General features: G+C 44.5%; 4 protein-coding genes across 11 annotated transcripts; 3 read left to right on the top strand and 1 right to left on the bottom strand.

The window, feature by feature from the left end:
- The first annotated feature begins 4636 nt into the window (after positions 1 to 4636).
- Positions 4637 to 22218, top strand: LOC140106296 (uncharacterized). Of its 5 annotated transcripts, none has more exons than XM_072130676.1 (9): positions 4637 to 4761; positions 12486 to 12621; positions 12702 to 12842; positions 13479 to 13602; positions 16166 to 16258; positions 18029 to 18576; positions 19115 to 19241; positions 19538 to 19623; positions 20608 to 22218. In XM_072130676.1, exons 2-9 carry the CDS (start codon positions 12541 to 12543, stop codon positions 21988 to 21990), a joined length of 2583 nt encoding a protein of 860 aa, XP_071986777.1. In that variant the 5' UTR covers positions 4637 to 4761; positions 12486 to 12540; the 3' UTR covers positions 21991 to 22218. The 5 variants fall into 5 exon arrangements, with proteins under 5 accessions (XP_071986777.1, XP_071986773.1, XP_071986776.1 ...); XM_072130672.1 differs by lacking the exon at positions 4637 to 4761 and adding an exon at positions 9594 to 9689; XM_072130675.1 differs by lacking the exon at positions 4637 to 4761 and adding an exon at positions 9616 to 9693.
- A 12492-nt stretch (positions 22219 to 34710) lies between these two features.
- Positions 34711 to 61050, top strand: LOC140106310 (uncharacterized). The gene is made up of 9 exons (XM_072130696.1): positions 34711 to 34827; positions 44987 to 45105; positions 49871 to 50011; positions 50602 to 50725; positions 54217 to 54323; positions 57008 to 57088; positions 59261 to 59402; positions 59494 to 59647; positions 59716 to 61050. Exons 2-9 carry the CDS (start codon positions 45028 to 45030, stop codon positions 60302 to 60304), a joined length of 1416 nt encoding a protein of 471 aa, XP_071986797.1. The 5' UTR covers positions 34711 to 34827; positions 44987 to 45027; the 3' UTR covers positions 60305 to 61050.
- A 31452-nt stretch (positions 61051 to 92502) lies between these two features.
- On the bottom strand, positions 92503 to 109012 carry LOC140106329 (uncharacterized). Its single transcript, XM_072130730.1, has 8 exons — positions 108928 to 109012; positions 105562 to 105663; positions 104070 to 104216; positions 101777 to 101897; positions 101609 to 101691; positions 95084 to 95201; positions 94938 to 95000; positions 92503 to 93853 (listed from the first exon to the last, which is right to left on the bottom strand). The coding sequence occupies exons 2-8, from the start codon at positions 105637 to 105639 to the stop codon at positions 93153 to 93155; spliced, it is 1311 nt and encodes a 436-aa protein (XP_071986831.1). The 5' UTR covers positions 105640 to 105663; positions 108928 to 109012; the 3' UTR covers positions 92503 to 93152.
- A 39-nt stretch (positions 109013 to 109051) lies between these two features.
- LOC140106303 (uncharacterized) lies at positions 109052 to 120374 on the top strand. Of its 4 annotated transcripts, XM_072130684.1 has the most exons (7): positions 109054 to 109178; positions 109447 to 109564; positions 109634 to 109768; positions 112307 to 112373; positions 112660 to 113093; positions 113191 to 113302; positions 119601 to 120374. In XM_072130684.1, the coding sequence occupies exons 2-7, from the start codon at positions 109487 to 109489 to the stop codon at positions 120350 to 120352; spliced, it is 1578 nt and encodes a 525-aa protein (XP_071986785.1). In that variant the 5' UTR covers positions 109054 to 109178; positions 109447 to 109486; the 3' UTR covers positions 120353 to 120374. The 4 variants fall into 4 exon arrangements, with proteins under 4 accessions (XP_071986787.1, XP_071986786.1, XP_071986785.1 ...); XM_072130686.1 differs by lacking the exon at positions 109634 to 109768 and having other exon boundaries at positions 109052 to 109178; XM_072130685.1 differs by lacking the exon at positions 109447 to 109564 and having other exon boundaries at positions 109053 to 109178.
- The last annotated feature ends 291 nt before the right edge of the window (positions 120375 to 120665 follow it).

Genomic DNA, 120665 nt, shown 5'->3' with positions numbered 1-120665 from the left:
TATAAGGCCTTCTATATGTCCATGTACAGCTGTATATAAGGCCTTCTATATGTCCATGTACAGCTGTATATAAGGCCTTCTATATGTCCATGTACAGCTGTATATAAGGCCTTCTATATGTCCATGTACAGCTGTATATAAGGCCTTCTATATGTCCATGTACAGATGTATATAAGGCCTTCTATATGTCCATGTACAGATGTATATAAGGCCTTCTATATGTCCATGTACAGATGTATATAAGGCCTTCTATATGTCCATGTACAGCTGTATATAAGGCCTTCTATATGTCCATGTACAGATGTATATAAGGCCTTCTATATGTCCATGTACAGCTGTATATAAGGCCTTCTATATGTCCATGTGCAGCTGTATATAAGGCCTTCCATATGTCCATGTACAGATGTATATAAGGCCTTCTATATGTCCATGTGCAGCTGTATATAAGGCCTTCTATATGTCCATGTGCAGCTGTATATAAGGCCTTCTATATGTCCATGTACAGATGTATATAAGGCCTTCTATATGTCCATGTGCAGCTGTATATAAGGCCTTCTATATGTCCATGTGCAGATGTATATAAGGCCTTCTATATGTCCATGTACAGATGTATATAAGGCCTTCTATATGTCCATGTACAGATGTATATAAGGCCTTCTATATGTCCATGTGCAGATGTATATAAGGCCTTCTATATGTCCATGTACAGCTGTATATAAGGCCTTCTATATGTCCATGTACAGCTGTATATAAGGCCTTCCATATGTCCATGTACAGCTGTATATAAGGCCTTCCATATGTCCATGTACAGCTGTATATAAGGCCTTCTATATGTCCATGTACATCTGTATATAAGGCCTTCCATATGTCCATGTACAGCTGTATATAAGGCCTTCTATATGTCCCCAGGTTATATTTTACCCATCCTAGTACATCAGCGATGGCCGGAGATGTTCTACACGTGTAGAAAGTACGTGTCCTACAAAAAACAAGACCCCAGGAAAATATATTAGTGACAGAACGGTGAGATACACTGGAACGTGATGATCAGAATTAGGAGAATATGCAAACGTTATCCCCAAAAATGAAGCATTAAAATAAAACATGATGCAGGATTAAGCCAAACCAGAAGCAACAGATTCCCAACGGTAGACGACTCTAGATCACAAGCGCGGTATCTGCTCAGAACAGGGAGAAGACTGAAGAAGGAAGCCTGGGAGACCTGGTAAGGCAGCTCCCGTACTGTACTGGTTTGGCATTAATCCTGCAATAAATAATCATGTATTTAGGCTTCTTAAAAGTCATGCTTGATGGTAAGGAGGCTGCCTTACAAATTGGCTAAGGGCTAATGTTTTCCTTCTCATCCTGCACGTCATCAAGGAGCGGCGATCCGTTGCTATGACAGCCTCGGGTCTTTTGGGTCTCGTTTTAACCCTTTGATTACGTGTGCTATCAGCACATTGTAATGAATGAGGTGGAAAATCCCCATATACTGCCATAGTGTAGTATGGCAGTATATGATAGGATCAACCAGACAACATAGGGTTAAAGTACCCAAGGGGGTCTGAAAAATAGTCAAAATTAAAAAGTTTAAAAAAAATTATATTTAAAAAAAAAACATAAAAATTCTAATCATCCCCCTTTTCACTAGAAGTCATATAAGTATAAACAGTAAAATTCATAAACACATCAGGTATCGACGCGTCCGGAAATGCCTGATCTATCAAAATATAATAGCGGCTTTTCACTGCGTTTAACCCCGTAACGGAAAATAGCGCCATTTAGGAAAATATAACAAAATTCTATAAAAAGTGATCAAAAGGTCGTACAGTCCTAATAATAGAAGCACTGGAAACATCAGAAAAAGTTACAAAAATGACACCACCCACAGCTCCGGGCACCGAAGTATGAAAAAGTTATTAGCACTAGAAGATGGCAAAAGAAATGAATGAAAACCTAAAACCTGTATAAATGTGTTATCCCTGTTATCGCACCGACCCAGAGAATAAAGTAGACGCGTCATGTGTGGCGCACAGTGAAACCCCTAAAATCCAAGCCCACAAGAAAACAGCGCAAATGTGGGTTTTTACCATTTTTACGGCATTTAGAATTTTTTTCCTGCTTCCCAGTACACGGCAGGGAATAATAAATCCCATTACTATGAAGAGCAATTTGTTACGCAGAAAACAAGCCGTCACACAGCTCTGTACATAGAAAAATAAAAAAGTTATAGATTTTTGAAGGTGCGGAGTGAAAAATGAAAAAAAACAAGAAGGGCCTGGTCAGTAAGGGGTTAAAGTTCTGACGCCTGTATTCGCTCTGCTGTATCAGAGGTCCAGCTCCTGTTGCAGAAAACATTCCCCAAACCATGACACTTCTTCCACCAAATTTCACTGACTTCTTTACACACTTTGGGTTCAGTTTTTCGCCAAAATTTAACTTTTTCTATCAGATCCAAATAAGTTAAACTTGTTTTCATTCCTAAATGCATTATGGAGCACAAAACATGTTCCTCGGCAAAGGTAAGTCAATGCAGTTTCTGTGAACTCCTGGGACCGGGTAAGTAAATGTGTGACAAGACGGATCCTTCCTCTGGTCAGTGCTGAACTAGTGAGCAATTCCAGCTGCATTACCCATGGAGATTCTCCACATTATTCTGTCCTCTCTTGCTTTGTCTTTCGGGGGGGGGGGGGGCAGCCTTCTTGGGGGACTGATGCTATAAAGATGCAATATTCTAGAAATCAGATTGGGAACGACCAAGCTTTCCTTCTATGGCTGCTAAGGTCACCCCTAGATCTGACGACCTGCTGCTGGAGGGTTTCGGTCACTTTGGAATGACGTCGGTGATAAGTGGAAAGTTACCGCCAGCTCCTTGCAATAAGCTCCAGGTGCCATAATAACAGAGAACCTGCAGGTATCTGATAGTGATCCCTAAGTCTGATCAGTGTCTTTTACTGGAATCTCAGTTACATTTTTTATTCTGCTTCACAATGACCGTGACATTTAGATGATGGCGCGTTCTCAAATTTTGATCTCCAGTGTAAATGTCCTCAAGAATGACCAGGTCTATTATATGTCACATCAGCCCGAGACACAAGACCCCAGGAGGAATAATTAGGGAGATGAGTCTGAGACTCCTGAAAAAGTCGCACAAATGTCTCAGAAACCCCCGGCCTGCACTTGCCTTGGACTGGAGTTAACGCAGAAATTAGCAACTTTTTACACTTTGCGCCTTTTTTTTAGATGTTCACACTGTCACAGCCAACATTTGCAAAACGGGTGTAAAAGTAAAAAAAATTTGGCGCGATTATGCTGAAAAGTTGCAAAAAAAATGTAAAAAGTCTTATAAATGACCCCCATGGAGGCAGAGAACTCAGTATACATCCCCCTCCTCTGTGACTGACGTCACCAATCCTTGTGTCATATTAAAGATAAGAATCCCATCTTTCAGTTCACATCAGGCTTACGGTTCTGTGCGATACACAACTGGACTTAGAGGTAGCTAAAAATATAGACGCGAACTGGATCTGTAGCTGCAGCTTCCATGTCTGTCTGTATCTCTGGTTCTGCAGCTCACGGAGCCATAATGATGTGATCTGAAATATAAGATCCTTATCTCTAATATGACACCAGTATCATGGTTCTAGGTGCTATAGAACCATAGGGGCACTACACCTGCAACCACTAAACTTGACTCGTCTCATATGAAAAGAGTCATATTTACCTGAATTTGAGTCTCTATAGATAAACAGATGCTTTCTAGAATTCCCTCTTATGTGAAATCTCATGTCATCCTCTAAGGGGTTAAGTGGGGTAAAACCTCCAGGCGGGTTTCACCCGTTTCGTTTTTGACCTCGGACTCCAGATACCTGGTGCAATCGTTCCGTCTTTATAGTGAAGTCGGGCACTTTCCCGATTTTGTATAATATTCACTTTTTTTTACTGATGTTTATGGAAAATAAAGAGAATTCTCTCATTTATTCTGCCGGTTTTTATGTTTTTGTTTCTTTTAGGTTTTGGGGCGGCGGCTCTGAGTGTCCGTGGAGCGCTGGGCGACATTCACGTGTTGGGCTTTGAGACGCTCTCCGAGGGCTCCCCCTGAGGTCACATGCGCAGGTCACATTGTGTGTCCATCACTTTCCTAAACTCAATGTTTACCTCGTCATGTGATCACGGGAAGCCCCAGGATTGCGTCTCAAAACACAACGTGTGAACACGGTCCTAGGGTCCTGGATGCAATCTGACCAGAGTGTTATGTGTGTTCTGTGGATTTTACTACTTTAACCTTTGGGCACATCGCGTCATTCTATCCTGTTATGCTAATGAGCCTGACGTGCTCTCGGGGCGTTAGCAGAGCCCCTGCTGCAGAATCACCGGCTGTTACAATGTATCCTCCCACCTCCTCGGCACTTCCCCCTTCCCGTTGCTTGATTTAATCTCACACAGTGGAAGGGGGAAGTGCTCTGCACTTTAGAGGGATTTCCTTTCGAGAAATTGGAAACGTGTATTCCTATTTCCTACTATTATTTGGGATTTTTCCTCTCCCTGGGATGCTGGGAGCTGCAGGAAGCCGGCAGAACGTGCTGCATGTGGAGTTCTTGTAGCTCGGCCCCTGTCCTGGTTAGATCCTGCAGTGTACAGGCGGCTTTGTAGTAGGGACAGTTGCTGCAATGTCGTGTTGCCCAGCAGGCAGGGGCTCCTTGCATCATACCTGTCCACTGGCTGAACACATTCCACAGATGACGGTGACACCCCTAGTGGGTGTGTGAGTATAACTTGTTGTGCTTTGCTACTCTTTACTAATATGTATATATCACTGTGCAGAGCGGTAGTAGCAGTGCTGTGTGTGTGTGATGTGCACGGTGTAGCAGGGCTGTGTGTGTGTGATGTGCACGGTGTAGCAGGGCTGTGTGTGTGTGATGTGTACGGCGTAGCAGAGCTGTGTGATGTGTACGGCGTAGCAGAGCTGTGTGATGTGTACGGCGTAGCAGAGCTGTGTGATGTGTACGGCGTAGCAGGGCTGTGTGATGTGTACGGCGTAGCAGAGCTGTGTGTGTGTGTGTGTGATGTGTACGGTGTAGTAGGGCTGTGTGTGTGTGTGTGATGTGTACGGTGTAGTAGGGCTGTGTGTGTGTGTGATGTGTACGGTGTAGTAGGGCTGTGTGTGATGTGTACGGTGTAGTAGGGCTGTGTGTGATGTGTACGGTGTAGTAGGGCTGTGTGTGTGTGGTGTGTACAGTGTAGCAGAGCTGTGTGTGTGTGGTGTGTATACGGTGTAGCAGACCTGTGTGTGTGTGGTGTGTATACGGTGTAGCAGACCTGAGTGTGTGTGGTGTGTATACGGTGTAGCAGACCTGTGTGTGTGTGTGGTGTGTACGGTGTAGCAGGGCTGTGTGTGTGTGATGTGCACGGTGTAGCAGTGCTGTGTGTGTGTGATGTGCACGGTGTAGCAGGGCTGTGTGTGTGTGTGGTGTGTACGGTGTAGCAGGGCTGTGTGTGTGTGATGTGCACGGTGTAGCAGTGCTGTGTGTGTGTGATGTGCACGGTGTAGCAGACCTGTGTGTGTGTGTGGTGTGTACGGTGTAGCAGGGCTGTGTGTGTGTGATGTGCACGGTGTAGCAGTGCTGTGTGTGTGTGATGTGCACGGTGTAGCAGGGCTGTGTGTGTGTGATGTGTACGGTGTAGCAGGGCTGTGTGTGTGTGATGTGTACGGTGTAGCAGGGCTGTGTGTGTGGTGTGTACGGTGTAGCAGGGCTGTGTGTGGGTGATGTGCACGGTGTAGCAGGGCTGTGTGTGGGTGATGTGCACGGTGTAGCAGGGCTGTGTGTGGGTGATGTGCACGGTGTAGCAGGGCTGTGTGTGGGTGATGTGCACGGTGTAGCAGTGCTGTGTGTGTGTGATGTGCACGGTGTAGCAGGGCTGTGTGTGTGTGATGTGTACGGCGTAGCAGAGCTGTGTGATGTGTACGGCGTAGCAGAGCTGTGTGATGTGTACGGCGTAGCAGAGCTGTGTGATGTGTACGGCGTAGCAGAGCTGTGTGATGTGTACGGCGTAGCAGAGCTGTGTGATGTGTACGGCGTAGCAGAGCTGTGTGATGTGTACGGCGTAGCAGGGCTGTGTGATGTGTACGGCGTAGCAGAGCTGTGTGTGTGTGTGTGTGATGTGTACGGTGTAGTAGGGCTGTGTGTGTGTGTGTGATGTGTACGGTGTAGTAGGGCTGTGTGTGTGTGTGATGTGTACGGTGTAGTAGGGCTGTGTGTGATGTGTACGGTGTAGTAGGGCTGTGTGTGATGTGTACGGTGTAGTAGGGCTGTGTGTGTGTGGTGTGTACAGTGTAGCAGAGCTGTGTGTGTGTGGTGTGTATACGGTGTAGCAGACCTGTGTGTGTGTGGTGTGTATACGGTGTAGCAGACCTGAGTGTGTGTGGTGTGTATACGGTGTAGCAGACCTGTGTGTGTGTGTGGTGTGTACGGTGTAGCAGGGCTGTGTGTGTGTGATGTGCACGGTGTAGCAGTGCTGTGTGTGTGTGATGTGCACGGTGTAGCAGGGCTGTGTGTGTGTGATGTGTACGGTGTAGCAGGGCTGTGTGTGTGTGATGTGTACGGTGTAGCAGGGCTGTGTGTGTGGTGTGTACGGTGTAGCAGGGCTGTGTGTGGGTGATGTGCACGGTGTAGCAGGGCTGTGTGTGGGTGATGTGCACGGTGTAGCAGGGCTGTGTGTGGGTGATGTGCACGGTGTAGCAGGGCTGTGTGTGGGTGATGTGCACGGTGTAGCAGTGCTGTGTGTGTGTGATGTGCACGGTGTAGCAGGGCTGTGTGTGTGTGATGTGTACGGCGTAGCAGAGCTGTGTGATGTGTACGGCGTAGCAGAGCTGTGTGATGTGTACGGCGTAGCAGAGCTGTGTGATGTGTACGGCGTAGCAGAGCTGTGTGATGTGTACGGCGTAGCAGAGCTGTGTGATGTGTACGGCGTAGCAGAGCTGTGTGTGTGTGTGTGTGATGTGTACGGTGTAGTAGGGCTGTGTGTGATGTGTACGGTGTAGTAGGGCTGTGTGATGTGTACGGTGTAGTAGGGCTGTGTGTGTGTGGTGTGTACAGTGTAGCAGAGCTGTGTGTGTGTGGTGTGTATACGGTGTAGCAGACCTGTGTGTGTGTGGTGTGTATACGGTGTAGCAGACCTGAGTGTGTGTGGTGTGTATACGGTGTAGCAGACCTGAGTGTGTGTGGTGTGTACGGTGTAGCAGGGCTGTGTGTGTGTGTGATGTGTACGGTGTAGCAGGGCTGTGTGTGTGTGGTGTGTACGGTGTAGCAGACCTGAGTGTGTGTGGTGTGTACGGTGTAGCAGACCTGAGTGTGTGTGGTGTGTACGGTGTAGCAGGGCTGTGTGTGTGTGATGTGCACGGTGTAGCAGGGCTGTGTGTGGTGTGTACGGTGTAGCAGGGCTGTGTGTGTGTGTGGTGTGTACGGTGTAGCAGGGCTGAGAGTGTGTGGTGTGTGGTGTGTACGGTGTAGCATGCTGTGTGTTGGTGATGTGCACGGTGTAGCAGGGCTGTGTGTGTGTGATGTGTACGGTGTAGCAGTGCTGTGTGTGTGTGTGTGATGTGCACGGTGTAGCAGTGCTGTGTGTGTGTGATGTGCACGGCGTAACAGGCCTGTGTGTGTGTGTGTGTGATGTGCACGGCGTAGCAGGGCTGTGTGTGTGTGTGATGTGCACGGCGTAGCAGGGCTGTGTGTGGGTGTGATGTGCACGGCGTAGCAGGGCTGTGTGTATGTGATGTGCACGGCGTAGCAGGGCTGTGTGTGTGTGATGTGCATGGCGTAGCAGGGCTGTGTGTGTGTGTGATGTGCACGGTGTAGCAGGGCTGTGTGTGTGTGGTGTGTACGGTGTAGCAGGGCTGTGTGTGTGTGGTGTGTACGGTGTAGCAGGGCTGTGTGTGTGGTGTGTACGGTGTAGCAGGGCTGTGTGTGTGTGATGTGTACGGTGTAGCAGGGCTGTGTGTGTGTGATGTGTACGGTGTAGCAGGGCTGTGTGTGTGTGATGTGTACGGTGTAGCAGGGCTGTGTGTGTGTGTGATGTGCACGGTGTAGCAGAGCTGTGTGTGATGTGCACGGGGTAGCAGTGCTGTGTCTGTGTGATGTGCACGGTGTAGCAGGGCTGTGTGTGTGTGATGTGCACGTTGTAGCAGAGCTGTGTGTGTGTGATGTGCACGGTGTAGCAGAGCTGTGTGTGTGTGATGTGCACGGTGTAGCAGGGCTGTGTGTGTGTGATGTGTACGGTGTAGCAGGGCTGTGTGTGTGTGATGTGTACGGTGTAGCAGGGCTGTGTGATGTGCACGGCGTAGCAGAGCTGTGCGTTGGTGATGTGCACGGCGTAGCAGAGCTGTGCGTTGGTGATGTGCACGGCGTAGCAGAGCTGTGCGTTGGTGATGTGCACGGCGTAGCAGAGCTGTGCGTTGGTGATGTGCACGGCGTAGCAGAGCTGTGCGTTGGTGATGTGTACGGTGTAGCAGGGCTGTGTGATGTGCACGGCGTAGCAGGGCTGTGTGTGTGATGTGCACGGTGTAGCAGAGCTGTGCGTTGGTGATGTGCACGGCGTAGCAGAGCTGTGCGTTGGTGATGTGCACGGCGTAGCAGAGCTGTGCGTTGGTGATGTGCACGGCGTAGCAGAGCTGTGCGTTGGTGATGTGCACGGCGTAGCAGAGCTGTGCGTTGGTGATGTGCACGGCGTAGCAGAGCTGTGTGTGGGTGATGTGCACGGTGTAGCAGAGCTGTGTGTGGGTGATGTGCACGGTGTAGCAGAGCTGTGTGTGATGTGCACGGCGTAGCAGGGCTGTGTGTGTGTGATGTGCACGGCGTAGCAGGGCTGTGTGTGTGTGATGTGCACGGCGTAGCAGGGCTGTGTGTGTGTGATGTGCACGGTGTAGCAGGGCTGTGTGTGTGTGTGTGATGTGCACGGTGTAGCAGGGCTGTGTGTGTGATGTAGCAGGGCTGTGTGTGGGTGATGTGCACGGCGTAGCAGAGCTGTGCGTTGGTGATGTGCACGGCGTAGCAGAGCTGTGCGTTGGTGATGTGCACGGCGTAGCAGAGCTGTGCGTTGGTGATGTGCACGGCGTAGCAGAGCTGTGCGTTGGTGATGTGCACGGCGTAGCAGAGCTGTGCGTTGGTGATGTGCACGGCGTAGCAGAGCTGTGCGTTGGTGATGTGTACGGCGTAGCAGAGCTGTGTGATGTGCACGGCGTAGCAGGGCTGTGTGTGTGATGTGCACGGTGTAGCAGGGCTGTGCGTTGGTGATGTGCACGGCGTAGCAGAGCTGTGCGTTGGTGATGTGCACGGCGTAGCAGAGCTGTGCGTTGGTGATGTGCACGGCGTAGCAGAGCTGTGCGTTGGTGATGTGCACGGCGTAGCAGAGCTGTGCGTTGGTGATGTGCACGGCGTAGCAGAGCTGTGCGTGGGTGATGTGCACGGTGTAGCAGAGCTGTGTGTGGGTGATGTGCACGGTGTAGCAGAGCTGTGTGTGGGTGATGTGCACGGTGTAGCAGAGCTGTGTGTGATGTGCACGGTGTAGTAAGCCGCCTGGCTCCTCCCACAGGGGAGCGGTCACGTGCGGGTGACGTCACTGCAGGTCCTGTAGCAGCCGGTGATGTGGAGGCGTGAAGCGCAGACCGGAAGTGTACGAGGAGCCGATATCCGGTGTGTAAGTTCTGTCACAAACTGCAGGGCTCCCGTCCGTCTATCCCGGGCGCCTGAGGACACGGGTGAGAGCGAGCACCGGGAGGGGAGGAGGGTGAGCGGGGGCCGCCGCCGCCGCCATCACTGTGTATATATGTGTGTGTTACATTAGACGTATATACACTGTATACAATAGTATTTACTATCAGGAATAGTGGAAATGATTATTATATACAAATACCAGACTCTGCCTATATCACACAGGGGGAACTTTATAGACATGAGTGTTACATATTATCTCTGTCCTATTGTTATGTATCATCTCTGTCCTATTGTTATGTATCATCTCTGTCCTATTGTTATGTATCATCTCTGTCCTATTGTTATGTATCATCTCTGTCCTATTGTCCGGTATCATCTCTGTCCTGTTGTCCGGTATCGTCTCTGTCCTGTTGTCCGGTATCGTCTCTGTCCTGTTGTCCGGTATCGTCTCTGTCCTGTTGTCGGGTATCGTCTCTGTCCTGTTGTCGGGTATCGTCTCTGTCCTGTTGTCCGGTATCGTCTCTGTCCTGTTGTCCGGTATCGTCTCTGTCCTGTTGTCGGGTATCGTCTCTGTCCTGTTGTCGGGTATCGTCTCTGTCCTGTTGTCGGGTATCGTCTCTGTCCTGTTGTCGGGTATCGTCTCTGTCCTGTTGTCGGGTATCGTCTCTGTCCTGTTGTCGGGTATCGTCTCTGTCCTGTTGTCGGGTATCGTCTCTGTCGGGTATCGTCTCTGTCCATCTCTATCTCTCTCTATCTCACAACACAAGGTTCCAATCTGTGGAAATCTCCTCATTATGGAACCACAGAAAACTATTTGTTATTGATATTTTAGTATTTTATTCTTAATGTGACCCATGAATCGGGATCTTGTATTTGATAGGAATCATTTTCTGTCCCTCAAGATCAGAAAGCTCCATATTCCCGGATCTCTTCCTGAAACCCAGGAAACCTTTCCCATGTGTCCTGGGAATTCCTCATCTCTTCCAATTTTGAGCTCTTTTTATTTTGGAATTGCATTGGGTATTTTCACAAATATCTTCTTTTTGGTGCAGTATTTCCTGGTAATTAAAATATCATTAAAGTAATGAAAATGATTATATCCTGGTCCGTATATGTCAGCTGTCGCTGGTTTATCATCTGGAAATAGTCAGGTGGCCCTTCCTGGACATTTCCTTAGAAACTTCCCGTCAGTGCGAGAAGCCATTGACTAGAGTCGGGAAGTAAGAATTCTCCTTACAGAGACTTTCTCAATTCAGGCGCCTTGCAGGCGTGTGGAGACCTAAAGCCATTGATGCTCCACTTGGGGGATTATGGAAAGTATTCAGATACATATTTCTGCCTTTAATGACAGTCTCCTTACAGCATAACTCCGATGTTATAATGATGTTTACGAAATTATCATATACCCACACACACACATAACGAGGGCCATATTATGCTCCTTAACCTTCATTTTCCAGAATTATGAGATTTTTTTTTTTGAAGCTGCAAAGTGGGCGGAAACTTATCTCTTTCTGGATCTGCCCTGAAGCTGTGTCAAAATTAGTCTGCCCTTCCTATGATACCTTGTGTTTTCTCTCTCAGTAGTTTAGTAGAAAATTTAGGGACATTCCTACAATAATGCACAGTGCACATACAGGATGTATATAGTGACTAGCCTGGCAGCCTTCATTACATGGAGGAGCATGCAGCATGTAATAAATGGTAGAAACCAGCAGTGAAACATGTGCATGAAGTGTATAGTCTGTGCTGTGCGAGCGCCAAGGTTTAATATCCTCTCCTCACTGTGCAGAAAGTAGTGATGTGTCGTTTGTAAAAGAGACGACTCCTTCATGTGAATAATGGGAGTCAGGTTCTTGCAGTGAGCTGTTGGGTCACCTAAGTCCGCCCATAATTTGGTAACCAGCCCCATTAAACTGAGAAAATTGGAATAAACGTGGTGTGAAGAGGAGTGACTGACTGGACTGTGCTGGCTTTTTTTTTTTGTGAGCGTAATAATCCAGATCACTGGCAGAAAGTGTCGGGAAGTCAGAAGGAAGGGGCCACATAAGAGTGTAAGACACAGCATGAGCTGCAGAGAGACAGAGTAAGTTCTGTACAATCACAGGATGGAGGGACTGAAGGGGAACAGGGGAGGTCTTGTACCTCATTATTTTGTATAGGAGACTTCTGTATCCACATCACTGAATGCACTCTGCTCTGTTACTCAGCTACACATTGAGAGCACTGTCACATGACCTCCCCCTCCTCGCCTCTGTGACTTCGTATCTGTAAACAACTCAACTAAGAGAATTTGGCAGAGCCCGGAGATGAGCTAGTGTACGGCAATGCAGAGGAGGATAGCAAAGTCACTGCTGCACATGGGTCCACAAGATACTTGGGAAAGTTATTCTACATCCCAGGGGCTATTGGTTTATGGAAAAGAGTTGTCAGGATTGTGCTGTAAGTCTCATGACTTCCTGACCTTGTCTGTGGCTGCTAGTTCCCTGCACTGCACTGGAGAGATGCAAACACATGGAAACAGCTCTGTCTGGAGAGGGGGATTTGTCTCTTCTGGTTTTCCCTGCGGCTTTAATCCCACATCAGGTCAATAGGCTCCAGCCCCAGAACAGGGAACAGGGCGTCTTCATATGATGCACCCATCGCATACTCCCCACATGGATCTCAGCGATAGCAGGAAAGCTTCTTCCCGGGATTTGTAAGGTTACACCCGGTACGCGGCGGCTGTATAGGGTTTCTCTCTCTGATGGTAACATGTGACGCCTTTATTCCTAGGGGTCATTCCAAAGACAGCCGGAGGAGCATCCTGAAGACGTCTTATGTGCCCCCGATGATGGACGAGGACAGGGATCATGTGACTAAGAGGATATTAAAGCTTACCCTGGAAATCATCTATCTGCTGACTGGGGAGGTGAGGGATTCTGTCACCTACCGTATTGAGGTGCTGAGATGAAGGCACTTATAGCACCTGTGCTTCACCTCTCTCCATAGGAATATGCACTGGTGAAGAAATTTGGGGACTATGTGTCACTTAAGTCCATACTGGATCCTCAACTCCCGACATACGAGAGGAAGAACGATGTGAAGATCCTAGAAATCACCAGTAAGATCATTCAGTTGTTGACTGAAGAGGTGAGTGCTGCTGGGATATCATCCAGGGACTTAAAGGGGTTGTCCAGAGGTTGAAAAACATGACTGCTTCCTTCTTAATACAGCACCACGCTAGACCATGGGTGCTCAGGGGTTTTGCATCTCTGCTGCAATCGTCTCTAGAGTGGAGCTGCAATACCGGCACAAAGTGTGGACAGATGGGGCGCTGTTTTTCCATCTCCAGACAACCCCTTTAAGGCTACGTTTACACAAATGTGTGCCTGCTGTACCAGAGCACCGTGGGCGCAGGTACAGCGTATATACGTCCCCCATATGCCGTGTGAATGTAGCCTCATACAGACAGTTTAATAAACATCCAATACTGACTGGAGTGTCAGGTGGGCGGTCCTGCGCCGCAGTAGTCTGTCTGGCACCACCCACTTGATATTTGAGGACCTTATAAGCGTATCCGTGCAGCTTCTTTGGGAGCAGGTCCAGTCTTGTTCAGACTCCTCTGTATTTATGGAGCCGGATCAGCGCCATGTCGTGTATAGAGGCAGCGGCCACTTTTATTGGACCTAACCTGTTATCTTGTGTGAGACAACACGTGCGCCGTACAGATCACATGACAAATATAATGGAGGGGCCTTAATAATTTGTCTTTTCTTCATGTATCAGGTTCCGCTTAGATATGAGGACGTCACCGTCTGTTTCTCCATGGAGGAGTGGGAGTACGTGGAAGAACACAAGGACCTCTACAAACACGTCCTGACCCAAGAACCGCACACCCCCAAATCTCATGGTAATCCATTGCCTGTAACCCCCCTGTGACCCATGGTCATTGGTGCCTGAATGTCCAGGTCATATTTTTAAAGTTCTGTTATGAGCTTCAGGACTGGGCCATTTTGTAGCTTAAAGGGAACCTCCCACCACGCATCTACCGATAAACGTAGGTGCATCTATAGGACGTGAGGATGGACCTTTTATGGGCCAATCCTCACGTCCCCACAATCTTTTACTAACTTTTAATTCCCTAATGTGTAAATTTTCTAAAGAGGCTCCTGGGGTGTGGAGTAGGCGGAGCTGAGGCTACAAGTCGCGACTACTCCACGCCCCAGAAGCTTCTTTAGGAAATCTGCACCTTTCCAGCTTCCCCCACTGCAGGCTATATACTGGGGGCAGAGGCTGCTGGCTATATACTGGGGGGCAGGGGCTGGCAGGCTGTATACTGGGGGCCAGGGGCTGGCAGGCTGTATACTGGGGGATATGGGGCTGGCAGGCTGTATACTGGGGGCCAGGGGCTGGCAGGCTGTATACTGGGGGCCAGGGGCTGGCAGGCTGTATACTGGGGGCCAGGGGCTGGCAGGCTGTATACTGGGGGCCAGGGGCTGGCAGGCTGTATACTGGGGGCCAGGGGCTGGCAGGCTGTATACTGGGGGATATGGGGCTGGCAGGCTGTATACTGGGGGCCAGGGGCTGGCAGGCTGTATGCCGGGGGCCAGGGGCTGGCAGGCTGTATGCCGGGGGCCAGGGGCTGGCAGGCTGTATGCCGGGGGCCAGGGGCTGGCAGGCTGTATGCCGGGGGCCAGGGGCTGGCAGGCTGTATGCCGGGGGCCAGGGGCTGGCAGGCTGTATGCCGGGGGCCAGGGGCTGGCAGGCTGTATGCCGGGGGCCAGGGGCTGGCAGGCTGTATGCCGGGGGCCAGGGGCTGGCAGGCTGTATGCCGGGGGCCAGGGGCTGGCAGGCTGTATGCCGGGGGCCAGGGGCTGGCAGGCTGTATGCCGGGGGCCAGGGGCTGGCAGGCTGTATGCCGGGGGCCAGGGGCTGGCAGGCTGTATGCCGGGGGCCAGGGGCTGGCAGGCTGTATGCCGGGGGCCAGGGGCTGGCAGGCTGTATGCCGGGGGCCAGGGGCTGGCAGGCTGTATGCCGGGGGCCAGGGGCTGGCAGGCTGTATGCCGGGGGCCAGGGGCTGGCAGGCTGTATAAACAGGGAGGCTGTGACCAGGGCATTTCCCACCCTCGGCTTATACTCGAGTCAATAGGTTTTCCCAGGTTTTTGAGGTAAAATTAGGGCCCTCGGCTTATACTTGGGTCGGCTTATACTCGGATATATACAGTACTTTTATTTTATGGGTTTTTATGGATGCGGTGATACTATATATGCGGGGTTTGTATTATGATTTTTACTTTTTTGTGCATTATATGTTTTGGGGCTTATGTGCATTTTATTAATTTATTCATTTTTCATTAACTTTCTTTTTTACAGTTTCCATCCTGGGACATGAATAATCTGATTGCTTGTTCATGATAATACTCTGCAATACTGATGTATAATAGTGCAGGGTATTAGCAGTGCACTTGCATAGGCCGACGCTGTGCCTTTAAGATGACATCATAGACTCCAGCTTTCAGGCAGTGCCAGGGGAACGATCGGCACCAAACTCCTATTACACTGGGGTGTCGGCTGTTAGTCACACCCTGCACCCCGTGTGTCCTGATGCCGTCTCAGATCTCGAGCTGAACTGGCATTCGCTCTGCATCCGATATATCGGACACAGAGCGGGGAGGGGTTAAATAACAAAATACATAACAAAATAATTTTAATTTGACCTGATAGGATAGTTTTATTAAGTACATAATCTTCTCTTTATAAAATTGGCTGATAAATATCTACAAATGTAAGAAAAGCTCCGATTAATACCGCTCATTGGAAGGTTATTGTCCCGGGCTGAGCAGTTGGAAGGAGAAATATTAACCCCTTAATGGCCGCCATATCTGCATTTTACAGCGGGCATCGGGTGCGCTACTGCGGATACAGCGTCTTTTTACAGCCCCTCATCAGTAAAAGATTGCAGGACATCGGGTCCTGCTGGTGCCAGCGCTGGGTTGTGTTATCAGAGACCGGCTCAAACACCTGGGGACCAGGAAAACTATAATCCTGGGTTTTTAACCCCTTTAGGCTCCTCTGTCACCCATTGGCACCCTGCAGCTGAAATCGCAGGATGCGTATGACCTCACAAGCAGCCGTGGGTTGTCCGAGGTACCTCTGCGCTGCCTGTCAGAGACTGACAGTATAATGCACTGCACTACATGAGCAGTGTCCATTGGTAAAGAAAATGTAAACATGAGACAAAAATTGTGCTATTAAAAAATACATTTTGTCCTGAAAAAGAATAAAACCCCAAACCACTTTAGTGACGGAAAAATAAAAGACATTTACAAAATAACCTGAGAAATGTTCTGTGGGATTTACGTGAAAGTGATGGTCAGATGCGCGGAGGGAGCAGCTTGCACCGCCCTGGCGTCCATCAGCGGCTTCATGGAATACGAATCGTTTACTCCTGTTGTGGTTTTGTGTCTTAACAGTGGAAAACGAAACCTCTGAAGATCCATCGGATGCAACAGAAACGGGTCTCCCATGTACAAGTATTAACAGCCACGAATCCCGTACCACAGAAGGTAAGAGACTCCGAGGACACTAGATGGAAGCTCACAGTAGAAAACGTTGGAAAAACCTATATATTATATATTATGGACGCATTCCAAGGTATATAAAATAGACATGACCTCCCTCCCCCCTGGCGTGGCAGGATATACACGGATATGTACAGAGCTCACGAGGAAACATGTATAGCAATGCGACTTCTTCCCAGAACACAAGGGTCACCATATAGTGGCCTAACGCCGTCAGCCGATTGCTAAGACTTCCACGCACATCTAGAAGCTCCCTACACTGTGGGCCTGACCTATCCATACATCTACCCCACAAGTTTTCAAACTTATTTTGGGGTTTTTCTGTTCCCTCTCAAGTCTAATGATGTTATTGACCTTTTGTACAAATTCCTTTTTGGTTGGAGGCAAACTCTGTCTCCACCTGCCGGCTGTAGGCTTACTGGCCACATATAACAGATCTAATGTGCATTGCTTGGTCACCTTATCCACATCCTCCAATTGTATAATGCCTAGTAGACATATCCTAGGGTCCGGCTCGAGGACGACGGATAGGACTGTTCTAATTCATTGAACCTGCCACGTTCCCACATCGTGTGTGACAGATTGGCCACTGGGATGGAACAACGAGGGCCGATGGAATCCGAACTTCAAAATTTCTTTCCACTGCTCATCCGTCATCGCACCCACATCTGCCTCCCATTTTTCTGGTGACCCTATAAGTATTCCTCCAAAAGCCGGCTGTAAACTACGGATATTACACCCTTGGGGCACCTTCCCACGTGGCGTTTTCATTGCGTGGTCTACCTGAAATGCGTGCGTTTTAGCCAAACCCCCTCCCACTGTCGCTTTGGATGCATTTAAAAACGCAATGAAACCGCCAGGTGGGAAGGCGCCCTCCCCCATCATCAGCCACAATAAACTAGTTGGATATGCAGGTAACTGGCGCTTCCCTAAATATTTCTGTAAGTCTCGGATTATTCCATGATGGTAGATGTTCTCTATATCCGGGTTTCAATTTTTATTCTAGGTTAGGATTTTTTTCCATAGGTCTCTAAAGATATTATACGCGTTACTCACCTATATGGTTATAAGTGTGGCATGAGCACCATCTGCCCACCGTGGAGAGTGGCAGCCGGGACCATACTCTCACTTTATCCCTACGTTTGTCCAAAAGGGGCAGCAGATTGTCCTCCACATAATCTTGCGGTGAGGGGGATAACACTTTACCCAAGTACTGCCTACTACTTTTAAAGGGATGTCATAGACCGGAGAGGATATAGCTAGGGATGCCAGTGGCAATATCACAGATTTTTCTCAGTTTACTTTAAGTCCTGACATTTCCCCAAAGGACACACACAGGTCCCACTACTGCACCTATGGATACACTTACATCTCCCGGATATAGGAGCATGTCGTCCGCATATAACAAGGGGAGGCCCCCGGTGAGGGCAGGGAGTCGGAGGGGCAGGTGGTGAGGTTTGGGAGAGGGTGGGGTGGGCTGTGAGGGCAGGGAGTCGGAGGGGCGGGCGGTGAGGGCAGGGAGTCGGAGGGGCGGGCGGTGAGGGCAGGGAGTCGGAGGGGCGGGCGGTGAGGTTTGGGAGGGGGAGGGGCGGGCGGTGAGGGCAGGGAGTCTGATTTCTCCATTCTTTGGCTATACGGGCAGCACATCAAATCCTCTTTTTCCCGTCTGTATCTTTTGGAAGGACTTTCCATAACACATTGTTATCATCTGCTGCCGGTTATTGTTACATCTCACTCTCTCCACCATTTCTACAGATGGATCGAGAAACACAAGCTCCCCGGATGGTCCTGATAGTCCGACTTGTCCCATGGATTGTACAGAAGAGGAAATGTCACAGGACGGCAACGAAAAGTCCTATCTGCCGCCTGACCAAGAAGACGCTGAAGATGAGGAGGACCGTGATGTCTCAGAAGATAGTGGAGAAGATGAGACCAACTGGAAAATGGAAGCCGATTATATTTCAGAGGATTGTAAGACGAAAATGGAGGACCTCACAAGGGACTGTAAGCCGGAAGTGGAGGACCTCACAAGGGACTGTAAACCGGAAGTGGAGGACCTCACAAGGGACTGTAAACCAGAAGTGGAGGACCTCATAAGGGACTGTAAACCAGAAGTGGAGGACCTCACAAGGGACTGTAAACTGGAAGTAGAGGACCTCACAAGGGACTATAATCCAGGAAATGAGGACCTTGCAAAGGACTGTAAAGCAGAAAGGGAGGACCTCATAAAGGACTGTAAACGGGAAGGCGGCAAACAACTGAAGGACTGTAAATATGAAGATGGGGTTGCCCAGTATTATGAGGTATAAACACTGCACTGATGTCGTATAGCCATACTGACATGACACAATAATTTGGGGACTGTGTCCCACCCTTTAGACAATGATCAGTCAGGCTCGGCGCTAGACCTCGATCTCTTGGCATGTGACGGGGGCTGAGGCTTATTACATGTAATCGCCCCTGATCCAGTCTTTTCTTATTACACCACGAGCTCACTGGGCCGAGATGAGACGACCTTGTAGATGGGTCACTATTACAGTGAGGTGGAGGTCCATCCCCTACTATCACCAGATCAGGGGTCCCATTCCCCCGACTTATCTCCGGCACTGGAGAATTAAAGGACAAGCGGGAGGCGTAACCAGCCTCTCCATTAAGTGACCCCTGACCTCTTGATTAAGGGTCCCAGCTGTATGACCCCACACACACACACACACGCACTGATTAGCATCTCATCCACTTCCTACATGAGGTTTCGGTTATTTGAGGTTCTGGATCATGGGGGGGGGGGGGGGGGGGTCAGTAAACATAAGTATAAAACTCTTGAAATTTTCTGCTTTTTAGGTCGACTTGTTAAAGGATGTGAAAATTGAGGTGGTGTCTGATGAGGAATGGGAGGAAGAGATCTCGTGGTGGGGGGACCAAGGCAGAGACCTCTTTATGGATGAGAATCCTGAGGACATTGGAGCAGGTAAGTTCTGGACATGTAAGTTATGGTGAATGTCCCACTGGTGCTGTGCGCGGGTTCAAGTTTACCCATCATTTGAGATAAGTTTTTATATTGTGTGGCGCACTGCAGTATGGCGGGCGTAGATCGTGTGAATGTAGCCTAAGGAGATTTTCTTACTGAAAGAGAAAAATGTTCATAACGCTCTCAAACCCCCCGTCACCCCCCCCCCCCCGTCATCCCCCCCCCCCCTACATATTGAGCTTAAGTGGAGACTAAAATTATCAATTGATGTTAATTAATTTGTTTTGTATTTGCAGATGTATCTATGAACAGAATGGTTGCAGGACAAAGCCCGCAGACATTTTATCCTCTGTGTAAGAAAGGAGACGGCAGCATTTCCCAGGTAAGCGCTCATCCAGGGAGTATATCCCGCACATGCAAAAGTATGAGCACGGTCCAGCCAGGTTCCCGACAACATAGACTTTTTTTATTCGGTTACATCATAACCACTCCATGAAACGATCCACGCGTTTCAAGCGGTACAACCGCCCTTACTGCATGAAAGATATGACGCGTGGATAGTTTCATGGAGTGGTTATGATGTAACCGAATAAAAAAAGTCTATGTTGTCGGGAACCTGGCTGGACCGTGCTCATACTTTTGCATTTGCTACATGCCCTAGCAGGAGGGTGGTCCGTGCTGGATTCGACACTGGAGGCAATCTACGGGGTGTCTCTCCCGCACCACTGCTAGATTGACTGACTATATTTCTGAATATGGGTAAAAGAAAGAAAAAAACCCCGTGCTCTGCTCTATGGGTAGTTGTCTGATGAGGTTACTGAGCAGCGCGGCCACACACACGGCAACACACAAAGCTTCATCTTCTTCATATCCAGTCCCAGCGGCTCTTGTTCTCTGGCCCCATGCTGATGTATAATAGCAATCTATCTCCACTCTCAGGCTAGATGGCCTATACGGGAGATTACAACCGGAGCAGTGCTCCCCCCCCCCCCCTCATCTCTATTGAACGCTGATGTATAACTGGCTGCAGTGAAAGGGTTACAGGTCCCTGCAGTGATGCAGGACGCATGGCATCAGCTTCTGACATGACTGTAGGTACAGCCGGGCAGTGCAGAGGTTCAGCTCTCTGAGATCTGGGGAAATGCTATGTCAGCACTTCCCATGATCTCCCTGACATTGGTCCAGAGGGGCTGGAAGTGCCGGATCCTCCTGACATTCACACTATAAAACAGTCATTTTTAAGCAATATTTTTTTTGTTAAAAAGTTTATCTTCTAGTCTAAAAAATATATGGTAACTCGACGAACCTTATTCCGCGAACTTTAACTTTACTCCTTACATTTCTGATTCTCTCTATTTCTGGACAGACGCCGGTTCTACCTGGAGAGACGGCACATAAAGGCAATCCCCAAAGTTTGCTGAATTATCAAAAATGTCTCCGAACTTTCCCTCCCTCTCACGTCGGCCTGAGGTTACCGTTCGGCCTTCCGGCTACTGTGGAGCACGGGCGCTTTGCTCAACAACAAAAAAATATAAACACTGCCAGAAAAACTACCTCCGACATACAGACGCTGCAAAACTTTATGAGCGAAATGAATGAAAAGCGTAAAGTAGAAGATATACCTCACACCGAGCTGGATACGCTGCTCTCCAAATTTATTCTGCTGGTGAAACGCAAAGACGGCAATGAGTATGAGCCCCACACGCTGCGCTGTATGGTGGGAAGCATCGACCGCTACCTGAAGGAGCACAGCTACCACCACACCATCATCTATGGGAACAGCAAAGATTTCCCACTGACCAAGCAGTCGCTACACGCAAAAATCAAATTCCTGAAGAAGGTCGCCGAAAGCAATCCACCAATCAGACAGGAGGCTTTAACCGACGACGACATCGAAAATCTCTACAAGACCGGGACCCTCTCCATGGACAACCCCACGAGTTTACTCAACATGGTCTTCTTCAACAACGGCATTCATTTTGCGTTGAGAACAAAGGAACAGTACGGCCTCCAGTGGGGGGATATCAAGTTAAAAATCGACCCCCGGGGGAATCAGTTCTTAGAATATTCTGATCGTTTGACCGAAACACTAGAAAATCGCAAGAACGCGCGGCAAATGAAACCCCGGATATACGCCACGCCGCATGCACCAGACAGAGACCCGGTAACGGCCTTCCTAAAGTATCAGAGCTTCAGGCCCAGCGTCATGATGGCGCCGGACTCGCCGTTTTATTTAGCGCCCAATGTGAACTACAACCCGGCGTTCTCCGAGTGGTACAGATCAACGAAAATAGGGATACAGAAAATCCGAGCCATGATGACAACCATGAAGATCCGCGCCTCGCTGCCCGAATCCAAAAAGAAGGTGAGCTACATAACAAAAAGAAGACTATTCGAAAGGCTGCCCCAGCACGCGCTCGCCTCCTCCGGGGCAATGGTGCCGAACCCTCAACAACATAACCTGCAGAGCTTCACCACCAAGCCGCCTGTCATGGAGGCGATACCTCACAAAGCTGCAATCCTCCTCAGTAATCTGCCCCCCACCCTGGCACAGCCGTCACAGCAAAGACTGGCCACTACCAGCGGCATGCCCCCCCACCCCTCCACCAGCAGCTACGGGGGATTGCCCAATAGTAAGAGGAGCTTCTTGTCCGCAGAGTTTGCCCTACAGCGTAACTCAGCCGCGTATCTGAACAACTACCGGTACCTACCTACAGAGGAGCCTGCAAAGAGACGCAAACCCGAATAACATCCTGTATACTGTGACGCCAGACCCCCCACTCTTGCCCCCTACAGGAAAAGTTCGGTACTGGACCTAAGTAGACTTCAATTTTAGTCTTATTTACATGTTTGTTTGATTGATTTTTGTTAACTTTCTTTAATCTTTATTTATTAATCTTTTTAACTAGGTTGTTGCTTATTTAAAAGATATTGACTTATTTCTACACAATTTTCTGAGTATTTTTTTGTTATTTAATGTAATTTAAAACTGCAAACTTTTCTCAGGCTTTTAGATTATTTTTTTTTTATTGTAATGTGGATCCGATAAAAAAAGAGATTTTCTGGATGACTTCCTTCTTCCCATAAATCGGATTGTCCTGTGTGAACAGCGGAATTCTGAGATGTCCGTGGTCTTGCTACAATTTATTTTACAGGAAATATTAATAAGTAAATCATGTTGTACTGCAATAAAAGGTCAGCCGTCCCTGCGGAGGAGATTTCAGAAAGTTGCCAAATCCGGTGTTTTGAATATCTTCTCTCTGAGGACAAACACTTAAAGGGGTTTTCCTCCCATGAAGACAAGATTCCTAAAAGTACTCAGGATAACAAAATATCTCAGGCTCTAGTTCACTGTTATATCTGTTAATAAGTCCAACCCGTCTATCAGTCCTGGTGTCGACAATGTTGGATGTCTCTAGATTGTCGTGAATATCTTCTCTTGTCTGCACACTGCAGTGCTCTGTGCCTCCCACCCCCCTTCCTCCATTACAAGGCCAGCTCAGACACAGGCACTTCCTGATGGCTAGCAGCAGCGTGCAGAGATTTACTCTACTAGCTACAGTGGACAGACGAGGCCTTTATAGAAGGGAAGGAGGTGTAGCAATGCTGACAGTGTGTGTTATAGCTGAGCAGAGTATCATTGTGTGTTATGTCTTTCTTGTGGATCTCGTCGTCTCTGATCAGTCTCTTCTTTTTTCTGTATGTCAGATACTAGTGAATGTTCAGAACCTAAATGAAAGTGTAGAGAAACCCTGTACCCTGATAATCTAAGCACACTGTCAGCACACAGCATCTCACAGCACTAGAGGACTCATGAAGTGTCTGCTCAGAGAGATCCCGCTCACACTCAGGAATCTTACATTGGCCGTCACTGAGTGATAGGAGCTAAAACCGCAATGACACTGAGTAAAATAATGGATTCCAAATTATCTTCATTGTGTGCACATCACTAGTGGATTATAATTTGGATCTCGGTTCCAATGTGGGAGTGCGGAAGCCACAAATGTTGTGCAGATGGAATCCGTTGCGACCAGTCGTTGGCCGCAGTGTTGTAAAATGAATCATGTGAACTGGTCGTGCTTAGCAGCAGGGGTTACCGCGCGTCTGTAATCGCCACTCCTCGGGGTGCTTGAACCATAGGTTACAGGACAATCATTTCTGAAATTTTTGGAAAACCCTTTTAAAAGGAATTTCGCCATTTGTTGTATGTTAACCTCTTAAGGACTGCACATTGTGCAGGTGAATGTAGAGGGTATAGAAAAGAAAACGAGCCACTAAGAATAGTTTTCTTTAAAAAAATTTTTGATTTTATATATTTCTTTTTCAAAAATTGGTTACAAAAATTACAAACATGTCAGAAAGGATTTTTCTTTTTTATCCAACATTTCTGAGGTATTACCTCTAAGTCCTTTATCACATATAGTTTGGGTTGCAGGCAATTCCCATTTTTAGAGTTTCACTGTACCGTGGCCTTGTAGAGACTTCTCACAGGTGAATTTCAGCAGAGGAGTAGATGTTCTTGTTAGTCACTTCTTAGCAGAGAAACACTCGCATGGTTTTCGTGACGTTTCGGAGGTCACGCCTCCTTCCTCAGACATGCGCATCTCTATCTCTCTCTTCCATTTATACGGAAATAGCCGGAACTTTACTTGCGTTTCAAAACATATACTTAAATCTAAATTATTTACAATTATTGCACAGTTACTATATATATATATAACAGACAATGTAAGAGAGAGCCTTTCTCTTCTTCCTTTTCAAATTTTACATGGAAAAAGGGAAATGCTATCTAACCCTCCGAACACGAAGGGAAGGGTGAAGGACTAACAGCGATCAAAGAAATACATTCAAGTTACATTCTTCGTTTATTCCATTTGGATTTAACGTTTCAAATTTATATATCCAATGGACTTCCCGTTGGAGTAGGCGTCTTTTTATATTCTCTTTATCGTATGCTTCAACTTCCTCTAGTACTGTCCATTTCAATTCAGACACATTGTGTCTATATTCAAAGAAATGTCTAGCTAGGGACGTTTCATAATGTTTCTTTCCTTTTTCTTTCCCCTCTTTTGTTGTTTTTATTAAATTTTTTTCATAATTCTTAATAGCTGACCTATGTTCATTAATACGAATTTTTATTTGTCTAGATGTTTGTCCTATGTACGCTTTCCCGCAAGGACATTTAATCATATAGATTACGTTTTTACTATCACAGGTAAATCTACTTTTAATATGGACTGGGGTCCCTTTTCTTGGATGGGAGATCTTATCTCCTTTTATTATAGAACTACAGTTCTGACATGCGAGGCATGGGAAAGTCCCAGTGTGTCTCGGACGCAAGAATTCTTGTTTGGGCAATCTTTTCTTTTTTATGTCCGCTCTTACAATATGATTTGCTATAGATTTGCCTTTTTTGTATACAAAACGTGGACAATCTACAAATATCTTTTTATATTTCTGATCACATTTCAATAAATCCCAGTGTTTTAGTATTGTTTTCCTAATTAAATTAGCGTGATTATCATATGTGGAGACAAACATATGACATTTCTTTTCTTTACATTTTTACAATTGTAGATTGTCCACGTTTTGTATACAAAAAAGGCAAATCTATAGCAAATCATATTGTAAGAGCGGACATAAAAAAGAAAAGATTGTCCAAACAAGAATTCTTGCGTCCGAGACACACTGGGACTTTCCCATGCCTCGCATGTCAGAACTGTAGTTCTATAATAAAAGGAGATAAGATCTCCCATCCAAGAAAAGGGACCCCAGTCCATATTAAAAGTAGATTTACCTGTGATAGTAAAAACGTAATCTATATGATTAAATGTCCTTGCGGGAAAGCGTACATAGGACAAACATCTAGACAAAAATTCGTATTAATGAACATAGGTCAGCTATTAAGAATTATGAAAAAAATTTAATAAAAACAACAAAAGAGGGGAAAGAAAAAGGAAAGAAACATTATGAAACGTCCCTAGCTAGACATTTCTTTGAATATAGACACAATGTGTCTGAATTGAAATGGACAGTACTAGAGGAAGTTGAAGCATACGATAAAGAGAATATAAAAAGACGCCTACTCCAACGGGAAGTCCATTGGATATATAAATTTGAAACGTTAAATCCAAATGGAATAAACGAAGAATGTAACTTGAATGTATTTCTTTGATCGCTGTTAGTCCTTCACCCTTCCCTTCGTGTTCGGAGGGTTAGATAGCATTTCCCTTTTTCCATGTAAAATTTGAAAAGGAAGAAGAGAAAGGCTCTCTCTTACATTGTCTGTTATATATATATATATAGTAACTGTGCAATAATTGTAAATAATTTAGATTTAAGTATATGTTTTGAAACGCAAGTAAAGTTCCGGCTATCTCCGTATAAATGGAAGAGAGAGATAGAGATGCGCATGTCTGAGGAAGGAGGCGTGACCTCCGAAACGTCACGAAAACCATGCGAGTGTTTCTCTGCTAAGAAGTGACTAACAAGAACATCTACTCCTCTGCTGAAATTCACCTGTGAGAAGTCTCTACAAGGCCACGGTACAGTGAAACTCTAAAAATGGGAATTGCCTGCAACCCAAACTATATGTGATAAAGGACTTAGAGGTAATACCTCAGAAATGTTGGATAAAAAAGAAAAATCCTTTCTGACATGTTTGTAATTTTTGTAACCAATTTTTGAAAAAGAAATATATAAAATCAAAAATTTTTTTTAAAGAAAACTATTCTTAGTGGCTCGTTTTCTTTTCTATATGCTGCTGATTCTGGACATTCTAGGGAGTCCAGTGTGTTCCACTACTTGTTGTATTTTTGTGCCAAACAATACCTTTATAAAAGGGTGAATGTAGAGGGTCCAGGGCTGAACCCTTTTCATACACTCTGGGTATTTGCTTCATAATGCATCAAACACTAAATCACGGTTGTTAGTCATTTTTATGCCGCCAGCATCTGGATCGCCGCACCTTCCGTGATGTTCCTTTGCTTTGACAGGAGTTGATCGGCGCAAACTGTAACAGTGTGCTGTTGGCACATATAGAGCATATATATATAGAACATATACTGCAATGCTGGCTGTATATGTTGGAATCTGACCCCCTTGTGTTCAAGTACCCTAGAGGGTTTAAAAATAAAGTACAGAAAAAAGTTTTTAAAAATATTAAATTTAATTACCCATTTGATGAACCCTCGGTCACCTCGTGGGGTGTAGTTACACTAAATTCTACCCTTTGCATTGAACACACAAACCTTTCATTGAAAACACCTGTAATAGAAGGCAAATAGACGCTACCTATATACTGTAACTCCCTCAACATTTTGGAAAACCCCAAATACAGATAACACAATTAGCTATAAGAATCCTTACAAATAATAAATCCCTTCAGAAACTTAAAGTACAACTGTAAAGTATCAAAACTTTTGGCTGACTGCACTAAGCAAAAACGAGCAATTCTATAATTATTACCTTATTAGCTTTCTGCAGGTGTTCAGCAGCTAGCAGAGGTTTTACCTTGCCTTCAGGATAATGATTTGCCATGCTTTCAGGTTGCCATGGGGAACCATATGGAACAGCTAGAGACGACAGGAGACTTGTTGAGAGAAGCTGTAGGACCTGCAGCGATGTCACAAGCATGAAGTCCTTAGTGTTCTCGCAATAGACCTTCAGAGGTCTCACAAGCGCGTGACTCATGAAATACTTCAGAAGCGAAGGGAAGCAAACTCCACTTTTGATAAATGTGGCCCAATAAATTTTGAAGATTTAATACACCAAAGTGCAATGCAGACAAGCATACAGTTGTCAGATAAAATATTTTAAAAACCGGTTACAAGGACAAACATACAAAACATGTTATAAAAAGGGTAAAACTGATGGCCTTACTAGTGAGTACTGTCTCCACTGTGTGACTGACAATGAGGATTTTGCATCATTTCCATCATTTTAAAAGACTATTTTCTAGTTGCCTCGTTTTGGAGAAAATAAAGAAAGAATCCTGTATCAGTGGATAAAATCCTGCATCCATGTGCTAGATTGCCTTTAAGTGTAAAATGTATACATACTCCTGGGACGTGTGAACTTACTGTATATACTCGAGTATAAGCCAAGGCACCTCATTTTAACACAAACTGGGAAAACCTATTGACTTGAGTATAAGCCTAGAGTGGGAAAAGCACTGGTCACAGCCTCCAGTCAGTATAAAGCTGACCATCCCCTGGCCCCCAGTATATAACCTGCCAGCCCCTGCCCCCCAGTATACAGCCTGCCAGCCTATATCCCCCAGTATATAACCTACCAGCCCCTGCCCCCCAGTATACAGCCTGCCAGCCCCTGCCCCCCACTATATAGCCTGCCAGCCCCTGCCCCCCCAGTATATAGCCTGCCAGCCCCCTATCCCCCAGTATATAGCCTGCCAGCCCCCTATCCCCCAGTATATAGCCTGCCAGCCCCCTGCCCCCCAGTATATAGCCTGCCCCCCAAAATATGGTGTGAGCTGCCGGCATTGGGAGGGGACCCAAACAGGAGCTGAATAGGCAGCGGAAGCAAGAAGAGGACCTTTGGGGGCGTCCGAAAGGTGAGTACAATATTAATCTTTTTTATAGACACAGGTATGAGCCGAGATTTTTTTCAGCACAATTTTTGCCCCTTGGAATCCTGCTCACAATACAAGAACTGATTTCTAAAGAATGGAAGGATCCAGAAAGAGCCTCCATTACAGAGAATACCCATTCTCTGAAGAAGATGCGAATATCTGGAACAAGATACCAAAGTTGGACGCACCCATTGTGGGCATTCCATAGAAGCCTTCCCTTCCATTGGAGGATACGGGTCTTCTTAAGGATCCTATAGACAAAGTGGAATCACTACTAGAGATCCTGGGAGACCAACATGGCTGAGCTTAGACTTGTACCTCTAGATCCATGTCTGGACCAACGGGGGGAACGTCTCTCAGCAGGAACACCAAGAGAAGACATTATTGCATCCTAACCCTTGTAATGAAGACAGTTGTCAGCAGCCCCTGCAAATTCTACAAGGAGATGTACCTGGATGCAAACACGGTCAGGGGACACTGGGTCCGATAACAAGCTGATATGGACACCTTGTGAAGGCGATCGGCTGTCAGGTCAAGCTTGAATAATAGTCTTGAAAAGGCTTCCGAGAGGAAAAAGCGATTCCATCAAAAGCAGAAATGTTATAACCAGAGGAAGTCCTTGTGTGATCAAGGAAAGGTTCGCACTGATACCAGAAAAAAAAGACAATTCCTCAATTTATCAGCCATACAAGTCCAACAAGCCATCCATTAGCCAGCAGAATCCACAATGACGCACGTCTTCCAGTGGGGGGCAGACTGAGGAAGTGTCTGCAGGTTTGGCAGAAGATCACAACCTCACCCTGGATCCTGGACCTCATCAGTCACGGTTAGAATTTTCAACCCGAACCCCTCCAGACAATTTTTGGGTACAACTACCTCCAGAAGAACATACATTTTTGATAAAGGAAATTTCATTCCTGTTAGACAAGTACGTATCATCCAGAGTTCCCCAAAAACGGAAAAAGAAGGAATTCTACTCTTCAATGTTCTTGAGGAAAAAAACAAAAGGGACCTTCAGGTAAATAAATTTGAAACATCTAAACCAATATCTACTCTACAAGAGGTTCAAAATGGAGACAATAGAATCTACCACTTTCTTCCTGAACAAAGATGCATTCCTGGAGACGGTGGATCTGCAGCATGATGTTATCCCATCCCAATTCACATAAAGTCGCAGAAATTGCTAAGGTTTGCAAAGGTCTGAATAGAAGGAATAGCAGAGTGTTCCCAAAAGTGATGGCAGACGTGTCACCATTTCTACACTTGAACGGGATACAAATTGTACCTTATCTGGATGATTTCCTTCTGGCAGCACAATCCCGGTCGTTCCTGCTACAAAATCTGGACTTCACACTAAAAACTTTCTCGTCTTTGGGCTGGCTGGTAAATCTAGAAAATCAGACCTGTGCCATCACAACAAAAGTGTTTCCTGGGGGTGTTACTAGACCCCGGCAGCCGAAGGTCCTTCTTACCTCAGGAGAAGGTAATCTCCCTACCACAGAAAAATTGTATGTTCAGGAAGAAAACCGCTCCCATCAGAGAAGTGCTGAGGGGGATCGGGCTTTTGACATCCCCCAATTTCTTCAGTGATATGGGCTCAGACGCACACGAGACGCCTACAGGTGTTCCTTCTACCACAGGAGATGGAGATCCCTAAACTGGTGGCTCATAAAGAGAAACCTTCAAAGGAGAGTCTACAGGAAACAAGTGGTCGTTACAACGGACGCCAGCAAGGAGGGTCGGGGTGCCCACAATGAGCAGGACCTCGTCCAACCTCTGAGAGCTTTCAGGAGTTCAGCAGGCCCGTATACCCTTTTCTGAAATCCAAGAACGTCATGTAAATCTCATGTCAGACCATAGCACCACGGGGCTCATCTGAACAAGCGAGGAGGCAAACGGAGCAAGAAACAGAGGATTTCTGGAAATAAGATCATTTATTGATTCAATCTGAAGGGAAGAATAAAGGAGCTCCAGCCGGTAAACCAACCATTGCAAGATGGATGAAGAATACGATTTCAGACTGTTACCTCTCCAAGGATTATCAACACCTAAAAACCTTTGTGCTCATTCAACAAGAGCAGCCCCCGCTTCACGGGCAGAGAGCGCCTTGGCATCAGTGGAGCCGATCTGTAACGCAGCCGCCTGGAAGAATCCTCTGACATTGTTTCGGCTTTATAAGTTGGATATTAGTTCTTGTTCCGATCTCTCTGTCGGGAGGAAAGTGCTCTCGGCAGTTGCCCCACCCTAGTGGCACTTCCTGTATCTCCTGTCAAGTGCCGAAAAATATGAAAATTTACTCTTACCGGTAATTGGCAATAAATCTGAGAGTAAGCCTGGGGCTAAATTGTCAATAGACGTTCAGACCCCGGGTCTCCAATAAGAGACGGGAAACAACAGGCAGACGGGACGCTCTCCTCGTGTCATATTGACTCCGTGAACTGTTCTTAGTCAAAAAAGATGCTCATCTGGCACAAGGGAACGTGCATGTAGAATGAGAGATTTCCGGCGCTCGTCCGCCCAGGAGTAGACCGCTAGGTAGTGTCGTGTGGTCAGCTTTGGCTCTGAGCTCCGGGATTGGAGCAAGGTGAAGGAGCGCTCAACACGAAATCAGCTCCACTGACAGAATTAGAATTTATTACGGATTTATTGTTACGCGTTTCGGTACAAAGCTTTTATATACATGTAACAACTGGAACGAGGCGTTGGTGATGAATTCTGGTCATGTGATGACCGGATCCCGTGACCTCACCGGACGGCCCGATACAGTCTAAGACATACACTAAAAATATCTATCCTTATTGTTACAATGGTACGTTGCACTATTCATATTACATGGCAAAACCGGCTTGTAAGAAAAACAGAACTATTTGTATTCTACATAGGCAATCGCTGGGTTACCCTGTAAGGCGTGTATTGTTGCCTAGCGACTGTATACACTACGGAGGCCGTAGAGGGAAAAAATACCTAGCGCTTGTTAGTGAATGGCAGATGCGCGTCGCTAGGTGTGAATTCTTATGTTGGCATATATTATTAAAAACAGATACAAAATAAACCCCTGGCTATATACGTGCTATTACTTAAAATTATTATTGTGAAAAAAGTCCAAATGGGGCCAGAGGGAGAAATCTTAGGTAGGGCCCATGTGTTGGTTGCCTGGCAACCAAGTACGCTGTGGAGGACGGGAAGGATCCGGATTATTTGTTCCTTGTCTATAAGGCACTTGGAGCCTGGCTAGATCCCGGAAAATACAGGTAAGTGATACTACCATCGCGGGATGGCGTAGCGAACAAGGGATCTTACATAGGATACCGTATATACTCGAGTATAAGCCAAGGCACCTCATTTTACCACAATAACCTGGTAAATATATATTTTTTACTCGAGGATAAGCCGAGTTTGGGTTTTCAGCACATTTTTTTTGTGCTGAAAAACTAGGCTTATACGCGAGTATATATGGTAATTCATATCCTGTGTGAATCTGCTGTGGAATATGTGCCTGTAATGCATATTGTACTATTCATGTTATATCTTAATAATAATAACCGAATTCTATATCCTGTGTGAATCTGCCAGTTCCTGGGGTGGAACGATGTGCAGGTATATCTGCGAGTAGCCATATTCCCAAAGCGGTAAGTGGCTTGTGGTAAGTGGCTTGTCTCGTAAGCCTGTACAGACAGTAAGTACAAAGAGAAGTATGTGGAGGTTTTATATCGGAGATTGTAAGAGATCTAATGTTGATAGGCATCGGGGTACAAGTGATATTGGCAGTAGGATAATTAAACAGGTCCATTTAAACCATGAGGGTATAGAGAGTGCAAACTAAATATCCAGTAAGATTCTCTACAATTTCATGTTTTGGTTCTGCTTTTGTTTTCTTGCGGAATCGGTTGTATTGGAAAGACCTTAATGGCTCCATAGTCTCTCTCGTGCTCCAGGTGCAGGTGCCTTGTGCCTATGGCCGTTCATACGTACCCTTAGGGTTTGAATGTTTGGTCCCACGTACTGGAGGCCACAGGCGCAGTCCACCAGGTAGAGAACATAATCTGAGGCGCAGCTTGTTTTATGTTCTTCCCCTGTTGTCTTTGCATGGAATGATGCTGCTTTATGACTAATAATATCGCAGCAGAGGCATTTTGTGTGCCCCTGTAGGGATATTTTTTCTGTATTTGTTCTTCTTATCGCATCACTTCTTAATTTACTGGGTGCAATCAGGTTCTTTGTTGATATTCTGAATGTGATCCATTCGTAGGAAGCCCCAATGTTAGTATTTTCCTTATTTCTTTATTTCCTCTGTAGGTGCTGGGGAAGGGTGATCTATTGTTCATCCACTGTTGTCTTTCTTTCTTTTTGGGTTTTAGGCAATCCTTCTGATCTGTTTTTATTTGGGTTGGGAGCTTCATTTATCAGTGGCAGGGGGCATTTTTTGTCTGAATTTTTCTTTCCTCTCTCCAGCTTGAACGTTATAATCAGATGATTACAGTTTTTTCTAAGCCTGTGGAATTGGCTAGAAGGGGCATTTCGAAGCCATTTAGGGAAGTGTCCGCTGGTGTAGTCTGGAAGCTCTGGCTGTCTACCCTTTTATAGTGTGTTTTGGTGTGGATGCAATTATTTACCTTTGACAATTGGAGGTCTAGAAACACAATGTTTTCCTTCTCAATGTTCATGGTGAAGGACAGACCCCGTGTGTTGGAATTTAGACTGGCAACAAAACGTAAAGCTTCTTCCTCCGAGTCCTGCCAGATGAAACACAAATCGTCCATGTGCCGCTTATAGGATCTGATGTTTTTCAGCCATTGGGAAGTTTTGTATATATGGGAGTCCTCGAGCCGCCCCATAAACAAGTCGGCATAGCCGGGGGCGGCTCGAGTCTCCATAGCTGCGCCACGTTTCTGCAAGTGCAGTTTGTTCTTAAAAAGCAAATAGTTCTAAGACAAAAAGCTTTCAGTGAGGAATTTTATTTGGTCTATGGGGATAGAAGTTTTGTTGTCTAATAACATTTTGTAGCTTCTACACCCAAATTGTGTTTTATGTTAGAATATAATAAACAAATCTCTAAATGTCAGGAAGGAGAGATCTTCTTTCCCTGAATCGCGGATACGAGGGGAGATCTTTAACAAGAGGCTGCAGATATAGATCCATGAATGAGACAAATGGCGAGTAAGTCAGTCTATGCCGGATATCATTGGGCGACCCGGTGGATTTTCTCATCTTTTATGCACCTTAAGAAGCTGATAGAACGTGGATAGTGCAGGACAGGATGATCAACCGGTAGAAATAGTTTCTCTATTTTGTTTAATATTTGATTTTTATGTGCTGTACTAATAAGGGTGCGATATTGTTTAAAAAAATGTGTCTGCGGGATTAGTTGTTAGAGGGACCTAGGAATCCGGGTTGTGCCTCTTGCACGTAGGAATCCCTGTCTGGGATGACGACACCTCCGCCTTATCTGCTCCACGGATCACTATTTTTTTTTGTTTTTTAGTTTTTCCAGTGCCTTTTTTTCTTCATTCAGATTTGTTCCTTTCTCCCGGGAAGTTCTAATCTTTTTAAAGTCCTCGGATACGAGTGAGTGAAAGGTTTCCATAAAGTGCTCCTGATGTTGGGTTGAAGGTAGAGGTTTTTTTTACCTTTTGGTGAATATAATTGTCCTCGCTGTGGGGGATCTGTTATTATCCTTTGTTTTTTTGGCACAGAACCTCTGTTTGAGTTTCTTTATAAAAAGGTTTATGTCTACGAATTATTCAAATTGATTTGTGGTTTTAATGGGACAAAAGTTGAGGCCCTTTGATAATAGTGATTGTTCGTCTTGACAGTTTTTACTGTTTCTAGTTTTTTTTTATTGTTTTAAATTTCATGGTCCTCCTGCCTTGCCCTTTTTATTGCAGTTTTTTTCCTCCCCGATGTTCCCTGTGTGTTTTTTTTCTTCCGGTTTGGGAATGTTCAGGGGAATGGAGTAATTCGGGAGTTCCGTGCTCTGCCTGGTTCTTGTTATTGTGGTTCTTGGATCCGGCGGTGTTTGTAGAGGGGGCGATGGTCTGGTTGGTCTTATCTCTAATGATACCTGAGAGTTTAGTATTAATGGGGGGATCGGGGGGATCACTTCTCCCGTATGTTTGTAGTTTATTGCTTTGTGAAGTTGTTACCTCTAAATCCAATCTGGCATTACATGGGATGACTGTATCATGTGATCAGGTCTCGTGCAGTGATCTGTGTTATATTGGATTCAGATGAAGTTGTGGGGGGCGGATGGGGCGGAGGCTTTCGGTGCTTTTGTTATTGGGGGGCGGATGGGGCGGAGGCTTTCGGTGCTTTTGTTATTGGGGTGCTTCTTCTTCTCCCTACTTGTAACCAGGATCCGTCCTCTCTGGTCCCCAGTTTCTGCTCCTGATTGGGGGATTGTTTTTGGGTAAGAGGAATGGATTATCGTGCGTGGATATCGCCAAGTTCTCTCGACTGTTTTGATCCGTGAGTTTCGTGGGATATTTTTCCATATCCTTGTTTCTTATTTTTAGTTTGTTCATTTGCCTCATTATTATTATGTAAAATAGTCTGTATTTTAGGGGTTTTGCGGTAGTGATGTCATTATTTGACCGTGTATTTGATATATTATTATTTGCTTGTCTACCCTCTGAGCTGCTGTGAAATTCCTGAATTCTCATCATCAGAGGCCCTGCATGCAAGGGGAAGACAGTCGCTGATCACATGACTGCGACGTCATCAAAGGCCCTGCATGCAAGGGGAAGACAGTCACTGATCACATGACTGCGACGTCATCAAAGGCCCTGCATGCGAGGGGAGGATAAGACAGTCGCTGATCACATGACACTGACATCATCAAAGGCCCTGCATGTGAGGGGAAGACAGTCACTGATCACATGACTGCGACGTCATCAAAGGCCCTGCATGCGAGGGGAGGATAAGACAGTCGCTGATCACATGACACTGACATCATCAAAGGTCCTGGATGTGACATCTGCTCGTTATCCTGTGCACAGGGTGAGATTATTATATTCTGTACAACATTTTACTGTGTGTAGTATATGCAGTGTATATATGTGTGTAGTGTAGGTGTAGTATATACAGTGTGTATATATGTGTGTAGTGTAGGTGTATTATATACAGTGTGTATATATGTGTGTAGTGTAGGTGTATTATATACAGTGTATATATGTGTGTAGTGTAGGTGTAGTATATACAGTGTATATATGTGTGTAGTGTAGGTGTATTATATGCAGTGTATATATGTGTGTAGTGTAGGTGTAGTATATGCAGTGTATATATGTGTGTAGTGTAGGTGTAGTATATACAGTGTATATATGTGTGTAGTGTAGGTGTATTATATGCAGTGTATATATGTGTGTAGTGTAGGTGTATTATATGCAGTGTATATATGTGTGTAGTGTAGGTGTAGTATATACAGTGTATATATGTGTGTAGTGTAGGTGTAGTATATACAGTGTATATATGTGTGTAGTGTAGGTGTATTATATACAGTGTATATATGTGTGTAGTGTAGGTGTATTATATGCAGTGTATATATGTGTGTAGTGTAGGTGTATTATATGCAGTGTATATATGTGTGTAGTGTAGGTGTAGTATATACAGTGTATATATGTGTGTAGTGTAGGTGTAGTATATACAGTGTATATATGTGTGTAGTGTAGGTGTATTATATACAGTGTATATATGTGTGTAGTGTAGGTGTAGTATATGCAGTGTATATATGTGTGTAGTGTAGGTGTATTATATGCAGTGTATATATGTGTGTAGTGTAGGTGTATTATATACAGTGTGTATATGTGTGTAGTGTAGGTGCATTATATACAGTGTGTATATGTGTGTAGTGTAGGTGTATTATATGCAGTGTATATATGTGTGTAGTGTAGGTGTATTATATACAGTGTGTATATGTGTGTAGTGTAGGTGTAGTATATACAGTGTATATATGTGTGTAGTGTAGGTGTAGTATATACAGTGTGTATATATGTGTGTAGTGTAGGTGTATTATATGCAGTGTATGTATGTGTGTAGTGTAGGTGTATTATATGCAGTGTATATATGTGTGTAGTGTAGGTGTATTATATGCAGTGTATATATGTGTGTAGTGTAGGTGTAGTATATGCAGTGTATATATGTGTGTAGTGTAGGTGTAGTATATGCAGTGTATATATGTGTGTAGTGTAGGTGTAGTATATACAGTGTATATATGTGTGTAGTGTAGGTGTAGTATATACAGTGTGTATATGTGTGTAGTGTAGGTGTAGTATATGCAGTGTATATATGTGTGTAGTGTAGGTGTAGTATATACAGTGTATATATGTGTGTAGTGTAGGTGTATTATATGCAGTGTATATATGTGTGTAGTGTAGGTGTAGTATATGCAGTGTATATATGTGTGTAGTGTAGGTGTAGTATATGCAGTGTATATATGTGTGTAGTGTAGGTGTATTATATACAGTGTATATATGTGTGTAGTGTAGGTGTAGTATATGCAGTGTATATATGTGTGTAGTGTAGGTGTATTATATGCAGTGTATATATGTGTGTAGTGTAGGTGTATTATATACAGTGTGTATATGTGTGTAGTGTAGGTGCATTATATACAGTGTGTATATGTGTGTAGTGTAGGTGTAGTATATACAGTGTATATATGTGTGTAGTGTAGGTGTAGTATATACAGTGTGTATATATGTGTGTAGTGTAGGTGTATTATATGCAGTGTATGTATGTGTGTAGTGTAGGTGTATTATATGCAGTGTATATATGTGTGTAGTGTAGGTGTATTATATGCAGTGTATATATGTGTGTAGTGTAGGTGTAGTATATGCAGTGTATATATGTGTGTAGTGTAGGTGTAGTATATGCAGTGTATATATGTGTGTAGTGTAGGTGTAGTATATACAGTGTATATATGTGTGTAGTGTAGGTGTAGTATATACAGTGTGTATATGTGTGTAGTGTAGGTGTATTATATACAGTGTATATATGTGTGTAGTGTAGGTGTAGTATATGCAGTGTATATATGTGTGTAGTGTAGGTGTATTATATGCAGTGTATATATGTGTGTAGTGTAGGTGTAGTATATGCAGTGTATATATGTGTGTAGTGTAGGTGTAGTATATGCAGTGTATATATGTGTGTAGTGTAGGTGTAGTATATGCAGTGTATATATGTGTGTAGTGTAGGTGTAGTATATACAGTGTATATATGTGTGTAGTGTAGGTGTAGTATATGCAGTGTATATATGTGTGTAGTGTAGGTGTAGTATATACAGTGTATATATGTGTGTAGTGTAGGTGTATTATATACAGTGTATATATGTGTGTAGTGTAGGTGTATTGTATGCAGTGTGTATATATGTGTGTAGTGTAGGTGTAGTGTATACAGTGTATATATGTGTGTAGTGTAGGTGTAGTATATGCAGTGTGTATATATGTGTGTAGTGTAGGTGTAGTATATGCAGTGTGTATATATGTGTGTAGTGTAGGTGTAGTATATGCAGTGTATATATGTGTGTAGTGTAGGTGTAGTATATGCAGTGTATATATGTGTGTAGTGTAGGTGTAGTATATGCAGTGTGTATATATGTGTGTAGTGTAGGTGTATTATATGCAGTGTATATATGTGTGTAGTGTAGGTGTATTATATGCAGTGTATATATGTGTGTAGTGTAGGTGTAGTATATACAGTGTGTATATATGTGTGTAGTGTAGGTGTATTATATGCAGTGTGTATATGTGTGTAGTGTAGGTGTATTATATGCAGTGTATATATGTGTGTAGTGTAGGTGTAGTGTATACAGTGTATATATGTGTGTAGTGTAGGTGTAGTATATGCAGTGTGTATATATGTGTGTAGTGTAGGTGTAGTATATGCAGTGTATATATGTGTGTAGTGTAGGTGTAGTATATGCAGTGTATATATGTGTGTAGTGTAGGTGTAGTATATACAGTGTGTATATGTGTGTAGTGTAGGTGTATTATATGCAGTGTATATATGTGTGTAGTGTAGGTGTATTATATACAGTGTGTATATGTGTGTAGTGTAGGTGCATTATATACAGTGTGTATATGTGTGTAGTGTAGGTGTAGTATATACAGTGTGTATATATGTGTGTAGTGTAGGTGTATTATATGCAGTGTATATATGTGTGTAGTGTAGGTGTAGTATATGCAGTGTATATATGTGTGTAGTGTAGGTGTATTATATGCAGTGTATATATGTGTGTAGTGTAGGTGTATTATATGCAGTGTATATATGTGTGTAGTGTAGGTGTAGTATATACAGTGTGTATATATGTGTGTAGTGTAGGTGTATTATATGCAGTGTATATATGTGTGTAGTGTAGGTGTATTATATGCAGTGTATATATGTGTGTAGTGTAGGTGTAGTATATACAGTGTGTATATATGTGTGTAGTGTAGGTGTATTATATGCAGTGTATATATGTGTGTAGTGTAGGTGTATTATATGCAGTGTATGTATGTGTGTAGTGTAGGTGTATTATATGCAGTGTATGTATGTGTGTAGTGTAGGTGTAGTATATACAGTGTATATATGTGTGTAGTGTAGGTGTAGTATATACAGTGTATATATGTGTGTAGTGTAGGTGTAGTATATACAGTGTATATATGTGTGTAGTGTAGGTGTATTATATGCAGTGTATGTATGTGTGTAGTGTAGGTGTATTATATGCAGTGTGTATATGTGTGTAGTGTAGGTGTATTATATACAGTGTGTATATATGTGTGTAGTGTAGGTGTATTATATGCAGTGTATATATGTGTGTAGTGTAGGTGTATTATATGCAGTGTGTATATGTGTGTAGTGTAGGTGTATTATATGCAGTGTATATATGTGTGTAGTGTAGGTGTAGTATATACAGTGTATATATGTGTGTAGTGTAGGTGTATTATATACAGTGTGTATATATGTGTGTAGTGTAGGTGTATTATATACAGTGTGTATATATGTGTGTAGTGTAGGTGTATTATATGCAGTGTATATATGTGTGTAGTGTAGGTGTAGTATATACAGTGTATATATGTGTGTAGTGTAGGTGTATTATATACAGTGTGTATATATGTGTGTAGTGTAGGTGTATTATATACAGTGTGTATATATGTGTGTAGTGTAGGTGTATTATATGCAGTGTATATATGTGTGTAGTGTAGGTGTAGTATATACAGTGTATATATGTGTGTAGTGTAGGTGTAGTATATACAGTGTATATATGTGTGTAGTGTAGGTGTAGTATATACAGTGTATATATGTGTGTAGTGTAGGTGTAGTATATACAGTGTATATATGTGTGTAGTGTAGGTGTAGTATATACAGTGTATATATGTGTGTAGTGTAGGTGTAGTATATACAGTGTATATATGTGTGTAGTGTAGGTGTAGAATATGCAGTGTATATATGTGTGTAGTGTAGGTGTATTATATGCAGTGTATATATGTGTGTAGTGTAGGTGTAGTATATACAGTGTATATATGTGTGTAGTGTAGGTGTATTATATACAGTGTGTATATATGTGTGTAGTGTAGGTGTATTATATACAGTGTGTATATATGTGTGTAGTGTAGGTGTATTATATGCAGTGTATATATGTGTGTAGTGTAGGTGTAGTATATACAGTGTATATATGTGTGTAGTGTAGGTGTAGTATATACAGTGTATATATGTGTGTAGTGTAGGTGTAGTATATACAGTGTATATATGTGTGTAGTGTAGGTGTAGTATATACAGTGTATATATGTGTGTAGTGTAGGTGTAGTATATGTAGTGTATATATGTGTGTAGTGTAGGTGTATTGTATGCAGTGTATATATGTGTGTAGTGTAGGTGTATTATATGCAGTGTATATATGTGTGTAGTGTAGGTGTATTATATACAGTGTGTATATATGTGTGTAGTGTAGGTGTATTATATGCAGTGTGTATATATGTGTGTAGTGTAGGTGTATTATATACAGTGTATATATGTGTGTAGTGTAGGTGTAGTATATGCAGTGTATATATGTGTGTAGTGTAGGTGTAGTATATACAGTGTGTAGTGTAGGTGTATTATATGCAGTGTATATATGTGTGTAGTGTAGGTGTATTATATGCAGTGTATATATGTGTGTAGTGTAGGTGTATTATATGCAGTGTATATATGTGTGTAGTGTAGGTGTATTATATGCAGTGTATATATGTGTGTAGTGTAGGTGTAGTATATGCAGTGTATATATGTGTGTAGTGTAGGTGTATTATATGCAGTGTATATATGTGTGTAGTGTAGGTGTAGTATATACAGTGTATATATGTGTGTAGTGTAGGTGTAGTATATGCAGTGTATATATGTGTGTAGTGTAGGTGTATTATATGCAGTGTATATATGTGTGTAGTGTAGGTGTATTATATGCAGTGTATATATGTGTGTAGTGTAGGTGTATTATATGCAGTGTATGTGTGTATATATATATATATATATATATATACACTGCATATAATACACCTACACTACACACATATATACACTGTATATACTACACCTACACTACACACATATATACACTGCATATAATACACCTACACTACACACATATATACACTGCATATACTACACCTACACTACACACATATATACACTGCATATAATACACCTACACTACACACATATATACACTGTATATACTACACCTACACTACACACATATATACACTGCATATAATACACCTACACTACACACATATATATATATATACACTGTATATAATACACCTACACTACACACATATATATATATATACACTGTATATAATACACCTACACTACACACATATATATATACACTGTATATAATACACCTACACTACACACATATATATATACACTGTATATAATACACCTACACTACACACATATATACACTGCATATAATACACCTACACTACACACATATATACACTGCATATAATACACCTACACTACACACATATATACACTGTATATACTACACCTACACTACACACATATATACACTGCATATAATACACCTACACTACACACATATACACACTGCATATAATACACCTACACTACACACATATATACACACTGTATATACTACACCTACACTACACACATATATACACTGCATATACTACACCTACACTACACACATATATACACTGCATATACTACACCTACACTACACACATATATACACTGCATATACTACACCTACACTACACACATATATACACTGCATATAATACACCTACACTACACACATATATACACTGCATATACTACACCTACACTACACACATATATACACTGCATATAATACACCTACACTACACACATATATACACTGTATATACTACACCTACACTACACACATATATACACTGCATATAATACACCTACACTACACACATATATACACTGCATATAATACACCTACACTACACACATATATACACTGCATATAATACACCTACACTACACACATATATACACTGCATATACTACACCTACACCACACACATATATACACTGCATATACTACACCTACACTACACACATATATACACTGCATATTCTACACCTACACTACACACATATATACACTGCATATACTACACCTACACTACACACATATATACACTGCATATACTACACCTACACTACACACATATATACACTGCATATACTACACCTACACTACACACATATATACACTGTATATACTACACCTACACTACACACATATATACACTGCATATACTACACCTACACTACACACATATACACACTGTATATAATACACCTACACTACACACACATATACACACTGTATATAATACACCTACACTACACACATATATACACTGCATATAATACACCTACACTACACACATATATACACTGTATACACTACACCTACACTACACACATATATACACACTGTATATACTACACCTACACTACACACATATATACACTGCATATAATACACCTACACTACACACATATATACACTGCATATACTACACCTACACTACACACATATATACACTGCATATACTACACCTACACTACACACATATATACACTGCATATACTACACCTACACTACACACATATATACACTGCATATAATACACCTACACTACACACATATATACACTGCATATACTACACCTACACTACACACATATATACACTGCATATAATACACCTACACTACACACATATATACACTGCATATACTACACCTACACCACACACATATATACACTGCATATTCTACACCTACACTACACACATATATACACTGCATATTCTACACCTACACTACACACATATATACACTGCATATACTACACCTACACTACACACATATATACACTGCATATACTACACCTACACTACACACATATATACACTGCATATACTACACCTACACTACACACATATACACACTGTATATAATACACCTACACTACACACACATATACACACTGTATATAATACACCTACACTACACACACATATATGTGTGTGTGTAGTGTAGGTGTATTATATACAGTGTGTATATGTGTGTAGTGTAGGTGTATTGTATGCAGTGTGTATATGTGTGTAGTGTAGGTGTATTGTATGCAGTGTATATATGTGTGTGTAGTCTAGGTGTAGTATGAAAGGCCATCAGCTATCGGATGTACTGACGCTGTACCGGCCGCCATAACTTACCTGGTCATTGTGTCATCTGACTTGATGGAATATTATATTATGTCTCCAGGCTCTGGGAGTTGGTAATTTACGCCCCTTGTAGCTGAGCGATACATGAGCGGCTCCCAGATACAAGGGGCGTGCATAAATGATCAGTGGCTGGACGAGCGCTTTTGGGTCATTTGCATAATTTTAAAATATTTCAACAATGTCAGCTTTCTGAGACCCAAATACACTCTGTCCATTCTCTAGATTATACAGGGAGCCGGAATGTTCCAGCCATGTGTATATATATATCTGATGGTAGATGTACTGTAATGTGTGTATATCTATACGGGTTATATATCCGTATACTATATACATGTAGCTATCATACGGGTTATCCTGCATATTATATATCCGTATACTGTATACATGTAGCTATCATACGGGTTATCCTGCGTATTATATATCCGTATACTGTATACATGTAGCTATCATACGGGTTATCCTGCATATTATATATCCGTATACTGTATACATGTAGCTATCATACGGGTTATCCCGCATATTATATATCCGTATACTATATACATGTAGCTATCATACGGGTTATCCCGCATATTATATATCCGTATACTGTATATAATTGTAGCTATCATACGGGTTATCCCGCATATTATATATTCGTATACTGTATACATGTAGCTATCATACGGGTTATCCTGCATATTATATATCCGTATACTGTATACATGTAGCTATCATACGGGTTATCCTGCATATTATATATCCGTATACTGTATACATGTAGCTATCATACGGGTTATCCTGCGTATTATATATCCGTATACTGTATACATGTAGCTATCATACGGGTTATCCTGCGTATTATATATCCGTATACTGTATACATGTAGCTATCATGCGGGTTATCCCGCGTATTATATATCCGTATACTGTATACATGTAGCTATCATGCGGGTTATCCTGCATATTATATATCCGTATACTGTATACATGTAGCTATCATCAGGGTTATCCCGCATATTATATATCCGTATACTGTATACATGTAGCTATCATGCGGGTTATCCTGCATATTATATATCCGTATACTGTATACATGTAGCTATCATACGGGTTATCCTGCATATTATATATCCGTATACTGTATACATGTAGCTATCATGCGGGTTATCCTGCATATTAGATATCCGTATACTGTATACATGTAGCTATCATACGGGTTATCCTGCATATTATATATCCGTATACTGTATACATGTAGCTATCATACGGGTTATCCCGCATATTATATATCCGTATACTATATACATGTAGCTATCATACGGGTTATCCTGCATATTATATATCCGTATACTGTATACATGTAGCTATCATACGGGTTATATATCCGTATACTGTATACATGTAGCTATCATGCGGGTTATCCTGCATATTATATATCCGTATACTGTATACATGTAGCTATCATACGGGTTATCCCGCATATTATATATCCGTATACTATATACATGTAGCTATCATATGGGTTATCCTGCGTATTATATATCCGTATACTGTATACATGTAGCTATCATACGGGTTATCCCGCATATTATATATCCGTATACTGTATACATGTAGCTATCATACGGGTTATCCTGCATATTATATATCCGTATACTGTATACATGTAGCTATCATACGGGTTATCCCGCATATTATATATCCGTATACTGTATACATGTAGCTATCATACGGGTTATCCCGTATATTATATATCCATATACTATATACATGTAGCTATCATACGGGTTATCCTGCGTATTATATATCCGTATACTATATACATGTAGCTATCATACGGGTTATCCTGCATATTATATATCCGTATACTGTATACATGTAGCTATCATCAGGGTTATCCTGCATATTATATATCCGTATACTATATACATGTAGCTATCATGCGGGTTATCCTGCATATTATATATCCGTATACTGTATACATGTAGCTATCATACGGGTTATCCCGCATATTATATATCCGTATACTATATACATGTAGCTATCATATGGGTTATCCTGCGTATTATATATCCGTATACTGTATACATGTAGCTATCATACGGGTTATCCTGCATATTATATATCCGTATACTATATACATGTAGCTATCATACGGGTTATCCCGCATATTATATATCCGTATACTGTATACATGTAGCTATCATACGGGTTATCCTGCATATTATATATCCGTATACTATATACATGTAGCTATCATACGGGTTATCCTGCATATTATATATCCGTATACTATATACATGTAGCTATCATACGGGTTATCCTGCATATTATATATCCGTATACTGTATAATTGTAGCTTTTATATAATGTCTTTTACCATTTATCTCTTTATTTGGCGCTTGTTCTCTTTGTCTGAAAGGTTTAAGCCAGAACCAGATCCTCCCAAACTCATCTACAAGGATGGACAAGGATCGGAAACGCTTGGCTGGAAGAATATTGAATTTCACCCTGGAGATCATCTTCCTCCTAACGGGAGAGGTCAGAGGTCATAGATATTGTGTTACATTTAACAGTTAGATTGTTACAGGGGTTTTCCCACGGGCAAAAGTCAGGCCCTATCCACAGGTGGTCAGTGGGGGTCAGGCCCTATCCACAGGTGGTCAGTGGGGGTCAGGCCCTATCCACGGGTGGTCAGTGGGGGTCAGGCCCTATCCACGGGTGGTCAGTGGGGGTCAGGCCCTATCCACAGGTGGTCAGTGGGGGTCAGGCCCTATCCACGGGTGGTCAGTGGGGGTCAGGCCCTATCCACAGGTGCTCAGTGGGGGTCAGGCCCTATCCACAGGTGCTCAGTGGGGGTCAGGCCCTATCCACAGGTGGTCAGTGATGAGACCCCAACAGATCACCAAAACGAGGGGTCCGATGTGGTCCCATGTACCTGTGTCAGAGTAATGGAGCGGACGGCCGCGCATGAACCTTCTGCTCCATTGATCTCTATGGAGCTGACAGAAATTGCCGAGCGCAGCGCTCCCCGATCTCCGTCAGCTCCATAGAGATTAATGGAGCAGAACGTTCATGTGCGGCCGTCTGCTCCATTACTCTGCGCAATGAGGGGTCCGGCGGTCCAAGACTGTATACACCAGGACCCATAGAGACCGGCTGGAACTAGATCTGTTAATGCTGTATAACAGTGAATCAGAGAGAATGTGGGACTTTGTTATTTTCTAGACTCTTGTCTTTTTGGAAGGTTCCGCAGATGACATTGAGGCCCTTGGACCAATAAACGTTCCTCACCCGAGGCCTAAATCCTTAGATCAGATCTAGAACAGACATTGGCAGGGAATGAGAAATTGGCCTCATAAACCACCACCAGCAGAACCTTGTGGAGCCTCCTAAGAGCTTCCAGATGTTTCTTTCATGGTCCAGTGCGGTGGCTGCATCCACAAAATCTACTCTGAAGTGAGATGCAAATTGTTTGGATAAAGTCAAGGAGGCGGAGAGTAACACTGAAGTCCAGCTCTCCTGCCCCAGGACACCCCATTCACTAGGATTTATGGACCGGCACCCAGAGAAAGTGCTAGAAAGATCTCCTGGAGTCAGGTGGATGATATCAGTCACAGGGAGGCGGCTTCACAGGTGGAGAGAGCTTGACTTCAGTGATAACCTCTCCACCTCCCTGACTGTACAAGCAATTTACATCTCACTACAAAGTTGAAGAAATGTCATCTAGAAGCTGCTCAGCTGATTTACTGGAAGGGAATTATTTGGACAGTTTCTGCTGACGGGTTCCCTTTAAAGGAAATTTGTTTGATTTTATCGCGGCTCCGACTCCATGACCTCGATTTCATCTGTACAAAGAATCTTCTCCAGAATGTGGCGGCTTCTTTAGATGCGAGCCTTTGTGTTCCGGAGGATTCTGCACCCTCCGCACTCACTTTCCTTTGTGGTAGATTTGGATATTGAGGCGTCTGTATCCTGGGGAGTGTCGGTCCCTCGGCTTCTCTTCACCACAGAAACGGTTCTATAAATCCTCCAGCACATTTGTCTTCCGCGGGGTCCAGGTCATTTTGCACTGACTTCACCAGCACTTGCCTTTTTTTTTTTTTTTTTTTTAACAACGAAATCTTCCAAATGCAAGGACCACACTTGCATTGTACTATGATTTATAATGTGTGTGTACTATGGTGTATAATGTGTGTGTACTATGGTGTATAATGTGTGTGTACTATGGTGTATAATGTGTGTGTACTATGGTGTATAATGTGTGTGTACTATGGTGTATAATGTGTGTGTACTATGGTGTATAATGTGTGTGTACTATGGTGTATAATGTGTGTGTACTATGGTGTATAACGTGTGTGTGTGTACTATGGTGTATAACGTGTGTGTACTATGGTGTATAATGTGTGTGTGTGTGTGTACTATGGTGTATAATGTGTGTGTGTGTGTGTACTATGGTGTATAACGTGTGTGTACTATGGTGTATAATGTGTGTGTGTGTGTACTATGGTGTATAATGTGTGTGTGTGTGTACTATGGTGTATAATGTGTGTGTGTGTGTACTATGGTGTATAATGTGTGTGTGTGTGTACTATGATGTATAATATGTGTGTGTGTGTGTGTACTATGATGTATAATATGTGTGTGTGTGTGTGTGTGTGTGTGTACTATGATGTATAATATGTGTGTGTGTGTGTACTATGATGTATAATATGTGTGTGTGTGTGTGTGTGTGTGTGTGTGTACTATGATGTATAATATGTGTGTGTGTGTGTACTATGATGTATAATATGTGTGTGTGTGTACTATGATGTATAATATGTGTGTGTGTGTGTACTATGGTGTATAATGTGTGTGTACTATGGTGTATAATATGTGTGTGTGTGTGTACTATGATGTATAATGTGTGTGTGTGTGTGTGTGTACTATGATGTATAATATGTGTGTATGTGTGTGTGTACTATGATGTATAATATGTGTGTGTGTGTGTGTGTACTATGATGTATAATGTGTGTGTGTGTGTACTATGGTGTATAATGTGTGTGTACTATGGTGTATAATATGTGTGTGTGTGTACTATGGTGTATAATATGTGTGTGTGTGTGTGTACTATGATGTATAATGTGTGTGTGTGTGTACGATGATGTATAATATGTGTGTGTGTGTGTGTGTGTACTATGATGTATAATATGTGTGTGTGTGTGTGTGTGTGTACTATGATGTATAATGTGTGTGTGTGTGTACTATGGTGTATAATGTGTGTGTACTATGGTGTATAATGTGTGTGTACTATGGTGTATAATGTGTGTGTACTATGGTGTATAATGTGTGTGTGTGTGTACTATGATGTATAATGTGTGTGTGTGTGTGTACTATGATGTATAATGTGTGTGTGTGTGTACTATGATGTATAATGTGTGTGTGTGTGTGTACTATGATGTATAATGTGTGTGTGTGTGTACTATGATGTATAATATGTGTGTGTGTGTGTACTATGATGTATAATATGTGTGTGTGTACTATGATGTATAATATGTGTGTGTGTGTGTACTATGATGTATAATATGTGTGTGTGTGTGTACTATGATGTATAATATGTGTGTGTGTGTGTACTATGATGTATAATATGTGTGTGTGTGTGTGTGTGTACTATGATGTATAATATGTGTGTGTGTGTGTGTGTGTGTACTATGATGTATAATGTGTGTGTGTGTGTACTATGGTGTATAATGTGTGTGTACTATGGTGTATAATGTGTGTGTACTATGGTGTATAATGTGTGTGTACTATGGTGTATAATGTGTGTGTACTATGGTGTATAATGTGTGTGTGTGTGTACTATGATGTATAATGTGTGTGTGTGTGTGTACTATGATGTATAATGTGTGTGTGTGTGTACTATGATGTATAATGTGTGTGTGTGTGTGTACTATGATGTATAATATGTGTGTGTGTGTGTACTATGATGTATAATATGTGTGTGTGTGTGTACTATGATGTATAATATGTGTGTGTGTACTATGATGTATAATATGTGTGTGTGTGTGTACTATGATGTATAATATGTGTGTGTGTGTGTACTATGATGTATAATATGTGTGTGTGTGTGTACTATGATGTATAATATGTGTGTGTGTGTACTATGATGTATAATATGTGTGTGTGTGTGTGTGTACTATGATGTATAATGTGTGTGTGTGTGTGTGTGTACTATGGTGTATAATGTGTGTGTACTATGGTGTATAATGTGTGTGTACTATGGTGTATAATGTGTGTGTACTATGGTGTATAATGTGTGTGTACTATGGTGTATAATGTGTGTGTACTATGGTGTATAATGTGTGTGTACTATGGTGTATAATGTGTGTGTGTGTGTGTGTGTACTATGATGTATAATGTGTGTGTGTGTGTGTACTATGATGTATAATATGTGTGTGTGTGTGTGTGTACTATGATGTATAATATGTGTGTGTGTGTGTGTGTACTATGATGTATAATGTGTGTGTACTATGATGTATAATGTGTGTGTACTATGATGTATAATATGTGTGTACTATGGTGTATAATGTGTGTGTACTATGGTGTATAATGTGTGTGTACTATGGTGTATAATGTGTGTGTACTATGGTGTATAATGTGTGTGTACTATGGTGTATAATGTGTGTGTACTATGGTGTATAATGTGTGTGTACTATGGTGTATAATGTGTGTGTACTATGGTGTATAATGTGTGTGTACTATGGTGTATAATGTGTGTGTACTATGGTGTATAATGTGTGTGTACTATGGTGTATAATGTGTGTGTACTATGATGTATAATATGTGTGTACTATGGTGTATAATGTGTGTGTGTGTGTACTATGGTGTATAATGTGTGTGTACTATGATGTATAATGTGTGTGTACTATGGTGTATAATGTGTGTGTACTATGGTGTATAATGTGTGTGTACTATGGTGTATAATGTGTGTGTACTATGGTGTATAATGTGTGTGTACTATGATGTATAATGTGTGTGTACTATGGTGTATAATGTGTGTGTACTATGGTGTATAATGTGTGTGTACTATGGTGTATAATGTGTGTGTACTATGGTGTATAATGTGTGTGTACTATGATGTATAATGTGTGTGTGTGTGTACTATGGTGTATAATGTGTGTGTACTATGGTGTATAATGTGTGTGTACTATGATGTATAATGTGTGTGTGTGTGTACTATGGTGTATAATGTGTGTGTTGTACTTTTTGAATTGAATTACTGGAAACAAAAACTTTATCAGCAAAACATTATTTTATCTTTGTAAAGGATTACATTGTGGTAAAGAAAATCACAGAGGACGGGGAAAGATGGAAAAGGACCCAGGATCCAATCACAGTATCAGAAAGCAACAGCTACCAGGAGATTCTGGAGCTCACCAGTAAGATCACCGAGCTGCTGACAGGAGAGGTGAGTGCTGCTGGGTGCCCTGACTACAGCTGCAGGTACCATGATGGTGCAGTGACAGAAGTTCCCCAGTGCACAAGGAGAAAGGACAGAAGCCAGGGACATGCAGGGGACTGTATACAAGTCGGGCGGGGTCTGTGTGTATATAGACTGGGTACAGAAAGTATTCGTTTCATTGTATCCAATTGGTAAGATGAAAAAAGTCTTTTTTTCACCCCTGGATTGGGGGATCCTCATATGACCAGGGTGATGTCATCTGTAGTCCTCTACCCACTAACATTTGCTAAATCTTCCCCTTGTATGTATCTGATCACATGAAATCCCAGCATTGCTGCATTGAGGATGTTGAGCAATCCATGGAGGCATTCTGTGATTTCACCCGATAATCTGGATGGGGGGGGGCACACTTCAGAGGGCTAGAACTTTGGATCAGTGGCACCTAGAATCTTATGTTTCATGTGAATCTAATGCTGCCCTTCTAGGAGCCAGGAACCAGAGATATTAACTGTTAACGTACCGCTGGGGGGATTGTTATATGATTATATCATTGTTTTGTTTTTTTCGTTAACAGAGTTTGTGACTTTCTCCCTCAGGTTCCTATAAGGTGTCAGGATTTCACTCTCTATTTCTCCATGGAGGAGTGGGACTACATAGGAGGACACAAGGACCTGTACAAGGACCTCATTACTGAGAATCACCAAATTCTCATCTCCCCAGGTAAGAGGACTGGTTCTCATATTATGTCCTGACCATCCACCAGTCTGCAGCGGCGGCTCTCAGCGGAGGTTTCCCCTACTCCTGCGCTAATAGCAAGAGCAGGGAGGAATACAACTTTTAGGCCTCTGGTCAGGAAAGGGTTAAACGTGTGTTGGGTAACGTGAGGCGCGCCCTTCATTATTTTGGAGACAGATTCTGTGTTGGGTAACGTGAGGCGCACCCTTCATTATTTTGGAGACAGATTCTGTGTTGGGTAACGTGAGGCGCACCCTTCATTATTTTAGCGTCAGATTCTGTGTTGGGTAACGTGAGGCGCACCCTTCATTATTTTGGTGGCAGATTCTGTGTTGGGTAACGTGAGGCGCACCCTTCATTATTTTGGAGACAGATTCTGTGTTGGGTAACGTGAGGCGCACCCTTCATTATTTTAGCGTCAGATTCTGTGTTGGGTAACGTGAGGCGCACCCTTCATTATTTTAGCGTCAGATTCTGTGTTGGGTAACGTGCGGCGCACCCTTCATTATTTTGGTGACAGATTCTGTGTTGGGTAACGTGCGGCGCACCCTTCATTATTTTGGTGACAGATTCTGTGTTGGGTAACGTGAGGCGCACCCTTCATTATTTTAGCGTCAGATTCTGTGTTGGGTAACGTGAGGCGCACCCTTCATTATTTTGGTGGCAGATTCTGCGTTGGGTAACGTGAGGCGCACCCTTCATTATTTTGGTGACAGATTCTGCGTTGGGTAACGTGAGGCGCACCCTTCATTATTTTGGTGACAGATTCTGTGTTGGGTAACGTGCGGCGCACCCTTCATTATTTTGGTGACAGATTCTGTGTTGGGTAACGTGAGGCGCACCCTTCATTATTTTAGCGTCAGATTCTGTGTTGGGTAACGTGAGGCGCACCCTTCATTATTTTGGTGGCAGATTCTGCGTTGGGTAACGTGAGGCGCACCCTTCATTATTTTGGTGACAGATTCTGTGTTGGGTAACGTGAGGCGCACCCTTCATTATTTTGGTGACAGATTCTGTGTTGGGTAACGTGAGGCGCACCCTTCATTATTTTGGAGACAGATTCTGTGTTGGGTAACGTGAGGCGCACCCTTCATTATTTTAGCGTCAGATTCTGTGTTGGGTAACGTGAGGCGCACCCTTCATTATTTTAGCGTCAGATTCTGTGTTGGGTAACGTGAGGCGCACCCTTCATTATTTTGGTGGCAGATTCTGCGTTGGGTAACGTGAGGCGCACCCTTCATTATTTTGGTGACAGATTCTGCGTTGGGTAACGTGAGGCGCACCCTTCATTATTTTGGTGACAGATTCTGCGTTGGGTAACGTGAGGCGCACCCTTCATTATTTTGGTGACAGATTCTGCGTTGGGTAACGTGAGGCGCACCCTTCATTATTTTGGAGACAGATTCTGTGTTGGGTAACGTGAGGCGCACCCTTCATTATTTTGGTGACAGATTCTGTGTTGGGTAACGTGAGGCGCACCCTTCATTATTTTGGAGACAGATTCTGTGTTGGGTAACGTGAGGCGCACCCTTCATTATTTTGGTGACAGATTCTGTGTTGGGTAACGTGCGGCGCACCCTTCATTATTTTGGTGACAGATTCTGTGTTGGGTAACGTGAGGCGCACCCTTCATTATTTTAGCGTCAGATTCTGTGTTGGGTAACGTGAGGCGCACCCTTCATTATTTTGGTGGCAGATTCTGCGTTGGGTAACGTGAGGCGCACCCTTCATTATTTTGGTGACAGATTCTGTGTTGGGTAACGTGAGGCGCACCCTTCATTATTTTGGTGACAGATTCTGTGTTGGGTAACGTGAGGCGCACCCTTCATTATTTTGGAGACAGATTCTGTGTTGGGTAACGTGAGGCGCACCCTTCATTATTTTAGCGTCAGATTCTGTGTTGGGTAACGTGAGGCGCACCCTTCATTATTTTAGCGTCAGATTCTGTGTTGGGTAACGTGCGGCGCACCCTTCATTATTTTGGTGACAGATTCTGTGTTGGGTAACGTGAGGCGCACCCTTCATTATTTTGGAGACAGATTCTGTGTTGGGTAACGTGAGGCGCACCCTTCATTATTTTAGCGTCAGATTCTGTGTTGGGTAACGTGCGGCGCACCCTTCATTATTTTGGTGACAGATTCTGTGTTGGGTAACGTGAGGCGCACCCTTCATTATTTTAGCGTCAGATTCTGTGTTGGGTAACGTGAGGCGCACCCTTCATTATTTTGGTGGCAGATTCTGCGTTGGGTAACGTGAGGCGCACCCTTCATTATTTTGGTGACAGATTCTGCGTTGGGTAACGTGAGGCGCACCCTTCATTATTTTGGTGACAGATTCTGCGTTGGGTAACGTGCGGCGCACCCTTCATTATTTTGGTGACAGATTCTGTGTTGGGTAACGTGAGGCGCACCCTTCATTATTTTAGCGTCAGATTCTGTGTTGGGTAACGTGAGGCGCACCCTTCATTATTTTGGTGGCAGATTCTGCGTTGGGTAACGTGAGGCGCACCCTTCATTATTTTGGTGACAGATTCTGTGTTGGGTAACGTGAGGCGCACCCTTCATTATTTTGGTGACAGATTCTGTGTTGGGTAACGTGAGGCGCACCCTTCATTATTTTGGAGACAGATTCTGTGTTGGGTAACGTGAGGCGCACCCTTCATTATTTTAGCGTCAGATTCTGTGTTGGGTAACGTGAGGCGCACCCTTCATTATTTTAGCGTCAGATTCTGTGTTGGGTAACGTGCGGCGCACCCTTCATTATTTTAGCGTCAGATTCTGTGTTGGGTAACGTGCGGCGCACCCTTCATTATTTTGGTGACAGATTCTGTGTTGGGTAACGTGCGGCGCACCCTTCATTATTTTGGTGACAGATTCTGTGTTGGGTAACGTGAGGCGCACCCTTCATTATTTTAGCGTCAGATTCTGTGTTGGGTAACGTGAGGCGCACCCTTCATTATTTTGGTGGCAGATTCTGCGTTGGGTAACGTGAGGCGCACCCTTCATTATTTTGGTGACAGATTCTGCGTTGGGTAACGTGAGGCGCACCCTTCATTATTTTGGTGACAGATTCTGCGTTGGGTAACGTGAGGCGCACCCTTCATTATTTTGGAGACAGATTCTGTGTTGGGTAACGTGAGGCGCACCCTTCATTATTTTGGTGACAGATTCTGTGTTGGGTAACGTGAGGCGCACCCTTCATTATTTTGGAGACAGATTCTGTGTTGGGTAACGTGAGGCGCACCCTTCATTATTTTGGTGGCAGATTCTGTGTTGGGTAACGTGAGGCGCACCCTTCATTATTTTGGCGGCAGATTCTGTGTTGGGTAACGTGAGGCGCGCCCTTCATTATTTTGGCGGCAGATCCTGCGTTGGGTAACGTGAGGCGCGCCCTTCATTATTTTGGCGGCAGATTGTTATCAGTCACAGTCGTCATTCTGAATTCTCCCATTTGTTACATTTTTGTGTCTTCTGTAGATAAATTAATAAAAGAAGAAAAAGCGGAGAGAAGTCCCAGTCCTCCGCCTTCTCCACCCTCCAGAGCTTATCCCAGGGCGAACCGGACCCTCCGACGAGACCGCCAGGTGAAGAATATCAGCCGCATTAACCCTTTATGGCAGAATTCAGTCTCCTCAAAGAGAACCGGCTTTTACCGCACTAAACTACCGGATCTACAGCAGCTAGAATCTTAATTATGATGAAAATAATGTCAACAATCTCATCTTTCAGATCCAGTCAGGAGGTTCAGGGAACCTGTCACCACATCTTATACCAATACATCTAGTGACAGGTTCCCATAGAGATCTATTAACTAAATACCAACCTTCTATTAGTTTCCTGCACATCCCCATAAAATCAACTTTATTATCTTACCAGGCATATAGCCAGATCTCGCAGGAGTTAGGGGGGGGGGGGGGTCCTGCTCGTCTGAGTCCAGCAGCTCCTCCCCATACCACATGTCGCCTTATCACCCTTCAGCATTCCATACCATGTGACCAGGATGTTGTCACCTGAGGACTTTTATCCACTAACATTTGCTAAACCTACCCCATGCATAGATCTCATCACATGAAATCACAGAATGACTCCATGGAGTCCTCCTCATCCTCCATGGGGGCTGCTGTGATTTCATGTGATCAGATACATAGATGGGGTAAATTTTGCATATGCTAGTGGGTACAGGATCTTCGATGACATCACCCTGGTCACATGACATGCAGGAGGCATGTGACATGGGGAGGAGTTGCTGGACTCCGCTGAGTAAGACTCGCCCCCTCAGACTCGCTGTATGACATGTGATGTAAGATTAAGTGGATTTTATGAGGATGTGAGGAAAACAATTTTTAGCTGCAAGAACGGTGTCAGTTAATTGGACTCTGGGAACCGGTTTCACATAAAAAAGGGAATTGCAGAGAAGACGTTTCATTCTCTGCCGGAGGGGCTGCTAGTTTTGTGGGGTAAAACCCGTTGACAGGTTCTAATTAAAGGGAACCTGGCAGCAGGGACCTCATTTTTCACTAAAGACGGATTGTAAAAACCCATGACACCTGCAGTGCACATCGGCCTCTCTGCTTTCTCTAAGGATGTGCATTATAATATAATTGTGTGTTATAACTTACCTTGCATCCTGACAAATCCTGGGGTAGTCACAGGGGTTGGGCTTTGGTTTGGATGCATTTCAAAAAACAACATGTGACTTGTCTGTGTTACTCACTCCTCAGAGCTTGCCCCCCACCTTTGTGCTCCTGTACAGCTCCTCCTCCTGCTTCTCCTCAGAGGTCACAGTCTGCTCAGCCTGACATCAGTGGGGGAGGGAGGAGCTGTACAGGAGCACAAACATGGAGACAACATGTGACTTGTCTGAGCTGCAGGCTGTTTTTTTGAAATGCATCCAAACCAAAGCCCAACCCCTGTGACTACCCAAAGATTTTGTCAGGATGCAAGAGTAAGTTTTATAAGACACAATTATATTGTAATGTAAATGCTTAGAAAAGGCAGAGCGGCCGATGTGCAGGTGTCATGGGCTTCTGCAACCCGTCTGTAGTGAAAAATGAGGTCCCTGCTGACATGTTCCCTTTAATTCACTTTTCTCTTCTCATTAAGCAAATGTGAAAATAGAATCAGATTGTTATTGGTTATTAATCACCGTATCACAGGACACCACGGAAGATGAGGCTGGAGTCCTGCACATTGCCGGGCTGCCAGGGGTGAATATAAACTAATCCCCTCTGGTGGCAATTTAGGGAGGATCATAAATGTATAGATAGAAGATTATACACGATCTGTCGCCTCTACCACCACAAGGAACATTACTCGTAGATCCAGGCACCGGGACTGTGGGACCTCCTGCCTTCTAATATCAACTTTTATAATTATGTTAATGAGCCTGACATGCTACCCTAGCCCCTCTGGCTCTACAGACTCAGCCCCTCCCAGAAGTGTAACAGTCTGTAAAGATCACAGAGGGGCTCATTAGCATAGTTATTACATTGTCCCTGATTTGTCATGATGAACTTGTCCCTGGTCTATAATGAAGAGGAGGATCTGCCCTTTTTAAGCTTTTTATGCCCTTGTTTTTAAGAAAAAAAAAACTTTAAAAGTCATGCAAATTACCCCCATGGGCTCCGGGCTCATTTGCATAATTTTAGCAAGCAAAGCCTTTTTTTGTAAAAACCAGGGCATAGGAAGCTAAAAGCCAGAGGGGCGCACCCCAGGATGCCAGTGCTTGGTTTACAATCCTTCATCCTGGACATCTAAGCATGCATGGGGATGATGGGACGGTCTCTAGTTACTTCCAGAGCTGCTGAACTGTAGAAAACTGTAGAAAAATGTGTAAATGAGCCCCTGAGCAGACAGCTAGCTCCCCATTCACTAATTACTCACGCCCCCCCCCCCCCACTCTATATTCACCGCTTTGTCCTCTGCACATCCCGCACTTGCACTACAACTCCTTCCTAGTCACCTGCTTGCGGGGCTCATTCACATACTTCTACAAAGTTATTCTGCTGCCCTGGAACTAACAAAAGACACGTGCCCCCTACAGGTAAGGAGCAGCATAGCCGGTAATCGGGCGAGAGGTCTCCCTTAGGGGCTTATTCTGCACATGGATTTTGAGCTACAATCCAGTTACAATGATATTCTTTATCACTAACATGAGGAGATGCTACGGATTGATTTCCTTGTAGTGAATGTCGATGGTGAGTATTTAGGGAGACGTCTCCTATGACTAATGGGCTTTTTTGGGGATATTCTTGTGATTCTTGTTTAGATAAGGCGAGAAGCGGCGGCCATGGGGCCCAGAAAAGCTTATCGCAGGATGGGGATAAATGTCGGTGCACTGATCTCAGAGGTAAGTGTCTGTGGTTTCATGATGTCCTCAGTGTAATCCAGGCACACGGACCCCGATCTTCTACTATTTTCTTTCCCAGTCCAGCTCGGATCAGCACCACCAGTCACAGGGGCTCATTCCAAAACTTGTAAAACAAAAAGAATCATGTAAAACTAGAAAGAAAAAAAAGTGTAAATGTCCCCCCGGATCTTTTCTGACCTCATGGGGGAAATATAAAGAAAAAAAACACAAAAAATATCCATAAATACAAAGACATTTCCCCATATAATACAAAACATTCCCCACTACACAAAGCATCGCCATAGCCGCCCGTCTGCCCGAGACTCCACATATTATATATCACAACGACCGACACAAAATAGGGAATTCATGAATAATGGTCATTTTGAGCTAATTTGAAATCTTAAAAATGAATTATTTCTCATTTATATTCTTATTTGGGGTTAAAAGTAGAAAAAAGTTTTTTTCTGTTATTTATAGTGCTTATTTTTTAAAACTTTTAATAGTTTTAGCTAGCTCTATGTGTCCTAAAAAAACACTGCAAAAACATTGAAGGCAGCGTGCAAAAAAAAAAGTTATGGCCCTTAAACCGCTAAAAAAGCCGGGTCACTGGAGCCTCCACGTCACTAAGGGGTTAATGTAGCTGATAACATAACCAGGACAGTGGGGCGCCCTCAGCACACACCAGACCTCAAATGGGGACAGTCACTCGAGTGCAAGAGAAAAATTCCACGAAAACCCCTCGGAAGCTCAAACCCTCCGCTATCTGCTCCGCTTAGATCCAAAAGGAAAACTTCAGATCCAGTCACCGGTGAGGAAAAAGGAAACGCACAACAGCGCAAGAGAGGATTTATTAAAGGTAATCACAAAAATTCTCAAATAAAAAAGCTGTGGAAAATAAAGTCATTGCACGTTCGGTGTCACGAGCGCGACCCAGAGTCTCTCCAAGATGGCTTCATCCGGGGCTTCACCAAGATGGCTCCATCCGGGGCTCCATCCGGGGCTCCATCCGGGGCTCCATCCGGGGCTCCATCCGGGGCTCCATCCGGGGCTCCATCCGGGGCTCCATCCGGGGCTCCATCCGGGGCTTCATCCGGGGCTTCACCCGGGGCTTCACACGGGGCTTAGCCGACCTGCACTTAGTGTTACTTACTTATAGATTGCAGAATAACCAAAAGAGAATCGCAATGTGACCAAATATAAGAACTTAATAATGACCTCCGTTATAGCCGATCCAAACTTATATACAGAAATCCATTTATAGGAAGACATTAGAAAACAATTGATTGGAAACCTCCTTCTAATTCCTTCTATATATAAAATCTTTTCTATCAATCGTTTTATGTCTTCCTATAAGTGGATTTCTGTATATAAGTTTGGATCGGCTATAACGGAGGTCATTACTAAGTTCTTGTATTTGGTCACATTGTGATTCTCTTTTGGTTATTCTGCATATTATGTATCTATAAATAAGTAACACTATGTGCAGGTCGGCTAAGCCCCGGGTGAAGCCCCGGATGACGCCATCTTGGTGAGACTGGGTCGCGCTCGTGACACTGAACGTGCAATGACTTTATTTTCCACGGCCTTTTTGTTTGAGAATTTTTGTGATCACCTTTGATAAATCCTCTCTTGCGCTGTTGTGCGTTTCCTTTTTCCTCACCGGTGACTGGATCTGAAGTTTCCTTTTGGATCTAAGCGGAGCAGATAGCGGAGGGTTTGAGTTTCCGAGTCGGCAGACCAGATACTCGCGCTGCATCCCAGTGTGAACCACGAGACCCACGAGCACCTCAAACGGAAAGAGCGCCACACGGAGGGCGGAACACGCAAGAAGGTGGTTGTTTTTTGCCTCTCCTCGGGGACACGGTCTGGAGATGGAGCGGTGCGGTTTCTCATTGATTGTTTTATCAGATATAATTTGTAGGAGGGAGAAACATCGGTATTTTATATTCTAGTAATTGGATATTGGACTTTTATCGGTTCTTGCTTCTCCTTGCGCCGTCGCATCGTTTTTACAGTTGATCTGGTTTTCGATTACCCCATATATTATTTCTATATTACATTCCCTAGGACATTGCTGAAGGGGAAGCCATCGCCAGGTTTTATCCCCCACTAAACCCCTCGGGTAGGAAATGAAATGTCCTTGGACCTATTTTTATGTGTTGTTTCTAGGTGCAGTCCCACCCTGAGCTCTGGGACAAGGGTGCCACCGGGTATACTGACCGCCACCGCCGCAGACGGGCCTGGGAATCCATCTGCAGGGCTCTCTACCCGTACTGGAGCGGCTTCTCGCAGTCCCTGCAGGCAGTTGTTGGTGGGTGTCGCTATGTGCAGCGGCTTCTCTCTGCAGCGGACTCCATGCTCCTCCCGTGCAGCAGGTGAACGCGTTTTGTCTTTCATTCCAGAGAGCGATCTCCGCAAAAGGTGGAAGTCCGTACGGGACCGTTTCCTGAAGGAGGAGCGTAACGCTGACCGGAGCGGCGCCTCTCCCTCCCAGCGACCCAAAGTGCCGTTCCACGATGAGCTGATGTTCATCCTGCCCAGGAAAGGGTTCAGCCAGTAAGTATGGATTGCGCTGGGTTTATGGTGCTGTGCGCAATGTCTGGTCTCATTTTCTTTTTCAACAGATCTGAAGACAAGGATCAGGATAAAGAAAGCCTTCCCGAGGAACGGGGGCCAACTCCGGTGACATCAATAGACCCCGAAGAGGACCTGGACGACCATGCAGGACCTTCACGGGTGGCCACTCCACCAACCACAGCAGAAGCCACCACGTCCGCTACTGCACCAGAGGTCACCCCCCCAGCCAAACGTTCTGCCCCCCTCACCCGCACGGCGTTCCTTCACGGACAGAGCCGGAAAACCCTCCGCAGAACGGAAAGGCAGCTGGAGGTGGAAAGCGAAGCCCTGTCACTTATCCGGAGGGTCGATGGTGACGATCTCTTTGACTATTTTGGATATGGAATAGCGTCCTGCTGCCGCCAGATGCGTCCCACGGTTCAGCAGGACTTCATTTCCTTCGTCTATGCGGCCGCAGCAGTTTTTAACACCGTTAACCCCTTGCCGGAACTCGGGGATCTCATCAACAGCCTGTGGTGTGTAAGCGGCCTGCGGAGCGCAGCGGCTTCCTCCAGGATCAGGGTCGTGTCCACATACACTCAGACTGACCCCGCTAATCTGTCTGCCACATCCAACTGCTGGTTCCCAATTTTATAGATATTATAAGTATTTCCACCACATCCCCCGGTGCCCCAGGCAGATCCGGGCTCCTCCTGCGTCTCCTCCTCTGATCCGGGCTCCTCCTGCGTCTCCTCCTCTGATCCGGGCTCCTCCTGCGTCTCCTCCTCTGATCCGGGCTCCTCCTGCGTCTCCTCCTCTGATCCGGGCTCCTCCTGCGTCTCCTCCTCTGATCCGCGCTCCTCCTGCGTCTCCTCCTCTGATCCGCGCTCCTCCTGCGTCTCCTCCTCTGATCCGCGCTCCTCCTGCGTCTCCTCCTCTGATCCGCGCTCCTCCTGCGTCTCCTCCTCTGATCCGCGCTCCTCCTGCGTCTCCTCCTCTGATCCGCGCTCCTCCTGCGTCTCCTCCTCTGATCCGCGCTCCTCCTGCGTCTCCTCCTCTGATCCGCGCTCCTCCTGCGTCTCCTCCTCTGATCCGCGCTCCTCCTGCGTCTCCTCCTCTGATCCGCGCTCCTCCTGCGTCTCCTCCTGCGTCTCCTCCTCTGATCCGCGCTCCTCCTGCGTCTCCTCCTCTGATCCGCGCTCCTCCTGCGTCTCCTCCTCTGATCCGGGTGTCTCCATTTATCTGTATAATAATGGGGCAGACAATAGTTGAATAGTCCTGACTGTCAGAATGCCCCTAGCCACACCCTCTTGTCACTATAGCGCTGATAGAAGCACTAGCTCTGGATATTAGGGGCTTAAGGTTATTTATACAACTCAAGTATTAAAATGGACATTTTTCTATTCGTCTTGTGATTCGTCTATTTTTTTTTTTGTGTTCATTGAATAAATAAAGGAAATACAAATCGCACCAAGTACGAGACCAGCGACCCGAAGATACAAAGCAGCAGGACGCGCTGTAACCAGGAGTGAGGGGCCCCATAGCTAAGTTTTGGCTGGGCCCCTCCCCCCACAGGTCCTCAGTGTTACATGGGGGGTCTCCATTATCTTTCTCTATTATGGAGGAGGATAACATAGAGCAGCAGTGGATGAAGCCCTGCAGGAGGTTTCCTTCTCCTGTATAATAACGCCGGCGGCTGCGCATGTTCCTCTGTTATAAGTAACGGTAGCAGTTCTGGCGCTGGGGGAGGGGCTTCTATTTACTGCCGATCCCTGATATTCTCCATAATGGAAGAAGATAACGGAAACCAATCATGCGGCTCCTGCTCAGTACCAGTATATGAGCCGTGTCTAGTGCCCGATTTATGGGTGACGGGTGCTCTTTAAGCTGCTGCAGAACAATAAACAACTCAGAGACTACAATTATAAAGTGTCAGCTCCGTGTCCGACAAGAGAGAAAAATGTCACCGTAAGGGGATGTTACTGCGTAGTCTGAACGTGCGCCACATTTATTACTGACTGCTCCACATTTATTACTGACTGCTCCACATTTATTACTGACTGCACCACATTTATTACTGACTGCTTCACATTTATTACTGACTGCTCCACATTTATTACTGACTGTATCACATTTATTACTGACTGCATCACATTTATTACTGACTGCATCACATTTATTACTGACTGCATCACATTTATTACTGACTGCATCACATTTATTACTGACTGCATCACATTTATTACTGACTGCTCCACATTTATTACTGACTGCATCACATTTATTACTGACTGCATCACATTTATTACTGACTGCATCACATTTATTACTGACTGCATCACATTTATTACTGACTGCATCACATTTATTACTGACTACATCACATTTATTACTGACTGCACCACATTTATTACTGACTGCACCACATTTATTACTGACTACATCACATTTATTACTGACTGTATCACATTTATTACTGACTGCACCACATTTATTACTGACTGCACCACATTTATTACTGACTGCATCACATTTATTACTGACTGCACCACATTTATTACTGACTGCACCACATTTATTACTGACTGCATCACATTTATTACTGACTGCATCACATTTATTACTGACTACATCACATTTATTACTGACTGCATCACATTTATTACTGACTGCATCACATTTATTACTGACTACATCACATTTATTACTGACTGTATCACATTTATTACTGACTGCACCACATTTATTACTGACTGCACCACATTTATTACTGACTGCATCACATTTATTACTGACTGCACCACATTTATTACTGACTGCACCACATTTATTACTGACTGCACCACATTTATTACTGACTGCACCACATTTATTACTGACTGCATCACATTTATTACTGACTGCACCACATTTATTACTGACTGCTCCACATTTATTACTGACTGCACCACATTCATTACTGACTGCACCACATTTATTACTGACTGCACCACATTTATTACTGACTGCACCACATTTATTACTGACTGCATCACATTTATTACTGACTCCTCCACATTTATTACAGACTGCATCACATTTATTACTGACTGCACCACATTTATTACTGACTGCTCCACATTTATTACTGACTACATCACATTTATTACTGACTACATCACATTTATTACTGACTGCTCCACATTTATTACTGACTGCATCACATTTATTACTGACTACATCACATTTATTACTGACTGCTCCACATTTATTACTGACTACATCACATTTATTACTGACTGCTCCACATTTATTACTGACTGCTCCACATTTATTACTGACTGCTCCACATTTATTACTGACTGCTCCACATTTATTACTGACTGTATCACATTTATTACTGACTACATCACATTTATTACTGACTGCTCCACATTTATTACTGACTGCATCACATTTATTACTGACTACATCACATTTATTACTGACTGCATCACATTTATTACTGACTCCTCCACATTTATTACTGACTGCTCCACATTTATTACTGACTGCATCACATTTATTACTGACTGCTCCACATTTATTACTGACTACATCACATTTATTACTGACTACATCACATTTATTACTGACTGCTCCACATTTATTACTGACTACATCACATTTATTACTGACTACATCACATTTATTACTGACTGCATCACATTTATTACTGACTGCTCCACATTTATTACTGACTACATCACATTTATTACTGACTACATCACATTTATTACTGACTGCTCCACATTTATTACTGACTGCATCACATTTATTACTGACTACATCACATTTATTACTGACTGCTCCACATTTATTACTGACTGCTCCACATTTATTACTGACTGTATCACATTTATTACTGACTGCATCACATTTATTACTGACTGCTGCACATTTATTACTGACTGTATCACATTTATTACTGACTGTATCACATTTATTACTGACTACATCACATTTATTACTGACTGCATCACATTTATTACTGACTGCTCCACATTTATTACTGACTGTATCACATTTATTACTGACTGCTCCACATTTATTACTGACTACATCACATTTATTACTGACTGTATCACATTTATTACTGACTGCTCCACATTTATTACTGACTGCTCCACATTTATTACTGACTGCTCCACATTTATTACTGACTGCTCCACATTTATTACTGACTGCATCACATTTATTACTGACTGCATCACATTTATTACTGACTACATCACATTTATTACTGACTGCATCACATTTATTACTGACTGCTCCACATTTATTACTGACTGCTCCACATTTATTACTGACTGCATCACATTTATTACTGACTGCTCCAAATTTATTACTGACTGCATCACATTTATTACTGACTGCTCCACATTTATTACTGACTGCATCACATTTATTACTGACTGCTCCACATTTATTACTGACTGCATCACATTTATTACTGACTACATCACATTTATTACTGACTGCTCCACATTTATTACTGACTACATCACATTTATTACTGACTGCTCCACATTTATTACTGACTGCTCCACATTTATTACTGACTGTATCACATTTATTACTGACTACATCACATTTATTACTGACTGCTCCACATTTATTACTGACTGTATCACATTTATTACTGACTGCTCCACATTTATTACTGACTGCTCCACATTTATTACTGACTGCTCCACATTTATTACTGACTGCATCACATTTATTACTGACTGCATCACATTTATTACTGACTACATCACATTTATTACTGACTGCTCCACATTTATTACTGACTGCATCACATTTATTACTGACTGCATCACATTTATTACTGACTGCATGACATTTATTACTGACTGCATGACATTTATTACTGACTGCTCCACATTTATTACTGACTGCTCCACATTTATTACTGACTGCTCCACATTTATTACTGACTGCTCCACATTTATTACTGACTGCTCCACATTTATTACTGACTGCATCACATTTATTACTGACTGCTCCACATTTATTACTGACTGCTCCACATTTATTACTGACTGCTCCACATTTATTACTGACTGCATCACATTTATTACTGACTGCATCACATTTATTACTGACTGTATCACATTTATTACTGACTGCATCACATTTATTACTGACTGCATCACATTTATTACTGACTGCTCCACATTTATTACTGACTGCATCACATTTATTACTGACTGCATCACATTTATTACTGACTGCATCACATTTATTACTGACTGCATCACATTTATTACTGACTGCATCACATTTATTACTGACTGTATCACATTTATTACTGACTGCATCACATTTATTACTGACTGCACCACATTTATTACTGACTGCTCCACATTTATTACTGACTGCACCACATTCATTACTGACTGTATCACATTCATTACTGACTGCATCACATTTATTACTGACTGCATCACATTTATTACTGACTGCACCACATTTATTACTGACTGCTCCACATTTATTACTGACTGCACCACATTTATTACTGACTGCATCACATTTATTACTGACTCCTCCACATTTATTACAGACTGCATCACATTTATTACTGACTGCACCACATTTATTACTGACTGCTCCACATTTATTACTGACTACATCACATTTATTACTGACTACATCACATTTATTACTGACTACATCACATTTATTACTGACTGCTCCACATTTATTACTGACTGCATCACATTTATTACTGACTACATCACATTTATTACTGACTGCATCACATTTATTACTGACTGCATCACATTTATTACTGACTGCATCACATTTATTACTGACTGCTTCACATTTATTACTGACTGCTCCACATTTATTACTGACTGCTCCACATTTATTACTGACTGCTCCACATTTATTACTGACTGCTCCACATTTATTACTGACTACATCACATTTATTACTGACTACATCACATTTATTACTGACTGCATCACATTTATTACTGACTGCTCCACATTTATTACTGACTGCATCACATTTATTACTGACTGCTCCACATTTATTACTGACTGCATCACATTTATTACTGACTGCATCACATTTATTACTGACTGCACCACATTTATTACTGACTGCTCCACATTTATTACTGACTGCTCCACATTTATTACTGACTCCTCCACATTTATTACTGACTGCATCACATTTATTACTGACTGCACCACATTTATTACTGACTGCTCCACATTTATTACTGACTGTATCACATTTATTACTGACTGCTCCACATTTATTACTGACTACATCACATTTATTACTGACTGCTCCACATTTATTACTGACTGCATCACATTTATTACTGACTACATCACATTTATTACTGACTGCTCCACATTTATTACTGACTGCATCACATTTATTACTGACTACATCACATTTATTACTGACTGCTCCACATTTATTACTGACTACATCACATTTATTACTGACTGCTCCACATTTATTACTGACTGCTCCACATTTATTACTGACTACATCACATTTATTACTGACTGCTCCACATTTATTACTGACTGCTCCACATTTATTACTGACTGCATCACATTTATTACTGACTACATCACATTTATTACTGACTGCATCACATTTATTACTGACTCCTCCACATTTATTACTGACTGCTCCACATTTATTACTGACTACATCACATTTATTACTGACTACATCACATTTATTACTGACTGCTCCACATTTATTACTGACTGCATCACATTTATTACTGACTACATCACATTTATTACTGACTGCTCCACATTTATTACTGACTGCTCCACATTTATTACTGACTGTATCACATTTATTACTGACTGCTCCACATTTATTACTGACTGCTCCACATTTATTACTGACTGCTCCACATTTATTACTGACTGTATCACATTTATTCCTGACTGCATCACATTTATTACTGACTGTATCACATTTATTACTGACTACATCACATTTATTACTGACTGCTCCACATTTATTACTGACTGCATCACATTTATTACTGACTACATCACATTTATTACTGACTGCTCCACATTTATTACTGACTGCTCCACATTTATTACTGACTGTATCACATTTATTACTGACTGCATCACATTTATTACTGACTGCTGCACATTTATTACTGACTGTATCCCATTTATTACTGACTGTATCACATTTATTACTGACTGCTCCACATTTATTACTGACTGTATCACATTTATTACTGACTGCTCCACATTTATTACTGACTGCATCACATTTATTACTGACTGCATCACATTTATTACTGACTACATCACATTTATTACTGACTGCATCACATTTATTACTGACTACATCACATTTATTACTGACTGCATCACATTTATTACTGACTGCTCCACATTTATTACTGACTGCTCCACATTTATTACTGACTGCATCACATTTATTACTGACTGCTCCACATTTATTACTGACTGCATCACATTTATTACTGACTGCATCACATTTATTACTGACTACATCACATTTATTACTGACTGCATCACATTTATTACTGACTACATCACATTTATTACTGACTGCATCACATTTATTACTGACTGCTCCACATTTATTACTGACTGCTCCACATTTATTACTGACTGCATCACATTTATTACTGACTGCTCCACATTTATTACTGACTGCATCACATTTATTACTGACTACATCACATTTATTACTGACTGCTCCACATTTATTACTGACTACATCACATTTATTACTGACTGCTCCACATTTATTACTGACTGCTCCACATTTATTACTGACTGTATCACATTTATTACTGACTGCATCACATTTATTACTGACTGCATCACATTTATTACTGACTACATCACATTTATTACCGACTGCATGACATTTATTACCGACTGCATCACATTTATTACCGACTGCTCCACATTTATTACTGACTGTATCACATTTATTACTGACTCCTCCACATTTATTACAGACTACATCACATTTATTACTGACTGTATCACATTTATTACTGACTGCTCCACATTTATTACTGACTGCTCCACATTTATTACTGACTGCATCACATTTATTACTGACTCCTCCACATTTATTACAGACTGCTCCACATTTATTACTGACTGCTCCACATTTATTACTGACTGCTCCACATTTATTACTGACTGCTCCACATTTATTACTGACTGCTCCACATTTATTACTGACTGCTCCACATTTATTACTGACTGCTCCACATTTATTACTGACTGCACCACATTTATTACTGACTGCATCACATTTATTACTGACTGCATCACATTTATTACTGACTGCTCCACATTTATTACTGACTGCTCCACATTTATTACTGACTGCATCACATTTATTACTGACTGCATCACATTTATTACTGACTGCATCACATTTATTACTGACTGCTCCACATTTATTACTGACTACATCACATTTATTACTGACTGTATCACATTTATTACTGACTACATCACATTTATTACTGACTGCATCACATTTATTACTGACTGCTCCACATTTATTACTGACTGCTCCACATTTATTACTGACTGCTCCACATTTATTACTGACTGCATCACATTTATTACTGACTGCATCACATTTATTACTGACTGCATCACATTTATTACTGTCTGCACCACATTTATTACTGACTGCTCCACATTTATTACTGACTGCATCACATTTATTACTGACTGCATCACATTTATTACTGACTGCATCACATTTATTACTGACTGCATCACATTTATTACTGTCTGCACCACATTTATTACTGACTGCACCACATTTATTACTGACTGCTCCACATTTATTACTGACTGCATCACATTTATTACTGACTGCTCCACATTTATTACTGACTGCATCACATTTATTACTGACTGCTCCACATTTATTACTGACTGCATCACATTTATTACTGACTGCTCCACATTTATTACTGACTGTATCACATTTATTACTGACTGCACCACATTTATTACTGACTACATCACATTTATTACTGACTGTATCACATTACTGACTGCACCACATTTATTACTGACTACATCACATTTATTACTGACTGTATCACATTTATTACTGACTGCACCACATTTATTACTGACTACATCACATTTATTACTGACTGCATCACATTTATTACTGACTGCATCACATTTATTACTGACTGCTCCACATTTATTACTGACTGCATCACATTTATTACTGACTGCTCCACATTTATTACTGACTGCTCCACATTTATTACTGACTGCATCACATTTATTACTGACTGCTCCACATTTATTACTGACTGTATCACATTTATTACTGACTGCATCACATTTATTACTGACTGCATCACATTTATTACTGACTGCTCCACATTTATTACTAACTGCTCCACATTTATTACTGACTGTATCACATTTATTACTGACTGCATCACATTTATTACTGACTGCATCACATTTATTACTGACTGCATCACATTTATTACCGACTGCTCCACATTTATTACTGACTGCTCCACATTTATTACTGACTGCTCTACATTTATTACTGACTATATCACATTTATTACTGACTGTATCACATTTATTACTGACTGCTCCACATTTATTACTGACTGCATCACATTTATTACTGACTGCTCCACATTTATTACTGACTGTTCCACATTTATTACTGACTGCTCCACGTTTATTACTGACTGCACCACATTTATTACTGACTGCATCACATTTATTACTGACTGCTCCACATTTATTACTGACTGCATCACATTTATTACTGACTGCATCACATTTATTACTGACTGCATCACATTTATTACTGACTGTATCACATTTATTACTGACTGTATCACATTTATTACTGACTATCACATTTATTACTGACTGCATCACATTTATTACTGACTGTATCACATTTATTACTGACTGTATTACATTTATTACTGACTGTATCACATTTATTACTGACTGTATCACATTTATTACTGACTACACCACATTTATTACTGACTGTATTACATTTATTACTGACTGTATTACATTTATTACTAACTGCTCTACATTTATTACTGACTGTATCACATTTATTACTGACTGCATCACATTTATTACTGACTGTATTACATTTATTACTGACTGTATCACATTTATTACTGACTGTATCACATTTATTACTGACTACTCCACATTTATTACTGACTGCAACACATTTATTACTGACTGCACCACATTTATTACTGACTATATCACATTTATTACTGACTGTATCACATTTATTACTGACTGCTCTACATTTATTACTGACTGTATCACATTTATTACTGACTGCTCCACATTTATTACTGACTGTATTACATTTATTACTGACTGCATTACATTTATTACTGACTGCTCTACATTTATTACTGCCTGTATCACATTTATTACTGACTGCATCACATTTATTACTGACTGTATTACATTTATTACTGACTGTATTACATTTATTACTGACTGTATTACATTTATTACTGACTGCTCTACATTTATTACTGCCTGTATCACATTTATTACTGACTGCATCACATTTATTACTGACTGTATTACATTTATTACTGACTGTATTACATTTATTACTGACTGTATTACATTTATTACTGACTGTATTACATTTATTACTGACTGCATCACATTTATTACTGACTGCTCCACATTTATTACTGACTGCATCACATTTATTACTAACTGCTCCACATTTATTACTGACTGCATCACATTTATTACTGACTGCACCACATTTATTACTGACTGCATCACATTTATTACTGACTGCTCCACATTTATTACTGACTGCATCACATTTATTACTGACTGCACTACATTTATTACTGACTGCATCACATTTATTACTGACTGCATCACATTTATTACTGACTGCACTACATTTATTACTGACTACATCACATTTATTACTGACTGCTCCACATTTATTACTGACTGCATCACATTTATTACTGACTACATCACATTTATTACTGACTGCTCCACATTTATTACTGACTGCATCACATTTATTACTGACTGTATCACATTTATTACTGACTGCACCACATTTATCATTGACTGCTCCACATTTATTACTGACTGCTCCACATTTATTACTGACTGCATCACATTTATTACTGACTGCATCACATTTATTACTGACTGCTCCACATTTATTACTGACTGCACCACATTTATTACTGACTGCACCACACTTATTACTGACTGCTCCACATTTATTACTGACTGCTCCACATTTATTACTGACTGCATCACATTTATTACTGACTACATCACATTTATTACTGACTGTATCACATTTATTACTGACTGCTCCACATTTATTACTGACTGTATTACATTTATTACTGACTGCTCTACATTTATTACTGCCTGTATCACATTTATTACTGACTGCATCACATTTATTACTGACTACATCACATTTATTACTGACTGCATCACATTTATTACTGACTGCTCCACATTTATTACTGACTGCATCACATTTATTACTGACTGCACTACATTTATTACTGACTGCATCACATTTATTACGGACTGCATCACATTTATTACTGACTGCACTACATTTATTACTGACTACAACACATTTATTACTGACTGCTCCACATTTATTACTGACTGCATCACATTTATTACTGACTACATCACATTTATTACTGACTGTATCACATTTATTACTGACTGCTCCACATTTATTACTGACTGTATTACATTTATTACTGACTGCTCTACATTTATTACTGCCTGTATCACATTTATTACTGACTGCATCACATTTATTACTGACTGTTCCACATTTATTACTGACTACATCACATTTATTACTGACTGTATCACATTTATTACTGACTGCTCCACATTTATTACTGACTGCATCACATTTATTACTGACTACTCCACATTTATTACAGACTGCTCCACATTTATTACTGACTGCATCACATTTATTACTAACTGCTCCACATTTATTACTGACTGTATCACATTTATTACTGACTGCACCACATTTATTACTGACTGCATCACATTTATTACTGACTACATCACATTTATTACTGACTGCATCACATTTATTACTGACTGCTCCACATTTATTACTGACTGCATCACATTTATTACTGACTGCACTACATTTATTACTGACTGCATCACATTTATTACTGACTGCATCACATTTATTACTGACTGCACTACATTTATTACTGACTACATCACATTTATTACTGACTGTAACACATTTATTACTGACTGCTCCACATTTATTACTGACTACATCACATTTATTACTGACTGTATCACATTTATTACTGACTGCATCACATTTATTACTGACTGCTCCACATTTATTACTGACTGCATCACATTTATTACTGACTGCTTCACATTTATTACTGACTGCATCACATTTATTACTGGCTGCATCACATTTATTACTGACTGCTCCACATTTATTACTGACTGCTGCACATTTATTACTGGCTGCATCACATTTATTACTGACTGCATCACATTTATTACTGACTGCTGCACATTTATTACTGACTGCATCACATTTATTACTGACTGTATCACATTTATTACTGACTGCACCACATTTATTACTGACTGTATCACATTTATTACTGACTGCTTCACATTTATTACTGACTGTATCACATTTATTACTGACTACATCACATTTATTACTGACTGTATCACATTTATTACTGACTGTATCACATTTATTACTGACTACATCACATTTATTACTGACTGCACCACATTTATTACTGACTGCATCACATTTATTACTGACTGCAACACATTTATTACTGACTACATCACATTAATTACTGACTGCATCACAATTATTGCTGACTGCTCCACATTTATTACTGACTGCATCACATTTATTACTGACTGCTCCACATTTATTACTGACTGCTCCACATTTATTACTGACTGCACCACATTTATTACTGACTGCATCACATTTATTACTGACTGTATCACATTTATTACTGACTGCATCACATTTATTACTGTCTGCACCACATTTATTACTGACTGCACCACATTTATTACTGACTGCTCCACATTTATTACTGACTGCATCACATTTATTACTGACTGCATCACATTTATTACTGACTGCATCACATTTATTACTGACTGCATCACATTTATTACTGACTGCATCACATTTATTACTGTCTGCACCACATTTATTACTGACTGCACCACATTTATTACTGACTGCTCCACATTTATTACTGACTGCATCACATTTATTACTGACTGCTCCACATTTATTACTGACTGCATCACATTTATTACTGACTGCTCCACATTTATTACTGACTGCATCACATTTATTACTGACTGCTCCACATTTATTACTGACTGTATCACATTTATTACTGACTGCACCACATTTATTACTGACTGCATCACATTTATTACTGACTGCTCCACATTTATTACTGACTGCTCCACATTTATTACTGACTGCATCACATTTATTACTGACTGCTCCACATTTATTACTGACTGTATCACATTTATTACTGACTGCATCACATTTATTACTGACTGCATCACATTTATTACTGACTGCTCCACATTTATTACTAACTGCTCCACATTTATTACTGACTGTATTACATTTATTACTGACTGCATCACATTTATTACTGACTGTATTACATTTATTACTGACTGCTCCACATTTATTACTGACTGCTCCACATTTATTACTGACTGCATCACATTTATTACTGACTGCTCCACATTTATTACTGACTGCATCACATTTATTACTGACAGCTCCACATTTATTACTGACTGCTCCACATTTATTACTGACAGCTCCACATTTATTACTGACTGCTCCACATTTATTACTGACTGCTCCACATTTATTACTGACTGCTCCACATTTATTACTGACTACATCACATTTATTACTGACTACATCACATTTATTACTGACTGTATCACATTTATTACTGACTGCATCACATTTATTACTGACTGTATCACATTTATTACTGACTGCTCCACATTTATTACTGACTGCTCCACATTTATTACTGACTGCATCACATTTATTACTGACTGCATCACATTTATTACTGACTGCTCCACATTTATTACTGACTGCATCACATTTATTACTGACTGCTTCACATTTATTACTGACTGCATCACATTTATTACTGACTGCATCACATTTATTACTGACTGCTTCACATTTATTACTGACTGCTCCACATTTATTACTGACTGCATCACATTTATTACTGACTACATCACATTTATTACTGGCTGCATCACATTTATTACTGACTACATCACATTTATTACTGGCTGCATCACATTTATTACTGACTGCATCACATTTATTACTGACTGCAACACATTTATTACTGACTGCAACACATTTATTACTGACTGCACCACATTTATTACTGACTGCACCACATTTATTACTGACTGCTCCACATTTATTACTGACTGTATCACATTTATTACTGACTGCATCACATTTATTACTGACTGTATTACATTTATTACTGACTGTATCACATTTATTACTGACTGCTCTACATTTATTACTGACTGTATCACATTTATTACTGACTGCATCACATTTATTACTGACTGCATCACATTTATTACTGACTGTACCACATTTATTACTGACTGTACCACATTTATTACTGACTGCACCACATTTATTACTGACTGCTCCACATTTATTACTGACTGTATCACATTTATTACTGACTGCATCACATTTATTACTGACTGTATTACATTTATTACTGACTGTATTACATTTATTACTGACTGCATCACATTTATTACTGACTACTCCACATTTATTACTGACTGCATCACATTTATTACTGCCTGTATCACATTTATTACTGACTGTATTACATTTATTACTGACTGCTCCACATTTATTACTGACTGCTCCACATTTATTACTGACTGCTCCACATTTATTACTGACTGCATCACATTTATTACTGACTACATCACATTTATTACTGACTACATCACATTTATCCCTGACTGCACCACATTTATTACTGACTGCTCTACATTTATTACTGACTGTATCACATTTATTACTGACTGCATCACATTTATTACTGACTGCATCACATTTATTACTGACTGTACCACATTTATTACTGACTGTACCACATTTATTACTGACTGCACCACATTTATTACTGACTGCTCCACATTTATTACTGACTGTATCACATTTATTACTGACTGCATCACATTTATTACTGACTGTATTACATTTATTACTGACTGTATTACATTTATTACTGACTGCATCACATTTATTACTGACTACTCCACATTTATTACTGACTGCATCACATTTATTACTGCCTGTATCACATTTATTACTGACTGTATTACATTTATTACTGACTGCTCCACATTTATTACTGACTGCTCCACATTTATTACTGACTGCTCCACATTTATTACTGACTGCATCACATTTATTACTGACTACATCACATTTATTACTGACTGCATCACATTTATTACTGACTACATCACATTTATTACTGACTGCATCACATTTATTACTGACTGCTCCACATTTATTACTGACTGCTCCACATTTATTACTGACTGCATCACATTTATTACTGACTGCTCCACATTTATTACTGACTGCATCACATTTATTACTGACTGCTCCACATTTATTACTGACTGCTCCACATTTATTACTGACTACATCACATTTATTACTGACTGCTCCACATTTATTACTGACTACATCACATTTATTACTGACTGCTCCACATTTATTACTGACTGCTCCACATTTATTACTGACTGTATCACATTTATTACTGACTGCATCACATTTATTACTGACTGCATCACATTTATTACTGACTACATCACATTTATTACTGACTGCATGACATTTATTACCGACTGCATCACATTTATTACCGACTGCTCCACATTTATTACTGACTGTATCACATTTATTACTGACTCCTCCACATTTATTACAGACTACATCACATTTATTACTGACTGCTCCACATTTATTACTGACTGCTCCACATTTATTACTGACTGCTCCACATTTATTACTGACTACATCACATTTATTACAGACTGTATCACATTTATTACTGACTGCTCCACATTTATTACTGACTGCTCCACATTTATTACTGACTGCATCACATTTATTACTGACTCCTCCACATTTATTACAGACTGCTCCACATTTATTACTGACTGCTCCACATTTATTACTGACTGCACCACATTTATTACTGACTGCATCACATTTATTACTGACTGCATCACATTTATTACTGACTGCTCCACATTTATTACTGACTGCTCCACATTTATTACTGACTGCATCACATTTATTACTGACTGCTCCACATTTATTACTGACTGCTCCACATTTATTACTGACTGCTCCACATTTATTACTGACTGCACCACATTTATTACTGACTGCATCACATTTATTACTGACTGCATCACATTTATTACTGACTGCTCCACATTTATTACTGACTGCTCCACATTTATTACTGACTGCTCCACATTTATTACTGACTGCATCACATTTATTACTGACTGCATCACATTTATTACTGACTGCATCACATTTATTACTGACTGCTCCACATTTATTACTGACTACATCACATTTATTACTGACTACATCACATTTATTACTGACTGCATCACATTTATTACTGACTGCTCCACATTTATTACTGACTACATCACATTTATTACTGACTGCTCCACATTTATTACTGACTGCTCCACATTTATTACTGACTGCTCCACATTTATTACTGACTGCATCACATTTATTACTGACTGCATCACATTTATTACTGACTGCATCACATTTATTACTGTCTGCACCACATTTATTACTGACTGCTCCACATTTATTACTGACTGCATCACATTTATTACTGACTGCATCACATTTATTACTGACTGCATCACATTTATTACTGACTGCATCACATTTATTACTGTCTGCACCACATTTATTACTGACTGCACCACATTTATTACTGACTGCTCCACATTTATTACTGACTGCATCACATTTATTACTGACTGCTCCACATTTATTACTGACTGCATCACATTTATTACTGACTGCTCCACATTTATTACTGACTGCATCACATTTATTACTGACTGCTCCACATTTATTACTGACTGTATCACATTTATTACTGACTGCACCACATTTATTACTGACTGCATCACATTTATTACTGACTGCTCCACATTTATTACTGACTGCTCCACATTTATTACTGACTGCATCACATTTATTACTGACTGCTCCACATTTATTACTGACTGTATCACATTTATTACTGACTGCATCACATTTATTACTGACTGCATCACATTTATTACTGACTGCTCCACATTTATTACTAACTGCTCCACATTTATTACTGACTGTATCACATTTATTACTGACTGCATCACATTTATTACTGACTGCATCACATTTATTACTGACTGCATCACATTTATTACCGACTGCTCCACATTTATTACTGACTGCTCCACATTTATTACTGACTGCTCTACATTTATTACTGACTATATCACATTTATTACTGACTGTATCACATTTATTACTGACTGCTCCACATTTATTACTGACTGCATCACATTTATTACTGACTGCTCCACATTTATTACTGACTGTTCCACATTTATTACTGACTGCTCCACGTTTATTACTGACTGCACCACATTTATTACTGACTGCATCACATTTATTACTGACTGCATCACATTTATTACTGACTGCACCACATTTATTACTGACTGTATCACATTTATTACTGACTACTCCACATTTATTACTGACTGCAACACATTTATTACTGACTGCACCACATTTATTACTGACTATATCACATTTATTACTGACTGTATCACATTTATTACTGACTGCTCTACATTTATTACTGACTATATCACATTTATTACTGACTGTATCACATTTATTACTGACTGTATCACATTTATTACTGACTGCTCCACATTTATTACTGACTGTATTACATTTATTACTGACTGCTCTACATTTATTACTGCCTGTATCACATTTATTACTGACTGCATCACATTTATTACTGACTGTATTACATTTATTACTGACTGTATTACATTTATTACTGACTGTATTACATTTATTACTGACTGCATCACATTTATTACTGACTACTCCACATTTATTACAGACTGCTCCACATTTATTACTGACTGCATCACATTTATTACTAACTGCTCCACATTTATTACTGACTGCATCACATTTATTACTGACTGCACCACATTTATTACTGACTGCATCACATTTATTACTGACTACATCACATTTATTACTGACTGCATCACATTTATTACTGACTGCTCCACATTTATTACTGACTGCATCACATTTATTACTGACTGCACTACATTTATTACTGACTGCATCACATTTATTACTGACTGCATCACATTTATTACTGACTGCACTACATTTATTACTGACTGCATCACATTTATTACTGACTGCATCACATTTATTACTGACTACATCACATTTATTACTGACTGTAACACATTTATTACTGACTGCTCCACATTTATTACTGACTGCATCACATTTATTACTGACTACATCACATTTATTACTGACTGTATCACATTTATTACTGACTGCATCACATTTATTACTGACTGCATCACATTTATTACTGACTACATCACATTTATTACTGACTACATCACATTTATTACTGACTGTATCACATTTATTACTGACTACATCACATTTATTACTGACTGCTCCACATTTATTACTGACTGCTCCACATTTATTACTAACTACATCACATTTATTACTAACTGCTCCACATTTATTACTGACTGCATCACATTTATTACTGACTGCTTCACATTTATTACTGACTGCATCACATTTATTACTGACTGCATCACATTTATTACTGACTGCTGCACATTTATTACTGACTGCATCACATTTATTACTGACTGTATCACATTTATTACTGACTGCACCACATTTATTACTGACTGTATCACATTTATTACTGACTGCTTCACATTTATTACTGACTGTATCACATTTATTACTGACTACATCACATTTATTACTGACTGCACCACATTTATTACTGACTGCATCACATTTATTACTGACTGCAACACATTTATTACTGACTACATCACATTAATTACTGACTGCATCACAATTATTGCTGACTGCTCCACATTTATTACTGACTGCATCACATTTATTACTGACTGCTCCACATTTATTACTGACTGCTCCACATTTATTACTGACTGCACCACATTTATTACTGACTGCATCACATTTATTACTGACTGTATCACATTTATTACTGACTGCATCACATTTATTACTGTCTGCACCACATTTATTACTGACTGCACCACATTTATTACTGACTGCTCCACATTTATTACTGACTGCATCACATTTATTACTGACTGCATCACATTTATTACTGACTGCATCACATTTATTACTGACTGCATCACATTTATTACTGACTGCATCACATTTATTACTGACTGCATCACATTTATTACTGTCTGCACCACATTTATTACTGACTGCACCACATTTATTACTGACTGCTCCACATTTATTACTGACTGCATCACATTTATTACTGACTGCTCCACATTTATTACTGACTGCATCACATTTATTACTGACTGCTCCACATTTATTACTGACTGCATCACATTTATTACTGACTGCTCCACATTTATTACTGACTGTATCACATTTATTACTGACTGCACCACATTTATTACTGACTGCTCCACATTTATTACTGACTACATCACATTTATTACTGACTGCTCCACATTTATTACTGACTGCTCCACATTTATTACTGACTGCATCACATTTATTACTGACTGCTCCACATTTATTACTGACTACATCACATTTATTACTGACTGCTCCACATTTATTACTGACTACATCACATTTATTACTGACTGCTCCACATTTATTACTGACTGCTCCACATTTATTACTGACTGCATCACATTTATTACTGACTGCTCCACATTTATTACTGACTGCTCCACATTTATTACTGACTGTATCACATTTATTACTGACTGCATCACATTTATTACTGACTGCTCCACATTTATTACTAACTGCTCCACATTTATTACTGACTGTATTACATTTATTACTGACTGCATCACATTTATTACTGACTACTCCACATTTATTACTGACTGCATCACATTTATTACTGACAGCTCCACATTTATTACTGACTGCTCCACATTTATTACTGACTGCTCCACATTTATTACTGACTGCTCCACATTTATTACTGACTACATCACATTTATTACTGACTGCTCCACATTTATTACTGACAGCATCACATTTATTACTGACTACATCACATTTATTACTGACTGTATCACATTTATTACTGACTGCATCACATTTATTACTGACTGTATCACATTTATTACTGACTGCATCACATTTATTACTGACTGCTCCACATTTATTACTGACTGCATCACATTTATTACTGACTGCTTCACATTTATTACTGACTGCATCACATTTATTACTGACTGCATCACATTTATTACTGACTGCTTCACATTTATTACTGACTGCTCCACATTTATTACTGACTGCATCACATTTATTACTGACTACATCACATTTATTACTGGCTGCATCACATTTATTACTGACTGCATCACATTTATTACTGACTGCAACACATTTATTACTGACTGCAACACATTTATTACTGACTGCACCACATTTATTACTGACTATATCACATTTATTACTGACTGTATCACATTTATTACTGACTGCTCTACATTTATTACTGACTGTATCACATTTATTACTGACTGCATCACATTTATTACTGACTGCATCACATTTATTACTGACTGTACCACATTTATTACTGACTGTACCACATTTATTACTGACTGCACCACATTTATTACTGACTGCTCCACATTTATTACTGACTGTATCACATTTATTACTGACTGCACCACATTTATTACTGACTGCACCACATTTATTACTGACTGCTCCACATTTATTACTGACTGTATCACATTTATTACTGACTGCATCACATTTATTACTGACTACTCCACATTTATTACTGACTGCATCACATTTATTACTGCCTGTATCACATTTATTACTGACTGTATTACATTTATTACTGACTGTATTACATTTATTACTGACTGCATCACATTTATTACTGACTACTCCACATTTATTACTGACTGCATCACATTTATTACTGACAGCTCCACATTTATTACTGACTGCTCCACATTTATTACTGACTGTATCACATTTATTACTAACTGCTCCACATTTATTACTGACTGCATCACATTTATTACTGACTGCATCACATTTATTACTGACTGCATCACATTTATTACTGTCTGCACCACATTTATTACTGACTGCACCACATTTATTACTGACTGCTCCACATTTATTACTGACTGCATCACATTTATTACTGACTGCTCCACATTTATTACTGACTGCATCACATTTATTACTGACTGCTCCACATTTATTACTGACTGCATCACATTTATTACTGACTGCTCCACATTTATTACTGACTGCACCACATTTATTACTGACTGCTCCACATTTATTACTGACTGCTCCACATTTATTACTGACTGCTCCACATTTATTACTGACTGCACCACATTTATTACTGACTGCATCACATTTATTACTGACTGCATCACATTTATTACTGACTGCATCACATTTATTACTGACTGCTCCACATTTATTACTGACTGCATCACATTTATTACTGACTGCACTACATTTATTACTGACTGCATCACATTTATTACTGACTGCATCACATTTATTACTGACTGCACTACATTTATTACTGACTACATCACATTTATTACTGACTGTAACACATTTATTACTGACTGCTCCACATTTATTACTGACTGCATCACATTTATTACTGACTACATCACATTTATTACTGACTGTATCACATTTATTACTGACTGCATCACATTTATTACTGACTGCATCACATTTATTACTGACTGCTCCACATTTATTACTGACTGCATCACATTTATTACTGACTGCTTCACATTTATTACTGACTGCATCACATTTATTACTGACTGCATCACATTTATTACTGACTGCTGCACATTTATTACTGACTGCATCACATTTATTACTGACTGTATCACATTTATTACTGACTGCATCACATTTATTACTGACTGCTCCACATTTATTACTGACTGCATCACATTTATTACTGACTGCACTACATTTATTACTGACTGCATCACATTTATTACTGACTGCATCACATTTATTACTGACTACTCCACATTTATTACTGACTGCATCACATTTATTACTGACAGCTCCACATTTATTACTGACTGCTCCACATTTATTACTGACTGTATCACATTTATTACTAACTGCTCCACATTTATTACTGACTGCATCACATTTATTACTGACTGCACCACATTTATTACTGACTGCATCACATTTATTACTGACTACATCACATTTATTACTGACTGCATCACATTTATTACTGACTGCACTACATTTATTACTGACTGCATCACATTTATTACTGACTGCATCACATTTATTACTGACTGCACTACATTTATTACTGACTACATCACATTTATTACTGACTGTAACACATTTATTACTGACTGCTCCACATTTATTACTGACTGCATCACATTTATTACTGACTACATCACATTTATTACTGACTGTATCACATTTATTACTGACTGCATCACATTTATTACTGACTGCATCACATTTATTACTGACTGCTCCACATTTATTACTGACTGCATCACATTTATTACTGACTGCTTCACATTTATTACTGACTACATCACATTTATTACTGACTGCATCACATTTATTACTGACTGCACCACATTTATTACTGACTGCATCACATTTATTACTGACTACATCACATTTATTACTGACTGCACCACATTTATTACTGACTACATCACATTTATTACTGACTGCATCACATTTATTACTGACTACATCACATTTATTACTGACTGCATCACATTTATTACTGACTGCACTACATTTATTACTGACTGCATCACATTTATTACTGACTGCATCACATTTATTACTGACTGCACTACATTTATTACTGACTACATCACATTTATTACTGACTGTAACACATTTATTACTGACTGCTCCACATTTATTACTGACTGCATCACATTTATTACTGACTACATCACATTTATTACTGACTGCATCACATTTATTACTGACTATATCACATTTATTACTGACTGCATCACATTTATTACTGACTGCTCCACATTTATTACTGACTGCATCACATTTATTACTGACTGCACCACATTTATTACTGACTGCTCCACATTTATTACTGACTGCATCACATTTATTACTGACTGCATCACATTTATTACTGACTGCTGCACATTTATTACTGACTGCATCACATTTATTACTGACTGTATCACATTTATTACTGACTGCACCACATTTATTACTGACTGTATCACATTTATTACTGACTGCATCACATTTATTACTGACTGTATCACATTTATTACTGACTGCTTCACATTTATTACTGACTGCTTCACATTTATTACTGACTGTATCACATTTATTACTGACTACATCACATTTATTACTGACTGCACCACATTTATTACTGACTGCATCACATTTATTACTGACTGCAACACATTTATTACTGACTACATCACATTAATTACTGACTGCATCACAATTATTGCTGACTGCTCCACATTTATTACTGACTGCATCACATTTATTACTGACTGCTCCACATTTATTACTGACTGCTCCACATTTATTACTGACTGCATCACATTTATTACTGACTGTATCACATTTATTACTGACTACATCACATTTATTACTGACTGCACCACATTTATCACTGACTGCTCCATAATTTTGTTCTGGGTTCTAGATACATATGTCAGCTGCTGCAGAACCTCATATTAATGCAGAAATGCAGTGTTGGGGGAAGATAAGTGGGGATGATGCAGAGGGGTCTGTATATGTATAAGGGACACGCTAGGAGAGGTGAGGAGAGCTTCTTAGCTGCACACAGGACACTGGGGGGTTGCGGCAGAGTGTGAGGAGACACTGGGGGGACAGAGGACTGCTCTGGCTTTAAACAATATTTATATAGTTGGGTCTATCAGACTATAAGACACCCAATATAATAACTTAAATTAAAGAGAAAAGACGGATGTCTATGAAAGTTTTTTCAATGCAAATAAAAATTTTATTTAATTACAGAAGACAAATGTATTTTTAAAAACATGCTGCACATGCCCCACTATGACAAATGGTAGATAAATCTGCTAAGGATATAGTAGGTAAATGGAGATATAGGTCATAAGTAGAAATGAAAGACCAAGATGAGCATCAAGCATATAGTCTATAGAGAGTCACAATTTACCTCAATGTCTAGATCCTCCAGCTTGGGGATAGAAGGGGCAAGAAACAGTCCCCACGCGTTCCGCCTGTCTGGGCAGGCTTCCTCAGGGGTAATGCCTCTCACATAGAGGCTATAATAGTCATATTATTAATATTGCAGAGAAAAAAGCTAGAGACAAAGACAGATCATCCTTATTAATAGAAAAAAACAAACATCCCAATAATGAACAACGACAGGTAGTTTTTTCTACTCCATTCAGTAACGAATACTACAAAATAGTCAATATCATGAAAACTTACCTGCCAATCCTCACAGGAGATCACAAACTGTATGATATTTTGAAAAATGGTTGCGGTTTTGTAGCCCGGAAAGCCACCTCTATAGGCAACATACTTTCACCTTCTGTCTATCAGAGCCATAAAGACACGCAGTCTGAAACATGGCTAAGTGTAAAAGGTTCCTACCCCTGTGGAGGAACAAGATGCAATACTTGTCAGTATATTTTACCTACTAAAACTTTTTCTTCTATTGGCTCCGATAACACATATGACATCCTATCTATGAATAACTGCAATACTCGCTATGTCATATATCTAGCTACTTGCATTACATGTTCAATATGTGGGTTCTACTATACGACCACTAAAAATTAGATCATCTGAGCATGTACGAGATGCTACGAGAAAAGACTATGGCTGTAATAGAGGTATGTCCTGTCTATCTAAGCATTTTCTAAATCTCCATCAAGGCAATACAACCAGCTTGCGAGTGACAGCAATAGAAAGGGTCTCCACCCCCAAACGAGGAGGAGACAGAACTCGCAAGCTCCGGAACAGGGAGATATATTGGATTCTGAAATTGGACACACGGGCACCTGTGGGTTTGAACAATAGAACAGATACTATGTATTTATATTAATGTTTTGGCATGTTATCAATGCTATCATTACTATTAACATGTGCCTAGTCATCTGACGTGTTTAGCTACCAACCTTCTTGCAAACTACACGCATGCGCATCATATGCTTACTTACGCCCACTATTCATTTAAAAATCTCTTCCTACACAGTACACGCCAGACCATGACTAAGGACGGAACATATAGCGTCCGAAACGCGTAGGTCCCTCTGTGTTTTTTAGTTTTGTATGTAAGCTTACTACACTTTTTCCATATTGTATATTTCTCTACTTTTTTAATGAAGTCGAAATAAAGAAAATGGATTTTTTAACTTTTCATGAATGAGTGCTGGATCTCTCCATCTACAATCTCTAATTCTCATCATGCAGCAGTATTGTCATCTGACCAGGTTGACATCATCTCAGGTCCTAGAGCCTCCTAATACGAGAAAACTTTACCCCGTGCATGTATCTGATCACATGAAGTCAACTCCATGCCTCCATGCAGACATGCTGTGACTCCATATAATCATGGATGGGGTACAGTTTGCTAATGTTAGGAGGCTAAAGAACCTGAGATGATGTCACTGGTCACATGACATTATTGCTGAATGCTGAGAAGAAGTTGCAGGATTCAGCATGGAGGCCACGCCCCCTTGACACCCTTTGGCTGTAAGAAAGGCAAGGTGATTAGAAGATGATGTATGGGGATCTGAGATAAACCATTTTTAGCTATAAGAAGAGTGTAATTTAAAGAGAACCTGTCATCAGGTTTTACCCACTAAACCACCAGCCCCCCCCCCCCTCAGGTAGAATATGAAATGTCCCTCTTATGTGAAATCTCACCTGTTTACCTATTAAAATAGTATATGACTCTTTTTCACAGGAGAGGAGTCAAACGTAGCAGTTGTAGAGATGGTTTCACGTCAGAAGCTTCTTCTATTCTGTAGCACTCAGAAACATGATTCTGTGCCACATTAAAGATCAGAATCTCGTCTTTCAGATGACATCGAGATTACAGAACAGGACCTACAGGCAGGAACTGGATCTTTATCCAACTATCACTGGTTCTGTAGCACAAAGGCTGAAGCCTGATGACATCAGAAAGAAGAGATCCTTATCTTTAACTGGTTCCTGACTAACCCCCTCCCCATGTATTCACAGCGAGCGCCGGGTCCCAGTGCATGGAGAGGGCTCACGGGCGCCACCATCTTACCGAGGATCGCCCCTCCTCTTGATGTCATCGTCATCTTCCAAAGACCCGAGGCCACTCATGTTAACCCTTTCATTACAATGCGCTATCTGCACTTTGTCATGAATGAGGAGGAAAATCCCCATATACTGCCTCAAATACAGTAGTACGGCAGTATATGATAGGATCGATCAGACAACCTAGGGTTAAAGTACCCCAGGGAGTCTGGAAAATAGTAAAAATGAAAAAAAATTATAAAAAACCATAAAAATTCAACCCCCCCCCCTTTTCCCTAGAACTGATATAAATATAAATAAATAGTAAAAATCATAAACACATCAGGTATCGCCACGTCCGAAAATGCCCGATCAAAATAGAATAACAGTTTTTCACTCCGTTTAACCCTGTAATGGAAAATAGCGCCCAATATAAAAATACCACTTTTTTGCCATTTTGAAAAATACCCAAAATTCTAAATGATCAAAACATCTTACATTCCGAAAAATGGTGGCATTGAAAATATTTTTGTAAAGGAGGTTTTAATTTTTGTAAATGTATGAAAAACAATGAATTACTCTTACCGGTAATGTTGTTTCCTCAAGTCATGACTGCACCACCAGAGAGAGATAGGGGTCCGCTCTCCAAGGACAGGAAATCCGAGCATAAAAGAGGCTCCTCCTACTCTATATTAGGCTCCTCCTACTCTATATATTAGGCTCCTCCTACTGTATATATTAGGCTCCTCCTACTCCTCAGTTTAGTTACAGAGATTTTCTTGGAAGAGCCGTTTAGTTAGTAGACAAAAACATATACACATATTCATTCGGCATATATATATATTCTTTTTTTTTTTTTTTTTTTGCGACACCCGTGAACCAACACCACACAAAATAGTAACACCCGGGTGGGAATACCAGGTGCCGTCGTGACTTGAGGAAACAACATTTGCGGTGAGAGTCATTCATTGTTTTCCCCTTCATCACCAGAGAGAATTGCAGAGAAATCACAAACAATTAGGGGGGATAATAGAGGATAAGACCCCATCACATCCACCCTGTAGTGTGGGGGTGCACCAGGTGACCGCCTGGCAGATCTGCTCTGCCGTAGCCTCCCTACACTCGGCCCATGATGTAGCTAAGGCTCTGGTACAGTGCGCACGGATACCGTCCGGGGCAGGAACCTCCGAGATCTCACAGGCCATCTGAACGGTCACTTTGATCCTTCTAGCGATGAGGAAGACAAACTATCCGATTTCCTCCACCTAGAAGTGGCATCCGAATACTGTACAATACTCCTAACATCAAGACAATGTAAGGCCCTCTCCTCCTCTGTCCTGGGGTTACTACAGCACGATGGAAGGATGATGTCCTGAGATCTATGGAAATTGGATACGACCTTAGGCAGGAACCCTGGGTCTGGTGTGAGGATAACCCTGTCATCCAGGACTCTACAATATGGAGGTTTAGGAGACAAAGCTGCCGTTTCGCCTACTCTCCTGGCTGAGTGTGAGAAGCTTTATAGAAATACTTTCCAATGGCTCAAACGGAGGCCTGACAAAACCCTGAGAACCATAGATAGATCCCAGGGGGGGAACTTACTCCTAATTGTGGGCCGAATTCTCCCTGCTGGACGTCTGGCTAACTCCTGATCCAACAAGGCTCCTAGAGCCGATACCTGGACCCTGAGAGGAGCTGACCTGAGACCCTTCTCTAGGCCTTTCTGCAGGAACTCAAGGATCTGACTAACATTAGGCCGAGCCAACCGCTCCGGGTCCTGACCGGAAAAGGAAAAGTAAGCCTTCCAAATCCTATGATAGATCTTATATGTTACCGGTTTCCTACTCTTCTGTAGAGTGGAAATCACCTCACGAGACAATCCTTGCTTTTGGAGAATCCTCCTCTCAATAGTCATGCCGTCAGACGCAGGGCTTTCATCTCTGGATGGAGGATCGGGCCCCGAGACAACAAGTTCCTGGATTCTGGGAGCACCCAAGGATCGGCTACTGACAGCTCCCCAAGACTTGAGAACCGTGCCCGACGAGGCCAAAAGGGAGTGATCAATATCACCTTTGCCCTGTCCTGTCTTATGTTCCTGATAGTCCTGGGCAGGAGGATCATGGGAGGAAAGGCGTCCACAGCTAAAGGAAGGTCGGCCCTGCTCAGGGGAATAAGTCTTTCTACCTTGTGATTTCTCCTTGTGGCGAAAAGATCTATCAGTGGCCCCCCCAAAGCCTGACTATCCTCCGAAATACTGACCGACTCAGTTCCCATTCCCCTTGATATAGGGTCTCTCGATTCTGCTGAAACATTTTCTACTCCTCTTATGTGAATCCCTTTTAGAGATGTAAAAAAGGTCTCTGCCAGGGTTAGGATCTGAGTGGCTATGAACATGAGGCCCGAATTTCTTGTGCCGCCCTGTCTGTTGTTATAGGCAACGGTTGTAGTGTTGTCCGACATCACGGCCACCCCATGTCCCTGTAATAGAGGAAGTGCTTGCATCAGGGCTTTTAGGACTGCTAATAGTTCTCTTTTGTTTGACGACAGGTCCCTTTCTGCTATGCTCCAAGTTCCCTGAAAACACCGATTCTCCATGTGGGCCCCCCACCCCCACGGACTGGCATCCATAGTGATTAGCCTGTCCTGACTGGGGTTCCAGGGACGACCCACCTCTAGATTCCTTACATTTAACCACCAATCTAGGGAGTTTAAGATTTTTATGGGGAGAAGAACTTTTACTTCTAAGGAGGTCTGATCCCTGTCCCACTTCTCTAGAAGAAAGTTCTGTAGACTTCTTGAGTGGAACTGAGCCCAAGGAACAGCAGGGATGGCGGCTGAAAAAAGACCCAGAAGAGACATTCCCTTCCTTGTCTGCTGGAAGAAAGGTCCTCCGTCTCTGGGAGTCCAACCTAATTCCTAGGAAGAGCTTTCTCGTTGTAGGAACCATAGATGATTTTCCTGTTTATCAGCCATCCTAATCTCCTCGATATCTGAGAACCCTGGACGCGGACTTTGTAGCTCCTGACTCGATGACCCTACCAGTAGGAAATCGTCCAGATATGGAATGAACAATCCCTGAGTTTCTCGCATGTGAGCCGCCATTTCTGACAATAAAGATTCTTGGGGCAATAGCGATCCCGGATGGTAGTGCTCAGTATTGAAAATGATGACCCTCCGAGTACCTGAATGGCCACCCTTCAGTATCTCTGGAAGTCCTGATGTATGGGGATGTGGTTATACACATCGGACAGGTCTATCGAGGCCATGAAGCAATCGGGGAACAGCAGGTTTACATCTTGAACTTTGGAACAACCAGGAATTTGTTTAGGGGTTTTAGATTTAAAATGACCCTCAATGAACCCCCCCGGTTTCTTCACCAGAAATAGATTTGAGTAAAATCCTTGGCCCTGTTTGACAAGAGGAACCTGACACAGTACCTTTTTCTGGACCAGGATCCGGACCTGGGTAATCATCACTTCTCTGTTTTCTCCTGAAGTGGGATACGTGATTATCAATCGAGAGGGAGGAGGAGAGAGAAATTCCATCGAGACGCCCTTCTGAATTGTCTGTAACACCCACTTACTCCCTGATATCTCCGAACAGGCTTCAAAGAAGTGGGCCAGTCTTCCCCCAAAGGGGGGCCTGGTGTCATGAAGCATTTGGCCTCTGACGCTTGGGGTCTCTGGATTGATTAAACAAGAGTCCTCGGTTTTTCTGAAAGGGTCTGAAATTCTGATTCCTTTCTGCTCCCCTTCTCTGAGCCCTCGGCCTCCGAAAGGAACAAAAGGAACTACCCTGGGTATTTGCAGTGGGAAAGGACTTCACCTTACTCCCTGCGTTCTCTAACAACGACAACGCTCCCAAATAACAACTTCCCGTCACAAGGGATTCCAGATGGTCTGTTCCTTGACCTGATGTCCCTGGCCAGTTCTGTAGCCAGAGGTCTCTTCTGGCAGAATTGGGCAATGCTGATGAACGAGCAGCGAGTCTAAGGGCATCGACAGAGGCGTCTGCTGAAAAGGCGGCTCCCTTCTGTACATTAGAGACCGACAAGGCTACGGCATCCCTCGGCACCTTATTTCGGATGTCAGTTTCCAGTTGATTTAACCAAAACAACATAGAACGGGAAACACAAGCGGCTGCAATATTAGGCTTAAAGGCCGAGGTAACCGAATCCCAAGACCTTTTGAGGAAGCTTTCAATTTTCTTATCCATAGGATCTCTGAGGGAACCGAAATCTTCAAACGGGAGAGACGACCTGCGCCTGACCTCCGCTACAGACGCATCCACCTTAGGAGCAGAGCCCCATGTACTGGATACATCGGAGACCAAGGGATACTTCCTCTTGACTGATCTAGGAATACACGACTTCCTATCCGGCTTCTCCCATTCTTTCTGTATCAGGGATGACATCGTCTCATGAAGGGGAAAAGATCATTTACGTCTTTCTTTAAGGCCTTCGAACATAATATCCTGAACGGACTTAGGTTGTTCCTTGTCCTCAATGTCCATAGTCATCCTGACTAATTTAAGAAGGTGATCAGAGTCATCAATATTAAACAGAGGACGCCCTGCCTGCTCTGCTCGGAGGCCAGGGAACCTGAACATTGTAATGTATGAGGAGTAAAATCCCCATATACTGTAGTATGGCAGTATATGATAGGATCGATCAGACAACCTAGGGTTAAAGTACCCTGAAAAATAGTAAAAAAAAAAAAAAAAAAATTATAATAAAAAAACTAAAATTTCAAATCACCCCCCTTTCCTTAGAACTGATATAAATATAAATAAACAGTAAAAATCATAAACAAATCAAGTATCACCGCGTCCGAAAATGCCCGATCTATCAAAATATCATAACGGTTTTTCACTGCGTTTAACCCCGTAACGGAAAATCACGACCAAAGTCAAAACTGGCACTTTTTTGCCATTTAAAAAAAAAATTAAAAATTCTATAAAAAGTGATCAAAAGGTCGCACAGTCCTAAAAATAATATCATTGAAAACATCATCAAAAGTCGCAAAAGATGACACCACCCTCAACTCCATACAACGAAGTATGAAAAAGTTATGAGCACAAGAAGACGGCAAAATAAAAAAAAATTTTTGTTCATGAGGTTTTAATTTTTGTAAATGTATGAAAACATTATAAACCTGTACAAATTTGGTATCCCTGTAATCGTACCGACCCAAAGAATAAATTAGATGCGTCATTTGTGGCGCTCAGTGAAAGCCGTAATATCCAAGCCCACAAGAATACGACACAAATGCGTTTTTTCACCATTTTCACTGCATTTGGAATTTTTTTCCCGCTTCCCAGTACATGGCATGGAAGAATCAATGCGATCACTATGAAGTGCAATTTGTTACGCAAAAAACGAGCTGTCACAGAGCTTTTTACGTGTAAAAATAAAAAAGTTATAGATTTTTGAAGGTGGGGAGTGAAAAATGGAAATGAAAAACCGGAAAGGGCCCGGACCTTAACCGGTTAAGATAATCATATATAATTGTGTTTTGTTGGTTAGGATATTTATAAGTATCTAGGACACTTCTGCGCAAGCCTGAAGAAGGAGGCGTGACCTCCGAGACGCGGCAGTGTGCATCTGATTAGTAAAGCCCTTGGAATGCTTTGGACACGACCACCATGAATGGACCATGCTTTGTTAGGGGTGCACCATATTATGGACCTTGCACTGAATCGTTATAGTGGATACAACTATTTTTATTATTATTCATAGAGTGTAAAATAAATATGAAGACATTTCATTGTTTGGCTCGCAGCAGTCTTTCCTATAGGTCGGTGCGTTCCGTGAAGATTCCTCGTGTTCGTTGTCCGGCTTCTCAGTCACCGCTCAAGGCTTTACTTCCAGATGTCAGGGGAGTAAAGATACTACAGAGAGTCCCCGGGTTACATACAAGATAGGGTCCATAGGTTTGTTCTTAAGTTGAATTTGTATGTAAGTTGAAACTGTATATTTATAATTATAGTTGTAGACAAAAAAAAAAATTTATGCCCCGGTGACAATTGGAGTTTAAAATGTTTTGCTGTAATGGGACCGAGGATTACGAATAAATCTTCATTACAGACACTTTAGTTCCAGGCTGCAATGATCAGCTGTAAAGTAACATCCGGAGAGGTCACCAGAGGTCACAGGGGACAGAGAGGTCCGCCTTTTTCACTAGGGGTCGTCTGTAAGTCAGGTGTTCTGTACTTGCATCCGTTTAATCTTGCACCCGAATGTATTTCCTTTAGCTGCACAGTACAGGCCCCTACTTAAGGACACCCGACCCCTAGTAACATATGGACCCCTCTTCCCCCTGTGACCTCTGGTGACCCCTCTGCCCCCTGTGACCTCTGGTGACCTCTCTGGATGTTACTATAGTCCCAGGCTGCAATGATCAGCTGTAAGGTGTCTGTAATGAAGATTTATTCATAATCCTTGGTCCAATTACAGCAAAAAATGTGAAACTCCAATTATCACTGAGGAATTTTTGTTTGGATCTACAATTATAAATATACAGTTTCGACTTACATACAAATTCAACTTAAGAACAAACCTCCGGACCCTATCTTGTACATAACCCGGGGACCCCCTGTACTCTAGTTACATATATTGTAGCACAGTATACACTGAGGAGGGACTTCAGGGTAAGACGTTCCCCACCTCCTGAAAGCCTTTGTCCCGGGAGTGGATGGTCCGATGCTTGGCGAGGTAGGCTCTCTGCGTAAAACATTTGCCGCACTCGGAACACGAATGTGGTTTATCTCCCGTGTGGTTCTTCTGATGTTCGACAAGATGCGATTTCACAGTGAAACATTTCCCGCATTGGGGACAGGAATATGGCTTCTCCCCCGTGTGGATTCTCTGGTGCCGGACAAGATCCGATTTATGTTTAAAGCCTTTCCCACATTCCAAGCAGGAAAACGGCTTCTCCCCCGTGTGGATTCTCTGATGTCCCCCGAGACTTGATTTCTGGGTGAAGCACTTCCCACACTCGGAGCAGGAGAAGGGCTTCTCCCCCCGGTGATTCTTCTGGTGCTGAGCGAGGTGCGACCTCTGGATGAAACATTTCCCGCATTCGGAGCATAAATACGGACGCTCGTTCCGGTGGATCCTCACGTGTCGGCAGAGACTACATTTAGTCTTAAAACTCTTCCCGCATTCCGGACATGGGAATATTTTGTCTCCTCCGTGAAGTGGGACTTGATGGTTTAGTAACGGAGGAGATGATGGGTCCCCGTGATTGGTGGATACAATTACTGGGACAATGGAAGGTTCTGGTACAATATCCCGATAATCTGCAGAGAAAAGGAAATCTTCCTCCACATTTGTGGCAAAGTCGTCTGTTGCAAAGAGAAACACATATTATATATATAATTCATAAAACAGATAATCGGGACAATACGTTATTTATAGCATTAGAGACACAATTCCTCTGCTCCAGTCACGACACGGGAGATGCCGCACACAATCCTGCTACCCTGCCCTCCCCACTAATGCTGAAGAGAATTACACAGGGAGGGGTGAGACCTCTTCACATACACAGCATCACTCTCACCCCCTACTTCCTGGGGGAGTGGTTAATGCTGTGGCGGAACCTGTCACACACAACCACTGTCTGTCTCTCACCTCCCCTTCAGGAATTTTCTTAAGTAATTTTCTTAAGTTATATCCCTGGTCATGTGATGTCACACAGGTGCACGACTCGTTATATCCCTGGTCATGTGATGTCACACAGGTGCACGACTCGTTATATCCCTGGTCATGTGATGTCACACAGGTGCACGGCTCGTTATATCCCTGGTCATGTGATGTCACACAGGTGCACGGCTCGTTATATCCCTGGTCATGTGATGTCACACAGGTGCACGGCTTGTTATATCCCTGGTCATGTGATGTCACACAGGTGCACGGCTCGTTATATCCCTGGTCATGTGATGTCACACAGGTGCACGGCTCGTTATATCCCTGGTCATGTGATGTCACACAGGTGCACGGCTCGTTATATCCCTGGTCATGTGATGTCACACAGGTGCACGGCTCGTTATATCCCTGGTCATGTGATGTCACACAGGTGCATTGCTCGTTATATACCTGGTCATGTGATGTCACACAGGTGCAGAGTATGTTATTTCCCTGGTCATGTGATGTCACACAGGTGCATGGCTCGTTATATCCCTGGTCATGTGATGTCACACAGGTGCACGGCTCGTTATATCCCTGGTCATGTGATGTCACACAGGTGCACGGCTCGTTATATCCCTGGTCATGTGATGTCACACAGGTGCACGGCTCGTTATATCCCTGGTCATGTGATGTCACACAGGTGCACGGCTCGTTATATCCCTGGTCATGTGATGTCACACAGGTGCACGGCTCGTTATAACCCTGGTCATGTGATGTCACACAGGTGGATATGACACTTACTTTTCCTGTAGGGTCCGGGGTGCTGTGTATATCTGTAAGGATCTGAGTCTTCATGGACTTCGTCTGTAATAAGGGAAGCAGCGATGTTATTACACACCACGGGTCCGTTATATCATTGCTTGCAGGATCTCATGGTTATTACGCACCTCTAGTAATGTGTGTAGGGATCTCCTCCTCCTTACACTTGTGGCTTCCCTCCTCATCCATCTCCTTGTCATCTTCTTCTTCTATTACTTCACATTTGATGTCGGCTGGATCTTCAGCCTAATTCTCCAAAGAGGAGGAAGAAGAATAAGAACATGGCCGAGGACAATAATCCCGGGTCAGGCTAATCCGCACTGCCTGTGCCTCTCCTGCACATAGCCAACTGTGCTGCTGCTCCTCCTCCTCACTGCCTGTGCCTCTCCTGCACATAGCCAGCTGTGCTGCTGCTCCTCCTCACTGCCTGTGCCTCTCCTGCACATAGCCAGCTGTGCTGCTGCTCCTCCTCCTCACTGCCTGTGCCTCTCCTGCACATAGCCAGCTGTGCTGCTGCTCCTCCTCCTCACTGCCTGTGCCTCTCCTGCACATAGCCAGCTGTGCTGCTGCTCCTCCTCACTGCCTGTGCCTCTCCTGCACATAGCCAACTGTGCTGCTGCTCCTCCTCCTCACTGCCTGTGCCTCTCCTGCACATAGCCAGCTGTGCTGCTGCTCCTCCGCACTGCCTGTGCCTCTCCTGCACATAGCCAGCTGTGCTGCTGCTGCTCCTCCTCCTCACTGCCTGTGCCTCTCCTGCACATAGCCAGCTGTGCTGCTGCTCCTCCTCCTCCTCACTGCCTGTGCCTCTCCTGCACATAGCCAGCTGTGCTGCTGCTCCTCCTCCTCACTGCCTGTGCCTCTCCTGCACATAGCCAGCTGTGCTGCTGCTCCTCCTCCTCCTCACTGCCTGTGCCTCTCCTGCACATAGCCAGCTGTGCTGCTGCTCCTCCTCTGCACTGCCTGTGCCTCTCCTGCACATAGCCAGCTGTGCTGCTGCTCCTCCTCTGCACTGCCTGTGCCTCTCCTGCACATAGCCAGCTGTGCTGCTGCTCCTCCTCTGCACTGCCTGTGCCTCTCCTGCACATAGCCAGCTGTGCTGCTGCTGCTCCTCACTGCCTGTGCCTCTCCTGCACATAGCCAGCTGTGCTGCTGCTCCTCCTCTGCACTGCCTGTGCCTCTCCTGCACATAGCCAGCTGTGCTGCTGCTCCTCCTCCTCACTGCCTGTGCCTCTCCTTCACATAGCCAGCTGTGCTGCTGCTCCTCCTCACTGCCTGTGCCTCTCCTGCACATAGCCAGCTGTGCTGCTGCTCCTCCTCCTCCTCACTGCCTGTGCCTCTCCTGCACATAGCGAGCTGTGCTGCTGCTCCTCCTCCTCCTCACTGCCTGTGCCTCTCCTGCACATAGCCAGCTGTGCTGCTGCTGCTCCTCCTCACTGCCTGTGCCTCTCCTGCACAAAGCCAGCTGTGCTGCTGCTCCTCCTTCTCACTGCCTGTGCCTCTCCTGCACATAGCCAGCTGTGCTGCTGCTCCTCCTCCTCACTGCCTGTGCCTCTCCTGCATGCTGCTCCTCCTCACTGCCTGTGCCTCTCCTGCACATAGCGAGCTGTGCTGCTGCTCCTCCTCCTCACTGCCTGTGCCTCTCCTGCATGCTGCTCCTCCTCACTGCCTGTGCCTCTCCTGCACATAGCCAGCTGTGCTGCTGCTCCTCCTCCTCCTTCTGCCTGTGCCTCTCCTGCACATAGCCAGCTGTGCTGCTGCTCCTCCTCCTCCTTCTGCCTGTGCCTCTCCTGCACATAGCCAGCTGTGCTGCTGCTCCTCCTCCTCCTTCTGCCTGTGCCTCTCCTGCACATAGCCAGCTGTGCTGCTGCTCCTCCTCCTCCTTCTGCCTGTGCCTCTCCTGCACATAGCCAGCTGTGCTGCTGCTCCTCCTCCTCCTTCTGCCTGTGCCTCTCCTGCACATAGCCAGCTGTGCTGCTGCTCCTCCTCCTCCTTCTGCCTGTGCCTCTCCTGCACATAGCCAGCTGTGCTGCTGCTCCTCCTCCTCCTTCTGCCTGTGCCTCTCCTGCACATAGCCAGCTGTGCTGCTGCTCCTCCTCCTCCTTCTGCCTGTGCCTCTCCTGCACATAGCCAGCTGTGCTGCTGCTCCTCCTCCTCCTTCTGCCTGTGCCTCTCCTGCACATAGCCAGCTGTGCTGCTGCTCCTCCTCTGCACTGCCTGTGCCTCTCCTGCACATAGCCAGCTGTGCTGCTGCTCCTCCTCCTTCCGCCTGTGCCTCTCCTGCACATAGCCAGCTGTGCTGCTGCTGCTCCTCCTCCTTCCGCCTGTGCCTCTCCTGCACATAGCCAGCTGTGCTGCTGCTCCTCCTCCTCACTGCCTGTGCCTCTCCTGCACATAGCCAGCTGTGCTGCTGCTCCTCCTCCTCACTGCCTGTGCCTCTCCTGCACATAGCCAGCTGTGCTGCTGCTCCTCCTCCTCACTGCCTGTGCCTCTCCTGCACATAGCCAGCTGTGCTGCTGCTCCTCCTCCTCACTGCCTGTGCCTCTCCTGCACATAGCCAGCTGTGCTGCTGCTCCTCCTCACTGCCTGTGCCTCTCCTGCACATAGCCAGCTGTGCTGCTGCTCCTCCTCCTCACTGCCTGTGCCTCTCCTGCACATAGCGAGCTGTGCTGCTGCTCCTCCTCTGCACTGCCTGTGCCTCTCCTGCACATAGCGAGCTGTGCTGCTGCTCCTCCTCCTCCTTCTGCCTGTGCCTCTCCTGCACATAGCCAGCTGTGCTGCTGCTCCTCCTCTGCACTGCCTGTGCCTCTCCTGCACATAGCCAGCTGTGCTGCTGCTCCTCCTCACTGCCTGTGCCTCTCCTGCACATAGCCAGCTGTGCTGCTGCTCCTCCTCCTCACTGCCTGTGCCTCTCCTGCACATAGCCAGCTGTGCTGCTGCTCCTCCTCACTGCCTGTGCCTCTCCTGCACATAGCGATCTGTGCTGCTGCTCCTCCTCCTCACTGCCTGTGCCTTTCCTGCACATAGCGAGCTGTGCTGCTGCTCCTCCTCCTCACTGCCTGTGCCTCTCCTGCACATAGCCAGCTGTGCTGCTGCTGCTCCTCCTCACTGCCTGTGCCTCTCCTGCACATAGCCAGCTGTGCTGCTGCTGCTCCTCCTCACTGCCTGTGCCTCTCCTGCACATAGCCAGCTGTGCTGCTGCTCCTCCTCACTGCCTGTGCCTCTCCTGCACATAGCCAGCTGTGCTGCTGCTCCTCCTCCTCACTGCCTGTGCCTCTCCTGCACATAGCGAGCTGTGCTGCTGCTCCTCCTCTGCACTGCCTGTGCCTCTCCTGCACATAGCCAGCTGTGCTGCTGCTCCTCCTCACTGCCTGTGCCTCTCCTGCACATAGCGAGCTGTGCTGCTGCTCCTCCTCCTCACTGCCTGTGCCTCTCCTGCACATAGCCAGCTGTGCTGCTGCTCCTCCTCCTCACTGCCTGTGCCTCTCCTGCACATAGCCAGCTGTGCTGCTGCTCCTCCTCCTCACTGCCTGTGCCTCTCCTGCACATAGCCAGCTGTGCTGCTGCTCCTCCTCCTCACTGCCTGTGCCTCTCCTGCACATAGCCAGCTGTGCTGCTGCTCCTCCTCCTCACTGCCTGTGCCTCTCCTGCACATAGCCAGCTGTGCTGCTGCTCCTCCTCCTCACTGCCTGTGCCTCTCCTGCACATAGCCAGCTGTGCTGCTGCTCCTCCTCACTGCCTGTGCCTCTCCTGCACATAGCCAGCTGTGCTGCTGCTCCTCCTCCTCACTGCCTGTGCCTCTCCTGCACATAGCCAGCTGTGCTGCTGCTCCTCCTCCTCACTGCCTGTGCCTCTCCTGCACATAGCCAGCTGTGCTGCTGCTCCTCCTCTGCACTGCCTGTGCCTCTCCTGCACATAGCGAGCTGTGCTGCTGCTCCTCCTCCTCCTTCTGCCTGTGCCTCTCCTGCACATAGCCAGCTGTGCTGCTGCTCCTCCTCACTGCCTGTGCCTCTCCTGCACATAGCGAGCTGTGCTGCTGCTCCTCCTCACTGCCTGTGCCTCTCCTGCACATAGCGAGCTGTGCTGCTGCTCCTCCTCCTCACTGCCTGTGCCTCTCCTGCACATAGCGAGCTGTGCTGCTGCTCCTCCTCCTCACTGCCTGTGCCTCTCCTGCACATAGTCAGCTGTGCTGCTGCTGCTCCTCCTCACTGCCTGTGCCTCTCCTGCACATAGCCAGCTGTGCTGCTGCTCCTCCTCCTCACTGCCTGTGCCTCTCCTGCACATAGCCAGCTGTGCTGCTGCTGCTCCTCCTCACTGCCTGTGCCTCTCCTGCACATAGCCAGCTGTGCTGCTGCTCCTCCTCCTCACTGCCTGTGCCTCTCCTGCACATAGCCAGCTGTGCTGCTGCTCCTCCGCACTGCCTGTGCCTCTCCTGCACATAGCCAGCTGTGCTGCTGCTCCTCCGCACTGCCTGTGCCTCTCCTGCACATAGCCAGCTGTGCTGCTGCTGCTCCTCCTCACTGCCTGTGCCTCTCCTGCACATAGCCAGCTGTGCTGCTGCTCCTCCTTCTCCTCACTGCCTGTGCCTCTCCTGCACATAGCCAGCTGTGCTGCTGCTCCTCCTCCTCACTGCCTGTGCCTCTCCTGCACATAGCCAGCTGTGCTGCTGCTCCTCCTCACTGCCTGTGCCTCTCCTGCACATAGCCAGCTGTGCTGCTGCTCCTCCGCACTGCCTGTGCCTCTCCTGCACATAGCCAGCTGTGCTGCTGCTGCTCCTCCTCACTGCCTGTGCCTCTCCTGCACATAGCCAGCTGTGCTGCTGCTCCTCCTTCTCCTCACTGCCTGTGCCTCTCCTGCACATAGCCAGCTGTGCTGCTGCTCCTCCTCCTCACTGCCTGTGCCTCTCCTGCACATAGCCAGCTGTGCTGCTGCTCCTCCTTCTCCTCACTGCCTGTGCCTCTCCTGCACATAGCCAGCTGTGCTGCTGCTCCTCCTCCTCACTGCCTGTGCCTCTCCTGCACATAGCCAGCTGTGCTGCTGCTCCTCCTCCTCACTGCCTGTGCCTCTCCTGCACATAGCCAGCTGTGCTGCTGCTCCTCCTCTGCACTGCCTGTGCCTCTCCTGCACATAGCCAGCTGTGCTGCTGCTCCTCCTCCTCACTGCCTGTGCCTCTCCTGCACATAGCCAGCTGTGCTGCTGCTCCTCCTCACTGCCTGTGCCTCTCCTTCACATAGCCAGCTGTGCTGCTGCTCCTCCTCACTGCCTGTGCCGCTCCCTCACATAGCCAGCTGTGCTGCTGCTCCTCCTCACTGCCTGTGCCTCTCCTGCACATAGCCAGCTGTGCTGCTGCTCCTCCTCACTGCCTGTGCCTCTCCTGCACATAGCCAGCTGTGCTGCTGCTCCTCCTGGCTCTAGCGGATTAACCGGAATAGGAAGTTCACGCATGTTTTACGTGGATAAATATGAAATATTAAATTATATTTGTTTTTATGCAGTATGAAGCCAACATACCTGGAGCTACACTGATGCAGAAACAAATCTTGTTTAATCCCTGAACCGAGTGGTTTTGTTTAAAAAACAAATTATAACATTCAGGACCTTGGGAAAGCTGCGTGCAGACTGGTAAACACATTACACAGAGCTTCCTGAACTATCCAGGCAGGACTAATCAACCTGAGCTGGATGACTCATACACAGCAGCTTGGGGGGGGGGCAGCGATTGATTACTTCTGCCTGTCAGGCACAACACCGTGAATAAAGCGCAAGAGGAGAAGCGCCGATGCAGGAGCGACAGAGCTTCATTATCATAATGTTATAATTGTTTTTTCGGCAAAACCACTCAGCTCAGGGATTGAACAAGATATGTTTCTGCATCAGTGCAGCTACAGCATTCTCAAGGTATGTTTGCTTCATACTGCATCAAATCAAATGGTAGATTTCCATTAAAGGGGTGTTCCAGGAATCAGCATAATTCATATACAAATGGGTCCTAAAAATATAATCTATTTGGGTAATTAGTTGTTATTTTAAATTTTGCTCCCCTTAGCAGAAAATGCTGTGGTCATAGACTGTAATGGAAAATTACTATGCTCCCGGTCCTTTAATCAATCAGTCAGCTGACTTCAGGACAGAAGATGGCGCTGGTCACATGTCCACATCACATGTCCTGCAGCTGCCTGGGCAGGTCATGTGATCACCACTCTGTTTGGCTGTAGTGGGTTGGTTGCAGTGCATCCAGTATGGCCGGTTACACATCATTACTATGGTAACAGAGCAGGACAGTCTGTTACATCATCACTGGGGGCAGAACATAAGAGGGAGGAGGAGCTACTGAGCACTGAGGGATCATGGGACTTGTGGTTTCCATCTTGATGATAACTCCGCCTACTTTAGAGAGACCATAACATTTTGTGAATAGCAAAATCAAACTCTTTAAGCTCCGTTATGTGACTAATGATGTTGGGTTTTGTTATATTCATTTATTTATAGCACCAGACCTTCATATTCCTGGAATACCCCTTTAAGTGTAAACATATCGGCAGTAATTATTGCATCAACAATTGTGGAAATTATTTCCTCTGCGCCGATGGTGCCCATGGCCTATAGCAGACATGGAGACAGATTGTACGGGGCATTTGGGGTGATCGCTCCTGTACCTCATAGTCCTGCAGGACCTTCTCCTCTGGACCGCTGTGTGTTCTGGACAGTCCTGCTTGTGTGTTCTTCATACCGGACCCATCTATAGAAGAATCACAGGGACTGGTAAATAATCAGCAGGTGATTCCTGGAGATTCTGGATGCCTCTAGCCCTAGAGATCGCTTACACAATGGCGCAGAGGACGCACAATTCTCCATGAGGTCCTGGTACTGGTCCTTGTGCTCCTCTATGTAGTCCCACTCCTCCAGGGAGAAATGGACCGTGACGTCCTGACACCTCACGGGGACCTGACAAGCACAAAGAGGAATTAACCCCTTAAGGACGCAGCCTTTTCTGTCTCCAGAGCCGTGTGTATAAACTGCACGTCATAGTGACGGTATTTATTCCATGCAAATGTGGTGAAATGGGTGAAAAGCCGCACATGCGCCATTTTCTTCACGACTTTGTGCGCTCCAAATAATACTTCTACTTTATTCTTGGATTCTGTGCGATCATGGGGACACTACATTTATACAGGTTTTATGGTGTTTTTGGACATTTTAAAAAATTAAAAACCTGCTCCCCCCCCCACAATAAAAACCCATTGTCCCTCAATCTCCTGCACTTCTAACCTTTCCATACTTCGGGTGCGGAGCGGTGTGAGGCGACATTTGTTGCTGATATTTTGAGACCTGTACGACCTTCTGATCATTTTTTATGTTGTGTAAAATGGTGTAAAAGTGACATTTCGGACATTTGGGCGCCATTTTCCGTTAAGGGTTCAATATCGGTTTTTATATTATGGTAGATGAGACATTTTGGGAGGCGGTGATACCTTCTAGGGAAAGGGGGCGATTTGCACCATTTCTCAGATCCCCTAAGGTACTGTAACCCTGGGTTGTCTGATTGATCCTACCGTATGTGGCCGTGTATGTGGACTTTCCAGATCATCCATCACAATGTACAAATCACATATTGTAACAGACGCCCCAGGCCTTATAAAGACGTCACAGAGGGCGACAATCAAAACAAAGATGGCGGCACCCACGGCCTCGCTGGAGCCAATCAAGGGGTTATCACCCGCAATCTGTGCTAGGATCGATTGGTGGTGTTAGTGTGGGGTGTTTGCCTCAATATGCAGCAAACCCCATGTTTTTCACAGGATAGGGTCTAACTTGCTGATCAGTGGGGGGCTCATTGATAAGACCCCCACAGATTGCAAAAAAGAGGGGTCCGTCACTCCGTCAGAGTAATGGAACAGACGGCCACGCATGACTAATTCACCTAGATGTACAGTATCTCCTCGTACACGCGTTACTACCAAAATGAAAAATTGCCAAATACTGTGAAGATCCTACAGCTCTCACTGAGGCGTCATCCAACCCACGAGAATCACTTACGTGAGAAAGTAATTGCACATATCATGCACACAATTCCAAAATTCTCTAATAACTGGGATATTTGGCTGTGTAATCCCTCCCATCATGTTTTATCTCCGTCTCTTCCGTTTTGCCCTCTTACCCCGTCCTCGTGCACTTAGTGCTGTACTGATTACACATGATCTTGCCTTAATTTTACTGGAAATTGTACAATTGTCTTATAAACCAATAAAAATGTAATGTCCTTTCTAGAATTCCATCTTTTATGTGAAATCTCCACCATTCACCTATAAGCGATCTCCCTCAGTGCCAGGAGGGTGCTGATACAGGGGGAGATTTATCACAGCTCTTCTAGATGGCCATAGCATATAACCAGAGCTCAGCCCGCTCGTATCCGGTGACGTCACCAGTGCAAGGAATCAAGGAATCCGGATGACGTCATTGGCTGTCTGACATGGGCGAGTGGTCGAAGGGGTGGATAGAAATGAACGTGTGTGTGTGTGGGGGGGGGGGGGGGGGAGACGTGAATAAGTTAAGGAGAGGAGGAGCCATGAGGCGCCCAGGTGACCTGCCCCCAAGCGCCTTGGGCTAATTTACATATTTTATAACCTTCTCGGTACTATAGAGGCACAAGATCTTACTGAAAATGGTGGAATCAGCCCCTAGAGGTAACGAGCATAAATTACCACCGATAAACTGGAAGTAGACGTCCTTGGCTAAAGGTATAGATGGAAATGGAAGCTGCAGATAAAGATTCTGTTCCTGCCTTTTTTTAGCTGCCTGTAAGTCAGGTTCTGTAGCTCACAGCCATAAGCCTGATGTGGTCTGAAAGGTAAGATCCTTGTCTTTAATATGACACCAGTAGCATGTTTCTAGGTGCTACAGAACATACAATAGGGGCTTCTAAGGTGACATATTTACCTGACCTGGTGGGAGATTCTCTATAGGTAAACGGGTGGAATTCTAGAAATGACATTTTATCCCCTACCTGTGGGGGCTGGGAGATTAGTGGGGTAAAACCAGCTGACAGGTTCTCTCTAAGGGATAATACATTTTTTCACCTTGTGTTATGTGACTGTACGATGTCCCAGCATCACTCACCTCTCCGCTCAGCAGCTCCAGGATCCGGCTGGTGAGCTCCAGGATCTTCTGTTCATGGATGAGGCCATGTGGGGACTTGTGGACGTGGGGCTGGGGGCTTCCGCTTCCTTCATCCTCATCAGATATTGTCTTCACCACTATATAATCCTTTGTACAGAGACACAATGATACAACCCATTAACAACTCCAGCCGCTCCTTCCATGCCAAAAATTTAATATGCAAATTAGGCTGAAGTACTTTGGGGGGCATTAGCAGAGCACCTCAGGGCAGCCCCTGCTACACTCCCGTTACCTGGGTCCAGGGAGCCCCCAGGTGCTCTGCCAAAGCACTTCAGCCTCAGTTGCATATTTTCCAAGTCAAGTTTAGTGTAAAGAGCAGGTAGAGGACGGAACGTGTCGCCATAGCCCAGCGTAGCAGGTAGAGGACGGAACGTGTCGCCATAGCCCAGCGTAGCAGGTAGAGGGCGGAACATGTCGCCATAGCCCAGCGTAGCAGGTAGAGGGCGGAACGTGTCGCCATAGCCCAGAGTAACAGGTAGAGGACGGAACGTGTCGCCATAGCCCAGCGTAGCAGGTAGAGGACGGAACGTGTCGCCATAGCCCAGCGTAGCAGGTAGAGGGCGGAACGTGTCGCCATAGCCCAGAGTAACAGGTAGAGGACGGAACGTGTCGCCATAGCCCAGCGTAGCAGGTAGAGGACGGAACGTGTCGCCATAGCCCAGCGTAGCAGGTAGAGGACGGAACGTGTCGCCATAGCCCAGCGTAGCAGGTAGAGGGCGGAACGTGTCGCCATAGCCCAGCGTAGCAGGTAGAGGACGGAACGTGTCGCCATAGCCCAGCGTAGCAGGAAGGTGAAATGTGCTGACCCATTCCCTTTAAGGACTTCAAATCTATTTGTATCAGTAATTCTCGAGCCAAACCAATGACAATCTCTGTATTGTTTAGGGCACCGCCCAATGCGAGGACGAAGAGACCAGGGAACCCTCTCACCCTGAAAGATGGCTGAGACAATTACCCCCCTCATGGGCAGAACTTTTAGCACAAGTCAAATACTAACTAGAAGTCGACCAAATAGAAACAGAGCGGACGGGCAAGAAACACACTAAGGCTTTTTTTTTTTTTTTTAAATGGTGTAAAATCATTACACCCGTATTTTTCGGACTATAAGGCGCACCATCAATAAATGCCTGCTAATGCGTCTAGGTTCATATATAAGGCGCACCGGATTATAAGGATGAATGACCAGCAGGTGGCAGACCTGTGCACAGTACAAGGCAGCTGTTGTCTGTAAGTACGGTTCATATATAAGGCGCACCGGACTATAAGGCGCACCGGATTATAAGGATGAATGACCAGCAGGTGGCAGACCTGTGCACAGTACAAGGCAGCTGTTGTCTGTAAGTACGGTTCATATATAAGGCGCACCGGACTATAAGGCGCATCAAAATGTAATAAAAAATAAGGGGAAGGTCATGAGCGTTTTCCCCCTCACCTCTCCAGTTATCAGGTAGATGATCTCCAGGCTGAGGTTTAATATCCTCCGGGCCATCTGCTTCCCCTCCTCGTCCATCCCAAGACGATCCCTCAGGAAAACCTAGAAAATAGAAGAAGTGAAAACGTTTGTCCCTGATCTCTGATACAGAAGCGTCTGACTGATAAACTGGGGGAGATTTATCATCCAGTGTCTGAGGTTAAACTGTTCTAGTTGCCCCTGGGAACCAATCAGGGCTCAGCATTCATTTTATAACCAGCTGTGGAGAGATGAAAGCCGAGCTCTGATTGGCTGCCATGGCCAACTAGACTCAATCTGCTCTAAGAGACGTGTGATAAATCTCCCCATAAAGACTGAAATTTACTTCTCTAGTTCTGTAGCCGCCATAAAGGGGTCTCCCGGCCTCTACAGATAATCACCGACTCCAGAACATTGTAACACAAAATAAGCCGAAACAAAGGGCTGGAAAAGTAAGTGATGAAATAAAGTGTCACATGACCGATGTGTTATTGGATTTAATATAATATTTAATATTTATTCTGTACTAAGAGGTAATAGACGCACGCACACTGCACATCGGGTAATGCAGGATCAGTACACACACACGCCGCGCCCGGCCCCCGTACGCCTGGTATATACACGCGCCCGGCCCCCGTACGCCTGGTATATACACGCCCCCGGCCCCCGTACGCCTGGTATATACACGCCCCCGGCCCCCGTACGCCTGGTATATACACGCGCCCGGCCCCCGTACGCCTGGTATATACACGCCCCCGGCCCCCGTACGCCTGGTATATACACGCGCCCGGCCCCCGTACGCCTGGTATATACACGCCCCCGGCCCCCGTACGCCTGGTATATACACGCCCCCGGCCCCCGTACGCCTGGTATATACACGCCCCCGGCCCCCGTACGCCTGGTATATACACGCCCCCGGCCCCCGTACGCCTGGTATATACACGCCCCCGGCCCCCGTACGCCTGGTATATACACGCCCCCGGCCCCCGTACGCCTGGTATATACACGCCCCCGGCCCCCGTACGCCTGGTATATACACGCCCCCGGCCCCCGTACGCCTGGTATATACACGCCCCCGGCCCCCGTACGCCTGGTATATACACGCCCCCGGCCCCCGTACGCCTGGTATATACACGCCCCCGGCCCCCGTACGCCTGGTATATACACGCCCCCGGCCCCCGTACGCCTGGTATATACACGCCCCCGGCCCCCGTACGCCTGGTATATACACGCCCCCGGCCCCCGTACGCCTGGTATATACACGCCCCCGGCCCCCGTACGCCTGGTATATACACGCCCCCGGCCCCCGTACGCCTGGTATATACACGCCCCCGGCCCCCGTACGCCTGGTATATACACGCCCCCGGCCCCCGTACGCCTGGTATATACACGCCCCCGGCCCCCGTACGCCTGGTATATACACGCCCCCGGCCCCCGTACGCCTGGTATATACACGCCCCCGGCCCCCGTACGCCTGGTATATACACGCCCCCGGCCCCCGTACGCCTGGTATATACACGCCCCCGGCCCCCGTACGCCTGGTATATACACGCCCCCGGCCCCCGTACGCCTGGTATATACACGCCCCCGGCCCCCGTACGCCTGGTATATACACGCCCCCGGCCCCCGTACGCCTGGTATATACACGCCCCCGGCCCCCGTACGCCTGGTATATACACGCCCCCGGCCCCCGTACGCCTGGTATATACACGCCCCCGGCCCCCGTACGCCTGGTATATACACGCCCCCGGCCCCCGTACGCCTGGTATATACACGCCCCCGGCCCCCGTACGCCTGGTATATACACGCCCCCGGCCCCCGTACGCCTGGTATATACACGCCCCCGGCCCCCGTACGCCTGGTATATACACGCCCCCGGCCCCCGTACGCCTGGTATATACACGCCCCCGGCCCCCGTACGCCTGGTATATACACGCCCCCGGCCCCCGTACGCCTGGTATATACACGCCCCCGGCCCCCGTACGCCTGGTATATACACGCCCCCGGCCCCCGTACGCCTGGTATATACACGCCCCCGGCCCCCGTACGCCTGGTATATACACGCCCCCGGCCCCCGTACGCCTGGTATATACACGCCCCCGGCCCCCGTACGCCTGGTATATACACGCCCCCGGCCCCCGTACGCCTGGTATATACACGCCCCCGGCCCCCGTACGCCTGGTATATACACGCCCCCGGCCCCCGTACGCCTGGTATATACACGCGCCCGGCCCCCGTACGCCTGGTATATACACGCCCCCGGCCCCCGTACGCCTGGTATATACACGCCCCCGGCCCCCGTACGCCTGGTATATACACACGGCCCCCGTATACATGGTATATACACACACGGCCCCCGTATACCTGGTATATACACACGGCCCCCGTATACCTGGTATATACACACGGCCCCCGTATACATGGTATATACACACGGCCCCCGTATACATGGTATATACACACGGCCCCCGTATACATGGTATATACACACACGGCCCCCGTACACCTGGTATATACACACGGCCCCCGTATACCTGGTATATACACACGGCCCCCGTATACCTGGTATATACACACGGCCCCCGTATACCTGGTATATACACACGGCCCCCGTATACCTGGTATATACACACAGCCCCCGTATACCTGGTATATATACACACGGCCCCCGTATACCTGGTATATACACACGGCCCCCGTATACCTGGTATATACACACGGCCCCCGTATACCTGGTATATACACACGGCCCCCGTATACCTGGTATATACACACGGCCCCCGTACACCTGGTATATACACACGGCCCCCGTACACCTGGTATATACACACGGCCCCCGTACACCTGGTATATACACACGGCCCCCGTATACCTGGTATATACACACACGGCCCCCGTATACCTGGTATATACACACACGGCCCCCGTATACCTGGTATATACACACACGGCCCCCGTATACCTGGTATATACACACACGGCCCCCGTATACCTGGTATATACACACACGGCCCCCGTACACCTGGTATATACACACGGCCCCTGTACACCTGGTATATACACACGGCCCCTGTATACCTGGTATATACACATAGCCCCTGTATACCTGGTATATACACATAGCCCCTGTATACCTGGTATATACACACAGCCCCTGTACACCTGGTATATACACACCCGGCCCCCATATACCTGGTATATACACACGGCCCCTGTATACCTGGTATATACACACAGCCCCTGTATACCTGGTATATACACACGGCCCCTGTATACCTGGTATATACACATAGCCCCTGTATACCTGGTATATACACATAGCCCCTGTATACCTGGTATATACATTACCTGCACAGTTACAATAGACACAATTCTTGTATCCTGAGCTGCAGTCCTGGTAGGTGAAGGACCTGTGATGACGTCACGGTCATGTGATCAGTGACGTCAGGATCAGGACGAGTCACATGACTGCTCGTTGTTATGGGGGGGGGGGGTCAGTGCTTATACACAGCAGTTAGAGGAGGAGACGGGAAGAAACTGACACCAAGTGATTGTCACATGACAGTGATGTCATCGCAGGTCCTGTACTGGGATGAAAGGTAAGTGGCCACCGCATTGTTATTATATTGTGTGACCGCTGTATGTGCACATTTATCAGAACTGTTTCTGGCAGCCAATCAGAGCGCAGCTATTATTGTACCCACTGCTGTGATAGAATGAAAGCTGAGCTCTGATTGGTTCCAGGCTGAGCCTCTAGATGTGTGTAGTCGGGGCGCATTCACACGGGCGGTTTTGAGGTCCTTGTGCTGTCCTTTTCTTGTAGATGACATATTAACCCATTGATTCCTGTGCATTTACCTATTGTAGGTAAATAACATTTTCTCCTTCTGTAAATGAGTCTCAGAGGATGGACAAGGAGAGGAGAGCGATGGCCGAGAGGATCCTACACCTGACCCTAGAGGTCATCTACCTGCTAACCGGAGAGGTGAGAGGTCATACAGACTGAGGAGCAGAGTGCTGGGGGGGATGAAGGATACGATCTGTCTCTGCACAGGATTATGTCATGGTGAAGAAGATAACGGAGGACGTGAGGTGCAGGAGCCGGGGACCCTCCATGGTGTCACCATCACTGAACCACGAGAAGATCCTGGAGGTCACCAAGAAGATGCTGGAGCTGCTGAGCGGAGAGGTGAGCGCTGTACACAGGGGGCGACGTGGTGGGAGAGAACTGTATCATAGCTCAGCTCAGGAAGTCCTGGGCCATTAGTCACAATATATTATAATACAGCGTATATTATATATCAGTGATGGGTAACCTATGGCACTGGTGGTGGAGGTGGCACTCGGAGCCCTTTCTGTGGGCACTCAGGCCATCACCAGAGATGACTCCAGGTATCTTCCTGCAGTCCCAGACAGCCCAGGACTTGCTGTGCAAAGAGCTATTATAAAGTGACAGCTGTACCTGGGACTATTATCTGCATTATTGGTGTCCTCAGGTGCTGGTATCAATGAGAACTGTGACAGAGAAGGGAGTATAAATCACAAATTACATTTCTGTGTTGGCGCTGTGCGATAAATAAGCGGGTCTTTGTTGTAGTTTGGGCACTTGGTCTCTAAAAGGTTTGCCATCACTGTTATATATCATACAGTTCTCATCCTTCTACTTAGCTCCACCAATATGAGAAAATATTTGATTATAGAAATATCATGAAAATATATGATTAAAGGGAACCTGTCACCAGAAGGGCAGATTTCAGTGGGGACAGGTTCCCATAGATCCTGTAACGTGGCTAGCAGACGTGGTCTTCTCATGCCGGCAGGTCCTGCGCAGTGTAACTCGGCAGAGCAGAGATAGGCAGACTGCATAGGGACGGGATAGATTGTGCATTGAGCCGATGGACCTCATGAGGGGGAGGCAGAGGGAGGATGTGGGAGCCGCACTCTAGAATACTGACAAACAGGGGGAATATGCTAATTAGGAAGCCCCAGGACTTCAGTAGGACCTGGCGGCCGGGGTGAATATTACAACTACTATAGACCACTAAGGTATGAGAAGACCACGTCTGCTATCCACGTTACAGGGTCTATGGGAACCTGTCGCCACGGAAATCGGCCTTCTGATGACAGGTTCCCTTTAAAGGAAATCTCCCATCAAAATCAAGCATGGTTAAACCAAGGACATTACTCATAGATCCAGGTACCGTCTTGTACTATCGTTATCCATGGCCGCCTTCCTTCTAAAACAACATTTAAAATTATGAGCCTGAGGGAATACTGGTGCGGTTCCCAGAGCCCCTCCACGCTGCAGATTCACCGGCTGTTACACTGTATCGCCCTGCTGCTGCCTGATGTAATGTAACTGCAGGATACTATAACAGCCTGTGAATCTGCAGCATGTAGCGGCTCTGGGATCAGCCCCGGTGGCCTCAGGCTCATTAGCATAAGTATAAAAGAAGGCAGGAGGCCCTGGATAACAAATATAAGAAGATCCCACAGTCCCGGTGCCTGAGTAATGTCCCTGGGTATCAGGATGGATTTTGGTGGAAGATTTCCATGTCCTGCCGGACACAGATGGTCCCTTGTGAGCAGTATATATTATTCAGCAGACATAGCTGCCTGACTTTGGAGGCGGAGGTCTGATTTTGGTGGGTTCACATCACGTTCTTTGAATACGCGTATACATTGATATTGAAATAATGGCAGGCGCAGCCTAGTTGTTGCCTCTGTCTGGCCGCTCCACGTCCTGTCCGCCATAAAAAGCAGCAAGCTACGGTTTCCCATCCTGCAGCCTCCGCCTGTGCAACACATGCAAACGTCACTGGGCAGGAGGGAGGACCCGGTGATGTCACTCTGCATATTAGGACAGTGACCTACCTGGGGGAAAGCCCTGTTCATCATGTACACAAATAGCAGATGGGCCGCAGGGGTAAGTGCAGAGGACATCACAGATCAGGAGCCGAACCTCTGCCTCAGAAGGGTCGTATCTGTGGCCAAAGCACCAACAATTATCGGGGATGGAGGGATCAGAAGTAGACGTAAATGGACCTGAAGTTTCTGTACGGGTGAGTCGCGTGCGGCCCAGACAGTGGCAGGGAACAGCCAATCCGGCAGATCGAGGCTACCATGGCGGGGGATGCAGCCCCCATAGAGGTCACCTGCTCACAGTGTGGTGAACACACAGGAGGGGGTTGATCATGGCTTGTACACAACTGACGCGGGCGTAGAGGGGGCGGGGTTATGCCATGCAGTGGGCGGGGTTCCTGCCTCGCGCCTCTGCACTTCCTAAAGCCTGCCCCCATTCTGCCGCAGCCTATTGCGCAATTCTGTGCCATGTCAAACTTGGCGGTGCCACAGCCTCCGGATACATCCTGGGTGGTGCCCCTAACACCAGAGTATGACAAGTGTGTCTCGCACCCCCAGGGCCTATCCTGGTGAGGCCACCTGGCTCTCAGTGAGGAGCGCTCGCGTCTGGGTACAGCCTGGCCAGGACTGTATACACCAGGATTGTGCTCGCAGTCCCTCTGCTCCTCCAGGTAACGGTGACTAGAGGGGATTTTTTTAGTTCCCCGAATTTACTTTGTGTTCATTCATTCTGCATTTTGGTAATTGAATAAAAAACGAATATTTCTATTTTCTATGCGCTGACTGTGCAGCTTATTTTTCATTTATATTAATTATTGTTGATTAACTTAGTTGAGACCAATTGATTGTTTCTTGAATTTATCAGGACGTCGGACGCGAGGATCGGTATCCGGATATAATGAGGGGGAATCCTCAGCCTCCCGGATCATCAGGTAACACCGTCCTCCGCTCCGTACACAATACATGGAAGTTATATGGGAAATGAAATCTCTTTAAATGTATCAAAACATAATAGAACCGATATAAATTGTTACTGTCCAAAAGGCAAAGGGGAGGAGTCCTGTAGAGCGCACGGTGAAAGCCAGAAAATGAGCCAATCTCAGCCTCTCAATATGAGATACTAAATAGTGACACTAGGAAGTACAATTTGTTACACAAAAAACAAGCCCTCACACAGATCTGTACACAGAAAAATAAAAATGAATCATTCTTTTCTAGAGGCATCAGGTATGCAGAACCTGCCAGAAGTGCACTCTACACTCCTAATTCATAAACACCTGGAGGAAGGCTGCGGTGGTGCTCTGGAGGAAAGCTACTGTGCTCTGGAGGAAGGCTGCGGCGGTGCTCTGGAGGAAAGCTACTGTGCTCTGGAGGAAGGCTGCGGCGGCGCTCTGGAGGAAAGCTACTGTGCTCTGGAGGAAAGCTACTGTGCTCTGGAGGAAAGCTACTGTGCTCTGGAGGAAGGCTGCGGCGGCGCTCTGGAGGAAGGCTGCGGCGGCACACTGGAGGAAAGCTACTGTGCTCTGGGGGAAGGCTGCGGCGGCGCTCTGGAGGAAAGCTACTGTGCTCTGGAGGAAGGCTGCGGCGGTGCTCTGGAGGAAAGCTGTGGCGGTGCTCTGGAGGAAAGCTGCCTTGCCTCAAAGAATTACCAGGTAGATATCCCGTCCACGGCTTCTCGGCGCTTTGTTTGCTGTATTTATCGCGCTCACATGTAGCTATTTATTTCTTGTTCTGTATTCTGGGAATCAGGCAGAATTTCTCACTGATATTAAGGAAGAAGTTCTCACGAGCGATGAAGAGATACATGAAGTAATTATCCGACAGTGTAAAGAGGAGGAAACTCCGGCGGATATCAGCCCCGGTGAGTGATAACAAGTCGCCGCTCATTCTCTGCAGCAGTTGGTTTATCGAGGGAGAAAAATACCAGGAGATGATTCGGGGACCAGCGACACCAGATTTCATTAGGAAAATGTATGTAACAAAGCGCAGCAGAATTCTGTGTCTGCTATGGGCCTGACAGCTGACAACCTACCAGTATGTTCTGGAGTGTGGGAGGAAACCGGAGGAAACCCACACAAACACAGAGAGAACATACAAACTTTGCAGATTTTGACCCTGGGACTTGAACCCAGGTACCCAGCGCTGTAAGGCTGTAATGCTAACCACTGAGTCACCATGCTGCAAGGTTGTAGTGCTAACCTCTGAGCCGCTGTGCTGCAAGGCTGTAATACTAACAACTAAGCCACCATGCTGCCTCAAAAAACTTGCTACTCAAGACCCTGTGCAACAGTTTTTATCAGTAATTACTTTCAAGCTTTACTCTAATGCATTATCATTCCAGTTCACATGGGGCAGGAGGGCTTTGTGATTGGCTGTCCACCCAGAACCTTCTAAAAAGAGAACCTGAAGTTAATAAAAAGTAGTTCCAGGCAGAAGTCTTTCCTTTGAGAGTTAGTGGAGACTAGGAGGAGAGCGTTGCATGAAACAGTCTTATTCAGCCCCATATTTAGGGGAACATTTTGTCAGCTAAAGCCTTGAGCCTGCGGATGTACTCACGGATACTGCATAGAGCCAGGTCATCCTCAGCCAGGCTGCTCCCGCACTGATACTGCATAGAGCCAGGTCATCCTCAGCCAGGCTGCTCCCACACTGATACTGCATAGAGCCAGGTAATCCTCAGCCAGGCTGCTCCCACACGGATACCGCATAGAGCCAGGTCATCCTCAGCCAGGCTGCTCCCACACTGATACCGCATAGAGCCAGGTCATCCTCAGCCAGGCTGCTCCCACACTGATACTGCATAGAGCCAGGTCATCCTCAGCCAGGCTGCTCCCACACGGATACTGCATAGAGCCAGGTCATCCTCAGCCAGGCTGCTCCCACACGGATACTGCATAGAGCCAGGTCATCCTCAGCCAGGCTGCTGCCACACGGATACTGCATAGAGCCAGGTCATCCCCAGCCAGGCTGCTGCCACACGGATACTGCATAGAGCCAGGTCATCCTCAGCCAGGCTGCTCCCACACTGATACTGCATAGAGCCAGGTCATCCCCAGCCAGGCTGCTCCCGCACTGATACTGCATAGAGCCAGGTCATCCTCAGCCAGGCTGCTCCCACACTGATACTGCATAGAGCCAGGTCATCCTCAGCCAGGCTGCTCCCACACTGATACTGCATAGAGCCAGGTCATCCTCAGCCAGGCTGCTCCCACACTGATACTGCATAGAGCCAGGTAATCCCCAGCCAGGCTGCTCCCACACGGATACTGCATAGAGCCAGGTAATCCCCAGCCAGGCTGCTCCCACACTGATACTGCATAGAGCCAGGTCATCCTCAGCCAGGCTGCTGCCACACGGATACTGCATAGAGCCAGGTCATCCCCAGCCAGGCTGCTCCCACACGGATACTGCATAGAGCCAGGTCATCCTCAGCCAGGCTGCTCCCACACGGATACTGCATAGAGCCAGGTAATCCCCAGCCAGGCTGCTGCCACACGGATACTGCATAGAGCCAGGTCATCCTCAGCCAGGCTGCTCCCACACGGATACTGCATAGAGCCAGGTCATCCCCAGCCAGGCTGCTCCCACACGGATACTGCATAGAGCCAGGTCATCCTCAGCCAGGCTGCTCCCACACTGATACTGCATAGAGCCAGGTCATCCTCAGCCAGGCTGCTCCCACACTGATACTGCATAGAGCCAGGTCATCCTCAGCCAGGCTGCTCCCACACGGATACTGCATAGAGCCAGGTAATCCCCAGCCAGGCTGCTGCCACACGGATACTGCATAGAGCCAGGTCATCCTCAGCCAGGCTGCTCCCACACGGATACTGCATAGAGCCAGGTCATCCTCAGCCAGGCTGCTCCCACACGGATACTGCATAGAGCCAGGTCATCCTCAGCCAGGCTGCTCCCACACGGATACTGCATAGAGCCAGGTAATCCCCAGCCAGGCTGCTGCCACACGGATACTGCATAGAGCCAGGTCATCCTCAGCCAGGCTGCTCCCACACGGATACTGCATAGAGCCAGGTCATCCTCAGCCAGGCTGCTCCCGCACTGATACTGCATAGAGCCAGGTCATCCTCAGCCAGGCTGCTCCCGCACTGATACTGCATAGAGCCAGGTCATCCTCAGCCAGGCTGCTCCCGCACTGATACTGCATAGAGCCAGGTCATCCTCAGCCAGGCTGCTCCCGCACGGATACTGCATAGAGCCAGGTCATCCTCAGCCAGGCTGCTCCCACACTGATACTGCATAGAGCCAGGTCATCCTCAGCCAGGCTGCTCCCACACTGATACTGCATAGAGCCAGGTCATCCTCAGCCAGGCTGCTGCCACACGGATACTGCATAGAGCCAGGTCATCCCCAGCCAGGCTGCTCCCACACGGATACTGCATAGAGCCAGGTCATCCTCAGCCAGGCTGCTCCCGCACGGATACTGCATAGAGCCAGGTCATCCTCAGCCAGGCTGCTCCCACACTGATACTGCATAGAGCCAGGTCATCCCCAGCCAGGCTGCTCCCACACGGATACTGCATAGAGCCAGGTCATCCTCAGCCAGGCTGCTCCCGCACGGATACTGCATAGAGCCAGGTCATCCTCAGCCAGGCTGCTCCCACACTGATACTGCATAGAGCCAGGTCATCCCCAGCCAGGCTGCTCCCACACGGATACTGCATAGAGCCAGGTCATCCTCAGCCAGGCTGCTCCCACACGGATACTGCATAGAGCCAGGTCATCCTCAGCCAGGCTGCTGCCACACTGATACTGCATAGAGCCAGGTCATCCCCAGCCAGGCTGCTCCCACACGGATACTGCATAGAGCCAGGTCATCCTCAGCCAGGCTGCTCCCACACGGATACTGCATAGAGCCAGGTCATCCTCAGCCAGGCTGCTCCCACACGGATACTGCATAGAGCCAGGTCATCCTCAGCCAGGCTGCTCCCACACTGATACTGCATAGAGCCAGGTCATCCTCAGCCAGGCTGCTCCCGCACTGATACTGCATAGAGCCAGGTCATCCCCAGCCAGGCTGCTCCCACACGGATACTGCATAGAGCCAGGTCATCCTCAGCCAGGCTGCTGCCACACGGATACTGCATAGAGCCAGGTCATCCCCAGCCAGGCTGCTCCCACACGGATACTGCATAGAGCCAGGTCATCCTCAGCCAGGCTGCTCCCACACGGATACTGCATAGAGCCAGGTCATCCTCAGCCAGGCTGCTCCCGCACTGATACTGCATAGAGCCAGGTCATCCTCAGCCAGGCTGCTCCCACACTGATACTGCATAGAGCCAGGTCATCCTCAGCCAGGCTGCTCCCACACTGATGCTGCATAGAGCCAGGTCATCCCCAGCCAGGCTGCTCCCACACGGATACTGCATAGAGCCAGGTCATCCTCAGCCAGGCTGCTCCCGCACTGAAACTGCATAGAGCCAGGTCATCCTCAGCCAGGCTGCTCCCACACGGATACTGCATAGAGCCAGGTCATCCTCAGCCAGGCTGCTCCCACACAGATACTGCATAGAGCCAGGTCATCCTCAGCCAGGCTGCTCCCGCACTGATACTGCATAGAGCCGGGTCATCCTCAGCCAGGCTGCTCCCACACTGATACTGCATAGAGCCAGGTCATCCTCAGCCAGGCTGCTCCCGCACTGATACTGCATAGAGCCAGGTCATCCCCAGCCAGGCTGCTCCCGCACGGATACTGCATAGAGCCAGGTCATCCTCAGCCAGGCTGCTCCCACACGGATACTGCATAGAGCCAGGTCATCCTCAGCCAGGCTGCTCCCACACGGATACTGCATAGAGCCAGGTCATCCTCAGCCAGGCTGCTCCCACACTGATACTGCATAGAGCCAGGTCATCCTCAGCCAGGCTGCTCCCACACTGATACTGCATAGAGCCAGGTCATCCTCAGCCAGGCTGCTCCCACACGGATACTGCATAGAGCCAGGTCATCCCCAGCCAGGCTGCTCCCACACGGATACTGCATAGAGCCAGGTCATCCTCAGCCAGGCTGCTCCCACACGGATACTGCATAGAGCCAGGTCATCCTCAGCCAGGCTGCTCCCACACTGATACTGCATAGAGCCAGGTCATCCTCAGCCAGGCTGCTCCCACACTGATACTGCATAGAGCCAGGTCATCCTCAGCCAGGCTGCTCCCCCACTGATACTGCATAGAGCCAGGTCATCCTCAGCCAGGCTGCTCCCACACTGATACTGCATAGAGCCAGGTCATCCTCAGCCAGGCTGCTCCCACACTGATACTGCATAGAGCCAGGTCATCCTCAGCCAGGCTGCTCCCACACGGATACTGCATAGAGCCAGGTCATCCTCAGCCAGGCTGCTCCCACACGGATACTGCATAGAGCCAGGTCATCCTCAGCCAGGCTGCTCCCACACGGATACTGCATAGAGCCAGGTCATCCTCAGCCAGGCTGCTCCCACACTGATACTGCATAGAGCCAGGTCATCCTCAGCCAGGCTGCTCCCGCACTGATACTGCATAGAGCCAGGTCATCCTCAGCCAGGCTGCTCCCACACTGATACTGCATAGAGCCAGGTCATCCTCAGCCAGGCTGCTCCCGCACTGATACTGCATAGAGCCAGGTCATCCTCAGCCAGGCTGCTCCCACACGGATACTGCATAGAGCCAGGTCATCCTCAGCCAGGCTGCTCCCACACTGATACTGCATAGAGCCAGGTCATCCTCAGCCAGGCTGCTCCCGCACTGATACTGCATAGAGCCAGGTCATCCTCAGCCAGGCTGCTCCCACACGGATACTGCATAGAGCCAGGTCATCCCCAGCCAGGCTGCTCCCACACTGATACTGCATAGAGCCAGGTCATCCTCAGCCAGGCTGCTCCCACACTGATACTGCATAGAGCCAGGTCATCCTCAGCCAGGCTGCTGCCACACGGATACTGCATAGAGCCAGGTCATCCTCAGCCAGGCTGCTCCCACACTGATACTGCATAGAGCCAGGTCATCCTCAGCCAGGCTGCTCCCACACGGATACTGCATAGAGCCAGGTCATCCTCAGCCAGGCTGCTCCCACACGGATACTGCATAGAGCCAGGTCATCCTCAGCCAGGCTGCTGCCACACGGATACTGCATAGAGCCAGGTCATCCTCAGCCAGGCTGCTCCCGCACTGATACTGCATAGAGCCAGGTCATCCTCAGCCAGGCTGCTCCCACACGGATACTGCATAGAGCCAGGTCATCCTCAGCCAGGCTGCTCCCGCACTGATACTGCATAGAGCCAGGTCATCCTCAGCCAGGCTGCTGCCACACTGATACTGCATAGAGCCAGGTCATCCTCAGCCAGGCTGCTCCCGCACTGATACTGCATAGAGCCAGGTCATCCTCAGCCAGGCTGCTCCCACACTGATACTGCATAGAGCCAGGTCATCCTCAGCCAGGCTGCTCCCACACGGATACTGCATAGAGCCAGGTCATCCTCAGCCAGGCTGCTGCCACACGGATACTGCATAGAGCCAGGTCATCCTCAGCCAGGCTGCTCCCGCACTGATACTGCATAGAGCCAGGTCATCCTCAGCCAGGCTGCTCCCACACGGATACTGCATAGAGCCAGGTCATCCTCAGCCAGGCTGCTCCCGCACTGATACTGCATAGAGCCAGGTCATCCTCAGCCAGGCTGCTGCCACACTGATACTGCATAGAGCCAGGTCATCCTCAGCCAGGCTGCTCCCACACTGATACTGCATAGAGCCAGGTCATCCTCAGCCAGGCTGCTCCCACACGGATACTGCATAGAGCCAGGTCATCCTCAGCCAGGCTGCTCCCACACTGATACTGCATAGAGCCAGGTCATCCTCAGCCAGTCAGACCCTAACCCATCACAGTCGTGGAGCAGAACGGTCATGTACGGCCTTCCTGCTCCATTACTCTGACAGTGGTACCTGGGACGCCATCGGACCCCTGGTTTTGGTGATCTGTTGGGGTCTCATCGGTGACCCTATCCCGTGAGTGGGGCCTGACCTGTGTTGTTGGGAAACCCCTTTAAGGCTTGTGAGTCAGAATGACTTGTGCGTGGCTGAGGATTGCGCTTTTTCCGTCCCTCATCCTTGTCCGGCCACGGTGCCACAACTTGTACTAAATCTGTTACATTTGTTTCTATATCCGACAGCTCCAGATTATACGGGAGAATATGACAATCCTCATGTAGAAGACCCTGGTACTACAACTCCATCCTCCGCCCTTCATCTACCTCACGGTCAGGAGCCCGAGCAGTCTCAGGATCCACGGATTACCTACCACGGAAGAGGCAAAATATTCACCTGCTTCCAATGCGGGAAACATTTCAAGACCACCATAAACTTTTCTGCCCACCTGAGCGTCCACAGACACCAGAAGCCATTTTCATGTTCAGAATGTGGAAAGTGTTTTACCCACAAGTCGGATCTTGTTAGACACCAGAGGATTCACACCGGGGTGAAGCCGTTTCTATGTACAGAATGCGGGAGATGTTTCACGGTAAAGTCGCATCTTGTTGACCATCAGAAGATTCACACAGGAGAGAAGCCGTATTCGTGTCCAGAGTGCGGAAAATGTTTTGCCAGGAGGTCGCACGTTGTTAGACATCAGAGAACTCACACGGGGGAGAAGCCATATTCATGTGCAGAGTGTGGCAAAGGTTTCAGTATAAAATCTCATCTTGTTGGACATCAGAGAACCCACACGGGGGAGAAGCCATTTTCATGTCCAGATTGTGGGAAATGCTTTGCGTTGAAAGCGCAGCTGGTTGGACATCAGAGAACTCACACAGAGGAGAAGCCATATCCGTGTCCACATTGTGGCAAGTGTTTTACTCATAAATCGGCTCTTGTTAAGCATCAGAAAGTTCACAGTCCTGGAGCCTCCGATATGTTCAGACTGTAAAATAAATGCTCCATCAGATCTATGATATTCTTTTGTATCAAATGGAAATGAAAACTCTGAGGAATATTCATTTAATTGCTCCGTGTGTCTCCGGAGATCAGTGAAAGTAAACGTTTCCTTAAAGGGAACCTGTCATCAGAAATTGCCCTAGTAAGCCACTAGCAGCATGTAGTCAAGCAGCTGAGCAGCTTCTAGATGATGTTTCTTTCACGGTCCAGTGCGGTGACATCATCCAGTGGGATGTAAATTGGTTTTATGAAGTCAAGGAGGCGGAGAGTTTAACATTGAAGTCCAGCTTTTCCTAAATTAGAAC

The sequence above is a fragment of the Engystomops pustulosus genome, chromosome 11 (genome assembly GCF_040894005.1).
Source record: "Engystomops pustulosus chromosome 11, aEngPut4.maternal, whole genome shotgun sequence".
Classification (NCBI taxonomy): domain Eukaryota; kingdom Metazoa; phylum Chordata; class Amphibia; order Anura; family Leptodactylidae; genus Engystomops; species Engystomops pustulosus.
The sequence above is the reverse complement of the archived record's forward strand: the minus strand, read 5'-3'. Positions and strand labels throughout refer to the sequence as shown.

What these genes read in the sequence shown, in the direction of transcription:
- LOC140106296 (XM_072130672.1), top strand. Translation starts at nt 9,640, where the DNA reads ATGTGGAGGCGTGAAGCGCAGACCGGAAGTGTACGAGGAGCCGATATC. An exon ending in CGAATCCCGTACCACAGAAG is followed by an intron (nt 16,259 to 18,028) that starts GTAAGAGACTCC and finishes CCATTTCTACAG; the next exon opens with ATGGATCGAGAAACACAAGC. An exon ending in GGGTTGCCCAGTATTATGAG is followed by an intron (nt 18,577 to 19,114) that starts GTATAAACACTG and finishes TCTGCTTTTTAG; the next exon opens with GTCGACTTGTTAAAGGATGT.
- LOC140106310 (XM_072130696.1), top strand. Translation starts at nt 45,028, where the DNA reads ATGGACAAGGATCGGAAACGCTTGGCTGGAAGAATATTGAATTTCACC. An exon ending in CCCTCCGACGAGACCGCCAG is followed by an intron (nt 54,324 to 57,007) that starts GTGAAGAATATC and finishes ATTCTTGTTTAG; the next exon opens with ATAAGGCGAGAAGCGGCGGC. An exon ending in CCCAGGAAAGGGTTCAGCCA is followed by an intron (nt 59,648 to 59,715) that starts GTAAGTATGGAT and finishes CTTTTTCAACAG; the next exon opens with ATCTGAAGACAAGGATCAGG.
- LOC140106329 (XM_072130730.1), bottom strand. Translation starts at nt 105,639, where the DNA reads ATGGACGAGGAGGGGAAGCAGATGGCCCGGAGGATATTAAACCTCAGC. An exon ending in TGGAGCTGCTGAGCGGAGAG is followed by an intron (nt 101,898 to 104,069) that starts GTGAGTGATGCT and finishes TGTGCTTGTCAG; the next exon opens with GTCCCCGTGAGGTGTCAGGA. An exon ending in CCCTACACACATTACTAGAG is followed by an intron (nt 95,001 to 95,083) that starts GTGCGTAATAAC and finishes CCCTTATTACAG; the next exon opens with ACGAAGTCCATGAAGACTCA.
- LOC140106303 (XM_072130684.1), top strand. Translation starts at nt 109,487, where the DNA reads ATGGACAAGGAGAGGAGAGCGATGGCCGAGAGGATCCTACACCTGACC. An exon ending in TCTACCTGCTAACCGGAGAG is followed by an intron (nt 109,565 to 109,633) that starts GTGAGAGGTCAT and finishes GTCTCTGCACAG; the next exon opens with GATTATGTCATGGTGAAGAA. An exon ending in TTGCCTCAAAGAATTACCAG is followed by an intron (nt 113,094 to 113,190) that starts GTAGATATCCCG and finishes TCTGGGAATCAG; the next exon opens with GCAGAATTTCTCACTGATAT.